This window comes from Cupressus sempervirens, chromosome 4 (genome assembly GCF_028749045.1).
Source record: "Cupressus sempervirens isolate cs-2001-9-10 chromosome 4, ASM2874904v1, whole genome shotgun sequence".
NCBI lineage: Eukaryota > Viridiplantae > Streptophyta > Pinopsida > Cupressales > Cupressaceae > Cupressus > Cupressus sempervirens.
Genome location: NC_143121.1, coordinates 265956449 through 266100627, shown reverse-complemented (window position 1 = coordinate 266100627; position 144179 = coordinate 265956449).

The window sequence follows — 144179 nt, the reverse complement described above, 5'->3', positions numbered from 1 at the left end:
GTTCAACTAAAGAGAGGTACAAAAAAAATACGTTATGAGATATGGTATGGGTATGAGCCTAATATTTTCTATCTTAGATTATTTAGAAGAAAATTTTATATCTTGAAAGATGTAAGGAAAGGAAAGCTTGATGAAAAAATTGATGAAGGGATATTCCTAGGGTACTACAATAAAAGCAAGGCATACAAATGCTTGTATCTTACTACTCACAAAGTCTTTGAAAGTGCACATTTGAAGATTGATGAATTTTGAAAAACAAGTGAAGAAAAGAGCAATAAGGAACCTGGAGATTATAGAAAATTTATCTATTATGAAGAGGAACCTAATACTTTACCTCAAAATGTTAAATCCATTTAGCAATCAAATGTATATAGAACTCCTGTAGTTTAGCTTGAGTAAAAAATAATGGCACCTAACTCATAGATAGTTCAACTTGAGTTGTAGTCATGGACAATAGAACCTGAGTCTCAAGTAGTACAACCTAACTTAGATTTAGAAGAGCCTATGTTAAAGCTAGATTAGACAAAGGAGCTGGAGTAGAAGACAAAAGATCATGGAGAACCAAGTGAACCAAGTTCATAATCAAGAAAGATAGATCAAAGACTTTCCAAATATGTAAAAAGGAATCATGCACCTAAATAAATAATTGGAGGAGAGACAAAAAGCATATTGACAAGGAATAAACTAAAAGGTACATGTTTTCTTAGTGAATTTGAACCTAGACATATAAAACATGCTTTAGAAAACTAAAGTTGGATAGATGAAATGAATGAAGAAATTGAGAAAATAAAAAATATTAAAACTTGGTCTCTTGTTCCTAAACCCAAGGAACAAAATGAGATTGGTACAAAATGGATAATTAGAAATAAGTTGAAAGAGAAATGAGAAGTGACAAGAAACAAGATAAGAATTTTATGCAAAGTTTATACTCAAGAAGAAGGTTATATTGATTAGAGGTAAACATTTTCTTGCATTGCAAGACTTTAAAGAGTCAGACTAATTCTATCATATGTAGTACAAAAGGGTTTCTAAGTGTATTAGATGGATGTTAAATCAGATTTATTGAATGAAATTTTAGAAGAAGAACTCTACATTGAACAACCTGAAGGATTGATTGATCTAAGAAAAAGAAACATTGTATATAAACTTCATAAATATTTCTATAGATTAAAGCAATCTCCTAGAGCATGGTATGAAAGACTACATTGATATCTCATAAAAATTGGTTTTGAAAAGACAAATGATAATTAAAATTTGTATATCAAGGAAGGACCACAAGACAAGATATTGATTGCAAAAATATTTGCAAATTCATATTTGATTGACATGGAATGGTACTCAAAGAAATTTTTGAAGCAATGAGGAAAGAATTTTAAATGTCTATGTTTAGGGAGATTAAATTCTTTGTGGGACTATAAATTCATCAGATGAAAGATGTTATATGCATCACTCAATAAAAATATATCAAGGAAACATTGAAAGTATTTAGAGTGGAAGATTCCAAGCCAATTTGAACACCTATGTGTACTAGACATAAGCTCTCAAAGAATGATGGTTCAAAAGAGGTAAATCAAACTACTTATAGATTAATTATTAGGAAACCTCAATATGTGGCTCATACCAAACTTGATATTGTATTGGTAGTTGGCATAGTTGCCAAATTTTTTGCTAATCCCAAATAAAATCACATGATGCCAGTCAAAAGAATTTTAAGATACCTATAAGAATTTGAAGAATATGAGTTATGGTATAAGAAAAGAGGAAATATTGATTTAAGAGCCTTTACTAATGTAGATTTGGCATGAAACATTGATGACAATAAAAGTACTAGTGGAGGAGCATTGCTTCTTGCAAAGAGGCTAGTGTCTTGGAAAAGCAAGAAGCATACTTGTATTTCTCAGTCCATAGTAGAGGTAGAGTATGTTGTTGCAATAGTTAGCTTTTCTAACATAATATGGATCAAGCAATTGATGTCAGGAATGAAGGAAGAAATAAAGGAACCAATGGTTATCTATTGTGATAACACAAGTGCAAGCAATATATCAGAAAATCTAGTGATGTACACAAACAAAAAAAGCTTTGCAATCATATATAAGTTCCTAAGAGAATTGATTTAAGACAAAGAGGTAAGATAGGAACATGTGAAAACTAAGGAGTAGATAGCAAATATATTTACTAAATCTTTACCTAAGAATGCATTTATGTATCTAATAGGAAAAATAGGGGTTATTCCCCTATTTGATGCGCACTAAAACAAAAGATAGTGTGGCATCAACCAAGGTCCATTGAAGATCAATTAGGTTTATATAGTGTACTACAAAGCATATTGCATATGAATCAAAACAAAGGTACAATATAACTTCAAAGTTTATATCCATTGGCAATTGATGTCAAAGAGGGAGAAGTTAGTGTCAACATGGAAGATTGAGGAAAGTTTAGTATCAATGAGAAAGAATGAACATCTTGATATTCAAATAATGAAATTTTCAGCAAAGAGGGAGAAAATAACAACTGAGTTTTGATAGGAAGCAACAAAGATGAATCCATGTAGAATCTCAGACGGAGACAGTATGGATGAGAATTAGAATGAATCTAAGGATATTATCTAATTACTCATACTTTTATCATTTTATGTTGAAATTTTGTGTTTCCATCAATGCCAAAGAGAGAGTAATTTGTTGAAAATAATTCCTCAATTGTGTAATTTCATTCATCTTTACACAAATTTTAGTATTAACTAAGCAATATAGAGTATGTAGTAGTAACCTTGCATATCTTAGTACTAATCAAGAAGTCAGGTCAAGAAGACTTGCTATTTTTAACCAAATAATTAGTTAATGAGGGGATTCCTCCCTAAAGTATTAGCCAACTAGTTGGGCATCAAAAGGAGTGTAGTATTAACCACATGGTTGGGCATCAAAGGAGTTGGAGTGTCAACCTTGTGTTTAATCCTAGTGTTGACCAGGTGACAATAGAATGTAATTGACTAATATTCTATTAATTAAGGTTGACTATTTGGGTATTTCTTGATTGTTTTTTATGTGTATTCAAGCTCGCTTGTCTAATCTTATGATATATAAGAAAGGTCAAGTTGTGAGGATAAAGGGTAAGAAAGTAACATATTAAATAAGATGGAAATGTGAGAAAATGAAAAAGAAAGAGTAAGAAGATGTTGAAGATAGACTGCAAAGAACATTGGATCAAGAAGGATCCAAAGGTCAAGCCAGAATAAAGATCTAAATCTAAAAGGAAAGTTGCTTCATAAAGTAGGTCATAACTTTTTTTTCTTTCTAACCATTCTAATAGTAAAGAAATATATTAATAGAGTTAACTTAAAAATCATTGTGTAAATCCTTTAACAAGGTGACATTCAAGACTAAAGCATTTGGAGACCTCTAACCAAAACTGTCCTAATAGGGTGATCTAAATCTTCTAACAAGATTGGATCCTAACAAATCTAACTACAAAAGAGTGAAAATTATTGTGACCAGTTGCAAGGTATTTTTTCCCAAATTGGTTTTCCTTGTTAAATCTTGGTGTTATCTATGTTCATTTTATTTTCTTATGCTTTATGTTTTTGCAACTAAGTTATTGTTGATCTGTTATTTTGTGTGATGCTGAATGATAGGTATCCTTTTGAATCCCTCTCTTAAAAAGTTGATTGAGGACCAACTCCAAGGTTTCAAGTGGGTTTTTCAACCAACTAGATAACTCAATTAAAGATAAATGTGTATGTTCATGAGGAGGCCTTTGCATGTTTGAACCAATCACACACAACCTATTGTTGTAATGTAACAACAAAAGAGATTTTTCTTTTGTTTTATTTTGTGATTAATGCAATTTATGAATGCAATTGTATGAATTCCTATTTTAATGAAGTGTTTGAAAAATGCAAAGAGATAGTAAAAAGAAATTAAATAAAATTATTGAAAGGGAAATTTCTAATGGAGATACACCAGAGTAACAAAATGTTTGTGAATTAAATGATCAAAATGATCAAGCAAGAAGCCAATGAAATTAGGAGCAATGCTTTGTCAACTTCACCGATGTAATTGTCGATGTGAACTTCAATAATAATTGAAAGATTTTTCACATTTTGTCAAATTGCAAGACCACAAAAAGTGCGCTCATCCAAGAGAAAATGCTATGCAAGACCAAAGATGATGCTTTGTCCAATTTGTCACAACAACAAAATTTGTTAACATAATGCAAACACTAGAACTAAACAATCACACAATCATAAAAGCACAATAAAACCATAGGTTTCATTATTATTCATGGACATACATTTATAAAAGTAATACACTATAGCATGAACAACTAAACTTAGAATGAGAGAACCCATAACATATGTTATTGTATCAATATAATGGCCTCTAGTACATATTACATCCATGTATTTATAAGAAATCATCTCCTCTATTTGTGATAGGAGTGAGAGCTCTTTAAATGTAAAATTATTCTAAAAAATAATAAAACAAATCTAATTACAAAAAATTGACTCTCTAAATGACAATAAGTAGGTCTCCACCCTTGCTTATATCCATTAATGGGTGCATGAGCCTTTACATGACACAAAAGAATGAAAGAATAAGAATAGAAGAAGATTGAAGCTATAAGATGATCTAGAAGTCTTTGTAAGCTCTAAAAATGGAAGCTCAATCTTCTTTAGACATTTCTAGGAGTTGAATTGCCATCAAAATGTGTTTCTAGTGCATGGAATGCTATAATTAGCAATTGGTAGTTAATTTTTGGTGCATTACTTCTTCTTCAAAACTATCAACACACCTTCATGAAAAGTGTACCCGCCTCTAGGATGCTCATTACTCTACTAAGGAGGAGAATCAAGTATCTAATGTTGTCATTCATATATGTTTGAGTCAGATCCACCTTTCCTAGTCTTCAAACAAGAGGTGTCATGTCAATCAAGAATGATGTTTGCACTAGTTATTTTTCCTCTTTCACATTCACTTTGTACCACATTTTTGCTCCATCATAAGATATCTCAAGGTATTTATCTTCCCTCGAGAGGTGGAATACATTGTCAATGTTGTTACACTCTTTATGATCTTCAACTCTATCTCATAGTGTTCTGGTGATGTCATTATCATTTCAAAAGATTGAACTAATGTAGTATGTGATGTTACGTTCACCAACTCACTTTAGATTAGTCTGGATATCATCACTAACCTCTTCTTTGGTTTGTTGCAAATGGTTAATAAAGCATTCTAGTCAATGTGTTCTATTTCATTATCTCGAATTTCTATATGTCTATCCTGGAATCTTGATTTCTTAGGTGCTCCTTAATACTTGAATACAATGGGTTTTGGTGAAATTTTCAAAGCCATGGAAGATGATGATGATAACATTTTATTTGTATAAAAGAATTAAAAATTAGTCTACTAGTATTGGAAGGCAAAAATGAGACCCAAATAGGTCCTAGACTAACTAAAAAAAAGGTTCAACATCAGCCAAAACAAACAAAACAATGAAAAAATCCCCCCCACTGGCCAGTTTTTCCTTTATTGCACCTAGCACACACTAGCATCTATGCTAGTGCATTACTTTAGCCTTGAAAATGGATTAGTGTGTAGTTGCACATCTGAACACCTTGTCAAAGTGTGTAAGGTGTACATGTGTAGAACTATGCACATGTTCTCTATGGCTTTGTGCAAGGGGGGGAAGGGGGGCTTTGTACATGAGAATCTATGTATCGAAAAACTTTCAATAGCAACATAACAATGATCACGGATCTTGTAATATTTGATGGCTACAAGCATTCAACTTTCACTTAATATTTGAATGGGGCCCAATCTGAAAAATAAACATTTGACTTTAGACTAGCCAATAATATGCAATCTTTCATTTAATTAACTTTTCAACTTTGTAATATGTATGCATGGACTAAATATTAAACATCGATTTCATTTCAAAAAGAGTCATACCACCTCTGACTTGGTTGTTTCACCATTTCTACATTTTTGAGAGCTTACTTTGTATTCTATTCAACTGATCTTGCTTTTTCCTTTTTTTCTAATTAATAATCTTGCTTCAATTCAAAAATTGTCTAATGAGTTCATTTCATTGAAGAAACAAATTAAGAGGCCTACCTATTCTTTTCATCAACCTCATCAAGATGGTTATAGAAACCCAAATGGAGGTAAAACTTTGCAAAAACCACCTATTCAATATAGATTACCAATTGAGGGTGCCCCAAAAAGCCAAAATATGTCTTCTTTTCATCTAAGGGTAGATCATGATGGAGATACATTTATTAATATGATTAGAAATAGGTAGATGGTTGATAAAAAAGAATGAACAATTGAATATCCTTAAAGTGATGATCATGCTCCTTGAGGAAACTCCAATTTTTTATTTCTTGGAGTATGAATCAGATTTAGAAGCATGAGGTGATTATTTTTCTACTCTAGAAGGACCTTAGTTAATAGTAATGACCATAAGTTAGAAGTGTTGGAAATATAGATGGAGCAACTGAGAGTGGGGGGTGAATCAGTTACCACAAAAATAAATCCATAAATCCCTTAGATATCTTATAAACTTAGTTACTACTATTACTCAGTAACCACATAAAAATGTTGTAACTCGTTAGATGCAGTGTATGTTATCTTAAACAAATCTTAAACATTCATAGTGATTAACATGCATGCATAAAAGAAATAGCATGGACACACAAGACACCAGATTTGATGTGGAAACCCAATATGGGAAAAACCACCAAGTAACTAACTACTGATTTTCACTCTTCTAAAGTGAGCCCTATTAGGATCCAACTCTATTAAAGGTTACAAAACACATTGTTAGGTGTGACCTTGTTAGAAGATTTAATCACCCTACTAGGAGTGGCCTTGCTAGAGGACTTTAGAAAAATTCAATAGAACTATCACCTTGTTAGAGGATTTACAAAATGGCTATTCGGCCAACTCTGCTAAGAGATTTTTAAATCACTATTACAATGGTGAGAAAGTAACAATGAATTGACTTGAATGAGATGCAACTGAATTGTTCATACAGATCTTTGTTCTACTTTACTAGATCCTCTTTTGATCGAATACAACTTTGCTACTCCTCAAGGATATTTGATCCTTCTTCAAAATTTTCTCACACTTTCCTCTTCACATAATCAACACAATTGCATGCTCACTCATTACACTTTAGAATTCACAATTTGACCTTTTATTTATACCTTACAAATTGTCAAGTTGGCTCATTTACAAGTTTAAATTACAAATAATCATTACCTCAGTCGGCTACAATCATAACATGAAACAATTAAACTTTATTTCCCAAAATAATGAAATCCTTCATTGGTCAACCCTACTTAATAAAAATTTCTCTAGAAATGATTTCCAATGTTAACCAACTAAAGCTCAGTGAACATTGCAAACTCTACAAAATCTTTTGGAGACCAAGTGAACTTGGTAAACACTAACTTTCCTTTGTTAACCTTGTGAGCTTGGTTAATACTAACTTTTGTCACAAAATCCTTCAACACCTGAGTGAGCTCGATAGACACAGTTTCCATAGAGTAATTTTCAGAAATTCTTAGTAGACTCTGGAATTTTCTTTGCTGACCAATTGAGCTCAGTAGACTCTATAATTTTCTTTGCTAACCAAGTAAGCTTGGTAGACTCTGTCTAATAACTAATATGGCATTTGTGTAACATCAAAGACAACACACAATTGGACAATTGTATCCAACAATCTCCCTCTTTGACATTAATGACAACACTGAAATTTGAAAACAAGTCTTTCTCTGACAAAACATTTCTCCCTCTTAGATTTTATGCCTCAAACTCCTCTAATGAAGTAATCTCCCTCTCTGAAGGAATTACATAGCTTCTTTTCTAAATAAAAAACTCTCCTCAAACAAGTTCAAATTTTAGAAAGATATGATAGTAAAATCTCTCACTTTGACAACACAAGAAAATGAGTAACAACGTACCTTGAGTACTAATTCATATGCAATGTTTCCATGACTATGCTACATAAACTAAAAGACCTTCAACTTGGTTCCTATTCATACATCGCTAAAACTTTATTTTAGTGATCTTTAGATAGGGGAATGTCCCCTAACTTACCTCTTAGATACAAGGATGCATCCTTAGGTAATGGCTAGGTGAATATGTCAACAATTTGTTCCTTTGCATGGACATATTCCAATCTGGTCTCCTTATCCTGCACCAATTCTTTGATAAAGTGATACTTTATTGCAATGTGCTTGGTTTTGGAATGGATTACTGGATTCTTTGATATGTTGATTGCACTTGTATTATCACAAAACATAACAACTAGTTGTTTGATCTCAACCTTCATGCCTTTCAATAACTGCTTACACCAAACAATATTAGAACAATTTATTGCTGCTGCAACATACTCTGCTTCTACTATAGATTGGGATGTAAAAGTTTTTTTTACTTGTCCAACAATCCAACCTCTTTCCAAGAAAGAATGCTCCACCACTTGTATTCTTTCTATCATCAATGCTTTTTTCCCAATCAACATCATTAAACACTTTCAAGTCCAAATTTCTTCAAAATTTGTACCACAATCCATAATCTTCAGTGCCTTTCAAGTATCTCAAGATCCTTCTGATTGCCATCATGTGATTTTCTTTGGGTTTTTTTGAAAATCTTGCCACGATACCAATTGCAAGAGCAATATCAAGCCTTGTATGAACTACATACTGCAACTTTCCAATCATTGATCTATATAAGGTCTGATCTACCTCTTTTGATTCATCATCTTTGGTAAGCTTTAATCTAGTACACATGGGTGTTCCAACTGGTTTACAATCTTCCATACCAAACTTCTTGAGTATCTCCTTGATGTAATTATACTAAGTAATGTAGATACCATTCTTGCTCTACTGAATTTGAAGACCAACAAAGAATTTAATCTCACCAAATATGAACATTTCAAATTCCTTGTTCATTTTCTCTGAAAATTCTTTGCATAGATCATCATTCCCTATAAATAAAGTATCATCCACAAATAGTTTTGCCAAAAAAATCTTGTTATCTAGTCCTCCCTTGATATAGAAGCTATTGTTATCATTAGTTCTTTGAAAACCAATCTGAATAAGATAGTTATGCAATCTTCCATACCATGCTCTAGGGGCTTGTTTCAGACCATACAATTTTTTGTGTAATTGTAGACTATGTCCTTCCTATCTAGATAAAAAAAACCTTTAGGTTTCTCAATGTAGACTTCTTCATCCAAAATTCTACTAAGAAATAATGATTTGACATCCATTTGATATACCTTAAATCCTTTGTATGTAGCATATTTAAGTAAGGTCTTAACACCTTCTAGTCTTGCAATAGGACAAAAGTCTCTCCATAATCAATTCCTTCTTCTTGGGAGTAGCCTTTACATACTAGTCTAGCTTTGTTTCTTGATACCTTACCATCTTCCTTCAACTTATTTCTAAATACCCACTTTGTTCCAATCACATTTTTCTCTTTAGGTCTTGGTACAAGAGTCCATGTTTTGTTCTTCTCTATTTTCTCTATCTCGTCATTCATGGCCTCAATCCAAATTTCATTTTCTAATGCATCTTTGACAATTCTAGGTTCAAAATCAGAAAGTAAATGAGTATCTTTTAGCTTACTTCTTGTTATGGTACCTTCAGATTTGTCTCCAATAATCTAATTTGGTGCATGATGTCTCCTGACATAGTTGGCCAATATAGGTTCCTTGCCTTTTGACTGAGTTCCACTGTCTTCATTTTGAATTTCAATTTTTAGCTTTGGTTGATCTAACTACTTCTTGGGTCCTATAGACTCAGTAGGCATTGGCTTAGTAGCATCTAAATGTGACTCAGGTTCCTGCAACTTAGTTTGAACTTCTTGCAACTCAGTGACTAAAGACTTGAGAGTACAATTTTTTTGATTGATAGATGTATCTGACACTATATCATTTTTAATGAAAAAAATCTCCTATAATATTTTGGTTCCCTTTTTCTTTCTTCTTTAGTCCTTTCTACAAACTCATCAACTTTCACATGTCCACTTTCTATGACTTTGTAAGTAGATAAATTCAAACATCTATATGCCTTACTCTTGCAAGAATATCCCAAAAATATACCTTCATCACCCTTCACAACAAATTTACCTTTTCTAGATACTTCCAAGATGTAACATTTACTTCCAAATACTTTTGGGTAACTTACATTGGGTTTATAGCCATACCATAACTCATAGGGGAGTTTGAATGAGTCCTTCTTCAACTATACTTAGTTCAAAGTACAAACTGCAGTGCTGATAGCTTCCTTCTAGTATTTAATAGCAATGTTATTTTCAATCATTAAAGTCCTTTCATAGTCCATAATAGATCTATTCCTCCTTTTAGCTATTCCATTATGCTTGAGAGTTCCAAGAGCTGATACCTATCTTTTGATTTCTCTTTCAATGCAAAAGTTGTTGAATTCATAAGAGATGAATTCACGACCTCTGTCTGATCTCAAACATTTCAGTCTTTTCCCTTTTTCCTTTTCTACTCTAGCCAAATACCATTTGAACTTCTCAAATGCTTCTCATTTCTCTCTCAAATACATGACAATCATCATTCTAGAGTAGTCATCAACAAAAAGAATGAAGAACTTTTCTCCAGTATAGCTCTCAGTTCCAATAGGTTCACACAAATTAGTATGCACAATTTCCAAAATTCCTTTAGATTGTTAATTTTTACTTTTAAAGCTAATTTTTCCCATCTTACCAATTTGACAATTCTTGCATAGACCAATATCAGGTTTCTTTATACTAGGAATGCCTCTTACTTTCTTGAAATTGCTTATTTTCACCAAGTTATCAAAATTCACATGACATAACATTATGTACCATAGCCAACTTTCTTCAACAATAAAACATGAGCACTCACCAAGTTCAAGATAAAACAAATTACCTTTTGTCTGTGTTCTTTCAATCTAATCAGTTTTTCTTTTTCATCCAACAATCTTGCTTTTCCATGCATAAATTCCACCTTGAATCCAATATTGATTAGTTGTGCCACACTCAATAGATTGTGTTTTAGTCCTTCAACCCAGTAGGCGCTATCACATACAATCTCTTTGGTTAGTGAGATTCTTCTTCTTCCTTTAATGCAACAAGGTTCATTATTACCAAACCTCACTTTTCCACCATCATAGCCTTCAAAATATTCAAATTTTGTTTTGTCACCAGTCATATGATGAGAGCAACCACTCGCTATGATCCATGTATCATTTTTTCTTACATGAGAGATAAGTGCAATATTATCTTCCTCATCATTATTAGATTCATCTTGCATAACAATATAAATAATGTCATCTTCACTATTATCAGAATCCTTATAATCCTTAGCCATGAAACATGTTTTCTTACCTTTTTCCTTGAATGATTTGAAGTCTTTCTTGCCATTACACTTGTGACCTTTCTTCTCATCCTTGTTTTTCTTTTTTGGGCACCTAGCAGTAATATGACCAATTTCTTCACGTGAAAAATATATTAGAGGAACCTTACCTTTGTATTTTCATTTGCGTCTAGAATATTTTCTTGCTAGTAGAGCTTCAACCACCTCAAGATCACTGTCAAAACTTTCTTCTGATTCTTCTTCACTTTCTAACTGAGAATATTTTATCTTCTTGCCCTTTTCTTTGAATGAAATCTTAGCTTCAAATGTTGATTCAATGTTCTTGGAAGCTAGAAAATAGTTTTCACAGTTATCTAGCTCAAATGCTTTCAATCTTCCTACTATGGCTTCTAAATTAATCTTATGTTTTGCTTCACATCTTCTTTCTTGAATTGTAGAAACTCTAATTGCATAAATGGGAAGCAATGTTCTAAGAACTTTACTTACAATTGTTTCCTCTTTGATATCTCCTCTAGAAGCCTTGATTGCACTACCACTTTCTTTGACTCTTTCAACATATTTAGCAATGTTTTTGATTAGATAAATAGGTTTTATAGGGAACCTGAAATCTAAAAGTTGGTACAAAAGAAGGCTGATAATAAGCGTGACAGCCCAGCCAAAAAAGTTTAAGTTCAAAGGCTGATAATAAGCATTAAGCCTAGCCAAAGGAAAAAGTTCTGAGAAAAGACCAGGAAAAAGAAACAGACAAAGCCATGGCTAAAAGCCAGTACAAAAAGCCAAAATACAACAAAAAATAAAGGAACATGCAAGAGTTATTCCTCGTCCTTTTACTCTAGATCCTGCATCACCTGAGCAGCCTCAAAGGCCTGTTGATTCTCCTCTATTTACATCTATTGCCCTCTTTGATTCCCCTGGTCCTATGCAGGATTCGATTTGTCCTTTGTAGGGTCATCCTCCATTTTGGCCTCATCTCTGTCATTTCCATCCTCATCCTCGTGCATTTCTCTATCTTTGATCCAGCCCATGAGAGAGATGATGTTGTTGTTGATGGAGCTTAACACAGAAAACATTTGGTTGGCAAGGTTATGATTGTACTTTTCCAGATTGTGTATCCTCTGTTCTACCAGAGTGAGCCTATTGACCGATTCTGTCCTCCTATTGACATCATTTCCTTCCCTTGTTGCCTCAATGTGTTTCACCTGGTCTTTAACCTCCTCGAGCTCATGGAAGAGCCATTTGATTGATCTAAAATTATCAATCATGCTATTGCGAGCATTATTTAAGAGATTCATCCCTGTGTCCCTGGCTCTATCCGAAATAGCCACAATCGCCGGATCAATTAATTCTTCTAGCCACTACTCTTCTTGATTATCCACTAGGATTTGGGGATTTATGGCCTCCCTAAAGATTCCCATTTTGGTGGTCTTGACATTGAAATTAATCCATGCTTTCCTCCTGTCATTGGTTTGCACTTCCCCTTCCACATACCCAGCTTTCTCCTCTTTCTGATCCTCAAGGTGGAGATGGATAGGAGAAAGGGGTAGCATAAACATCTCCTCATAATGAGAGAGCACATCCTCTAGGCTCTCCCTCTTGTGCTTCTTCCTTCCACTATCGACCTTTATTTCCTCCTGTGTCTCCTTCACCACCTCCTCAGACTTCGGATCCTCCTCATCATCACTGCTACCCTCCTCAGCCTTCTCAGCCTGCTTCTGCCCAAGATCCCTAGGGCTTTTTCTGCTTGGGGTTATGGGGGAGGGGGATTTTTTAACAGTCGCAGCTTTCCCTAAGGAGGAGACTCCACCTTTCTTAGAACTAAGGCTCTGAATGTCATCCGAGTCTGAGGAGTAACTGGAACTTCTAGACTCCATAGTCTCAGTCTAAGGGAGGGCATTATCGATGGTCTAGGCTTTGAAGTGCTCATGGATAAGAAGCAACAACCCTTCATGCAGAGCCAGGTTTGTAATGGGCTTCTTTTTGAAGCTGTCCATCACCTTACTCATAGAGGTTAACAGATAAAAAGGAAAAGAAATTCTGGCTTTCTTTTGAAAATGATATAAAATAACAAAGTGGTGGGTGTGGGATCTATCAAATCTTGGGTCCAAAGTAATATATTCAATGACAGCTTTCAGCACATACCTCCACCGTTTCTTCATGGAGTCAGGGACATAGTAGGTGTCAAGCTTTTCTAATGCCTTCAATTCCTTCTCACTCTCCACAAAATCCCTTACGGCATTGGCTGAGAGCTTCTTGTCCTTGAAGAATTTGAAACCCTCGATTGGGATCTCTGTGATAGCCACAATAACCTCCTCCGTTATCCAGAAGTTGATGCCATTCACCTTAACCTTGCCTTCTTTCCATGACCCCACCATACTGTTAGTCACCTCCTGATCATAACTATGCAGCTTCATGAGATACTTGTTTACCCCACCCTCTTCTAGCTTTTCCCAAACTTTTGGCCTACTTCTCCATTTCTCAAAGTCCCCCGCCGGCTCCTTTCTGCATCTCTCGCCCACCATCTTCTCACTTTGTGCACCCGTTTTACTCATAAGCTCTTCACTGTGAGATTGGAAAGGATCGCCAAGATTAACCAAGGAGTAGATAAAAATAACTCTGTTGTTGCCCCTGAAATGAATGCAATGAAGAACCCACAAAGCGTGGCAATTAATCATAGTAGGATATCTGCATTTATGAAAACCCATTTTTCTATAATGAAAAGTACCCATATATCTTAACCCTTTCATATTCATAACAACATCTTGATATCCTCCGTAGTTCCTTGGATTTTCTCCAAGTCAATCAGACACTTGACGTCCACCGAAAAAGAAGTTTTGGGAAGCCATGTAATTTTTTGTTTGTGCTGACCCCTATATTTGTCAACCTATCAGCAACCAGGTTTGCTTCCCAAAAAGTATGGGTGACATGGAATTTTTTTAATTTGGCAAGTGTCTCTCTCGTCTCATTGATAAGATTTGCAATCGTCCAAGAAGGATATGAATTGCGATTAACACACTTAATAATGTTACTCGAGTCCCCCTCCAACCATAAATTGGTGACCCCAATTTCAAAAGCCAGCTTAACTATATTGCACACGACATTGGCTTCCACAAAATGATTTGTTTGGAAACCCAACAGAAGAGTGAAAGCCACAATACTATCACCATTTTCATTTCTAACCACACCTCCACTACCTAAGGATCCAGGGTTGCCCTTCGAGGCTCTGTCAAAGTTGGCTTTGTGCCAGCCTTCAAGGGGGAGGTGCCATTTGGCTTCTTGTCTTTTACCTTCTCCTTCTTCCTACCTCCTATCTCAAAAGCTCCCCCCTTTCTCACGGAAATATTTTCCTTTATGTTACTAAAGATCTTCCTTCAAACAACCAAAGCCTGCTCCTCCCTATCTTTTAAAATCTGATTTTTTCTCTCCTTCCATATGCTCCAACAAAAATGGGGGAGGAGCCAGGAGTTGATTTCCTTCAATGCAGTCTCATTGAACATTCCTTTCCATTGGCAGAAGAAATCTAGGAGGTTGGAAGGAATGCACTAGCTGTGGTCAAGGTCCTAGGTGAGGAAGTCCCAGACTGTTCTCGAATAAGAGCAATGAACAAACAAATGATTGTCTGTCTTTGACTCGTCTTTGCATAAAACACATCTGCTGGGCGTGATATGACCTCTTTTAATGAGATTTTCCTGGGTGAGATTTTTGTCCTGAAGTGCCAACCAAAAAAAATGTTGACTTTTGGTGTTAGGTCTAGTAGCCAGGCCCTCGACCATGGGGGGGACACATTTGTACTCCATAAAGTAGAGTACCCAGACGCAACCGAATAGAGGCCGTTGGCATTATCCCTCCAAACCAGTTCATCCTTGTTGGTTCTGAGGGATAAGGAGTTAAGCATGATCATAATTGGCAATGTTATCATCCTCTCTCATCCTCATTTAGTGAAATTTTCCTCTTGCACTTTCTACTTTGGCTCTTCTCACATTGTCTTCACCTCCATAGATATCTTTTAGCTGTTTCCACATTTCAAAGGTATTTTTGCAGTGCTTGATATCATCAAATTATTCATATCTTAGAGCTGATGCAATGTCTATCATCATGTTGTTATCAGCCCAAAGCTATCATCATGTATCTCCAATGGAACCGAGACAAAGTCTCATGAGACCTTACCATGCTAAAAAATTATCCTTATTAAGCCTTGGAATTTTGCTCTTGTAAGACATCCTGATCTTTACCTTTGATCCTTAAAATCCTTCCTACAAGCACCAAATTCTTTGATACCAATTTTTGTAAATATAGATGGAGTGACTGAGAGGGGGGATGAATCAATTACCACAAAAACAAATCCATAGATCCCTTAGATGTTTTTTAAAACTAGTTACTATTGTTACTTGGTAGCCACACAAAAATGCTATTACTTGACAGATGCAGTGTATGTTATCTTTAACAAATCTTAAACATTCATAATTATTAACATGCATGCATAAAAGAAATGACATGAACACATGAGACAATAATATTTAACGTGGAAACCCAATATGGGAAAAATTTCCAAGTAACTAGCTACTAATTTTCACTCTTCTGAAGTGAGCCCTATTAGGAGCCAACCCTAGTAAAGGTTACAAAACACACTATTAGGTGTGACCTTGTTAGAGGATTTAATCACCTTGCTAGGGGTGGCCTTGCTAGAGGACTTGAGAACAATTTAATAGAATTGTCACCTTGTTAGAGGATTTACAAAATGGTTTTTATACCAACTCTATTAAGAGATTTTGAAATCACTATTACAATGGTGAGAAAGTAACAATGAATTGACCTGAATGAGATGCAATTGAATTGCTAATACAGATCTCTATTCTATTTTACTAGATCCTCTTTTGATCAAATACAACTTTGCTGCTCCTCAAAGATATCTGATCCTTGTTCAAAAAAGTTTCACACTTTCCTCTTCACATAATCATCACACTTGCATGCTTGCTCATTACACTTTAGAATTCACAACTTGACCTTTTATTTATACCTTACAAATTATCAAGTCAACTCATTTACAAGTTAAAATTACCAATAATCACTACCTCAGTTGGTTACAGTATTACATGAAACAATTAAACTTTATTTTCCAAAGCAATGAAATCCTTCATTGGTTGACCCTATTGGGTAGACATTACTCTAGAAATGATTTCTAGTGTTAACCAACTAAACCTTGGCAAAAAATACAAACTTTGTAAAATCCTTTGGAGACCGAGTGAACTCAGTAAACAATAACTTTACTTTTTTAACCTTGTGAGCTCAATTAACACTAACTTCTACCACAAAATCCTTCAACACCTAAGTGAGCTTAGTAGAAACAATTTCCATAGAGTAATTTTTAGGAATTCTTGATAGACTCTAGAATTTGCTTTGCTAACCAACTAAGCTTAGTAGACTATGTAATTTTCTTTGTTGACCAACTGAGCTCGGTGGACTCTATATGATAACTGATATGACATTTGTGTAATATCAAAGATAACACACAATTAGACAATTGTATCCAACAAGAAAAATAGAAGCTAGACTCATAATTTAGTTTATACCAAAAATAATACACCATCAAACAAAACTAATAATAGATAGTGGCATGTTACTTTTGACTACAAAAAAGGAGGACAAAAGTAAGTCAACTAATTCCTTTGACATCTTACAATCGCGTGAAGAGGTAAGAATCCAAATATCTTTATTGGAGTACTTGAATTCTAATCTTGATCAATTGCAAAGATGAGTTGAACATTGTAATAATAGGGATTTTAGTTATGTTAATGCTAATATCGATTATCAAAATAAAGCTAGCACTAGTAGAACATCTTTGAGTGATGAAGATTTTGTACGTCCCAAGTCGTTTAAAGAAGAAGAACCTATTGTCTTGGCCACAAGTGCAAATTGAAAACTAGATCCCTTTTACATTTCCTTGTTCACCAATGGAAATAAGTTGAGTAATTGCATCGTAGATTTAGGAGCTTTTGATAATGTAATGCCTTTCTCTGTAGAAAAATCTTTAGGACTTCCATTGACTAAAACCTTTGGTAGATGTTATTCAATGTATGCAAAACAAGTACCTTTGCTAAGACATAAAATATGTTCAAGTTGCCCTTGTTGCATATCATTCAAAAAGCCTAAAACTTACTATTCTAGTAGTAGAAATCCTTCCAAGCTATGGCATTCTCCTAAGTAGAAGTGTTTGCAAAGACATGGGTGGAGAAATAAAACTAGACTAGTTTTGTGCTACTATCCAAGTTAGAGATGAAAAGAACTAGAAGAGAAGGCAAAATTTACTATTCTAAAGTCAAATGACCTTAAATCTTAGATCTTGTATCATGAAATGCATATTTGTAATTAAATTCTTTTCTTTGACACTCATGATATATCAAAAGAATTAGAAGAAACTAAAGGTGATCAGTTGTGGACTCTAGAATTTGATGGTAGTTGTGTTAATGCTAGATCAGGTGCAAGGGTAGTGTTTATATCACCTTGTGGGGAGATCACTTGCATGGCCTATAAGTTATATTTTAAAAATACTAATAATACTAAGGAATATGAAGCTCTTCTCCTTGAACAATATAAGCAAAACAAGGATTCAAGATGCTTAAAAGATGTAGAGTTGGTGGTAAGGAAAGTCCAAAATAAATATATAGTAAAGAACTCAACATTGAGAAGCTACCATAATAATGTGTGGGATGAGATTAAGAGTTCGGATGCTTTCTCAATTACACCATCACTCAGAGAATTCAATTCAAGAGTCAATTCTTTGGAAATTTCTACATCCTTAGTCATACCACACCCTCATTTCAAAGATCAAATTTATAAAGTAGAAGTTATATTAAGGCCTAATGTCCCTAATAATGAAGATTCATGGTGGGTGTTTGAATGTGATAAACACATACTAAAATTCATTAAAGGGGAAGATCCTTTTGAATGTTTTTATTTTGAGGGAAGCACTAATATAAATGGAGATGATTAAGTGATAGGTGATAAGAAGAAAATAGAGCCTAATATGATTCAATTGAAGGGTAATAAGATTGCACCCCATCTAATCTCTTTAGAAAAAAAAAATTATAGGCATGATGCATCTATAAAGAGGAAAAGATATAAGAAAGGAAAAACCTATGGTGAATATGATGGAATCAATATAGGGACAAAAGACAGCCCAAAGATGATAAACATAGTTAAGTGTTGCACACTAGAAGAGAGCACAGAGATCATGAAATTACTTATTGAGTTTCAAGATGTATTTTCTTGGAGCTATAAAAACCTAAAGAATTTCATGGGTGGAAAGTTCAAACATGAAATCCATTTTAAACTAGAGGCAACACCATTCAAGAAAAAACAAAGAAACTCTAACCCTATAGTTGAAGGAGCAATCTTTAAGGATATTGAAAAAATGTTGCAAGCGAGGATTATATACCATATTCATCACTCTACTTGGGCTATTAATATTGTGCTAGTAAGGAAGAAAAATGTAGAAATAAGGATTTTTGTAGATTTTAGAAATATAAACCAAGCCTCACTCAAAGACAAATTTACTCTTCCTAATATAGATCATCTTTTACAAATTGTTGCAAGATAAAAAATGATGTCCATGTTACATGGATTTTCAAGATATAATTAGATTCAGGTAGATGAAATAGATCATTTTAGCACTACATTTATCACACCATGGGGTGTCTTTTTCTCAAATAGAATGCCCTTTGGGCTAATTAATGCAGGTGCAACTTTTCAGCATGGCATGAATTTGGTCTTTGAAGATTTACAAGATAGAATTATTTTCATATACCTTGATGATTTGAAAGTCTTTTCCAAGAAGAGAAAAGATCATATTAGAGATAGTAAGAAAGGTGTTATAAAGATGTAAAGATCATGGTATCTCACTAAATCCAAAGAAGTTAATATTTTATGTGATAGAAGGAAAGTTTCTTAGTGATATTGCATCCCAAAAAGGAGTAAAGATTGATCGAGATAGAGTTAAAGCTATTCAGAAATTAAGTCTTCTATTAAATAAAACTAGGGTAAAGTGCTTCTTTGGCCAAGTAAATTTCTTGAGTAGATTTTTCCCTGACTTCTCTAAAATAGTTAAATGTATATTTGATATATGATGAAAGGGATAAAACTTTCAAATGGAGTGATGTTGGGAAAATGGATTTTGAAGATATCAAGGATGCTATTGCCAAAGCTCCTATGCTTGTCCATCCTAACTACACAAAAGAATTCATCATTTACTACTACGCCTTAAAACATAACATGTCAGCTATATTGATGCAAGGAAAAAGAGAGAGAATACAAGCCCTAATTTCTTTCACAAGTATACCACTAAAGAATGAACAATTGAGATACTCATAGATGGAAAAACATGTATATGTAGTGATTAGAGCCCTCAGAATTTTTAGGTTTTATGTGCTACATTATCATTCAATAATATATGTGCTAGACCCTGTAGTAAAAGCTATTATGATAGAATAGGAGGTTGGTTGTAATAATAGAGGAGTGTGGATAGCAAAAGTTGAAGAATATGATATAGAAATTAATCCAACCAAACTTGTAAGAGGTAATGCACTTTGTAAAGCCTTGGCAAAGGATCAACAATGCAAAGAAGAAGATACTCTGAAAGTTATAGTAAGTCTTCAAGATCCTTGGTTCTTAAACATTGCTTATTTTCTAAAATATGGTGAATGCCCTAATGGAAAAACTACCAAGAAAAGAAAAGATCTAAAAAAAAGCCTTGAAGTATGTGATTCATGATGATGTTTTTCCCAAGAGATCAATTAATGGAACATTTTTAAGATGTGTTGATAAGGAGTAGTAGGTAAAGTTGTTAAGATCTTTTCAGGATGAAGCATGTGGAGGATATTTTTCTAGGACTGCCACTACATTCAAAATTCTAAGACAATGTTATTATTGGCCTGGTATGTTTAAAGATGCATATAAGTGGGTTGCTAATTGTTAGAAATGCAAGATGTTTACTAGTAAACCTTAGCTTTTTTCCCTAACTCTTAGGCTAGTGGTAATTGAACCTCCATTCCACCAATGAGGTTTAGATTTTATAGGCCCAATCAATCCTCCTAGTCAAGGAAACTAATATATATTAACTACCACAAACTATTTTAGTAAATGGGTTGAAGAAAATCCAATGAAGAAGACTTCATCAAAAATAGTATGTGAATTTCTCAAGAGCATTTATTGATCAGGTTTGGAGTTCCTGTGAAGTTGATAATGGATAAAGCATCTTATTTTTCCTCTTCATAGATTATTGACTTTCACTATGATAATGGTATTTAAGTTGGACAGTACTCTAATTATTTCCCTCAAGGAAATGGGTAGGCTAAGTCTAGTAATAAGAATCTGATTAATATTTTGAGGAAATTGGTCATAGATAATTAGAGGAAGATCAACGAGGCTTCATGAGATGATAGGACCACCCTTAAAAGAGCTAACTTTCCATTGCTTCTAACTCAGTGCATATAAATTAAAGACTATCATTGAAGAAGATGTTTTCAAAGATGGCTTAGAAAAGATAATCATGTATGTGACCAAGCTACAATAAGAAAGGGAAGCTTATAGTTGACAAAATTATTGAGCACCAAGGAAGGGTAAAGATGTTGTTTGATAAAAGGGAAAGGCTTAGAAAATTCATGGAAGGTAATTTGGTATTGCTATGGGATAAGAGACATGAGCCAAGATGTATGCATTCAAAATTTTAGTCAAAAGGCCATTTTAGATCGTACAAGAAAATCATAATAACTCTTTCAAGTTGGCATATCCCATAGGAGAAATCCTACCATGTTCTTATAATGGGCAGTATCTGAAGTTGTATCAAATGAGAAATTGGAAGAAGGTAACCCCTTCATAATAGTTATATAGGTAGGTTTCCTTTCATGCACATTTTTTAGCTTAGTTGTTTGTTGATGTTTTCCTAGTTTAGTTTGTTCTTTTTGTTTCCAAGTTGTCACCTTTTGTGTGAAACCAAAGATTGCTAGAGTTCTTTCAAGAATTATCATGTTTATATCCCTAGATAGAGCCAGTTGTTGCCTCAATTTCAGTCCATATCTTTTCTATAGGATTTTGTGTCAACTCAAATGTCAATGTCTTGAGTCTAGGTCTAGACTATCTATAGGATGGCCTTTCTTCTCATCATTCCTTTTAGCTAACCTAATGCAGGAAATCATATGAGCAATGCATTATTCCAAAGCTAGGTGATTAGGGTTTGGAGGGCTTGTTATGCATTATCCTGATGAAAAGAAGGTTTAGATATTTTGCTAATTCATATTTCTTTGTTTCTAATCATGTCAAAGACAAAGATTCATGTTGAGAAGTAGTTCTTCATGAAAGAATTTCTAAATCTATGATAATTTCTAACTTCATGGTCAAAAGTCAATATATAAAGAAAGGATACATTTAAACAAGATCACAAGCATATATAGAGAAAATGCAATAGAGAACATCAAAGAGAAGGCTAAAAGATTGATATGCAGATCATGCAAACAAGTTAGAAGAAAGATCATTTAAATTCAATACAAATTGAGCACTCAAAAATGTAGAAATGGTGAAAAAGACCAAGTCAAAGGTTGTATGAATCTTTTGCAAATGAAATCGATGGTTAATATTTAATCTACATGTATATATTACAAAGTTGAAAAGTTAATTAAGTAAAAGAGTGTGTACTATTGGCTAGTTGAAAGTCAAATGTTTATCTATCAGATTAGGTCCCCTTCAAATATTAAGTGAAAGTTGAATGCCTTCAGCCATAAGATCTTACAAGATCCACAATCATCATTATCTCCCTATTAAAAGTTGTTCAATCATTATTCATAGCAACATAATGACGAATCAACATGTGTCTTGATGAGCCCATTGTATTCCATGGGGTATAGATAGGCCAAAGTTTGATTCTCCAGTTAATAAAGTAGTACCATATGTCTGTTATCATGCAATTTCTTGGAAAGTAGACCTCTGCTGTAAAACAAAGAGATTTAATATCATTTTATTACCATTGCTAGATCGAAAAATGATATACATTCATCTCCATCACACTATGTGAAGTTGCATGGAAAATAATCATAGTGATATGATGGAAAGACACATGTACATGAAGGGACCTATAGAGGAAGTTATAAAGGCAGGTTATAAAATCTTAATTACGATCGTTAATTTAAGATCGATGGTTAGAGTTCAAAAATATGGTGACTATTGGAATATGAAATACACAAGATTGGGTCCAAATAGAAAAATATGAAATAATGGGGATCCTTAAAGGATTTTATAGAATTACATAAAGACAAATAGTCATCGGGTGTTTTAAGAAATACTATGGAATTAGAATTGCCAGTAGAAGAGATAGCACATGCTTATATTATGATGCACGTTGGATAATTTTATATTTTATTCTCATTTTCTTTTTTATTATGTGACTATTGCTCTATCAAAATTAAGAAAGGATAACAAAAAACTATATATGTATCCTCATTTGATAATACAAAGGTCAAAAACCTAGATGTTGAATTGGTTTTTAATTCCATTTATCCTATTTGTTTGTCATGTTTTGTTGCACATGAATAGATTATTTCTAAATTAAGAGCTAAAGGACAATTATATGTGATCCTATGATAACCAGGTGGATTCAATTTCATTTTGATATTTTTAGTAGAAGCGATTCCATTTACTTTCTTCATATATGATTCTTCTTCCTCTCTTGTTAATTTTAGATTATGTTAGATAGTTTCATTGAGAATTGAAGGATACATCTGTATGAATCTATTAGTAATTTTTTGAATTCCATTTCATTTAAGTGTGGTAGTCAAAGAAATTCCATTTTTCCTCATGTGCATTTCTTCTTCCATTCCTCTTTGTATTGACATGGTTAACACTGCATTTAGAATAGAAGTAAGAGTCTAAAATTTGATGATAGTCTATTACAATCATTCCATTGGGTGTGATAGGTTGACCACGTCTACTTTTCTTGAATTTTTTGTGCCAACAAAAAATTGGTTATCCTTTACTGCTCTCACATTAAGAGCTTATAATGTCACAACCTCTAATCTCATAAAAACATATTCATTACATATCATTACAAATCATAGGGAGTTGTACCTAGTCAATTCAGAGGGTAGTGATAGAATACATACAATGACCCATTTGTTGGTAAACATCATTTTGTCTCTCCAAGCATTGGATATGAAAGAGTCAAGATTATAAAATCTAATAGGAGAACAAATTGTTAACGAATAGCTCCTAAGGGTAGGAATGGAGATCAACTATGGTGGTTTAGGTTCCCAATTCCAATTAACAACCACTAACTAAGGAATACAAAACCAATTTGCATCCTATGGTTAATTTTATCTATCACCTATCTACCTATCATGCTACCACTAGCCAAAATTTTTATATAAGAAATGCTAAAATAAAAGAATGTGAAGCACTGAAATCAAATAGTATAGTCACAAAGAAACCATGTAACATACCTATAGTCTGAACTATAGTACCCTAGGGGTAAGCCTAAAAAATATCAATCATCATAAAAACTCTATTGAATCTACTTAAATTTGCTATAGTGGGATCTAATATAGCTGCACTTTTTCTTTACCCACGATGAAATATTTAGAGGAAATCCTACTAACTTATGACCAAGACTATCATAAGGGGAGCATGCCCCAAATATATATATCCATAACCAACCTCCTTGAGGAGAAATATACTACTGGTATCTTCCCTTGGTAAAACTCTACCCATTAGCCTAGTCGAGGTGAATCTTCTATAGATACATCTTTCATTGATGATCATGCTCCTTTTAACCAAGGGTACTAGATCCCTAACCACTCTATTGACTAGGGGACTAGCACCACCTATTAGACTATTGGAATTCACCTTTTCAAGGTGTTGACTATGTACAAGTCTTCTTGATGATTGTGTCTATTAAGAATTTATAACCAACCCTAGAGGCCAAGGACCATAATGCTAAATATGTTCTCTATTGATATAACCTCTTGCTACAGTACTCATGAATATCCTTTCATTCTTAGTGTCTAAGGTAAGTGTACTTGGCTAATGCACACAAACCTCTCCAATGATGAATTCCTTAAGATCCAAAATAAAGTATTGATTGAGGAGTACCTCATCATGGCTATATCTTGAGTATTCTCTCATTAAAAACAATCTCATCACATACTAGTCCACTTACATGTTCCCCCATCGAATCTGATGGAACCCATCAACTCATGCCTCTATGAATTGAGTAGATAGGAGCCTCTCTTTGAACCTCTCATCAAAGATCTCCAATGTGAGATCTACTAGGCCAAGTTAGAGCTTCTTTTCCTCAATGTTCCATGAAATAGATGCATGTTTTGTTAGTTACATCATTGCAAAGTAGGCTCTTAGGTTTCACGCAAAAGGGTGCATACAAAATAATATTCCAAAGTCCAATAACTATGTTTTTTCCTTATTTCCTCCTCCCTTAGTAATGAAGTATGGATGATTTGACCAATAGAGGTCTCTCATCATGTCTATCTGCATGCCATCCTCATCATCATAGTATTTGTCTCTTCTATGATACCCCCTACCACTAGGTTTTGTATGAGACCACTTATACACCACCTTCCCCATATTTTGACATGTGGGAGTCTCCACCATGTGATCCCTCTATCTCTGAATTACCATTTTGGGAGCCCTCAAGTAAAGGTCCTAATCAAGATATAAGATTATGAAGAAAAAGTATTAAAAATTGCACTTCATCTTGATTCTCTCCTTGTCTCTCCACTTTGTCCTACCATTATTCCTTGTGGTGCTCTCTATTCTATTTTTCCTTGTAATTGTTTTGCCAAGTATTCCTCTCAACACCATGTCCACATATAGGAGCCATCTACTAAGGGAAAACAAGACATGAGTTAGAATCCTAGAAAACTATACAAGACATATCAAATCACAAACTTTTAAATACAAATACCAATACATAAGGAGTTCAATATTAAATATCATAATGGGAGCATAATGCAAATATCTCAATGTTAAAATATGGGCTATAATACCACATGTAATTCCCTATCTAGAGATCCCTGAAAACAATGATAAATAAAGCTAATATTTTTATGTTTAGATATTAAGATGCAACAAGAAACATCTACACAAATGTTGCAACAAAATACTCACACAAATCAAAACACCAAAGGTCCCACAGTGTCACTGAATGTCAACTATGGGACACATTTCTATAAACCCTTATTATCAAAAATTCCCATGGTAAAGGGCATATTAGGAGGTAGATTATAGCTTTATATTCATTACATGAAGGATATACAAGATGGTGGCTCTCAAATGACCGAGCTTATACAAACACTTGCAAGGTGTACCATAGAATGGAAGATTTTGAGATAAGAGTGAGAATGCTAGTATTTGAGAATCCATAATGAATGCATTGAAAATGCAAGATCTAAGATAAATGAAATGTAGTATACTAGATGCTAGCTAATATAAAAAGAATAAGAGTGTTACAAATCCTCCTAATTAAGCTACGTGAACTAATATAGAGAATAAGCTAAAAATGTCATGATGTTGTCGACATTATTGTCAAGTTTTTTTTATTAGTGACTCACACTTAGTCAAATGGTTAAGCTACTACTAATCTTATCTTTCACTTTGTAGTGTTAACCAAGTTTTCCAGTTACCATTCTGTAATATAGTTGTTACTAAGCTTCACATTATTAGCCAAGTTGTATAGTGTCAACTATGGTCTCCAGTATCTACCAAGATTGCAATATTAGTGATCAAAATCTAGTGTTGACTTTGCCAAGGACTATCAACCAAGTGATTTAGTTTATACCAAACTCACAATGTTAGTGTTGACTGAGTCATACATTGTCAACCAAATGTTTTAGTTTATATGTTGAGTTTCATAGTGCTCATTAAGTCACAAGTTTTAACCAAGTTTAGGCTACTTGGAAGTCATCAATATGAACCAAGCTTCTATATATACCAAATGCATGATGATGTTGAGTGTTGAAAATGGTTTCCAAGTATTGGAACATCACTGAGTTTATAATCTTCTGAACTCAAGTGCCAGTAGTTGGGTCAACTTTGCAATATTGATGGAAACCTATGATGTAGCCAACTTTGATGAGTTATGATTAGGATTGGTATATATATAATGAATTCTATCATATCCAAACAAGAAAGTATGAAGTGGTTATAAAGAATAGAAGTTCGAATTAAGAAGGCTACAAACAGTATAAGGGAGAAAAAAATATTTATCTATTAGAGCAAGGTAATCTTTACATTCCAAAGGAATCTCAACCAAACAATAAGAGTTACAAAATAGAGATCGACCACTAGTTCATCCTAATAGGTGTAACAATTAAATTCTTTAGCAGTGTAGACTTAGCAATCTTTGAAAAATCTCTTTATTGAGTACATATTTCATTGTATGTTTTTTAGATTCTTTCATAAGGTGGATGTTTCAAATTCTATTTGGAAGGTTTTTGGGTCACCATATATTGTGTTAAAGTGCTATGAATGTTTTACTACTTTCATTCTTTCATGCATACAATTAGATCAGAATATTATATGAAGAATTAATTGGTGAAATAATTTAAACTTTTTTTGGTTCCCTATTCACCCACTAGACCCTCCCCCTCATCTTACTTACCTTGCCTTCCTTATATTTTTAGAGATTTGTGGTTCTCATAGAAAGAATTTAATAGCTTGAGAAAAGATTAGAGGCAATGGAGGTATACAAGCTAGATAAGGCTATTGCCAATGAAAAGTTAGATCTTGAATTGGCTATTTGGAGACTGAAGCAATCAAAGGAGCAACTCTCTCAATCATTGAAAAGAACGAAAGATCTTGTAGTACAATTAAGTGACAATCTCTACATAGAAGAAAGAATTTAAGATATCTCTCCAGAAGGAAATTTAGATGAAGCTAATAAAGAAATCTAAGACCTATTAGAGAATAATTCCAATCTTCAAAAACAAGGTAAAAATCTAAAAATAGAACAAGAAATCTAGTCAGTAAGATTATAAAAATTTATGAAAGAAAAAGATAAAGCCATTTAAGAGATAGAAGAAAACAATAATGTAATTCAACATCTATCCCTTCAGCAAGTAGACTTATTTAATCAACTCATTAATGAAAATGAAGAACCCATAAATCTAAAATTAGAGAATGAAAGACTGCAAAATGATCCAAACACTAAAAAGAAAACCAATGAAAGAATGTTGAAATATCAAGAAAGCATGAATAATTTGAATGAGAAAAGTTTGTAGTGACAGAAAGGAAAAGTTTGATAGAAGAAGGTGAATCATCTAAGCAACGAGCTAAAAAGAGTCAAAGGCCTACTTACAATCATTGTGGTAAGTTAGGTCATATGTCAAACAAGTGTTGGGCTAATGGTAAATAAAAATTCAATAGAAAGTGTTACAAATGCAATAAGCATGATCATAGAGTAAGTCAATTTAAGGAGAAACCTAAGTTTGAAGGTAAATGTCATAATTACAAGAAACAAGGACACAAATCTTCTAAATACAAAACCAAGATATTGAATCCAATAGAAAAAAATGTAAAAGTAGTATTTGGATGGCACCAAAACACATGGTGTAGATGCCATTACTATGGATAATTTGGGCAAATTGAGGAGAACTGTAAAAGAGACACCACTAGAAGATGTTTCATTTGTACAGAACCTAGAAACCTTGCTAAGAACTATATGAACAATGGACGATTTGAAGATGAAAAGAAAGATAGATCTAACAATATCAAAAAATAGATGTAAGTAGTAATGGATACCAAAATCTTTTGAGGATGCAAGTCTGATTCATGAAGATGTCACTCAAGAATTGGGTAACTCAATCATTTCAACTTAAATTCCCATAGGAGAAACTAGAACTAAGACTGTGAAGTAGATATATCACATCAGTTCTAGCTAGCAAGAAAGAAGATCCATATTAGCATTCAAGATGAACAAGGATCACCAAGTGGTTGTGAAAATTTAGACATTTACCAAGCTAGGTTAGGTTACAAGATCCTACTAAGAAAGGCTATGTTACACTAAAGTATTGTGTGTGGACTTCAATTTTTTGAAGACCTTACTGAGTAATATTGAGACTATCGAGCTATGTATGTCTACCAAGTACTACAAGATAGAATCAAGTGGAAGGTAGTCTATCACCAAATGAGTGGTGATACCAAAGTATTTATGGTGATTTCTAGGAAAAATGGATAAGATTCATACTTAGTCTAGTTCACAATGGGAAGTTATAGTTAGACCAACCCATTTTGATCACAAGGAATATGATTCATTGAGTCATTGGCCTTCCAATGTTAAACAAAGCCAAGTCATCCAAAACCCTTGGTCAGGCTAAACTAGCAAGGAAGACTCTTCCTAAGTGGGATGATAGAGGAATGAAGATAAGTGGAATCACAAACATTGAATTGAAATTTGAAATTCATGCGATTTCCCACAAAATCTATAGCTCCTATCATCTCAATGGTGTGTCATGCAAAGCAGTAGATTTGGCTCTCAAGGTGGTGAAGAATAACATGTCATTTGACCTTGTCGAGTTGTTATTGAATCAATTCAATAACAACATGGAAAGTATTAGGGGTTCCAAGAACAATTTGTGTAAGTTTGGCTCACTCATAACTTGTTTATTTTCTTTGTACAAAATTCTTCCCTTCTAAAGCCATAGTTGTATAGAGAAAAGATGTACTTGTTCTATATTAGATTAATGAATACATAGTAGAGATGGATGAAAATTTTAACAATGTTATGGATAACTATTTTAATACATTCAAAGAAAAGATAAATAATAGATATAGGATACAAAAGAAACTTGAGGAAGACTACAAAGATGATATCTATTTCATGGTAGACTATGATAGAGTGTACATTTTGGTAGTCAAACAAAGGGTGACAAGTGTTAAGCCTCTTGAATATGAGGTTAACATTGATCACACAAAACATATCATTAAGGCTCTACTGAATGCACTTGCAGATCCTAAGGCACCATATTTTGGAACTTATGAAGAAGCCAAAGAGAGGATAGAAATTAAAATCAAGCTTCCTCATGTAGTTAACAAAGGAAGAAAGAGGATAGAAAAATTGAAGTAGAAAATTTCTACTCTCCTGTTGATAGAGGGAAAAGGAGATGATGAGGAAGAAGATGAAGTAGAAGAAACCAAGTCCAAGGAAGAAGAATCTCAAAGGAAGAAAGGTAAGGTTATCATAACTAGACCTTCTAAGTCATCCACTATAGTATTCATAAGAAGGAAAACAAAATCCAAGAAGAAATTCATGAAGACAGTTGAGGAGGATACTGAGAAAATTATTTTCAAGAAGCCTCCACCTACATTTTAGGAAAAATTAAATAAAATAGAAAGAGGAGATAGAATGAAAATTTTCAAATCTCTCAGATATGAAACCAATAATTTAGATGAGAAAAAGTAGGTTGAGGACATGGTGATGAAAAAATTGGGTAAATGGAAGTACTCTCCTTATAAGCTTCTATAGAAAATTCCCACTGAGCTTATGAAGCAATCAAGCCTACATAGGAGCATGCTAAGAAGACTGGAAAAGAAATATTTTAATAGACACTGAGGCAACTCATTCCAAGTCTTCATGGAAATGATGGAAAAGAATATATTAGGGAAAATGAAGAAAAGCTCACTCTTAAATTAAAAACATGTATGATATTGATAAACAACATTGAATATCTAGCGAAGGTAGGCACAACAATATGGTAAAACATTTACAACTTGTAGTGACCCAATAATCTTGTTGTTCATGTTAGTGATAAGGATGATGATAGTGATAAAGAAGAGAATGTGGAAATAAAAGATGATGATATAGGTAATGTAAATCTAGATGATGAGGACAAAGAACATGAAGCTGTAAAGGAAAGTCCTCCTGAGATTCAAAGTATTGAGGAAACAAACCCAGAAAAGATTGCAGCAGTAGTGATTGCCCCATTTCTTCACTCTCCGAGAAAAGATTTAATTCCATTAAGCTCTAAGAAAGCTTCTAATGAGTTTTTTGTGGCAACCACTATAACACCAGGCACCCAACCAATCTTTGCACCTATTTAGCTAAGTTCTATATTGACTGAAGTGATCAACACTTCATCTACCAAGCAACAAGTGACTCTATCACCAAATTTGGCTATGCAATAACAATGTATTTCTACTATTAGTGCCATGCCATATGTAATTTTATTATAGCCCCTCAATTTCTACTATTTTTACAATTCCAAATATGTTAGTAGCAAGTACAATGGTAGTTGAAAACTAGTCTCAATTAAGTACTGAAGTATTAGACAAGGGCAAGAAAATAATTTCTCCTACTCTAAAAGAAAAGGATGAAGATGAGGAAATAGATTTGGATGAGGATATTGTTATTCTAAACTTGCATATCACTACCCTCATTACTAATAAGATGAAAATCCTAGGGAAATTACTATAGAAAATATCTAAGTAAGATATGCTTAGAGATCGAAAAAGGAAGGAAACACAAGCGCTAGAAGATGTAAAGGATATAATTGTTAGTGCACTAAGTATTGAGGTTGATAGTACACAACCTATTTTGGTTCAATTAGAATAAATTGTCCAAAAATTCAATGAAGATCTAAATGGACAAGATAAGTTTCTACTAAGAGATGAAAGAAATTCTGAAAACAAAGTACTAGAGAAAGTAGCATAGAAAATTGCAATAAATCAATTAGAATTGTCTACTTTTCTTAGTTCATTGGAAACATCTCCAAATAATGTAACTTTATTATTTAGTAAGTTGTATGATACATCTATCTTCACCCTAGGAATCAAAGAAAAAATATCTAAGATAGATGAAGACTTGAAGATAAGTGTACACCAGTTGTCACTTGACCATAGCTATAGTTCTACTCATTATTCAAAGATCATATATCTGACAAATTTACAATCATAATTATTAAGGGAAGAATCTAGGATCAAGGCCATACTTGTAGACATCCAAGGCACGATTCTTCCAAATATGAATTCATTCTAGAAACACATTTCACATGCCAAGACACTCATCTGTGACAATAACTTCTCCATAGCTGATCACATGATGGAGTTATTAGCAGAAGTGCAGATTGCACTACATGCAAGAAAAATACTGCAAAAAAAAATTGGGAGAAGACAATGCCATTGATTTTGAAGGACATTCTAACTTCTTGTCACATTTTGGCATCAACATGTAGTATACACCTTTGGAATATATGTCAAAAAGGGGGAGAAGTATGTATATCTAAAGAATATTGAGGAGAAGCATAATGTGAAATATATGTATGGGGGAGCAGTACTCCAGATATATGTGTATAGATGAGATGTATGTATGGGGGAGAAGTAGAATATTATACTAGTACATGTATAGATAATCAGATAACATATTTTTAAAAATAAATTTTGAAAAATTTCAAAAACAAAGTATGTTACTGAGTTCTAGATATAGAAAGGAGATAAAAGAACGTTTTTGGACTTGAAATTTTGAGCATTTAGTTTTGGATTGATAAGTTTTTTTTTCACTAATGCCAAAGGGGGAGATTGTTAACATTGTTACAAAAAAAAATTTATTAGTAACTCACACTTAATCAAATGGTTAAGTTGCTATCGATCTTATCTTTTAGTTTGTAGTGTTAGCCAAGTGTTCTACTTACTACCAAGTAATATAGTTGTTACTAAGCTTCAAAGTATTAACCAATTTGCACAGTGTCAACTATGGTCTCCAATATCTTTTGAGCTTGCAGTATTAGTGGTGAGAATCTAGAGTTGACCAAGCCAAGGAGTGTCAACTAAGTGATTTAGTTTATATGCCAAGTTTCACAATGTTCACCGAGTCACAAGTGCTAACTAAGCTTAGGCTACTTAGAAGTGATCAGTGTGATTGAGATTCTACGTCTACTAAGTTCATGATGATGTTGAGTGTTGACAATGGTTGCCAAGTATCACAACATCACTGAGTTTGTCTTTTGAACTCGAGTGACAACATTTGGCTGACTTTGTGATATTGATGGAAACCTATGTTGTATTTGACTTTGATGAATTTTGAATAGGATTGGTATATATATATATAATTGTATCATATCAAAACAAGAAAGCATGAAGTGATTATAAAGAGTAGAAGTGTGAATTATGAAGGCTACAAGTAGTGTAAGGGAAAACAAAGATTTATCTATCAACAAGGTGATCTTTACATTTCAAAAGAATCTCAACCAAAAAATTAGAGTTGTAGATAAGAGATCAGCCATTGGTTCATCCTAATATGTGTATCAGTTAAATTCTTTAATAGGGTACACTTAACAATATTTGACAAATCTCTTTACAAAGTGCATACTTCATTGTATGTTTTGTAAATACATTCACAAGGTAGACCTATCAGTCCTTATTGCTACTAAAAGGGCAGATCATCATAAGTGATCAATTGTAAGCCTTAATAGGCTAACCTTATACTCCCATACTAAAGATTGTGGGTGTCATCACCACCTCAATTTTACTTTCTATTTGGAAGGTTTTTGGGACACCATATATTGTGTCAAAGTGTTATGAATGTTTTATTTCTTTCATTCTTTCATGCATGCAATTAGATTAAAATATTATATGAACGATTAGTTATTGAAATAAGTTAATATTTTATTGGTTTTTGACTCAACCCCCACTCTCAGTAACCTTTCCTACCGCATATTTCCAACAGATGTAAGTGTGAGAATATAAATATTAGTGTAAGTACAAGAATTCTCCAAGTGTATGAAAGCTACAAAGTCACTGAGAAAACCTGCAGCATAAAGTTAACATGAGAGTGTAAGATTGAGAAAATGAGGAGCGAGCCTCCTTTTAAATAAAATTGCATGGTAGAGATTAAGATCCTTGATAGGTATAATCAAGGATGGAGAATGCATCTTGAGTGATCCATGTGTATAAGAGTGTTACCTAAGAAAGATCAACAATTAACTTAAAGAGGAAAATATGTGTGGAGAAGAACTAAAGATGGTTTGAAAATAAAGATTCCTCTCAAATAGAAAAGTGTGCCCCTCATGTTAGAAGAAATAAATTATTTTATTTTAAAAATCAAAATAATGTTTTTCATGTGCACACATAGAATAACTGGAATTTTGGGGTTTTATTTAATTAAAGTTGAGTATGATCTTTCAATTAAATAAAATATTAATGATAAAGTGGTGAAACCATAGGTTATAATGGAATAAATTGCAAAGTGATGATTTTATCAAATATAAGAAATGGATAAATTAAGAAAAAATGCTAGAAAGCGGGCTTATAGTATAGGTGAATACTTTTTGGTGATTGCATTTTCTCCGATTTGACTAATGTGTAATAGATTTAAGAACACAGTACATCAATGAATGAAGATGACAAAACTAAACATTAGAAGATGGAAGACAATATCAATTTTGAAGTTGAGCATTGATATGTCATGCCAAGAAAGAAGATAGATTAAGAGAACATAGATAGCCAGAGGAGCTATAGTAATTTACAACAACCATAGAGTTTTCTTTCCCCCTCAGAATCAAAATTCAAATGAGGTAAAGGAGACATAGAAATGACAAAGATTTGATCAAATCAAAATAAAGCTATGTACATTATGAAAGATAAGTGAGTAAAACCAAAGAATGATGACCAAATAGCAAAGATATGCCCTAGTTTGACTAAATCTAACCAAAAATAGAAAGCATATGAATTAGGTTAAAACATGAATAAATGGGAAATTTAATGAAATGAAATGAAAGAAAATGGTTGGGAAGAGAGTATAATGATGAATACTTCCAAAAAAATGAAGATTAAGCCTAAAAATGTTAGATAATTGCATAGAAGAAGGAATAATCTTAAAATCTAATTTTGACCATCAAGATAAACTTGTATTTAAATTTTGATCCCAAAAATGGATCCAAGATGTCAAAATTAGGTAGGGGTTCAATTTCTACACAAATCCAAGAAGATAAAAAAAATAGGTCAAAACAAGGTCAAAAGGTTATATAAGGGGCTCAAGGGGTCATTTTCAAATTATTTGTCTAATTTGATTTTTTTATCTCAAAGAACATAGAGAGAGAAAATATTTTGTATAGGAGAGTTCCTGTCTAGAGACATTGACTCGAGCATAGTTGGTGGCACAAATGGCCTCAATATTATGGTTTGACAATAAGTATTTAACATCTACGCTATTTTATTAGTTATTTTGAGTAGTTTAGCATGTTTTTCTTTGGTTTAGATTGGATTGTAGAAAATATTGCATGATATTTTACAAAGCATCATATCACAGTTATGAAAATTGCCATATGATATTTCTAATGACCAAATTGTATCATATCATAGCTATGGGAATTATAATATTAGACCAACCCAATAGTTGTACAATATTAGATGAAGTATCATACTAGTAGGAAGTCTTGACATTTTAGTCATGTTTTTTATTAGTGACATACACTTATTCAAATTCTAAGTATCTATCAAGCATATTGTATAGTTAATAGTATTAACCAAGCATTTCAGACTCTACCAAGTTCTATAGTTGCTACTAATTCCAAGAGGGAATATTTAGTTTGTGCCAAGCAGTTACTACCAAGTAGGTGATTAGCAGTATAAATTGAGCTTTGTAACATTTACCAAGTTCCTAAGTGCAAACCCAATTGTGTAGTGCTTACCGATTTTGTAGTTGATTTGAGGTGATTCTAGTGTTAATCAAGAAACTCAATGTTAACCAAGTGACTCAGTTTATACTAAGCTCATAGTGATAGTATTTACCGAGCTATGCAGTTAGAATCAAGTGACTTATATTATATGTTGAGTTTCATAGTAATCACCGAGTCACCATTGCAAACCGAGTTCAAAAATACTTGGAAGTGATCAGTATGGATCAAGCTTCTACGTCTATTGGGTGCATGACAATGTTGCACATTGGTAGTGGATGTCAAGTATTAGAACCTCACTGAGCTAGTCTTTAGAATCCAGGTTCCTACAATTGGGCCGAGTCAGTGTATTTTCTATAAACTTATATTAGTCTCAACTTTGTAATTTGTAATTGGATTAGTATATATGTAATGTATTGTATCACATTCAATGTATGGTGTAGAAGTAATGTAATAAGAAAAGAAGAGCTAAAGAGGAAATTAAAAAGGCTATAGTAGTAAAAGGAGAAACAAAGATTTATTCATCATAGAAAGGTGATTACTACATCCAAAGGAATCTCATTCAATAAACCAAGTTGCAGATCAGAGATCAACTACTATTTCATCCTAATAGGTGGATCATTCAAATCCTTTCACAAGGTAGACTTAATAGTATTATGTAAATATCTTTACTATGTGCATACTTTATTATATATTTGTAAATCCTTTTGCAAGGTGGACCTAGTAGTCCTTATTTCTCCTAACAAGGCAAATCATCAAAAGTGATCATTGTAAGCCTTAACATGCCAACTTTATACTGCAATACTAAATCTTGTGCGTATCATCCCAAACCCAATTTTACTTTCTATTTGAAAGTTTTTTGGGTCACCAAATTGTGTGTCAAAGTGTTATGAATGCTTTAATATTTCTAGTTTCATATGCATGCAATTATATCAAAATACTCATGAAGGATTAATTGTTATTTAAGGATTAAGTTTTATTAGTTAGTAATTCATCCCTCCTCTCTTAGTAACTTAGCCAATCATAATATTTCCAACAATTGGTATCAGAGCTCTATGGTTCTCAGGAAAGAAGTTTAACATCTTGAGCAAAGATCAAAGGCTATGGAGGTATTCAGACTTGACAAGGCTATTGACAATGAGAAGCTAGATTTTGAATTGGCTATTGGACAACTCAAGAGAGCAAAGAAGAAACTCTCTCAATCCCCAAAAAGAAGAAAAGATCTTGTAGTAGAGATGAATGATCAACTCTACATTGAAGAAAGAATTGAAGATGTCCATTCAAGTAATTCAGATGAATTTGATGAAGCAATCAAAGAACTATTGGAAAAGAATGAAACACTTCAAGAAGAAGTAAGGAAACTAAGAAGAGAACAAGAAATTAAGTTAGTTAGATTATGTGAAGTCATGGAAGAGAAAAAAGAAAAGATAAAAGAAGAGATAGAAGGAAAAAAAACAATGAAATTTAACATCTATCCCTTTAGCAAACAGACTTCATTGATCAGCTCACCAATGCAAATGAAGAAATAATGAATCTAAGATTAGAGAATGAAAGATTGTAGAGTGATCTAAACATTAAAAAGAAAACCAATGAGAGAATGATGAAATATGAAGTAGACATGAATAAATTGAATGATCAAAGTCATTATAGACAAAAAGTACAAGTAGGAATTGGATTTACAAAAGGAGGTGAATCATCCAAGCAAGGAGCTCAAAGGAAATAAAGACATACTTGTAGTCACTATGGTAAGATAGGTCATACATAAAAAAATTTTGGAGCAATGGGAAAGCCAAATTCAATGAAAAATACTACAATTTCAATTAGCATGGACATAGGGCTAATGAATGTAAGGAAAAAAAAAATTTGAATGCAAATGTCACAAATGTAAGAAGCATGGGCACAAATATCCTGAATGCAAAACTAATGTATTGAACCCATAAAAATAGATTGTAAAAGCTATGTTTAGTTAGGACTAGAGGACTTGGTATAGATGTGATTACTATGGAAAATTTTGATACATTAGAATGAATTATATGAAACATCATATGAGGACAAGAGATACTACTAGAAGATGTTTCATTTGTATAGAACTCGGTCATCTTACAGAGAACTATATGAATATTCAAAGAGTTGAAGATAAAAAGAAGCCAAAAGTTGATAATGTTAGAAAGTAGATGAGACAACAATGGGTTCCAAAATCTTTTGAGAATGTAAGTCTGAGTAATGGTGAATATGTCACTCAAGAATTGGGTGACTTCAACATTTTTATTTGATCTGTCAAAGGAGAACTAGAACTAGGATTCTGAAGAAGACATCTCACATTAGTTCTAGTTGATAGAACAAAAGATCCATATCAGTTACAAGATGCAAAGGGATCACAAAGTATTGAAAAGATGCTAGTATTTACTAAGCATGGTTGGGTTGAAGACCTTACTAAGGGAGGTTAGGTTGTGAGACACTACTGAGCAAGGTTGAGAGTAACTAAGTTTTGTTTGGTTACTGAGTCATGGATGACTCTGCTAATCATTCAATGCAAGAGGAGTGGATGACATTCTATCATTTGAATGAGCAATCATACTAGGCATTTATGGAAAAATTTAATGAAAAAGGGTTAAATCAAAGTCATTTCTCACTATGAATTTTTGAGAGCTATCTATGCAAAGTGAATTTTAGAGCATTCAAGCGATTTGAGCAAAATATTATTAAAGATTTTTGTGTTCACTCAAACCCAACCGAGCAACAATGACATCCACTAGGAACAAATTGAAGGAAAGATTATATATGTTAGTTATAGGCATAGAATGGAAGGCACCTAATTTTAAGCTAAGTCCTACCATCACAGAAACCATAGATCTGAGTGGAGCTTAGTCACAAATTCCATCAAAGATACTATTAATCAATGATATTTGTTCATATTTTAAGTGTGCAATTCTAGACATTGGAACTTTTGAAATGGATGAATCTTTGAAGGAGTTATGTGTGAATGGTGTGTTGAAACTAGAACATCAACATCTTGAAGCAAAAGGTTTAACTCACACTCCACATATGCCATGGGATTTTCAAATCAAATAGATAAGATTCATTCTTAGTCATGTGCACAATGGTCAGTTGTGGTTGCAACAACAAGTTTTGATAACTAGAAAGATGATCCATAGGGTCACTAGTCGTCCTATGTTCTCAAAAAAAATCAACCAAAACCTTGAGTCGAGTCGAGCTAGAGAAGAAAACCCTTACCAAGTGGGATGGAAGGGGAAAGAAGATTAGTTGTGTCATAGACATGGAACTTAAGTTTGGAATACATGTAATCACTCACAAGATTTATAGTTAGAGTAGACTTAACAATATGTCATGTGAAGTAGTAGATTTAGCATACAAAGTGGTCAAGAATAACCTATCACTTAACCTTGTCACATTGTTGCTGAACCAATTCAACAAGAACATGGAGAGTATAAGAACTTCCAAGAATAATCCTTGTAAGTTTGGTTCACTTTTGACTTGTCTATTTTTCTATGTACAAAATTTTTTCACATCTAAAGGTAAAGAGGAAGCATGTACCTATTCTTTATCAGATTAATTAATATATAGCTGAAATGGAAGAGTACTATGTAAGTATTGTGGAAAATTACTTTGATGCATTCAATTAGAAGATGAATAATAGATTCAAGATACCAAAGAAACTAGTTGATGATTACAAAGATGATATTTATTTTATGGTTGATAGTGAAAAAGTATATATTCTAACAGTTAGACCAAGAATAGTATGGGTAAAACCTCTTGGTTATGAGGTAAACATAATGAAACCAAGGACATAATTGAGGCAATGATTAATGAGCCTATTGACCCTAAAATTGCATACTTCGGCACTTATGATGAGGCTAAGGCTAGAATTGGACTTGAAATCAAACTCCCTCAAGTAGTCAACAAAGGGAAGAAGAGAATTGTGAAATTGAAAACCAAATCCACTCTTCTATTGAATGAAGGAAAAGGAGATGATATTGAGGATGAAGAAATAGAAGATGAAGAGAAATCAGAGGAAGAAGAATGCCCATTGAAGAATAAAGGTAAGGTAATTATTACCAATCCTTCCAAATCATCTACTATTGTGTTTATAAGAAGATAATTTAGGAAGAAAGAAGAAAAAGGAGGAGATGTAATCTTTAAAAGGCATCCACCTACTTTTGAGGAAAGGATGAAAGAATTAGAGTCAAGATATGGCATAACCAACTTTGATGCATTGAAGTATGAGACTAGGATTGCAGAGGAGTAGAAGAAAATAGAGGACTTGATAATATCTAAAATTGGTAAATGGAAGTATTCTCCAGACCAGTTTGCTCAGTAGATTCCTAATTTTCTAATAAAAAATATCAAGACAAGATGGGAGAATGCAAGGAAAATTGTAAAGATTTATATGAGTAGACTCTAAGGCAAGTCATGACAAGTTTGAGCAATAAGGAAGTGAAAGAATCTCTGAAGAAAAATGTAGAAAACCTCACTTTGAGATTCAACACTTGTCTTGTATTGTTGAATGACATTGAGCATATAGTGAAGAATGCTACAAACACATGGAAGATTATTTATGTTCTTCACAAGTAGAGTGATTTTTTTGTTAATGTCAGTGATAAGGATGAAGATGATGATGAATAAGGAAAAGATAAAGAAATTGATGATGAAGAAGTTACAAATTTTGACAATATAGATGATGAGGAAGAGGTGTTGACATTAAGTCAAGTTTTTTATTAGTGAAAAGACTTATTTAGATTCTATATGGTTACTGAGCTCATTGGACAATCTATAGTGTTTTCCATGTAATTCAGTGGTTACCAAGATTCATAGTTCCTACCAAGCATTCCAATGGTTACCAAGTGAATTCAAGTAGTGTAGAGTTGAGCAATTCTTATCAAGTAGATTAGTGGTTACCAAGCTTCATAGTTTCTACCAAGCCATTAGTTCATGTGAAGCGAATTTAGTGTTAACCGAGCATATGTGATGATTAATGTTTACCGAGTTTAGGTATGGTAGACATGGAATTCAGTTTCTACCAAGTTATACAGTATCTATCGAGTTACCAGTGTAGACTAAGTTCGAGACTACTATGAGATTATTGGTATGGATTGAGCTTCTACTTCTATTGAATGCATGATGATGCCAAGTAATGATAGTGAATGTTGTGTATTAGAACTTCACCAAGTCAATCTTTAGAAACTAAGTGTCTTCACCTGAGACAACTTTGTGATATTGGTGTTAACTTCTATACTGGCTGACTTTGTAATCTTGTAAATTGGATTGATATATATATATATATATATATATATATATATATATATATATATATATATATATATATATATATATATATATATACATACATATATATATATACACACATATATATATACATACATACATATATATATACATACATACATATATATATATATATGTATGTATGTATATATATATATATATATGTATGTATATATATATATATGTATATATATATATATATGTATGTATATATATATATACATACATATATATATACATACATATATATATACATACATATATATATATATATATAGATATATATATATATATATATATATATATATATATATATATATATATATATATATATATATATATATATAATGTATTGTATCATATCCAAAAAAATGAGATTGATAGATAGATGTATGCAGATGCATTAATGTGTAAGAGGCATGCAAATGTGAATAAGTAGTAAAGTGTATTGTAAGGCCATATCAACAAAGGAGTAGCACAGCCATATCTATCACACAAGGTGTCAATACTTCAAAAAATCTCTATCAAAAAATCAGTTGTAAGTTAGAGATCTACTATTTCATCTTAACAGGTGAATTAGCTTCAAAATCCTCTAACAAGGTAGACTTGGAAGTCTTTTGTCAAATCTCTTTACCAACTGCATACTTCATTGTATGTTTGCAAATGCTCTAACAAGGGAGACCTAGCAATCCTATTTGCTCCTAATAGGGTAGATCATTAGAAGTGATCATTGTAAGCCTCAACCAATCAACCTTATGTTGTAGTATTGAAGTTTTGTGGGTATCATCCCCACCCCAGTTTTACTTTCTATTTGGAAGGTTTTTGGGTCACCAAATTATTGTGTTCATGTGTCATGAATTTTTATGTTTTCAATTTATCATGCACATAGTTAGATCTGAGTTGATGAATTAAATGATTACTAGGTTATTGCAACTAAGGTATGAATTTGATAAAAAAATTAAGGTTACTACTTCACCCCTCCCCTCTTAGTAACCTAGCATAGTCTTGAATATTTCCAACAATTGGTATCAAAGCTTTGTGGTTCTCAGGATAAAGGTTGAAAACATGAGCAAAGATCAAGGACAATGGAGATATTTAGACTTTATAAAGCAATTGACAATGAAAAGCTAGATATAGAAATGGTTATTGCACAACTCGAAAAAGCTAAAGAGCAGCTCTCCCAATCCCTGAAAAGAAGGAAGATACTTGCAAATAAAATGAATGATCACCAATATATTGAAGAAAAGATTGAAGATCTTTTTCCCTCAAGCATTTTAGATGAAGAAAATGATTTAATCAAAGAACTCTTAAAGAAGAATGGTTTCCTACAAGAAGAAGTGAGAAAGCTCAAAAGAGAATAGGAAATTTAGTCAGTTAGAGTATATGAAATCTTGGAGCAAAGGAAAAAAATGAAAGAAGAATTGGATGGCAGAAACAATGAGATCTAGGACCAATCCTCTTAGCATGAAGATCTTTTAGATCAAATATCAAATACAAATAAAGAAATCATGAGTCAAAGATAGATCAATGAAAGATTAAGGAATGATCTAGATTCAGAAAGAAAAATCAATGAAAGAATAAGAAGTGAGCTAAGATCTAAAAAGAAAATCAGTGAAAGATTGAAAAATGATCTAAACACTAAAAATCAAGTCAACGAGAGAATGATGAAATCCCAAACAAACACGAATCAATTGAATCAACTAAATGAGAAAAATCTCTATAGAAAAAAGGGAAAAGTAGGAATTCGATACAAAGAAGAAGGTGAATTCTCCAAACAAGGTACTCAAAGGAATCAAAGACCTACTTCAATCACTATGGTAAGATAGGTCATACATCAAAAAAATGTTGGAGTAATGGAAAAGAAAAATTCAATGGTAAATGTTACAATTGCAATCAACATGGTCACAAGGCTAATGAATGTAGAGAGAAACCAATTTGTTAAATCTATTAGAGCAAATTGTTAAATCAATATCTAGTTGGGACTATAACACTTGGTGTAGATGTCACTACTATGAAGAGTATGGACACATTAGCATGAACTGTGTTAAACATCACACAAGGAAGAGAGATACCACATAAGATGTTTCACTTGTATGAAACTTGGTCATCTAGCCAAGAATTGCATGAATATAGGTAGAACTGAAGATGAAAAGAAAGCATACGAGGTAGCAATGGATTGCTAAATCCACCAAGGAAGCTAGTCCAAGTAATGATGGTCATGTCACTCAAGAAGTGGGTGACTCCACCATTTCCAACTAAGTTCTTAAGTAAGAATTGGAACTAAGTTATCATGATCACATCTAGACATTTCCAAAATTGAAAGGAAGCAAAGATCCAAATTAGTATTCAAGATACAAGAGGATTACAAAAAATTGGTATCACTGAGTAAGGTTAGGTCATGGAATCTACTAAGAAAGGTTGAGAGTAACTTGTCACAAATATTTTGCTATTGAGTTATGAAGTATTCACTGAGTGATCTATATAGATAGTGGATGATAGCCTATCATGCATAATGATGTCATTGTAGCTACTTTTGTACTAAGAATTAATGGAAAAATGGTTATCACAAAGCAAGAAATTGAACTCATTTTTCACTAAAATCTTTAAGCGTTGTTGCAATCAAGCGAATTATAGAACAATCAAGCAATTTTAATGAGAATTTATAGTAAAATTATTTGAAGCTTTTCATAACCTACTGAGTTATCATGGCAACATCAAGAAGTAGTAGCAAGGCAAAGAAATGGTCATAAATGCTGGTCTGAGGAGTCAAATGGAAACCACTAGATTACAAACTCGTACCAGCAATTGTAGAAACCCTTGATCCAAATGGAGTGCAATCCCAAATCCCTCCTAAGGTACTTCTAATTAATGATATCCAAACTCATCTTAAGTGTGCAATTCAAGAAATTGAACCTCTAGAAATGGATGATGCCCTAGGAAAATTATGTGTGAATGGTGTTCTTAAATTAGAGCATAAGCACTTGGAAGAGAAGGATTTAACTCACATTCCCCACCTATCCCAAAGTTTCCATGTCAAATGGACCAAATACATCCTAAGCCAAGTTCACAATGGTCAATTATGGCTTGAGCAACCAATTTTGATCACCAAGAAAATGATACATCACATTATTGGTCTCCCCATTCTCTCCAAAGCCAAAGTTACTAAAATCCTAGGTCGAGCTAAGTTAGAGAAGAAAACCCTAGTCAAGTGGGATGGTAGAGGTATGAAGATTAGTAGTATAATAGATGCAAAACTGAAATTTAGCATACATGTGATAGAACACAAAATTTATAGTTTGAATCATCTCAATAGTGTGTCATGTGAAGTAGTAGACTTGGCATTCAAAGTCGTGAAGAAAAATCTATCATATGATCTTGCAGGGTTGTTGTTGAGATAGTTCAAAAAAACATGGAAAGCATAAGGTCATCCTAGAACAATCCTTGTAAATTTAGTTCATTTTTGACATGTCTATTTTTATATGTTCAAAATTTTTTCCCTTCTAAAGGTTTAGTCATATGTTGAAAGGATGTGCCAATTTTGTATCAAATTAATGAATATATTGCAGAAATGGGTGAGAATTTTGTTAGCATAATGGATAATTATTTTGATGTTTTCAATGAGATAATGAATAACAGATTCAAGATTCCCAAGAAATTGGTTGAAGACTACAAAGATGATGTTTGTTTCATGGTAGATAGTGACAAAGTCTACTTCCAAGTAATGATTCCAAGAGTTGCATGGGTATAATCTCTTCCCTATGAGGTGAACATTGATGAAGCAAAAGACATAATTGAAGCCTTATTAAATGAACCTATTGATCCAAAGGCACCACACTTTGGAACATATGATGAGGCCAAGGCAAGAATGGAGCTTGAAATGAAGATTCTACAGGTGGTTAACAAAGGCAATTGGAGAATAGGAAAACTCAAAACCAGCACACCTCTTTTGTTGATAGAGGAAAAAGGAGAAGATGATGGTGATGAAGTAAAGAATGAAGATGAGTCAAAGAAGAAAGAAGAGCTAGTTAAGAAGAAAGGAAAAGTGATCATCAACAAGCCATCTAAGCCATCCACTATAGTGTTTACCAAAAGATTCAGAAAGAAAGGTAATGAAGTTGTGTTTAGAAAGCCTCCTCTCACCTTCCAAGAAAGATTTAAACAAATGGAAGAAGGTGAAAGCATAACCAACTTCAAATTATTAAAGTATGAAACCAAGATAGAGGCTAAGAAGAAGTAGATTGAGGAATTGGTGCTAATAAAGATGGGTAAATCAAAGTATTCCCTCGATTAGATAGCCCGTCAGACTTCTAATGATCTATTAAAGAGATTGAAGCCAAGATGGGACTCAACCAAGAAAATATCAAAAGACATCTATGAACATACCCTGAGGTAGTTGTTATCGAGCATCACTGATGCTGAGGTAAAAGAGTCTATGAAGAAAAATGAAGACAAGATGACTCTTAGATTTTATACTTGTTTAATCTTGTTGAAAGATTTAGAGAATGTAGTCAAGAATTATATAAATATATGGAAGAATATTTATCACTTGCATAAACCAAGTGAGCCTCTAGTAGAAATCAAGGATGATGATAGTGATGATCAGGAAGAAGGAACAAATTTTGAAACAATTTAGTTTGACAACGAAGAAGTTGAAGAAGATAAAGAGGAAGAAGCTACCAAGGAATTCAAAGAAGATGATGAGGAGACTAATCCTATGAAGATAGTAGTAGTATTCATTGCCTCACTTCCACATTCTCCAAGAAAATCAATAGCTACATCAAGTTCAAAATCAACTTCAGCAAGTTTGATTATGACCAAAATAGATTCATGAAATGTACAATCACTCTTCACTCCCTCATATCTCAATGTATCACTAATGGAAGTGTATACCACTTCATCTACTAAGCTATACCCTCCCTCTTCTTCAATTCCTGAGTTAGGTTCATCAGCAGTAACTACAACATGTTCTACAATTTTGTGTTCTTCAGTAGTAAGTATAGTTTCAAGTTCTACAATTTTGGATTCTATAGTTTTATTTTCTATAGCTTTGGATAATTTTATAAGTATATCAGCTTTGGATTCAATAAGTACTCTATTTAGTATTCCATCAGTTGGTACTATCTAAATTTTTACTGCTAGTCCTGCTATCTCTACTATTGTTTCCATTCTATATTCTAAGGAAATTTGTACAAAGGAAGTTGAACCCAAGGCTCAACCATGTATAAGAATTTTGAGTAGAAAGGAGATAGAGGAGGATGTTAATCTAGATGATGAGATTGAGATTCCAAAGAGGGATTTTAATAATGCCACTACAAAGTAAATGCAAATAGCTAGTCATGTCCTCCATAAGAAAGTGAGATAGAAGAAATTAAGAGAGGAAAGAGACAGGGAATATAAAATCATTGAGAGTGCTAAGGATATTTTGATTGAGGTAATAGGTGTTGAAGTTGATACTTCTCAACACATTTTGTTTCAATTAGAAGAAGCAATCTAGAAGTTTAATGAGGACTCTAATGGTCAAGGAAAATTGATTGAGAAAGTAGAGAAGAAATTTGATAACAAATTTCTTGAGCACATTGCTCAACAAATTGTTATTCAACAAGTGGAGCTTTTCTCACTTCTGACCAATATTGAAAACTCTTGCACAAATGTAACATCACTTTTTGCAAAATTATGCAATGTTACCAAGTTCATAAAGGAAATAAAGGAAAATTGAATAAGATTGATAATGATCTAAAGGCTAGTGCATAGTAGCTACAACTTGATCCTAGTTCAAGCTCTGCACATCACATGAAAATCAAACTCTTGTCAGATATGTAGGCAGAATTGTTGAGAGACAAAGCAAGGATATGATCTTCACTAATAGATATTTAGAATATGATCCTTCCCATCATGGACACAATGCAAAAGCACAATGTTTACTCAGAAACATTGATCCATGACAACAACTTCTCAATTGCAGATTATATGATAGAACTCTCTGTAGAAGTTTAGATTGCTCCACAAACATGCAAAGTTTTGCAAGAAAATTGGGATAAGACTCTACCACACATACTTAAGGTACATTATGAGTTTCTTTCTTATATTGGTGTCTCTATGTAAATAAGTTTTGAATAAATCTTTGGCATTATTGTCGAAAAGGGGGAGAAGTAGAGTATATATATGAGATTCATTATGTATATATGGGAGAAAAAATTAGTATGTATATTGTATGGGGGAGAATCATGCAAAGCAAAGAAAAGAACATGCTTACAAAGACAAATTTTGAAAAATCTCAAAATTAGTATACTGTCACTGAGCCAGTATCACATTGTATATAAGTTTTGGCTAATAAGTGCTTTGGTCAGTAATGCCAAAGGGGGAGATTGTTGACATTAAGTCAAGTTTTTTATTAGTAACCACTTATTTAGATTCTATATGGTTACTAAGCTCATTGGAAAGTCTACTAGGTTTTCCATGTAATTCAGTGGTTACCAAGATTTATAGTTCCTACCAAGCATTCTAGTGGTTACCAAGTGAATTTAGGTAGTGTAAAGTCCAACAATTCTTATCGAGTAGTTCAGTGGTTACCAAGCTTTGTAGTTTCTACCAAGCCATCAGTTCATGTGAAGCAAATTTAGTGTTAACCGCACATATGTGATAATTAGTGTTTATTGAGTTTAGGTATGGTAAACGTGGAATTCTATTTTTGACAAGTTATACACTATCTAACGAGTTACCATTGTAGACTAAGTTCGAGACTACTCTGAGATAATTAGTATGGACCAAGCTTCTACTTCTACTGAATGCATGATGTTGTCGAGTAATGACAGTGGATGTCATGTATCAAAACTTCACCAAGTCATTCTTTAGAACTTGGGCATCTTCATCTGAGCTTAATTTGTAATATTAGTGTTAACTTGTACATTGGCCGGGTTATAAATTTTGTAAATTGGGTATATATATATATATATAATGTATTGTATCATATCCGAAAAAATGAGATGGATAGATAGATGTATGCAGATGCATGAATGTGTATGAGGCATGTAAATGTGAATCAATAGTAAAGTGTATTGTAAGGCCATATCAACAAAGGAGCAGTAGAGCCATATCTATCACATAAGGGGATTGGTATTTCAAAGAATCTCTATCAAAAAATCTACTATAAGTCAAAGATCTACTATTTCATCCTAGTAGGTGAATCAACTTCAAAATCCTCTAACAAGGTAGACTTAGCATCATTTTTTCAAATTTCTTTACCAAGTGCATACTTCACTATATGTTTGTAAATCCTCTAACAAGGTTGACCTAGTAGTCATAATTGTTCCTAACAAGGGAGATCATCATAAGTAATCATTGTAAGCCTTAACTAACCAACTTTATGTTGTAGTATTAAATTTTTGTGGGTACCATCCCCACCCTAGTTTTACTTTCTATTTGGAAGGTTTCTAGGTCACCAAATTATTGTGGTCATGTGTCATGAATGTTTATGTTTTCAGTTTCTCATGCATGTAGTTAGATCTAAGTTAATGAATTAAATGATTACTATATTATTGTAATTAAGGTCTGAATTTGATAAATTTTTTAAGGTTTCTAATTCACCCCTCCCCTCTAAGTAACCTAGCATAGTCTTGAATATTTCCAACAAGAGAAACAAGGATAGGAAGCTACTGAGAAAGATTTACTAGATGTTTAAGACATTGAGGAGATTGACCATTGAAAATTGTTGCAACAGTCATAGCTTCACTTTCTCATTCTCCAAGAAAACCATTGAAAACATCAATTCTAGAGAAAACTACAATAGGATTGATTATCTCAAACAAAGTAAACACAAGCACTCAATCAATTCTTGCACCTATCTAGCTTAGCACTTTACTAACAGAAGTGGAAAGCACCTCATCTTCCAAGTAGACAACACTTCCCTCTACATCAGTTTTTGTTTCTCTAGGTATTTCTACTATTAGCATTTCAACAATAAGTGTAGTATCTATTTTACATCTAGTCCTACTATTTCCTCAATTGTTTCCATTCCTAGCATGCAAATAATAAGTGCAAGGATAGTTGAGACCAAGACTCAATCAAGTACAAATTTTTTGGGTAGAGGCAAAGAGAAGGAATAAGACATAGATCTTGGTGAGGAGACTATTATTCCTAATTGGGACATCTCAAATCTCAATCCTGATTAGATCCATGTTTTTGGTGAAATTCTTTAGAAGAAAGCTAAGAAGCAGAGGCTTAGAGAAGAAATGAATAAGGAAGTTAAAATAAAACAAGATGCAAAGAATATCCATGTAGAGGCACTAAACATAGAGGTTGATACTTCTCAACCAATTTTGAATCAATTCGCAGAGGTAGTCTAGAAATTCAATGAAGATTTGAATGGACGAGAAAAATTGTTGCAGAGAGTTGAGAAGAAATTTGAGAATAATGTCTTGGAACTTATTGCTCAGCAAATTGCTATGCGTCAAGTAGAATTATCTACTATTCTTGGCTCATTGAAGAACTCTTGCAACAATGTGTCTTTACTATTTGGTGAACTTTGTGATACATCAACTTTCACTAAGGAAATAAGAGATAAACTATTAAAGATTGATGAAGATTTAAAGGCAAGTGCACAACTATTGCAACCCGATTTGAGTTCCAGCTCTACCCACTATAACAAGATCAGATTCCTAACTGATATGCAGGCATAATTGTTGAGAGAAGAAGCCATAATAAGAGCTACTTTGATAAATATACAAGGCATGATTCTCCCAAACATGGATGCATTGTAGAAACACATTGCATGTGCAAAAATGCTCATCCATGAAAAAAGATTCTCAATTTCAGGCCACATGATAGAACTATCAGTAGAAGTGCAAATTGCATTGCACACATGCCAGATGTTACAAGAGAATTGGGACAAGATAATTTTGCTAATATTGAAGGTACATGTAGATTTCTTCTCACATTTTTTCATTACTCTATAGTTTAGATAGCATACATCTTTGGCATTAATATCAAAAAGGGGTAGAAGATTGTATAAAGATGTATAATATAAGTATACATAAAGGGGGAGAAAATGTATATATCAAAAGTGAATGAATGTAAAGTATACTATATATTATGTATGAGGGAGAATTATCATTATAATATGTGTAAAAATACTCAGAGATTGATCTCTTACAAAAACAATTTTGAAAATTCCCAAAAAATAGGATGCTCTACTGAGTTGGAGACACAAGACAATGAATAAAAAGTATTCTTGAACAATTTGAATTTAGTTTTGACTGATAAGTGTTTTTATTAATAATGCCAAATAGGGAAATTGTTGATATTTTAGTCATGTTTGTTATTAGTGACATACACTTATTTAGATTGTAAGTATCTACCAAGCATATTGTACAGTTAATAATTTTAACCAAGCATTTTAGACTCAGTTAAGTTCTATAGTTGTTGCTAAGTCCAAGAGACAATATTCAGTTTGTGCCAAGCAGTTACTACCAAGTTGGTGATCAGCAATCTAAACAAAGCTTTGTAAGGTTTAACAAGATCCTCAGTGCAAACTAAGTTGTGCAATGCTTACCAAGTTTGCAATTGATGTGATGTGAGTGTAGTGTTAAGCAAGAATCTTAGTGTTAACTGAGTGACTTAGTTTATATTGAGCTCATAGTGATAGTATTTACTAACCTATGTAGTGAGAATCAAGTGACTTATTTTATATGTTGAGTTTTAGAGTATTCACTAAATCCCTGGTGCAAATTGAGTTCAAGACTACTTGGAAGTGATTAGTATGGACCAAACTTCTGCATCTACCAAGTGCATGATAATGTCAAGCATTGACAGTGGATGCGGAGTATTAGAACCTCATTGAGAAACTCTGTTTATTTTGTGTAAACTATTATTGTGACCAACTTTGTAATTTGTAATTGGATTGGTATATATGTAATGTATTGTATCACATCCAATGTATGGTATGGAAATAATGTAATAAGAAAAGAAGAGTAGAAGAGTGAATTACAAAGACTACAATAGTATAATGAGCAGCAAAGATTTATCTATCATAGCAAGGTGATTACTACATTCAAAGGAATCTCATTCAACAAACCAAGTTGCAAATCAAAGATCAACTACTATTTCATCATAACATGTGGATCAATCAAATCCTTTCACAAGGTAGACTTAACAGTCTTATGTAAATTTCTTTACCGAGTGCATACTTCATTGTATTCTTGTAAATCATTTTGCAAGGTGGACCTAACAATCCTTATTGCTCCTAATAGGGTAGATCATTAGAAGTGACCATTTTAAGCCTTAATAGGCCAACTTAATATTGTAGTACTAAACTTGTGGTTATTATCCCCACCCAAGTTTTACTTTCTATTTCGAAGGTTTCTGGGTCACCAAATTGTGTGTCAAAGTGTTATGAATTCTTTAATGTTTTTTAGTTTCTCATGCATGCAATTATATTAGAATGCTCGTGGAGGATTAATTGCTATATAAGGATTAAGTTTTATAAGTTACTTATTTACCCCTTCCTTCTTAGTAACTTAGCCTATCATAATATTTCCAATAGGAAGTATCAAACTAGTATTGAATAAAGTATCATATGACACTTTTTTAGGCACATATAAAATTTTAGTTAGAAATTTTGTCATTTTTAGTTTGAGGACTTAGGTGATTGCTCATATATCTAAGTTTGGATGCTCTTAGTTTAATTCTAAATCTCATCTAATAAGTACTAACATGTTTCTATTTTTTTTTCTATGAAAGAGGTATTCTTAGAAATTTCTATTATATCCCTTGAGGTGGTAGAAATGTGAGTAGTGCCCAAGTTAGATGATGTTAAGAGGGGAATACTTGGGGATAGGCTAATCTCTAGACAAAAAACATTGAAGAAAAAACAAAGTCAAACCTTTTTTTCCCAAATTAAAAAAACATAGTAATTTTTTTCCAATTTTGTTTTTATTTTTAACTACAAAATATGTAGATCATGAAGATAAAATGCTATAGAAAAATCAATGATGTTTTCAATTTTTTGAAAATTGATCAACTATATAGTTTGTAGGGTGGTAGCTATGCCTAAATACTTGAGACCATGGGTTTTGGATGATTATTTTGGTTGCCCCAAATTCTTGAAAACCATGGCCTATTGATAGCATTAGAAGTGAGGTGGCAAAAATAGTATAACACATTTCATCTTCCTACTAGAGAGGAAAATGTTACATTTGAGGTTGTGTACCTTGTAACTTGGGTTCTGAGACATGGAGAACTAATGAGTTTGTTGAGAATGTGAAGTTTTTATGTTTATTTAATCTATTTGATAGGAGTATTGATGTGAAATATTGTGTTTTATAATTGTACTTTGATCAATCCCAAGTATATGGTAGAGCCACACTACAAGAGGTATTAAGAGATCTCACCATCTTGGATTTCTACATAGTTTAGGACCAAATTATACAAAATTATGAGGGTCATTATCTAGTGGAATGCATCATATAATCCTTCATTAGATAGGCTTCAATTACTAATAAGGGATATAGAGGGTTCCCATGTGGATGGGAGAGACTAGTTATGGAGTTGATGGGGAGGTACAGATAGATTGCATGTAGCTCCACCATACTAACTGATATGTACCATGAGTTGCACAAGATCATGTATGGTAAGGAAAATAGTTAGATGTGTTGGTATATTTTGGTATGGGTGTGGGCATCAAACCAAATTGAAGTGATACAACCAAGAGTATATTTGTGTGACAGGGGAAACCCATTTATGTATAGATATTCATGGTTTATATTATAGTAGAACATAGGGGATGTTTTCCCTCTATAGAAGGATAATGGATGAGTTGTACCCTTTTGATTAGATGCCATATATTGTTTGTGAGGGATGGGAAGAGGAATATGATAAATTGGGTTAAATGTTTTGCAGTGGAGTTCTATTTCAGAGCCGCAAGGGATAGTGAAGAGATTTGTGATTAGTCATGTATGTGATAGTTTTGACAGAGATATCAGGTACCTTTAGAGACTACCATCTATGTGTATTTGTGAGAGATGGAAGACATGGATTGGTTGCCCATGTTGAGCTATAGAGAATGCTTGGGAGATACATGAGGCTTATAGAAAGAATCTTGGGAATACCTTGTAGTAGTGACATATGTGTGGGTCTCCCAAGATTATGAACAAGAGATGAGGAGGAAATCATTCCTAGTTTCACAATCCTAGATGTTGTACAAAGAGATCTTAGTAGAGGATGGGATGGTCGGGATGATAGTGGAGTTTGAGGGAGAGGACAAGATAGGCACACCAACTCTAGAGGTCCATCTAGTAGGTGCATAGGTTCAACAATCAGAGTGAGGATAGATGAGGAGGAGAAGGAGCATGCACAAGAGGATAGGTTGGTTAGATGGCCTTTGGTGGAGAGGGAGAGGGATAGAGAGTACAAAATATCATCACCTATAATAGTTTCCTGAAATGGCTTGTGAGATCTATGGATTAGGGTGGTGGAGGTAGGGGTCCAACAAACACATACTACTGTCATCATGTGCGATTGATAGCTCATAGATGAGCATTCTCTCTAGGAGGAGTATAGGAGGGAGAGAGGCATATAGAGACAAGAGGTGGAGCTTCATGGTGTAAGATTTATTTACTTCTATGCAACATACAAAGTGTTCATGCCTCCAAGACAAAGACTACCAAATTACTCAGAGCCCATGAGGAGATGAGACAATGCGATGTCACCACCTTATAGGCTCCAGGATCATCTACAACCTCATTAGAAATAGGAGGGAGGGAACTAACCTTAGGTTTATGTGCTCATGTCATTGTAATAGTCTTGATGTATCATCATTAAGAGGGTAAGTGCACAAAGATGAGTCTTAAATCCACTAAAGTACATTTTGCAGAATGAGAATTCTTTAGAAACATATAATCGATTTTAAAGAACTAGGTACCCATTATGGTTTGGGGGCCCAATCCATATTCAAAAATCAAGGATCAAATTTTTTAATGTATATTGGGTGCCCAAACCATATTTTAAAAATTTGGTGCCCAATTTTAAACAAATCTGGTGGTCGATTCTTTAAAAAAATCCTTTTTTTTTGGGCTCTTTTTTTCATTTTCACTGATGATAGTGACTTTGAAGATGGAAACCTAATTTGAGTTTGGAGACAAGAGTATAATTTTGTATGTCCTACTGACCCACCTACATATTTTTTCAGTCTTCTTGGTATTTTAATTTAATTTATTTCATTGTTTTTAGTTTTTGCTTTACAATATGGCCAATTTATTATTTTTTGTTCACAATTAATGGGTTTGTGCAGGATCATGGTGTACCAAACTATGGCCTTAAGTGGCAGTGAAAAATTAGAAAATCAGGGTTATGTCCACTTGACACATAATTTTAAAGTGGTTATGAACTTTATATCAAAAATTTGTAAGAAACTAATCTGTAGGAAATTGAATGTAGTTTCTAAACTACTAGGCCTTATTAGGAGAAAAAAATAATTGATTGGTCAAAAGTTTGAATTTTAATGTAGTACTACAAAAATTTTAGGGCAAAAATAAAAAGTAGGTGTATGTCTGACCACCTTAATCAAAATCAAATAATATTGTTCTTTTAATATAATTATAGATATGAAAAGTAGACTCATGCCTAGACATTACGCATATTTTTTGGTATTTTTATTCCAAATAAATAATTATATATGAATTTTCTACCAAAAATTTTTTGGAAAAAAAATTCCCGTGTCTGACCACCTTAACTAATAGAAAATTTTAACAAATTTAATTTTTTTATTATTATTATTATACTAGGCGAAGCATAGAATGTGACGCAACTTTTAGATTTAAAAAATGTTATACCGTTTGAAAATGATAGCTATTTTTAAATCAGTATGTCAATCAACACTTTACAATAATCTTCATTGATAATTAACTAATAAATACTTATCGATCTCAAAATTTGACAGAAATTATATTGATGGAATCTTGAGAGCGATATTAAAAAACTTTTTTCTTTTCATTCAATTTCAATCAAAATAACATTGTCAGATGACTACCCGAAGTCTGAGTATCACTAAAACCCTCTTCAAACACGTCTTTTGGGTTGACCGGGTGGGCTTGGTAAATACCAAGCCTAATCAGATATCGGATTTGAAATTGGATATCGAATTTCAAATCGGATATCCGATTTGAAATTGGATATCCAATATGGCTAGGTGAATTTTGGTGAGAAATTTGAAATCCCAACCCATTTTGGAGGGAAAATCGGATTTAAGACTTATAGCTTATGATTTATAAATTATTTTTGTTATATTACTACGTAAATATGTATTATAATATATTATATATATATAATAACGTAATGTAAAGATATAACATATAATATATTATGTTATTCTCATTATAATCTATAAATATAATTTATATTAGTATTATTTTTACTAAATATAATAACATAATATATATATATATATATGTTATTAATATATATAATAACATAATATTTTTATTAAATATAATAACCATGTATATATATATATATATATTAATATATATTATTATATTAATATGTATGTTATTAATATATATGTATATTATTAATATATATGAGTCAAAGGGGGTTATAGGTTGCCCTATGACCCCCTTTGACCTATTACATAACAACATATGTCCCTATGGCTCCTAGGACCTCTAGTGACATATTAGAATCATTCTTATGGGTCGAAGGAGGTCATAGGTTGACCTATGACCCTCTTCAATGCATTACATGACAACATATGTCTCTAGGGGTTCTAGGACCCCTCAGGACATATTAGAATCGTTCTTATGGGTCAAAAGGGGTCATAGGTTGACCTATGACCCCATTCAACCTATTAAATGATGACATATGTCTCTAAGGGTCTAGGACCCATAAGGATATATTAGAATCGTTCTTATGGGTCAAAGGGGGTGATAGGTTGACCTATGACCCCCTTCGAACTATTAAATGATGACATATGTCCCTAGGGACATATTAGAATCGTTCATAAAGGTCAACAGGCGTCATAGGTTGACCTATGACCTCCTTTGACCCATTACATGATGACATATCTCCCTAGGGGTCCTAGCATCCCTAGGGACATATTAGAATCATTCATATGGGTCAAAGGAGCTCATAGGTTGACTTATGATCCCCTTTGACACATTACATACTGACATATGTCCCTGGCAATCCTAGGACCCCTAGGGACATATTAGAATCATTCTTATGGGTCAAAAGGGGTCATAAGTTGACTTATGACCCCCTTCGACACATTACATGATGACATATGTCCCTAGGGGTCTTGCGTCCCCTAGGGACATATTAGACTCATTCATATGGGTCAAAGGGGGTCATAGGTTGACCTATGACACCCTCCGACCCATTACATGAAGAAATTTGTCCTTAGGGGTCCTAGGACCCCTAGGGACATATTAGAATCATTCATATAGGTCAAAGGGGGTCATAAGGTGACTTAGGACCCCTTTCAACCCATTAAACGATGACATATGTCTCTAAGGGTCTTAGGACCTGTAGGGACATATTTGAATTGTTCATATGGATCAAAGGACATCATAGGTTGACCTATGAATCCTTTAGACCCATTAAATGGTGACATATGTCCCTAGGGGTTCTAGGACCCCTAGGGACATATTTGAATTTTTCATATGGATCAAAGGGGTTCATAAGTTGACCTATAACCCCCATCAACCCATTAAATGATGACATATGTCCCTAGGGGTCCTAAGACACCTAGAGACATATTAGAATTGTTCATATGAGTCAAAGGGGGTCATAGATTGGCCTATGACCCCCTTTGACCTATTACATGACGACATATGTCCTAAGGACCCCTAGGGACATATGGAAATCATTGTTATGGGTCAAATAGGGTCATAAGTTTACCTATGACCCCCTTCGACATATTACATGATGGCATATGTCCTTAGGAGTCCCAGGTCCCCTAGGGACATATTACAATTGTTCATATGGGTCGAAGGGGGTCGTAGGTTGACCTATGATCTGCTTCGACCCATTAAATGATGACATATGTCCCTAGGGGTCCTAGGACCGCTAGGGACATATTAGAATTGTTCATATGGATCAAAAGGGCTCATAGGTCAAGACCTATGACCCGCTTTGACCCATTACACGAAGACATATGTCCCTACGACCCCTAGGAACATATGAGAATCGTTCTTATGGGTCAAAAGGGATCATAGGTTGACCTGTGACCCCCTTCAATGCATTACATTATAACATATGTCTCTAGTGGTCCTAGGACCCCTAGAGAAACATTATAATCGTTCTTATGGGTCAAAGATGGTAATAGGGTGACCTATGATACACTTCAACCCATTACATGATGACATATGTTCTTAGGGGTCTTAAGACCCCTAGGGACATATTAGAATCATTCTTATGGGTCAAACGAGGTCATCGGTCAACCTATGACCTCCTTTGACCTATTACATAATGACATATGTCCCTACGGGTCATAGGACACTTAGGGACATATTAGAATTGTTCATATGGGTCAAAGGGAGTCATAGGTTGAACTATGACCACCTTTGACCCATTACATGATGACATATGTCCTTAGGGGTCCTAGGACCCCTAGGGACATATTAAAATGCTTTTTATAAGTCAAAGGGGGTCATAGCTTGACCTATGACCCCTTTTGACAAATTACATAATGACATATGTCCAAAAGGGTCCTAGGAACCCTAGGGACATATTAGAATTGTTCTTATGAGTCAACATGAGTCATAGGTTGACCTATGACCCCCTTTGACCTTTTACATGATGACATATATCCCTAGGGGTCCTAGGACCCCTAGGGACATATTAGAATCGTTCTTATGGATCAAAGAGGGTAATAGGGTGACCTATGACACCCTTCAACCCATTACATGATGACATATGTCCCTAGGGGTTCTAGGACCCCTGGAGACATATTAGAATCATTCTTATGGGTCAAATAAGGTCATAGGTCAACCTATGAACCCATTTGACCCATTACATGATGACATATGTCCCTACGGGTCATAGGACACCTAGGGGCATATTAGAATTGTTCATATGGGTAAAAGGGGGTCATAGGTTAACCTATGACCCCATTCGACCTATTAAATGATGAAATATGTCACTAGGGATCCTAGGAACCTTAAGAAGATATTAGAATTGTTCATTTGGGTCAAAGGAGGTCATAGGTTGACCTATGACCCCCTTCGAGCTATTAAATGATGACATATTTCCCCCATAGGGACATATTAGAATTGTTCATATGGGTCAAAGGGGGTTATAGGTTGACCTATGACCCCCTTTCACCCATTACATGATGACATATGTCCTTAGGACCCCTAGGAACATATGAGAATCATTCTTATGAGTCAAAGGGTGTCATAGGTTGATCTACAACCTCCTTTGACACATTACATGATGACATATGTCCCTATGGGTCCTAGGACCCGTAGGGACATATTAGAATCATTCATATGGGTTGAAGGGGGTCATAGGTTGACCTATGATACCCTTTGACCCATTAAATGACAACATTTGTCCCTAGGGGTCCTACGACCCCTAGGGACATATGAGAATCGTTCTTATGGGACAAACGGGGTCATAGGTTGACCTATGAACCCCTTCAACGCATTACATAATGAAATATTAAAATCATTCTTATGGGTCAAAGGTGGTCATAGGTTGACCTAAAACCCGCTTCGACCCATTACATGATGACATATGTCCCTAATGGTCCTCGAAACCCTAGGGACATATTAGAATAGTTCTTATAGGTCTAAGGGGGTCATAGGTTGACCTATGATCCTCTTTGACCTATTACATGATGACATATGTCCCTAGGAGTCATACGACCCCTTAGGGACATTTTAGAATGCTTCTTATGAGTCAAAGGGGGTGATAGGTTCACCTATGACCCCCTTCGACGCATTACATGACAACATATGTGGAAAGGGCTCCTAGGACCCGTAGTGATATATTAGAATCATTCTTATGGGTTAAAGGGGGTCATAGGTTGATCGATGACCCCCTTTGACCCATTAAATGATGACATATGTCCCTATGGGTCCTAGGACCCCTAAGGACATATTAGAATCATTCATATGGGTCAAAGGCCATCATAGGTTGACCTATGACCCCCTTCGACCCATTACATTACGACATATGTCCCTAGGGGTCCTAGCACCCCTAGGGACATATTAGCATCATTCATATGAGTTGAAAGGGGTCATAGGTTCACTTATGATCCGCTTCAACCCATTACATAATGATATATGTCCCTAGAAGTCGTAGGACCCCTATGAAAATATTAGAATCATTCTTATGGGTCAAAGGTGGTCATAGGTTGACCTATGACCCACTTCGACATATTACATGATGACATATATCCTTAGGGGTCCTCAAAACCTTAGAGACATATTAGAATCGTTCTTATGGGTCAAAGGGGTTCATAGGTTGACAATTGACCCACTTTGACACATTACATGATGACATATGTCCCTAGGGGTCTTAGGACCCCTAGAAACATATAAAAATGCATCATATGGATCAAAGGGTGTCATAGGTTTACCTATGATGCCCTTCGATCCATTAAATGATGACATATGTACCTAGGGGTCCTAGGACACCTAGGGACATATGTAATCATTCTTATATGTCAAAGGGGGTCATAGGTTGACCTATGACCCCCTTTGACCAATTACATGACCACATATGTCCCTAGGGGTCTTAGGACCCCTAGGGACATATTAAAATCATTCTTATGGGTCAAAGGGATGACCCATTAGATGGTGACATATGTCCCTAGGGGTCCTAGGACCCCTAGGGACATATTAGAATCATTCTTATGGGTCAAAGGTGGTCATAGAATGACTTATGACCCTCTTCGACACATTACATGATGACATATGTCCCTAGGGTTCCTAGGAAACCTAGGGGCATATTAGAATGCTTTATATGGGTCCAAGGGTGTCATAGGTTGACCTATGACCCCCTTCGACCCCTTAAATGATGACATATATAGCAAGGGTTCCTAGGACCCCAAGGGACATATTAGAATCGTTCATATGGGTCAAAGGGGGTCATAGGTTGACCTATCACCCCTTTTGACCAATTACATGATGACATATGTCCCTAGGGTTCCTAAGACCCCTAGGGACATATAAGAATTGTTCTTATTGGTCTAAGGGGGTCATAGGTTGACCTATGATCCCCTTCGACCCATTACATGATGACTTATGTCTCTAAGGGGTCCTAGAAACCCTAGGGACATATTAAAATCGGTCTTATGGGTCAAAGAGGCCCATAGGGGTACCTATGATCCCCTTCGACCTATTAAATGATAACATATGTTCTTAGGGGTCCTAGGACCCCTAGGTAGATATTAGAATCATTCTTATAGGTCAAAGGGGGTCATAAATCAACCTATGAGCCACTTTGACCCATATGAACGATTCTAATATGTCCCTAGGGATCCTATGATCCCTATGGAAATATGTTATCATGTAATGTGTCAAAGGTGGTCATAGGTCAACCTATGACTCCCTTTGACCCATACGAACAATTCTAATATGTCCCTAGGGTTCCTAAGACCCCTAAAAACATATGTCATTATTTAATGGGTTGAAGGGGGTCATAGGTCAACCTATGACCCCCTTTGATCCATATTAACGATTCTAATATGTCCCCCTATAGGTCTTAGGACCCTTAGGGACATATGTCATTATATAATGGGTCGAAGGGGGTCATAGGTTAACCTATGACCCCCTTAGACCCATATGAAAGATTCTAATATGTCCCTAGGGGTCCTAGGACCCCTAGGGACATATGTCATCATGTAATGGGTCATGAACAATTCTAAGACATTCCTAGGGGTCTTAGGACCCCTCAAGAAATTTGTCATCATGTAATTGGTCAAAGGGGGTCAAAGGTCAACCTATGACCCCCTTTGACTCATAAGAATGATTTTAATATGTCCCTAGGGCTCCTAGGACCCCTGGGGACATATGTCATCATTTAACAGGTCGAATGACCCATATGAATGAATCTAATATGTTCCTAAGGATCCTAGGACCCCTAGGGACATACGTCATCATTTAATATGTTGAAGGGGGTCAGAGATTAACTTGTGACCCCCTTTGAGCCATAAAAATTATTCTAATATGTCCCTAGGGGTCTTAGGACCCCTAGGGAGATGTGTCATCATTTGTTGGGTTGAAGGGGGTCATATGTCAACCTATGACTCGCTTTGACCCATATGAAGCATTCTAATATGTCCGTAGGGGTCTTAGGACCCCTATAGAAATATGTCATTAGGTAATGGTTCGAAGGGGGTCATAGGTTACCCTATGACCCCCTTCGACCAATTAGAAGGATTCTAATTTGTCCCTAAGGGTCCTAAGACCCCTAGGGACATATGTCATTATGTAATGGGTCAAAGGGGGTTATAGGTCAAAATATGACCCCCTTTGACCCATAAGAACAATTCTAATATGTCTTTAGGGGTATTAGCATCACTAGGGACAAATGTCAACATTTAATGGGTTGAAGGGGGTCATAGGTCAACTTATGACCCCCGTTGATCCATAAGAACAGTTGTAATATGCCCCTAAGGGTCCTAGGAGTGGTAGGGACATATATCATCATTTAATGGGCCAAAGGGGGTCATTGGTAAACTTATGACCCCCTTTGACCCATATGAACGATTCTAATATATCTCGAGGGATCCTAGGACCCTTGGGTACATATGTCATCATGTAATGGGTCAAATGGGGTCATAGGTTAATCTATGACCCCTTTTAACCCATATGAATGATTCTAATATATTCCTAGGGATCCTAGGACCCCTGGGGACATATGTCGTCATGTAATGGGTTGAAGATTCAAATATGTCCCTAGGGGTCTTAGGGATATATGCTATCATTTAATGGGTCGAAGGGGGTCATAGGTTAACCTATGACCCCCTTTGACCCATATGAAACATTCTAATATGTCCCTAGGGTTTCTAGGACCTCTAGGGACATATGTCATCATGTAATGGGTCAGAGGGGGTTATAGGTCAACCTATGACCTCCTTTGACCCATAAGAACAATTGTAATATGTCCCTAGGGGTCCTAGGACCCCTAGCTATATATGTCATCATTTAATGGGTCGAAGGGGATCATAGGTCAACCTATGACACCATTTGACCCATATGAAGCATTCTAATATGTCCCTAGGTGTCCTAGGACCCCTAGGGGCATATGTCATCATGTAATGTGTCGAGGAGGGTCATAAGTCAACCTATGACCCCCTTTGACCCATAAGAATGATTCTAATATATATGTCATTATCTAATGGGTCGAAGGGGGTCATAGGTCACCCTATGAGCCCCTTTGACTCATAAGAATTATTCTAATATGTCCCTAGGGGTCCTAGGACCCCTAGAGACATACGTCATCATTTAATGGGTCAAAAGGGGTCATAGGTCAACCTATGACCCCCTTTGACCCATATGAAGCATTCTAATATGTCCCTAGGTGTCCTAGGACCCCTAGGGACATATGTCATCATGTAATGTGTCAAAGGGGGTCACAGTTCACCCTATGACCCTCTTCAAACGATATGAAATATTCTAATATGTCCCTAGTGATCTTAGGACCCTTAAGGACATATGTCATCATGGAATGTGTTGAAGAGGGTCATATGTCACCCTATAATCCCCTTTGACCCATATGAATGTTTCTAATATGTCCCTAGGGGTCTTAGGACTCCTAAGGACATATGTCATCATGGAATGTGTTGAAAGTATTCATTGGTCAGCCTATGAGCCCCTTCGACCCATATGAATGATTCTAATATGTCCCTAAGGGTCCTAGGACCCCTAGGGACAAATGTCATCTTGTAATATGTTGAAAGTGTTCATAGGTCATCCTAATAAGTCTCTAGGGGTCCTAGGATCTCTTAGGGACATATGTCATCATGGAATGTGTCGAAAGGGGTCATAGATCATCTTGTGAGCCCTTTTGACCCATATAAATGACTCCACTAGAAATAATATAGTATAACAATCATATATATATATATATATATATAATTTATAGATAATAATAATAATAACATAATATATTATATGTTATAATTTACATATGATAATAATAATAATATATTATAGATTATAATTTATATGTGATAATAATAATAATATGTATTAATAACATATATATAATATATTACGTTATTATATATTATATTTATAGATAATAATATTAATAATAACATAATATATTATTATATATTAATAGATTATATATTATATATTTCCATTACGTTATATATATATATATATATATATATAATATTATATTATATTATTATATAATATATAGATTATATATTATTTTATATATAATAGTTATGTTATTATATTATATATTTATAGATTATATATTATATCTTTACATATTTCATAACTCAAATTAGTTATATAACTTACAATTTTTTTTTTCCCTCTAATTTTTGTGTCTTTCCCTCCAATTTTTATGTCGCCAATATTGGATATCGAATCTCATATCGGATATCCGATATGAGATCTGATATGAGATCCGATATCTGATCTCATATCAGATATCTGATCTCAAATCAGATATCTGATAAGGCTTGGGCCTTACTTTCCAGGTTTAGTACTTGGATAGGTGAAAAAAAGTCAGAGCAGATTTTGAAGCGCTTTTAGACGTGTTCAAACTCTATTTTTTTCACATTGCCACTTTTTGGCACACCATGATCCTACACATACCCTAGTAATTTTATATATGTAAAATTGTAGATTTGCATTGTAAATTAATTTTTTTATGTATTATGATTCAAATTATATTTAGATTATTTTGTCTCTCCTCCCATACTCTCTCTATCCTCTTTTTCTCTCATCTCTTCCTCTCTCGTCTCTTTCTCTCTCCTCCCTTTTTTGATATTTAGATGTTCATTTAAATTAATATTATAGATGTTTATCTTGACTAATGGAGTCCTAAACATGATAAAAAGGAAACTAAGAGGGGGGGGAGTGAATCAGAATCTTAAACATTAATAACTTTTCACCAATTTATTCACATCTATTAGTAAAATTATGCATGTAAAACTTTCCAATATAATTTTGATGTAACTTTTAAATATGATCTATCACATGCATGAAAATAAAACACATAACACAATATTTGTTACCCAAAAACCCTCAAAGGTGAAGGGAACTACAATGAATATGTCACTTCCTTTATTAAGTAATGACATAACCCTTCACTAACTTTCAATCTCATCCTAATCCTTTATTTTACTCCTTCATGCAGTGCAAGGTAGGAGAATCCCTAAAGGTGATATCATAGCGCCCAACAAATAAACACACAATAGAAACACAACAACAATGCAAGATGTGAGAGAAAATCACAACTCTTTATTCATAAAACAACTAATTACATGCAATGTATTGCATTGTAAGGCCTTTCCAGTTATAGCCAAATACAAAGAAATTAATATTTCTATAAGATCCCTCAAGATCCCATCTAAATTCTTGTTATAAGCTACAATTTTCATTTCACCAAATGATTGACCTATTAATGTCCAATACAACCACTAGACTTATAAAACACAAGAGGCAGTTAAGCCATGTCACAAATCTCAGAGGGGAATGTTGGTAGTAATTCCTATAACCCCCCCCCCCCCCTCAATGTTACATGAAGAGATTCAAAGCTATGACCAAACTTTGATACCACTTGTTACAAGCTACAACTATTGTTCCACTAGAAGATTGACCTTTTAATCCCTGATACAACCACTAGACTTATAGAACATAGGAATTGGTTAAACCATGTCAAAAATCTTGAAGGGGAACATTAGTAGTTAATCCAACAACCCTAGCCAGTCCAAATCCACAGTCTTCTAGAAAACTCCAAGGAAGATCCAATTGGTACACGCTAGCCCACAAAATGGATGAATAATTACAATCCTTCTATAAACTACCTCACATTTAGCACATTGTCCATAGACTCAAGAAAAACATTCCCTTCAGCTACTTTCTACACTCACTCCTCCTTTGAATGAATGAATAAATGACTCAAGACTTCACAATACCACCTACTTATACCTAACTAAGACACAAGTCGGCCAAGTAAGCTACAAATTAAATATCCCTTGCATTAACTATATGAAGAGCCACAAGTCAACATCCAACAAAAATTAAATACCAAATACCTTTAAAGGTTTACAATACTTATTAAATTCATCAAAATTAATTACCCAAGACCTAATTAAGTCCACTCAACTCGACCAAAATCCATTAATCATGCAAGATAGTGAAGTACTATAGGATGCTCTTACATTAGACTCCCTAAGTGCAAAAAGAAAAGTGTGTCCCACACTTTGATGCCCGATGAAAAATCCACAACCATCTTCATCTTCACCAAAGGCTTGCACTCCAACATGGACAAAAAAAAAACATGCAAATCATCCACATTCACATCACTCTATCAAACACAATAATCTCAACCATCCAATCAACATGCTCACTCTCAGGAACAAACTAAACATAATACTTCATCAGCAAATCCTCATCCACAACAACAACTAGTGAATCCATATCAGCAACAAAAAACTCCATATTAGTAGCCATATATAACTCCTCAGTAACACATGCCAAATTCTCCACACCAACCATCAAATTGTTTAGAACAAAATACTTTACAACACACAACTTACTACCAACAAAAAGAGGATCATCAACAACCAATTCCTCTACAATATCCATGTTAGACTCAACCAGCTAGTCATGACAACCATTCTCCATCCTAGCATCAACAAGATTAGGAATATCTTCAGTAACAACCTCTAGTTTCTCTACAGGTCTTATACCAGGCTCCACAAACTAATAAAAAAAACCAACCGCTTCCACCTTGACCTTGTTATACCATCTCCTCTCCCAAAAATGTCATTTAACTAGCTAGACAACTCTCTTCTAGATCATAGACTTCCACTCCACAAAAATATATGGAATGGATTCCTCAGCTCATCCTTAACTCAATCAGCCAAGGTAGCTTCAAAATGAGAGAACATCTCTAAAAATCTATACTCCACCACATCATGGACATTTACAATCACCTTATGGTCCAATCCTCTCAGAGCCATCTTAAATGATCTTTGTAAACCCTCTACAACAAATCACCAATAGATCAATCTTCCTACACAAGATCAACCTTCCATCTTCACAACCATAGATCCATCTGCATGTCCTCTCAAGGTCTTGGTCTAGATTGCCTCAACTTTGACACTTAATTTACACACTTAGGAACAACCTTTTCTCTTATCCCACTTGATGTATTTGATAGTAGGAGAATCTCCAAAGGAGATGTCCTAGCCCCCAGAAATAAACACATAATGGAAACACAACAAAAATGCAAGATTTGATACCAAATCACAACTCTTTATTCATAAAACAACTGCAATGTGTTGGGTTGTAAGTTCTTCTTAGTTACAGCCAAATTAAAAAAAAAGTAATAGTTTTGTAAGATCCCCCAAGATCCCATCCAAACCCTAGTTAGTCCAAATTGACACTTTGGTAGAAACCTCCAACGAAGATCCAACTAGTACTCGCAAGAACACTAAGAAATATGCTTGTTTCCCAAGCCTTGGCTACTATCCCTTCTCAAAATTCACTCCTCTACCACCTCCTCTTCTCCAAGGTGGGTGAGTAATCACAATAGGTTTTGTAAACTACCTCACATTTGGTGCTTTGTCCATAAACTCAAAAAATACTTTCCCTTTATCTAATCTCCACACTCACTCCTCCTCTAAATGAATGAATAAATGACTAAAGTCCTCACAATATCTCCAACTTATACCCAACTAAGCCACAATTTAGCCCAGTAAGATAAAAATTAAATATCCCTTACATTATCTACATGAAGAGTTGCAAGTCAACCTATAATAGAAATTAAACACCAAATAACTTTAAAGGCTTACAATACTTATTAAATAAATCAAAATTAATTACACAAGACCAAATGGGTCCACTCAACTCCACCAAAGTCCCTTAATCATGCAGGATAGCTAACTACTCTTGCACACACTTCAATCTAGGTTAAGTGTAAGGAAACTTAGGTGTAGAAACAACTTCCTACACTAATCTCTTAAGAGAAGTGTGGTGCAGAACCTATTAAAAAATTTTACACTTACAAATTCAATATCATGTAAACAACAATATTATAGCCAACCAAGCATAAAGAAAATAGATAGAGAAAGAAACACATAACACAAAGATTTTTCGGTGGGGAAAAATCTTTCGGTAAAACAACCCCACCCCTCCAGAACTTGCACAATGTATTATCTTCAACACAAGGCTACAATACACTTGCAGTGCAAGTTCAACAGTGACAACATAAGACTCTAGTAGCAACTCACAGTACCAACAATATACTTTTTCACATCTCACCTCTTCTCAACCCTAAAAATGCTTATAACATGCACTTCACTTTAGGGCTACTCAAATTTATCATTTTCCACATGTCTTCACCTATTATTGAATCTTCCTGAAATAGCTCTTATGTGTCATAGGAATCCATCATAACCATTTTAGCGATGATCTCCTTATACAAAATTCAAGATGCTGACACATCAACATTATTTACAAGAAATACATTTTACAAAACAAATAATAAGAATAGGAATTATCCAAGGTTGAGACACCTTATTCCTAACATTCTCCTACTTGTCGAACACCTTGTAAGAGCAACAAGAACATAATAGGAACTAACTGCTATAGGCCAAAAGGCCCATAGACTCCGAACACCATCTGAACTTCTTAGTGCCCACTGGTTTTTTTAATGCATCTACAACATTCTTCAAAGTATCTACCTTCTCCAAATTTACCTTTCCATCTTCCACCATATCTCTCACAAAGTGAGACTGTACATCAATGTACTTTGTTCTGGCATGGAAAGCTAGATTCTTTGCAAGGCAAATAGTGCTCTGACTGTCACACCAAATAGTAATATGTTTTGCATCAACACCAACATCAGAACAGAATCTCTTAAGCCAAATGTCTTCCTTACAAGTATGAGTAGCATCCATGTACTTAGCTTTTGTAGTGGAAAAATCAACCACAAGTTGCTGCTTGCTCATCCAACTGATGGCACCACCAAACATAGTGAACACATAAGCACTGGTGGATCTCCTACTATTAATATCACCTGCCCAATTTGAATCCAAAAACCCACAAATAAAAATTTAATGTGGAGATCAAGAAGAGTTACCATGATAACATATGGAGTAATCTAATGTACCCCTCAAATATCTGAATACTCACTTATTTGCATCCCAATGTACCCGTCCAAGATTAGCCATAAACTGACTCGGGACTCCCACTGCTTGAGCAATGTCTAGTCTAGTATAGACCATAGCATACATAAGACTGCCAACTGCACTAGAATAAGGTACTCTACTCATTTCCTCCACCTCACTAAGAGATTTTGGACAATCATCTACAGATAACTTTGTTCCCACAGAAATAGGAACACATAGTGGTCTACAAACTACCATGCTAAACCTATCCAACAGAGACTTCACATACTTACTTTGACTCAACCAAAGTTTTTTGTTAGACCCATCTCTATTGATTTCCATACCAAAGATGTACCTAGCTACCCCAAGATCTTTCATCTCAAACTTTTTTGAAAACTAAGATTTAAAATCAGAAATCATACACTTACCCTTCCCAAACAACAACATATCATCAACATATAATGCAACAATAAGAAGGCAATCATTTTCAACTCTGAAATAAACACAATGATCTGATTTCGATCTTACAAATCCAATTGACAACATAAAGGCATCAAACTTAAGGTACTAGATCCTAGGAGATTACTTCAAACCATATAGAGATTTCTTTAATCTACAAACTAAGGATTCTTTACCTTTAACAATGTAGTGCTCAGGTTGTGACATATAAATCTCTTCCTCCAAATCACCATGAAGGAAAGTTTTCTCCACATCCATCTATTTTATCTCTAAATCATATGATGTAGCAAGAGATAAAAAAAAATCTAATGGATGTCAACTTTGCAACAAGAGAGAATATTTCACCATAATATATTCCCTCTACCTATGAATACCCGTTTGCAAACAATCTAGCTTTGTACCTTTCAACACTACCATGTGCATAGAATTTCTTCTTGAAAACCCATTTACAACCAACAAATTTTCTCCCTCTAGGAAAAGGTACAAGGTCCCAAGATTTTTTTTTCTCTAATGAAGCCATCTCATCATCCATAGCCTCAATCCAAGAACTTGCATCTTCCATGCCCAAAGCCTCTTTCATAGATCTAGGCTCATTAGTGTTAGTAATCAAAGAAAAAGCACACCTAGAATCTAACATAGAATAACCAAACCTTTCTACTTGCTTTCTTTCTCTCATGGATCTCCTCAAGGGCTGCAGTTGAGGTTTTTCTTCCTCTTCTTTTGAACTATCAAAGTTGCTAGAGCTCTCCTCATCAATAGAACCAACATGGTCTCTCTGTCCAGTCTTCTTAGGGGTAGGAGGCAACTGAACAACATCTTTTTCCTTTTCTTTTTCATTTGGTTGTAGCACAATAGGGGAACATGTTAGCTCTCTAAAAATAACATTTCTACTATACAACACCTTACTAGTCACAAGATCCCAAAGCTATTATCCTTTCACACTAGCACTATATCTGATGAAAATACATTTAACAACTTTGTTTTCCAACTTAGATCTTTTCTCCTTTGGAACATGTGCATAAGCTTCACAACCAAAAACACGAAGATGTCTAATTGAAGGCTTCTTACCAACAAGGGCTGATATAGGAGATCTGTTATCTAGATGGCAAGTAGAGGCCATAGCTTCAACCCAAAACCTTTGTTCTAAACCAGCTCCACTAAGCATACTCCTAGCCTTCTCCATCAGTGTCCTGTTCATTCTCTCCACAACTCCATTTTGTGTTGGGTTATAAGGAGTTGTCTTATGCCTCTTGATAGCTTGTTCTTTATAGAATTTTTCAAACTCTGCTGAGAAAAACTCACCACTATTGTCAGTTCTCACACACTTAATCTTCTTACTAGTCTGATTCTCTACAAGGGCTTTAAATAACTTGAATCGACTAAAGACTTGTGTCTTACACTTGAGGAAATAAATCCATGTCCTTCTACTCTAATCATCTATGAAAGATACAAAAAATATAGACTTGGAGATTGAAGAAACTTTTACAGGAAAAAATACATCAGAATGAATAAGATCCAAAACATCATAAGATTTGTTAGAACTCGAGTAAAACTAAACATAGTATTGATTACCATAGACACAGTGTTCATAGAAGTCAAACTCAAGATTGCAATCATTTAACCCCTCAATGAGATTTTTATTTTTTAGGGTTTTGAGACCCTTTTCACCGATGTGACCAAATCTCATATGCCACAACATTGTCTTTTCTGCAGGAAACTTACCTTCCAAAGTGTTTGCATTGCCATGGGAACCAATAACCACATAATTCTTCATTGCTCATTCAGATGGTGAGGATGAAGAACTATTACATAGAGGAATATGTCCATCTAGCTAAAATAAGGTACCTCTCCTAGTACCCCTTGCAAGCACTATCAATCCTCTCATCATCTTGCATCCTTCTTTTGAAAAAAACAACTTGCACACCTACATCATTTAGAATACTTGTAGATAATAGGTTTCGTGCCAAACCTGGAATGTGCATAACTCCATTGATTCCCTTTACTCATCCATCAAGAAATTTGATAGTGACCCTTCCATGTCCAACTATCTTTAGGTGAGAATCATCACCCATGTACACCTTTCCACCATCAAACTCTTCATATTTTGAGAACTAGTTTCAATGAGAGGTCATGTGAAAAGATGCACCTGAGTCAACAAACCACACATCATCAGATGCATGGGTTGCCAAAGCTATGATGAATGCATCACCATCTTCTTGAGATCTTTCTAAAGTTGAATCTGAACCTTTCTTCTTCTTCTTCGGCTCTTCACAATCTTTATGGAAGTGCCCAGGTTTATCACAATTCCAACATTTTTCCTTTGAATTATTAGAAGTCTTTAACTTCCCATGAGATTTGGATCTACCCTTATTGTCAAACTTATTGTCATTTTTCTTCCCTCTTTTAGTGGATCTCACACAAACAACAAGGGCTTCTTTTTCTAAAATGGAAGCCTTTCTCTGCATCTCCTCTGATAGCAGTGAAGACACCACATCATCCATTTTGAAGGTGACTAACGTGCTTCTAAGAGCCATCAAAAGATGGTCCCATGAATCCAGTAAAGAACACAAAAGTGTCTAGCAATGATCCTCCTCCTCTAACTTGACACCAACTGATGTTAATTGTGCAGCCAATAGATTAAATGCATTTAAATGATGCATTAAGGATCCACCTTCCTCCATTCATAGAGAGTAAAACTTCTTCCTCATGAACAACTTGTTCACCAAAGATCTGGCTTGATACACAACCCCAAGTCTTTCCCACAAACTATATGCAATTTTCTCATCTAGAACATTCAAAAGAACTGCATCAGTTAAACAGAGTCTTATGAGACCCTTAGCTTTACAGTCCTTGATATCCCAATCTACTTGAGCTATAGTTGCTAGTCTTGTACCACTTGAAGTCACTTCCCATAGGTCACAATCTTCCAACATGTCCTCCATCTTGAGTTTCCACAACTCAAAATTAGTGCCATTAAATTTCTCCAACTCCATTCTTCTATATGATGAACTCGCCATCTCAATTTGCAAATAAGATTTAGGATGCTCTGCAAAAGACTCCCACTCAACTTGAGATTAGCTCAAAAAACCCTATCCAACAACTAGGATCAAAAGTTGATCAAGATATGATACCACTTGTAAGGAAACTCAGGTGCAAAAATAGCTTCCTACACTAATCTCTTAAGAGAAGTATGGTGCAAATCCTACTAATTTTTTTTACACTTATAGATTCAATATCATGTAAACAACAATATTACAGCCAGCCAAGCATAAATAAAATAGATAGAGAAAGAAACACATAACACAAATATTTTTTGGTGGGGAAAAACCTTTCGATAAAAAAACCCCACCCCTTCAGAACCTGCACAATGTATTATCTTCAACACAAGGTTACAATACACTTGCAATGCAAGTTCAACAATGACAACAGAAGACTCCAATAGCAACTCAGAGTACCAACAATACACTTTTTCGCATCTCACCTCTTCGCAACCCTAAAAATTCTTATAACATGTGCTTCACTTTAGGGCTACTCCCAAAGGTAACCGTATTAGGGTTTTACCATTCTCTAATTTATTAATTGCCACATGTCTTCATCTATCATTGAATCTTCCTTACATAGCTCTTACGTGTCATAGGAATCTGTCATAACCATTTTAGCAATGATCTCCTTATACACAATTCAAGATGCTGACACATCAACATTATTTGCAAGAAATACATTTTACAAAATAAATAATAAGAATAGGAATCATCCACGGTTGAGACACCTTATTCCTAACATTAAGCTCATCACTATTTAAAGAGTTTTATAAAGAGTTTTTGATATGTTTTTGTGTTTTGAAAATTAATCTACATTACTGATTGTACAACATAGGAATATGTAATCCACATCATTTAAATGTTATGTAACAACCTATACATGTACTAAATATTCCTTCCAAGCCATCTTGAAAAATGTTTTACCTTAAATTTTGTTCCATTTTTTACTTTTATGTAAACACTACATTATTTGGTCTTTACTATTTCCTCATGCTCGACATTGCTTCTGGTTTGTTTTTATTGTGCTCTTCTAATGCTTGGTATGTATTGCACTTGGCACACACTATACAACTTAGAACTTATATCCTTGAAATTTTCTTGGTCATTGTTGAGCTCTGCTTGCATAAAAAATACTCAGTGACCATAACATACTCAACTCCTATAGAGATCAATACATACTATCTTATGTACATAACTCAGCCTATATAGAGTAGCTCAATCATAGTTATGATCATCTGACTCTCCCTTGTAAATGACTAAGGGGTTGACACTAATATATAATAATGGTTAAAGATACCAACAATCTCTCCCTTTGATATTATTGGATAAAACACTTTGTCATATTTATGTCTTTACAATACAATCTAATAAATGTGTTGTCCCCTTAAGTATTATTATTTATGCTAATGAATAATGAATAACAAGCTGATTTCCCCTTATTCCAGTCTATTTGCCCCTTATTTCTAAACACTTGATGTCATTGTTGCTAGGGTTGAATGGGTGGAAGTAACCCATCTTGCTCATTGAATTCCTTGTGAACTCTAGTAATCATGGACAATACATGATCCCATGAGGTTCTTGCTACCTCTAAAATTTGATTCTACAACTAAAGTCTTATAGAAGAATCCATTAAACTGTTAGCTATTGAAAGATTATGACCTTTAATGATAAGATCCTAAGTTGTTTTCAATTCTCTCTACATGAACTCCAAATGAGGTATTATCATTACCTAAATAGAGATCAATTTGGATCTCATATTTCTATTAGCTACCTAAAGCTCAAGCAATGCACCTTGAGCATTTAGTATATTATTAAAATGATCAATGCTTGATCATGATAACTCAAACATAATACTATTGGATCTCTTTACCTCATCTTGTATTTTATTTATTTGTGCATGAATATGATTAGTATATCTTAGCACATCTAAAAAAATTGAGTACAAATTTTGTACCTTCCAAATTAGTTAAATCATAATTGTAATAGTACTTTTTCCACAACCTTAGTTTCACATATTCTAGAAGACCAATCCATTAGTTTTTCATTTGATTCCATACTACCAGCATTCACTTGATCAACTACATTTACAAGCTACTTTATTATTGGTACATCTTCTTTAAAATTTGGAATGTCAAAAGAATCAACAAAAATATTCTTTACATCACGTAGTACCTATTTTTTCTTGTTCTCTCTTCTTAGCTCTTCTTGTCTCATCTTCTTTTCCAAAACTTCTTGTACCTTATTCCTTGCATTCCTCAATATAAGGTCCTAAAACAATCTAATTATATTTCTCTTCACCATCTACCTTTGTATCTATGAGCTTTGACTGCTTAGCCTCTAGAGTGTTAGGGGTGTTTGCATATACTAGGGACATGATGCCTTGTAGATCCAAGACATCTAAGCGTTCTCCATTGTGGTAATAATCTTTGATGTTAAAAGGATTTTTCATTGTTGTCATTATAGATAATCTAAAAATTATCTTCCACAAAAACTTAGTTTGTTGGGCTACAACTTCCTCTTTATTTTCCAATATCAGAAACATTTTGTATTTAGGAACAAAGATGTTCCTATATTGTTCCAAAAATGTGTCCTATTGTTATTTGGATAGATCAGGAATAACTTTGACTAATTTATCAGTTCTTATTTATTTCTCTACTACTTCAGCCTACTACAATCTTCTCTCCAATCTATCATATATGTCTTTGGTTATCTTCTTCTCTATTTCACTAAGAACTAGTTTATGATTTCCAATCATTTCTATCATAGCCACCTCAACTTTATTTCTATCATCATTATATAGTATATCATATTTTACATATCTAAAACTAAATAATCTTATAGATCTTCTCATATTTTTGCATACCTCTTAAATAGTCCTTTTTTTCCTAATAGGTGATCCTCTAACCAATCTCCTTCTTTTGGTTTTGGGGGCATTGGCCTCTATAGGATCTTCTACTTTTTTCTTTGTAGACTGCTCAACACTAGTAGATGCTCTAGTCCTTGGCTTATTTGGTAGTGCAAGAGAGATGGGTGTCATTGTTAGAATTTTCTTTGTTCCTTGAGCCTTCTTGCTTTGGGGTATGACAATAACTAGGGCTTTACCCTTGTCAACTTCTTCTTCTTCCTCTTCCTTATCTTGGCCAAGACCTTGTGTTAATTGTAATGGTTCTTTTCCCTTGCCTAGGCTATTCAGTTTAGCTTCTAAGTCTTCAATCATTTTCTTTTGACCTCAACATCTATTTCTTCTTTCAATAGTGCATCAATGTTTCCACTCACTACATCACTATCTATTTCATAATAAAAAAATTGTAACCAAGTGTTCCTTAGCTTCCCTACCTATACTACAAAAATGTTTTCTTATCAACAAGAAAACATACTTCACTGTAATACCTCGTGACTAGTTCTTTAGGTATCCTCATCATTATTTTCATCCTTTTCTTGAATTCATCAAAATAAGCATCAATTACATTCTTAAAAGTGTCTCCCATTTGAATAATATACTCATTAATCTATTTTATCACTAGTTTATCTTGCTCCCATACAACATTACCAATACCATGAATGTAGTCCTTCCTGTGTTTGCATTATGTACCTTGTTATATTTTGATTTTTAGAGATAATTTAAAACTCATGTGTGATGACATTTAAGATGACTTGATGGTTAGATCTTATATTTTGATTTCCAATATCACATATGTTAGATTTTATTAGGTTCATTTGATCATATCTACATGAGGATGTGTATTGATGTGACATGATACTTTATCATGATATCTAGTTATTTGTATTTAGGAATATACTTTTTTTATGTTTATATGATGAGCTTATTTGATTCTAGATACTTGGATCTGATGTTATGGTTATTTATTGCATTCTTGCCTTGTGGTACTTTATATGAAAGTGACTCATGTAAATGGATTATTTTAGTGTAATTAAATAATTGGTTATTTAATGTGATTTAATGCATTATCATTTTGACTATATTATTAAGTGCAATTGACCTTAATCATGTTGTTTATTCTATCGGATGTATGTCCCTGGCAATTACACATTGAGTTAGTGTTTCAGGTGTTTATATTTAACTAGTATCATCCCAATATAGTCAACATATCATACTTAATTGTTTAAATTAAACCCTTTGGTGATTTAATAAATACAGACTCATTTTCATTATGTGATTAGATCCATCAGTGTGTCTATGCATTTAGAGGTTCACATTTGTCATGAAGATTATTAAGGAATTCTATGATTTTGGTTTTAGGGAATTTTTGGCTTTATCTTATTTAATGTTATTCCCAATAGCTTTGTCATAGTGGAATTCAAATTATTTGAAATAAACTATTTTCATTCAGGTTGATTAAGGGTTTAACTAGGTGACTTGGTTGATTACCCTAATCCTTTATTCAATCGAAAAGTGGATAAAACTCCAAAAAAGAATTGTATTCCTCACTTCTCACTTTTGCAAATAGAAATTTGAGAGAAATTTTCCAAATCCTCTTTTGTAGAATTGTGTTTCTATTCACTATAGGAGCTATAGACATAGGATTGTTGCGAGATTGGTCTCTTTGGATCCAACTAATGGAGACCTTGGATTGTCATGATTTTTTGCAAGTTTTGCAAGATTTTTATTTTATTATTCAGATTCCCATTTTACTCTTTTGGTTGTTAGTGTTTTAGCTCTATTTCAACTTTCATTTTTGGTAGATGCTTGTTAGGAGGTTAAGAAATAGCGTTCCTTCCATTTTTGAGTGCTAGCTCTACTCGGTTGGGTAGGTATTAGCATTTCCCTATTTTTTGAGATGGAGGTTTGGGGTTTCACACCATTATGCATGCCATTTTTGCATATGGTGTAATTTTTGTACCTCATTTACCCAAGGGTAGAATGGGTTTTATTTTTGTTGATTTTCATCAACGTTAGGTTTTTTGATGTTTTGGACTTGATTTTCATGCCACCCAATTTTCATGGGTATTCTTGGTATGGTGTTCATCATGGATTTAGATTATCCATAGGATATGAATTTGACTACTACTGCATTTCTATGTTTGCATTGGGATGCATGTTGCATTCATACTCTTGGAGTTAGGCTAGTTGAGTGAGATTATTTTACTTGTTTGATTTTTTCATTTCTCATATTCAACCCTTGCATTAGTATTATGTGATTATTTCATGTAGTTGGTTGTGCGCACATGTGCACACATGTGTTTGACAGGTGTTTGTGACACTTGAACTCCTAGATATAGGTCAGTTGAGGGATTGTTCATTTGGGGTTGGGTTAGGAACATGTATTTCCTTTGGGCACTCATTACAAGATGAGCATGGGTATGTAGGGTAGACATGTGGAGTGGCTTCTCTTCTATATAATAGTTGTATTCTAACAAGGTGTCATGGAGACATTCTAACAAGTGATAATGAAATGTCCCTTTTTTGATTTTACATGATATTTCCAACCTCTAATCAGATCTTTAAGATCAAACAACTAATATCACAAAGATCCACCAAATTTCTCAAGAAACCCCAAATCGGGTATGCTGAAAATAGTGCCAAAAGCTTCACAACTTCACAAATTATTAATAAATCTGAAAATGGACATTTTTATAGAAATTTCAGCAGCATAACAGCATACAAAATGACATTTCTAGATCTTTATATGCTTTACACAAAAGTTCACAAATGTTTGGTCTCCTTCTTGGGTCTCCTTCTCCACAAGTTTGGCAGCCTCTGAAGAATAACAAAGAATGAGCAAAAATCAAGTTCTGGAATCCGCCCAAAATGCCTCCAAACCCCTTAAAAGAGGGCATAACCGTAACTCACATCCAAGAGAGGTAAATGAAACATATTTTAATAATAATTTTCATTTATTAGTCCAACGGTTTCCAAAGATTAACCCCCTTTTTCTGAAACTTCACTTTCTTGGGCCTGCCTGCCTTAGCAAAGATTATTATTTTTTAATTATTTGAAAAGGGGACATGAAAAGTCCTCCCTTCCCAAAAATGTTTTTTCCTCAAGCAATGGCTGAACAATAAACCAATCAATCCACTTGGATCCCAAATATAGTCATGAACTATACTACTACCAATTAACACAGGCTCCTGCAATATCCTCTGCAATATGACCAAGAGGAATCCATAATCAAACGGACAATTATAGCTCCACCAAACTCCAAAATCACAACTTCCACAGTTAGAAACCCGTGAGACACAAACTCTTAGAACATCAAAACCCAAGTAAAGTGGACTACCAACACAGTAAATACCATCAATGCATTCCACTGGCCTATACGGAATGTACAATCCAACTTTGCAACAATGGTGAATGCTCCCGAATAAAACTGTACCAATTATGGAGAATCCACACACTATACAATGTCTGTAGTCAACACAACTCTATAGATCACCGACCACTATCTCATAACCATAACTACCATGCACCCCTGATGGTGAAAAGCCATCACAAGATAAATAGCAAGAATTGGAACCCAAACCAAATTTTCTTGCCATCAACTCCTCAACACAAGGATCAAATGCTAACTGATGTACATATCTTGCAATATAATGTTGATAAAAAAAACCAACCTTAGTCAACAACTCACCATGAACAAGTGATACAACCCACTGTGACTGATCACCAGTTAAGTCAAGAGATGTCATAGCCAAAGGAGTAGAATCAATAACAACACCCACTGAAGCATCACTCTGAAACTCCTTCTCTAAGTCATGTATTATCAAGCTGTCAACTGTAGAACCTATCGCCATGTCATGCCCATCACAACCCTCATCCTGAGGTGTGAAACTATCCCATAACTGATGACAAGCACTAAGAACCAAAGTACATCTTTGTATCATCATCTCATCAACATGGTCATCAAAGGTAAATTGATGAGTGTACCTCATAGTGTAATGCCGATAGAATGCACCAATCTCAGTCAGTGGCTCAGACTGTGATCTAGATGAAACTAACTACAATTGATCATTAACCATGTTGGAACTAACTACTACCTCCAAAGATATCACCAAGGGAGTAGTATTACTAGCAGGAACCATGCCAACTGCCGACTCACCAACATCACACATGATCTTTGATACATCTCTAGTCTCCGTGCCTTCAGTACTAGAGGCCACCACCCTGTCAGGCATACAACAATCTACTACAACACCCAACTCAACTAAACCTAACTCTAGTGGGAATGAACCTAATATGCCAATGTTAGTATCAAGGATGGATGCATCCCCATCTCCACTGTCTCTAACAATCTCGGCCATGGACATCCTCGAATCACCAAACACCATAGCTTGTGACTGTATAGAATTAGGTAAAGACTGTAGTCACTCTAACTCCATGGTCACCTTAGCCAAATGAAACTGTGACTCCTTGAAAGCCAATTGTGTACTCTCAAGAATCCCAAAAGTCACCTCAAGTTGCTCAGTAAGCTCACTCACCTCATCTTCCTTGGCCAACAATGCATCATATGTTGTACTGCCCCACTCCATAAGATAATCTCTGTCGGCTACCAACTGCATATAATTCTGTCTCAAAATCCGAATAGCCTCCCATAAAGAGTGGATCTCTATCAAGGAAAGATAACTTCCTTCCTGCTCATCACTAGTAGGAGAACCCCATCCATAAACTGCTAACAACATACGAGTAGCATCAAAATGTTGGCAAGTGATAGCAATGTCTCGGTCACTAACTCTCAACTGATTAGACACATGATGGCACTGGCTTGACTGTCTCCTATAAACCTCCTCTAATGCACTATCTAAAGGAGTATCCTCAAAGTTACTAGTCTCTAGAGTATTAACATCCATGTCTGGTGAATCAACTCTAAAGCTAATATCAATATATGGAGTACCAAAAAATGTAGCACTACTGTCCAACTCATTTGTACCCAAAGAAACTAAGTCTTCACAATTTCCCAGTGCATCCTCCTGGATGTCATCAATGCCAATATGATCTTGGGACTCATCTGTACACACTACCAAATATGAAAGATCATCAACACATTCCAGCAAGTATGGTCGGCTAGATATATGAACAAAGCCCAACACCGGTGTATAAGAACTAATACCAATATCGGATAAGCTCCTGGCACAAGAAAAGACAACATTGTGCAATCTGCTAATCAAATCCATGGTAGCACCCAAACAATCACTGCTACCAAAAAGTGTTAAATATTTACAGTCAACTGAACCCAAAATGCCAATATAACAATCTCGAGTCCATATCTGTAAACTAGAATTAGCTGGTAACTCAAGAAAAATCCTCACTTGAGTAATATGACCAATACCAACTAACTCCACATACCTGTCATGATGAGATAGTGTACTGACAATACTGTCTTCACTCACCTTCAGCTGGCGGGATAAATCATGTGAAGTACTAATAGCCTCAACCTCATGTGACGAAGCATCTAACTGTGCCTGGTACTCTCTCTCATAAAATTCATGAATGCTCAATGTTTGCTCATCTCTACAAGGTATCTCACCATCCTGCACAACAACATCCTCATAATCATCATCTGAACCCACTACATTGTAGTCACTGCCTGTTGTAACTATACCATCTTGAATACTTGTGGCATCACCCTTTGACGACCTATAAACAATTGTCTCAATTTGAGTATCAAGTTGACCATTACTATCAATCTATGTAATATCCTTTCCCACCATCTCCTGTGGCAGAGTAGAATCTGAGACCTCTACCTGGCTATAAGTTATTTTCTCAAACTCCTCATGCAAGTTCTTGGTAATTGTGTCATCTGCCCTGTGAGAAAATTTGTCAAATAGAAATCCAGTCAACTTATCCACCTTAGCTAGGTCAAACAACATATCATTCATTATATGGTGGTGCTCAACCAACTATTCAGACATGTCATGGCTTATTTTTATAAGTTTATTGTGAATGTCTAAATAACCATCCTTTCTACTGTTTTGACTCTGGATATCAATTGTCCAAGATCATGTCCTCTGAGACTCTGTACTATACCTATCCATTCTAGATAAAGTAGAGTGTAACCCCAATAGGATATAACTTCTTCAAACACCAAGAACTAACATGCAAATGATTAGAAGTAGCATGCAACCATAGATTTTGACATGCAACTGATTAGAAGCAACATGCAACCACCAAATTCACCAAGAACTAACATGAAAATGATTAGAAGTAGCATGCAACCATAAATTTTGACATGCAGCTGGTTAGAAGCAACATGAAATCATAAATTATGACATGCAAGATCTGGGTAGTTGTCAAAACTAACATGCAAGATCTGGGTAGTTGTCAAAACTGACATGCAAGATCTGGGTAGTTGTCAAAACTGACAGGCAGACTTCTACAACCACCAAATTCACCAAGAATTAACATGAAAATGATTAGAAGTAGCATGCAACCATAAATTTTGACATGTATCTGATTAGAAGCAACATGCAACCATAAATTGTGACATGCAAGATTTGGGTATTTCTCAAAACTGAAATGCAAGATTTGGGTAGTTCTCAAAACTGACATGCAAACATCTACAAACCCTCAAGATGGCAAGATCATGGCTCTGATACCACTGAAATGTCCCTTTACTAGTTTTGTATAATATTTCCAACCTCTAATCAGATCTTTAAGATCAAACAAATAATATCACAAAGATCCACCAAATTTCTCAAGAAACCCCAAATCGGGTATGCTGAAAATAGTGTCAAAAGCTTCACAACTTCACAAATTATTAATAAATTTGAAAATTGACATTTTTACAGAAATTTCAGTAGCATAACAGCTTAAAAAATGACATTTCCATATCTATATAGCCTTTACACAATATTTCACAAATGTAGGACAAAAACTATGCTCCTCGAGCTCCCAAAATTAACACAAGAATGCCCGAAAACACCACAAAAACACTAATAATCTATCTCAGAAGTTTAATCACATCCCAATACATATATTCAGCTCTATTTTAACACCTTAAAGTCTGAAATACAGCAGCAACCCAAACTGATATGAAATACTCAACTATAAACACCAAACTCATACAAAAAACACACCCGAAAACCCACAAATCTGCACTGTTCAGCACAAAGGCAAACTCTGTATGAGCATGCACATGGAATGGCTTCAAACTCCCATCCTTAGCCTTCTTGAAAACCTGAAAACTCCCATTCTTGGGTCTCCCTAGAAACCTGCAAACTCTCGTTCTTGGGTCTTCTTCTCCACAGGTTTGGCAGCCTCTGAAGAATAACAAAGAATGAGCAAAAATCAAGTTTTGGAATCTGCCCAAAATGCCTCTAAACCCCTTAAAAGAGGGCATAACCATAACTCACGTCCAAGAGAGGTTAATGAAACATATTTTAATAATAATTTTCATTTATTAGTCCAACAGTTTCCAAAGATTAATCCCCTTTTTTTCGAAACTTCACTTTCTTGGGCCTGCCTGCCTTAGCAAAGATTATTATTTTTTAATTATTTGAAAAGGGGACATGACATATAACTAAATTAATAAATGGGTACTAAAACTTAATGAAAGAAAACATTATGGAACACCTAGCCTTTGGAGGGAGTTGATCAAAGGTGTGTGTGTGTGTCTAGCCTCCTGAGGGGATTGATCAAAGGAAAAGTATCTAGCCTCATATGGGAGTTTGTCAGTAATATATTATCAGTCTAGCCTCCTAAGGGAGTTGATCAAAGGCTTGAAGTACTTGCGCTACCTAATGGACAGTAAGGACACTCCACTAGAGTCCCATCATAGTTATCTGTAGAGGGTCTAACTAGGACCCATTAGATTACTTTTTCTCATGATCTTGGTCCTTGTCCTTGTTACTATTTGGTTTGAGTGTTAACTATGGATGCTTATTTTATGTTTTTTTTTGGTTGGATCATTATCTCCATCAGCACAATAGGAGTGGATGTCTGGGTTCCACGTTATTGGGAGGCATAACTATCTAAACCATTTCTAGGGACTAGTGTACAAAGATGATCTATTTATAGTTGAGACTAGTGCTTGATGTTCAGTTGGTATTTTAGGTTGCTAGAGTATGTTTCCTTCTGATTTATGCTTAAATTTTGATGGTTGGATATCATGTTTAGATGATGTCATTTCATCTAATGCATTCCTTTGTTACAATGTTATAGCATATGGCTAGATGATGTGATTCACTACTAGTTGGAGTATCTATGGTTTGATGGCTTAGCATGTTAGATCTTCTTATTATAGTGATGTTATTTATGTTGTAGTAGTAACACTCTCATAAGACAGCTCTAATTATCTAGTTGGTGTAGACACATAAATCCTTTAGAAAATAAAGTATTTTTATTTTCTAAAAAAAATCTTGATGACATCATCATTTATTAATTAATTAATTATTTAATTTATTTATTTATTTTTATGCCATTAGATCTCTTTGTCTTAATTAAAAATATTTAATTAAGGAATCCCTCCCAAAAATGTTTAAATCTTATTTAAACATTATTTCCTTATTTATTAATTATTTAATTAATAAATTGAACAAAACACCGAAAATAAATAAAAAAATTATTTTTTTTCCAAAAACTTGGCCAATTTCTTTAAGACCACTAACCTCTTCCAAAATCTTCTAGTCCGTTTTAAATTTTGGTTAAAGGCTAATCCCATCATTTCCTACCCCTAATCCCAACTCAAAATATTTAATTAAGATCAAATATTAATCCTCATGTTTATTAAAAAAGTTTTAATAAATATCTCCTCAACCCAAACCCTTGAAATAAATAAAACTTTATTTATTTCCTAAAAATCTAATTTATCCTCATCCTAAGAAGTTCTAGACTCTTCTAGAAAGTCTTTATCCTCATCTTAGGACGTTCTAGACTATTCTAGAAAGTCTTTATCCTCATCCAAAGTCTAGACTCTTCTAGCAGATGTCTTTAAACCTAATCCTAATCCCCTCCTAACCTTGTCACATTCCCTAAACATGGGTTAAGACTTACTAACCCAAGCCAAAGTTAACAAATATCTCCTCCTTCACCCGCCCTCATTAAATGCCATCCAGTTGCCTATCCCTAATCTAATCCTAAACCATCCTAATCCATCCTCTAATCATTTTCACAATCCTAAGCAAGCTTAAAACTTTCCTAATCAAGCCCAAGTCAAAATTCCTCTTATCTCCCTATAAATATCCCAACCATAAAACTTTATGAAACCCACTAGGCCATTAATGACTCTTCCAAGCCCTTTCATTGCTCTTACAAACCATTATGAGGGTCTTTATGAAGATTTTATCCCTTGAGCCTCCTTTGTTGACTCATCCTTCCCCTTTTCTCCATCCTCTTACCCTATGACATGTGTCACTCCCTGATTGGCTATAAGGAAGCACAATCCATGTGCTCTCCTCTCATGCAATCTGAGCCCTCCATGAGCTTTTCCCCATCATTGCATCTTAGCCCTCAATCCCTCAAGCCTCTTGCCTATAACTTGGATCCTTCCCCTTTGCAAAAGAACACAATCCATGAAGTAAAGTCATAATGCCATTTTAAGAAGCCATTTTACATCAAAACCATACACTCACACCCAAATTCCAACTCCATTTGAAGCCCTTTTTGAAGCATAAGCTTGAGCATACATCCTATCTATTTAGACAAAGCCACTCAACAAGAGAGCTTCTTATTGAGAGAGCCCATTAATGGCTCATATTCTTAATTGAGAGATCATCTTAGTCTATCTTGAAGTTTATGAATTTTGTTTAGTTTGTAGAAGCTTTATTTAAATTTGGTTTCTATTAGCATACTAACATTTTTCATATACATTTTCGCACACCTGATGGGACCCCAGATGGGTCATCTTCATTAGCTTTTTCAATCAAGTTTTGTATGTCATTTGTTAATTTTGGCTAATTTTACTTGCTTTTGTGATTGGTAGGATTGTATAAATTGGTTTTGTAGGTCCACATGAGCATGAAGAAGACAAAGGAACTCATAGTCTATCTCATAGTGTTTGCAGAATTTTCAAGCTTATAGGAGGACAAAGCACTTGGAATTCTTCTTCCTCTTCTTGTCTATATTCTTCTTATTCCATCTACTTCTTCTTCTTCTTCTTGTGGGAGATCTTGGCCATTTTTTTTTTAAGGAAGAAAAATCATACACACTTCTTTTTAGTGCTTAAAATGAATCCCCAAATCATAGTTAAATCCATTAAAAACTAGAAATTTACTATAAAAAAAAAGGTCTTTTAACAAGTGAAACTAAACCAATCCAATCATTTGCATCCTTGCAACATCAAGGTTTTAGATGCATTCATGCAAAGTTAGGAACACTTCATTTTTGGGAATTTAAAAAGAACTTCAAGTTTCCATTTCAAAAGGTTCAAAATCAACACTAAGTGCACACTAAAATCTAAATCAAACTCAAAGCATCAATCAAGGATAAAATGAACCTCATTTGCAAATATTTTAAAGTTCTTTTAAAAATATCATGAAAACTAAGAGTCCTAAATGGTTGCCAAAATTGTCCTAAAAGCCTTTTTATTTGTTCCAAACAAATGTCTTGTTGCAAAATCTTTAATGTTTCTTAGGTTTTTCATGCATCAAAATAATTTAGGAATATCAGTTTTGGGCTTAAAACATGCAAACTAGAACACAAAATCTTGAATGAAAACCAAAGTCCAAAGAGTCATTTTCACTTTTGAGTCCAAAACAATCTTGAATGATCTAAGGAAAAAACTTGAATGTTTAATCACTTGTCTTTGAATGCATGTTGCTAAAGTCACTCTTGAGTGCCATGGATTAAAATCAAGTTTATTTTTTTTATGAATGCATGATTAAAACAACAAATCCAATCTTGAATGCAAAAGGTCAATTAATCATTACAATATCTCACACTTCATCTTTAGGGACATAAAATAATCTACATTTTAGAAACTTTCTAAGTTATAAAAACAAATAAAGACACTTTGAGTGAATTTTTTGTTGGACTCACCCTCTTTAATCACCCATCATTCTAACCATTGGTTGCAATATCAACACCATATATGGGGATGAGTCTACCTAAGAAGATGTTAAGTGCTCCACAAAAATCAAATTCCACTCGCTTGAGTTTTTATGGGTTTTTCTAAGATAGAAAATTTCTTGAATGCACATTAGTCTCGCTAACACTTCATTTGGGCATAAAAAAGTGAAAAAATCTTGATGTGGAGGGCCTCTGGGCGCGCGCTTGAAATCAAATTTCACACATCTTTGTTTTGGGCTTAAAAAAAACTCACACTCAATCTTGAATGCCTTGAAGAAAATCAATTGATACTTGAGGTGGAGGGCCTTCGGGCACGCGGGTTTATTTTCTTGTTGACCCTAACTCTTCTTCTTGTTTTCATTCTTCGATCGATTTTACTTTTTTTAACGCTTCAAGTTTGAATTGAACATTTGCATCCTAAACATGTGTATTTGCAAGGTCTAGATTAGAAATCTCAAACGTCATTTGGAAAAGAATTTTGTCTTTTAGCCCAAGATCATCCAAGTCTTCTCTCCCCTTGTCATCTTTCAAGGCCATCTTGGGTGCATAAGATTAGGATTCAAAATCTTGTTTAAGTTTTAGGAGGCCTGCTTGGGGATTTCATTACCCCTTGGGATGACCTCAACTCTAGTGTTCCAATGGAGTATAAAGATCAGGGGGTGAATCCAAAGACACCTCTCTTGGAATCAAGATTTTTGTCACTCGGGCTAAGCCTCAAGGAACTTTATGCCCTTGAGAAGTGAAAGAGGAGAAGTGGGTTACCGCTCCTCTCAGCTCTATGACATTTTTTTGGTTTCATCTATGGATTTGGGCCTCACGTACCTTGGGTATGTTGAGGACTCCCTAGCTAAACCAACTATCAACCTTGTAGACAACCATTTAGGATGTTACTATGTTTGAAGTGACTGATCAAAACATTCGTAGAACATACACACTCCGTGGCGCAAGTATCACATTCTGAGAATCAAAAACTTCTATCTGGTTGTTCTTATCTATTGCTTGATCTTTTACTTGTTGAATGAATGTTTTACAAACTTGGTCAATCCTAGCTTAGGGCACACTTAGCATAGTCACTGCTTGTTTTAGAAGTTGAACAAAGTTGAAGCAAAACAACCAAGATCTCTCAAAGCCAAGCAGATTCAAGAATTTATTTCAGAATAACCCAAACCCAAAAAGAAGTTTCACAAAGCCAAACTCAAGCCCTCTTAGGCATACCAAGAAATTTCAACCAAGAGAAAGGAAGAAACACCAAGCCCTTGAATTGCCAAACTCCATAAAGCAGAAGAAAAAGCTGCTGACGAAGCCCTTCAAGACACCTGGTCAAATCACACTATCAAATTTAGCAAACATCTTGGATTTAACCCTACTTATGCCTTACCAACTAGGCATGATTTTTATGATTAGACCCCCTTGTTTCTCTACATCTTCTTACATAAGTTTCACTTTAGATTCATCTTTGTAGGAAAGCCAGCCATTCTAGGTTATCCCCTTAAGCATTTTAGCTCATCCATTTCATTTAGATCTTTGCCTTAGAACCAAACCAATCCCCTCAAACCTAGCTAGCATCCCAAAAGCCTAATTTTTCACATCCAAGCCTTCAAAATTGTTGTCACCTTGCCAAAAGTATGCCATTCCTACCATCTTGCAAATCCACCAATCTCACCGAGGTTATCCCTCTGATAGAGCTTTGTCTAGGGTAATCTAGCTTTGTCACTTGTTATCCCTCATCACCTTGAGCTAAAGGTTGGGATCCACAAATGGTCAATCTCATGTTTTTCCTAAAGGATCATTAGTCTATCCTTAAGTTGACACAATCACCACCAAGCTTGCACATAGGAAAGCAAACCTTTAATGCTTTGGCAACATATCTTTGAAGTTAGAATCCCCAACCCAATCCTCCTTAGGTTTTTCATATAGCTTTGCCTCAACCTAGGAAATTATTTGCATAGAAAAGCCTTCCCCTTTTGCATCCATCAACATTGTTGCATCTCATCCCTAGGAACATTTCCATGCCACTCGTCACTCGCTTAACCAAGAAGAAGAAAGAAACAATGGAACCCTATCATTTGGATCAAATAGCATCGCTCCCCTTGAGCACTCAACCATCCTTCAGCCCAGAGAACACTATACCATCACCTACTGACATTGAAGCTTTCATGAACCAACTAGGAAATGCAGTATTGGTGAACGCCATTATAGACAAGAACAAAGAAACAATCATGGCTAACTTTCAAAGGGACAATATAGGAGCCTTCGACTTTGGAAGACCTCCTCCCTTATTAGATCCATCTCACCTGTTGTTTGGGAAACTACCACCCATAGGCTCTTATGATCCAAGTCATCCTTTGTATATACCAAAAGAAGAGCCTCAACCCATCCCATATGATCCAATAGACCCAAACATACCAACCTCCACTCAAGTTGAAATCTCCCTTCCGCAAGCCAATCCAGCCACCACCACTCCACCATTGGTCCATAGCACTCCATCCCAAACCCCCTTCACCCAAAACACCTCATCATTCACTCCCTTCACTATTGTTGCTGCTACTCTCCAACCCAGCCTTCCAAATCCCACCCATCTCCCAAATTAGTGCTAGCATCTTTGGCCAACCTCAGCAATATACAATCAGGATGCCACCCATGGGGCCAAGAAATCAACCTTTCATCACCCCCAACTTGTTTACCTCAGCTCAAAGCACAATTCCATCATTTCCACTAGGTCATTGGAGCTCAGTGCCATCAACCACAAATCCACAAGCTACTGCCCTCACTCCACAAAGCTATCAAACCCTACAAGCTACTACCAATGTTCTTCCAAGCTCTCAAGTGACCCAAGCTCCTCCCACCACTCTACCAAGCTTTCAAATCCAACCACCAAGCTATCAAACCCCATCAGTTCCATTCCTAAGCTTTCAATTCCCACCAACTCCACCACCAACTAATCCATTACCTCCTATTAATAACTATTTTTCTAAACCACTTCTAGGAGGAAATCCACCACCACCAACCACCAATTACTTGGCCTCATTTGCCATGATACCCTCCCAAATGGGGGCACAACCCACATATATTGGTCAAACTCCTCAAATCCCAAGTCAAGTTCCACAAGCTTCCTGATCCTTTCTCCAAGCTTCACAACCATCTTATACCTTACCTCCACAAAGCAATCCATTTATCCCATAGCTAGCCTACATCCCTCAATCCCTATCCCAAATCCCATATCAGAAGCAAGCCTCACAACACATGCAACAATATGTGCCTCCCTCACCTCAGTAATGCATCATCCACCATTCAGTTTCCCAAGCCATGTACAATCCCTACTAGCCCATACCTCAAAGCCATCCATGTTCCATTGCCCCATCTAGCACATACCTACCTCAGGGCACTCTTAGATTGGGTGTACCCCAGCCATCACCCATTAATTTAGAATGGGAAGCCATGAAGACAGCTTTGAAGAACATCCAGGAGGGAAATGATCCAAAAACCTTCAAGTTTGAAAATGTGTTTCCTTACCCATTTGATAGAACCATTACCATGACACCATTTCCCAAACACTTTGAGATACCCAAGTTTGACAAATTCAAAGGAAAAGGAGACCCTATCACACATATCAAAGAATTTTACATGCACTACCAAGAAGTGGCATACAGTGACATCTTCCTCTTACGTCTCTTTCCCAAAATCTTGGCCGGACCAGCTCTTGAATGGTTTTATAGAATCCTATATGGCAAAATTAAAAACTTTGCTGAATTATCTGAGGCATTTGTAGCCCAATATGCCCATCTTGTTGAAACAGAGCTCTCAGTAGTTGATCTTGTCCACACTAAGCAAAAAGGTGGAGAAATCCTTCTTGAATATCTACAAAGATGGAAAACCCTTACCACCCGCATATCTTGCACCTTGCCAAAATGCCATTTGGTGAAAATGTTTATTGATAATGCCCATCCTAGCTTGGCTCACCACATGACCATGAACTATTTGCAGACCTACAAAGATATCAAAGAAAAAGGAATGTTCCTTGAGCAAGGACTCATTAAAGATGTTGTGGTAAAGATTTACAAGGAATCCAACCAAAATCAATCACATTCCAATGACAAGTCTAGGTATTGGAACAAAAACAAGCACGTTGCAACAGATGGCATCACTGACACCAGACATGTGAATATTGTTGGTCCTTCCCAAAATCAGTCCAACCCACCTTATCAACCAAACAATCAACAAACTATCAACTACCAACACTAGAATCACAAAAGCTATCAAGGCCATAATCCAAGACCCAACTTTCAAGGGTCTAGCAATCAAGCTAATGCGATCAATGTAGTTGTAGGACCAAAGCCCAAGTTCCAACCTACACCTAGAAATTATACACCCCTTGGTGAGCCATTAGATGTCATTTTTGAGAAATTGACTAAGGAAAACCTCATCAAATTTCCTCCTACCCAGCAAATTGACCCATGCCAATCCAAAGCTGCATGGTACAAAGACAATGAGTACTACAAATTTCATAGGGTAAAAGGTCACACCACCCTCAGATCCATGAAACCGAAAGATTATGTGCAGGACCTCATTGATTAGAAAGAAATCACTGTTGGTTCCCAAACCTCTCCCAATGTAGGCTTACAAATCTATCAAAATGCTTTTCCCCCTCACAACAACCAAAATAATGGAAAAGCACCTATCCAAACCAACAACAACAACACCAACAACTGCCAGCCAAACCAACAATATGGGAAGACCAATGACCACACTTCATCCTATATAGATTATGGTAGCCTCATAGGTTGTATATCCATGAAAGAGCCTTCTGTCAATGTTATCAATATCCAAGGACCAAAAAATGAGTGTGTAGTCACCACTCAAAGAGTGTGATTTAACATCGTAGGCCCACCAATTTCACTAGCACCATCAGCTCCATCAAAAAGCCAGTATAATATCCTGGAACACCTTGGGAACATGCCAACCCAAATCTCCATTTTAGACCTTCTTTGCACTAGTCCTGTGTACAAAAAAATCCTTAACAGTGCTCTCATAGAATCTTGTGTCCCTTTAGATATCAATGCTACTAATTTTTGTAATCTCATTGGACACCTATCCTCCTCAAGTGCCCTATCATTCAAACCCACTTACATACCCATGGTCGAGCCAGATCACACCCTTTCACTTTGCATAGCCATCATGGTATCCAATTTTGTCATAAAAAGAGTAATGATAGATAATGGATCAGCCTTGAATATTTGTACCCTAAAATTCATAAAACAAGCTGGGTATACTAAGGAAGATATCATCAGTGAGGTTATCACCATCAAAGCTTATGACAACTTGGAAAGAACCACAGAAGGAACTATTTTGCTGCCAATCAAGGTTGGGCCAGTCATCCAAGAAACACTCTACCATGTTATTGATCTAAACCTACCAGTTAAAATCCTCCTTGGTCGCCCATGGATTCATGCCATGTAAGCCATTCCATCTACTTACCATCAATGCATCAAATTTCTGCATTAGGGCACTGCGGTAACCATCCATGCTGATCTAGAACCCTTTGCTTACTGCAATGTGGTTGAAGCTTCATATGAAAACCATTGCCCTGGAATTGATATCGGCATAGCCATTGCTAGCTCATCCCACACTTTTAATGACCTAGAAACCATCCTCACCTCCACCCTATCTACCATGAAGATCAATAACGAAGGTTGTGGAGAGTATTGTCTATCAGATGCATTTGTTGTCGGGGCACTCCCACTTGATCCACATGCCCATGGACGACTGACATATCACAAAGCTAAGGAGATTCCACCTCCTTGATACAAACAATTTGGCCCAACAACCTTTGTATCCTTGAAAATCCTTCTTCATGAGGAGCTCACTCCAGATATCAAAAATTGGTTACATAAGGATGCACCTCCAAGAAATCAAGCACGCCTTGATCACTTCAGCCAAAAGTATCTCCAAGAACATAACCTCATCATTGAAAAATGGAACTATCAAGGTGGTGGTCTAAGACCAGAATAAAGAGGCATGCAGTGCCCCATCGATGCACACAAGTGGGAATTGAAGTTAGGTCTTGGCTTTGGCATACCCACAACTGGGGGCACCAATGAGAACGGTCACACTTTTTCAAACATTCACCATGACCTTGTCAAAATTGAAGACATTCTTGAGGAAGTTGAAAAGAGAGCCTACGACGGTATCCTAGACCAAATCTTCCTTAGAGACTCTATTCTCCAAGAACTATCCATCCATTTCATTGACCTACCACTCACCCATCCACAACTCATAGATTGGGACCAACCAAGCATCATACACATTGATGAGTTCACATCAGAGGAAGCACTTCTAAGATTCATGGGAGCCGAAACTCCTCACAAGAAAAAGAAGCCAGATTCTGCCTATATCTATAAGCTAGATCCTAAGGGGTATTTTGGAGAAAATCCCCAACCTAGTTCTGATACTCCCAAAACTGGAACTAAGGTGAATCCGAGACTAGCCATTGCAGCAAAGAGAACCCCTCAGCAAGAAAATCTAGAACCACAAGCAGAACATAAGGATTTAGAATTTCCTCCTCAAGATAATCAACCAAAGGTGTCTTCTATTCTAATTGAGGCTACTAGAGAAGTCAACATCGGTTCTTTAGAGATCCCTAGACTTGTTCACATTACTACATCCCTATTGCAAGAGCAAGATGATCTCCTCTTTGAGGTCTTAAGAAATAACATCGAGCGATTTGCATGGTCATATCAGGACATGCCAAGACTTGATCCAAATCTTGTAGTTCATCATCTTGCAGTCGATCCAAAGATCAAGCCCGTCAGACAAAAGCTTAGAAAAATGCACCCCAAGGTGGCATTAATGGTCGAAGATGAATTAGAAAGAATGTTAGCTACTAAGGTTATTTGACCTATCGACTACTCAAATTGGATCTCCAACATGGTCCTCGTCACTAAGCCTTTCAGTGACATCAGAATTTGCACTGATTTTAGAGATCTTAACAAAGCTTGTCCAAAAGATGATTTTCCCTTACCCAACATAGATATGATTGTAGACCTTACAGCTGGACATGAAATTCTATCCCTCATGGATGGATTTTCTGGGTATAATCAAATCAAGATTGCAGAAGAGGATTAGCATAAGACAACATTCACTACCCCTTGGGGAACCTTTTGTTACAACATGATGCCTTTTGGCCTAAAGAATGCTAGGGCTACCTATCAAAGAGCTATGACAACCATTTTTCTTGATCTCATTCATAGAATTTTGGAGGATTATGTGGATGATATCTTGGTCAAATCTTATACCTTCATGGATCATCTTTCTGACCTAGAGAAAGTCTTTGATAGGTTAACCAAATATCATCTCATGCCGAATCCCAAGAAGTGTGTCTTTGGGGTCACATCTAGCAAGCTTCTAGGCTTTATAGTTTCTAAATGAGGTATAGAGATCGACCCCAAGAAGGTCAAGGCTATCTTAGACATGCCTCTTCCTCAGACACTGTGACAGCTTTGCACTCTTCAAGGAAAGCTTCAATCTATCTAGTGCTTCATCTCCCAACTTGTAGATAAGTGTATGCCATTTGCACATTTACTAAAGAAGGATGAAAACTTCAAGTGGGATCCTTTATGTCAACCCAGCTTCAATCATCTCAAGCAGTATCTCATCAATCCCCCTATCTTGGTTCCACCAGTTACTGGTCGTCCCTTGATCTTGTACATATCAGCAATGCCTACTACTCTAGGGGCACTTCTAGCACAACTCGATGACTATGGCAGAGAAAGAGCCATCTACTACATTAGTAGAACCCTAGTTGGTTATGAACTCAATTATACTCCTATGGAAAAAGCTTGTTTGGCAGTTGTTTTCTCAACTCAAAAGCTTCACCACTACATGCTAAGTCATACCATCCAACTAGTCTCCAAGATCGACCCTCTCAAGTATATGCTCTCCAGAACAACACTTACAGGCCATTTGGCCAAATGGGTTATGCTCCTTAGAAAATTTGTCATCCAGTATGTGGACAAAAAGGCAATCAAAGGGCAAGCTATAGCAGATCACCTAGCTGATGTGCCTCTAGTAGATACATATCCTTTGATCATAGAATTTCTTGATGAGCATATTTGTCTAATTGAAGAACAACCCCCATGGAAACATTATTTTGATGGCTCATATACATCTCATGGATCAGGGGCAGGAATATTCTTGGTCATGCCTCAAGGAGATTACATTCCAAAACCCTTCAAGCTAGAATTCCTTAGCACCAACAATGTAGCTGAATATGAGGCTCTCATAGCAGGATTAAACATAGCTATAGAATGGAACATCATTGAGTTACAAATCTTTGGAAATTCTTAGCTCTCCATCAAGCAAGCCCTAAATGAATATCAAACCAAAGATGAAAAACTATTACCCTACAAAGAGCTAGTTGATCAGCTAACCCAGCATTTTACAAAGCTTCAATTTACACAAGTGCTTTGAATACATAACAAAGCAGTAGACACTTTGGCTACTATTAGCTCTCTCTTGGAAACTCCCCAAGGAGTTACGCAATATGAGTTTTTAGTCGAGCAGCTCCTCACACCTGCCTATGCGAATGATGACTCAAACTATGTTTGTATCTTGGTTGGTCCCCAATCCCCTTGGTACCATGAGATTCACGCTTACCATAAAGTTGGTATGATCTCCCCTCACCTCACATGTACCCAACGCCAAAACCTCATCCAAACATCTTCCCGCTATGTTATCATAGCCAATACCCTATATCATTGGGGTTATCATGATACTCTCTCTCAATGTTTAGATGAAAATGAGGCCATGATGGCATTAAAAGAAGTACACTCCAGAATTTTTGGTGCCCACATGAGTGGTATTTTCCTCATGCAAAAAATCCTTATAGTAGGCTACTATTGTCCTACCATTGAAGAAGACTCCTATGACTTTGTCAAAAAGTGTCTCCCATGTTAGTAGCACACAAATCTTGTGCATGCTCCAGCACAGGATCTACAACCTATTGCACCACCTTGGCCTTTCGCTTGTTGGGGCCTTGATCTAGTTGGAACTATCACACCTCTCTCATTTGATGGACATAAATGGATAATAATAGCTACAAACTATTTCACTAAGTGGGTAGAAGCAATCCCCCTAGTCTCAGCTACAGGAGTTCAGGTCTCCAAGTTCATCTGGTACCACATTGTTTGCCACTTCGGCATCCCATCCACCATCTTCACTGACCACAGAAGTAACTTTGAAAATATCAACATGGAAGAATTATGCACTTCCCTCTACATCCATCATCACTTTTCTAGCCCATATTTCCCACAAGGTAACGGCCAGGCAGAGCCAACTAACAAAACCCTCCTCAAAATCCTAAAGAAAGTTGTCAATAATTTCGGCCATGATTGGCACCTACAAATAAATCCAACCCTATGGGCCTATTGGACCTCCTTTCATACATCTATAGGCACAACTCCATACTCCTTAGTCTATGGTGCTGAAGTAGTACTACCCATAGAGGTTGAACTTCCCTCCTTTCACATATCTTTGCAAGGGCAAATATCAGATGAAGAATACAGAGTAGCTCAACTCAACTAGCTAGATCTCTTAGACGAGAAGCGAAAAAAAGCCTATGATCATCTCATAATCTATCAAAATTGTCTCAAAAGGAAGTTCAACAAGAAGGTGCTTCCATGAAAATTTCAACTAGGCAACATGGTCCTCAAAGAAAATATGAAAGTCCAAGCTGATCGAGAAAAGAAAGGCAAGTTTGAACCTACCTGGCTTGGTCCTTATGTTGTCACTGCCTCTTTTGGCTCTGGAGCCTATCAGCTATCTACACTAGAAGGAGAACTCTTGAATGATCCTACTAACATCATTCATCTCAAGAAGTTCTATGCTTGAAGATCCTTGGTATACCCAGCTTTTGAAAAATTAAAAAAAATAGTAAAGAGAAATAAGCGTCCAATGGTTAAAACTTGGAAATTCAAGTGCCTTGGATAGATACCTTCGTGAAAACTTGGTAATTTAGGCACCTTGTGTAGTAAGACTAATCCATTATATATTACTATCCTATCCCTCATCCATCCATTCACAATCTAATAAAACACCTACTTGTTCCCTTGGTGTTCTGACCAAATCTAATGAAGCTTGTAAATACCTCCTGTATAGCTTGTAAATCTTGTACCTCAGCTTGTAAATCTTGTACCATCCCTTGTATCATAGCTTGTATATCCAAATCATGTCCAAAGCTTGTACCATATTCTAGCTTGTATTATATACCAAAGCTTGTATCCTAGTTTGTATCCTATCACATGCACACAAAGAACCCCATTTTCACTTAAACTTATCGCAAACCATCTACCTATCCGCCTATCAACTATTATAGTCATCCCACCCTTCACAAACATTTCCATCTCACAAAAGCCAAAACATGAACAACCTTGTACATTTGTACCATATCTTGGTCTATCAGCTTGTACATCCTCTTTAGCTTAGTACCATTGTATCTATCTAGCTTTCGTGTCAGTTCCTCCTTGATCAGCATCTTGCACACATCACACAACCCTTGGATAGCTATTCCAATGCATCCTTTATCTAGATCTTTTGTCACCAAAGTGTTATCCTTCTAAGTTCAGCTTGCCAGACACATCACTCATCCAGATCCATCAGCTTAGGCACTCTCTGATAGATCCTTGTAGGATATAGCTTTCCTCATGTCTGATCTTGGTCCGTTAGTACCTCGTCCCACACATCTCATTGGAAAATGGTTCTCTTTTTGATTTTCACTTTCTTTTGATTTGGAATCTTCCCTTTTGGGTCTTGAAGTATCTTTTCCAAACAATCTTTTTGTTCCCTCCTCAAGGTTGCCACGATCTTCCATATCATGGTATATTATGAATGGGGCAATCTGAGAGTAAGGTCTTGATCAAGTCTTTTGTTTGTTTTTCTTTTCTGCTTGTGGGTTATCTAGTGTCGATTTCATGCTACTTCCTCTAGGATTCATGTGTAATGTTGGGGCAATCCTTGCATGTTTGTTTTAAGTCAGACTATCAGTCCTCTGGACAGTTGGTGAAAAGGCCTTGATGTTCTTGGTAACCTTGGCAATTAACCAATAGTCCTATAGCAAATTTAGTGCTCAACTACATGACGGTACTTCTTTTTCAAGTATCCCCCTACTCAAAAAAGCTTCAATGGTTTCACTTCATCGCCATTATCCCCCATCCATATCCAGCATCTATCTCTCCTACCCCAACTTATGCATCAGTAACTCTTTGAATCAATCTACACTTTTAGCTTTAGGGATCCACAATCCTAGTCTTAGGGATCCACCAATCCACAATCCACCAAACCTCATCTTTCGAGCTCCACAATCCTAGTCCTAGGGATCTTCGAAACCCATCTTTCGCCAATCTGACTCTTTGAAATCCTGTTGCATCAGCTTTATCATCCCATCATCCATCTCCCTATCCTAGATTCCTTCTTATAGCACTTTGCTCCTTCATCCTCTGCAATTCCTGAGATCTTAAGCTTGATTCCTCTTGTGCCTCTGATTCTCCCTTTATCATTCTCCCATAGTGAGAGTTTGAGCTAACTAAACCTCTTCTCTTAAGCCAATCTGAGTCTCCTTGCTCATCTCATATTCTTGTACTTTTCAAGAAGTTGTCGAGCCTCGCATTCTCTCCCTGCCACCTTCTTGAGGGGGAATCTCGTAGTCCATTCTCTCCTCTTCTGCTCTAGCCTTGGGCATCTTATTTTCTTATCTTTGATGCCATGCCACTTGTGGCATCACATCAAAGAGGAGCAAAATGTAGACACCTAAATCTTTTAGAGAATAAAGTATTTTTATTTTTTGAAAAAATTCCTGATGACATTATCATTTATTAATTAATTATTTAATTAATTAATTAATTAATTTTTATGCCATTAAATCCCTTTATCTTAATTAAAAATATTTAATTAAAGAATCCCTCCCAAAAATGTTTAAATCTTATTTAAACATTATTTCCTTATTTATTAATTATTTAATTAATAAATTGACCAAAAAATTCAAAATAAATAAAAAAATTATTTTTTGCCCAAAACATAGCCAATTTCCTTAAGACCACTAACCTCTTCCAAAATCGTCTAATCCTTCTTTAATTTTGATTAAAGGCTTAACTCAAAATATTTAATTAAGATTAAATATTAATCCTCATGTTTATTAAAAAAGTTTTAATAAATATCTCCTCAACCCAAACCCTTGAAATAAATAAAACTTTATTTATTTCCTAAAAATCTAATTTATCCTCATCCTACGAAGTTCTAGACTCTTCTAGAAAGTCTTTATCCTCATCCTAGGAAGTTCTAGACTATTCTAGAAAGTCTTTATCCTCATCCAAAGTCCAGACTCTTCTAGAAGATGTCTTTAAACCTAATCCTAATCCCCTCCTAACCTTGTCACATTCCCTAAACATGGGCTAATACTTACTAACCCAAGCCAAAGTTAACAAATATCTCCTCCTTCACCCACCCTCATTAAATGCCATCCACTTGCCTATCCCTAAGCTAATCCTAAACCATCCTAATCCATCCTCTAATCATTTGCACAATCCTAAGCAAGCTTAAAACCTTCCTAATCAAGCCCAAGTTGAAATTCCTCTCATCTCCCTCAAAATATTCCAACCATAAAACTTTATGAAGCCCACTAGGCCATAAATGACTCTTGCAAACCGTTTCATTGCTCTTACAAGCCAGTATGAGGGTCTTTATGAAGATTTTATCCCTTGAGCCTCCTTTGTTGACTCATCCTTCCCCTTTCCTCCATCCTCTCACCCTGTGACATGTATCACTCCCTGATTGGCTGTAAGGAAGCACAATCCATGTGCTCTCCTCTCATGCAATCTGAGCCCTCCATGAGCTTTTCCCCATCCTTGCATCTTAGCCCTCAATCCCTCAAGCCTCTTGCCTATAAATTGGATCCTTCCCCTTTGCAAAAGAACACAATCCATGAAGTAAAGTCATAATGCCATTTTACATCAAAACCATATGCTCACACCCAAATTCCAACTCCATTTGAAGCCCTTTTTGAAGCATAATCTTGAGAATACATCCTATCTATTTAGACAAAGCCACTCAACAAGAGAGCTTCTCATTGAGAGAGCCCATTAATGGCTCATATTCTCAATTGAGAGCTCATCTTAGTCTATGTTGAACTTTATGAATATTTTTTAGTTTGTAGAAGCTTTATTTAAATTTGGTTTCTATTAGTATACTAACATTGCTCATATACAGTTGGTAGTTTGGGATGTTACACTCAGGGATGGCTAGGATGCATGTAGTCTCATGATTCTATTATGGTTGTAAATAATAGAGCATGAGCTTTAGTTTTTTTGGTGCTTCATTTTTATATGCTTTACTTCATATGATGTTTGGTTTATGAACTGAGTATGTACATTATGATGTTTCTTTCCACATGTTATTTCATATACTATTATGGATTAGATGGATACATGTTTTATCCTCCATATGGCATGGTGTCTTCTATTTCCTATATTGAAGTGTCCAAGCCTTAACTATTATGGATCCAGTACTCCCCAGTGTGGAGGTTCTCACTCTTTTTCCCTTTTGATTGTTTGTCAGGCTATTTCCTTCCTAGGAAATATTGGTTAAACATTGGGTGATACCAGAGAAGTATCACTCACCTCAAGAATGAATATTGTAGGATACTAAAAATATCACATGATAGTTATAAGTTCTATCGTACAATACTAGAAAATTATCACATGGTAATAGTAAACTCTATAGTATAGTCCTTGAAAGTATCACCTAGTAGTTATGAGAAATGTTATATGATACTAGAAAAGTATCACCAAATAGTCTTGAGAAATGGTGTATGACACTAGAAAAGTGTTGCCTAATTTCTTGCAAAAACCTACTTAGGAAAACAAGTATCTCTAGACTTTTTGATTTAGAGTTGAAGGGTGTTTTGGGTACCCTTCAGGAGTGCACAAATTCCTAGTTCAATAGATCTTTCCATTTTTAAAAAATATATTATTTAATTATAAGTTGTCATATGTTTAATTACTTATACTTAAGATAAAATTTAATATATGCAATGATTCTTTTGAGTTAGGTTCCAGTCCTCTCTGAGTAAACATGAAGATTCTAGGAAATTTCAAGGCTTCAAAAATTCAAATTTAGCAAAATTCTAGGAGTCAGTATTTTTCTTTTAGCATGGCATCCAGTAGATGAGTGGTTGTAACTTTGAGCCCTTGTCTTGTGCGTGGTCATTCTTTCTCTCTGCTTTTATTGTTGATTATTATGGTTTTATGCTAGGGGATTTTTGGAAGTGTTTGTAAGACTTTTGATTGTGTAGGTGAACATGTGAGTTATTTGTGTTCCCTATCCTTATCACTTTGTTCAAATATTTCATTCTTGCACTTGGTTACTTTATGTTGTTGTTAAGTAAGTTATCTGAAGAAAAAGATTATTTAACACATGTTGTATCCTTGTTCCAAGGATATCTAGGTAGAACATTAGATCTAGTATTAGAGTCCATGTTGAAACATTGGGATCTCTATGTTATGCTCTCACTATGATAGTGGATATTGAATTTCTTATGTCTTGGTATTATACTTAATATTTTTTGAGTTGATGTTCTTGTTGAATTTTTTTTAGTATCTAATTTTTGTCTTGTTATCCCTTAAAGGATTCCTCTTGCATGTAGGTTTATTAGGTAGAGGAATACCTTCTAGAATAACCATGGTGAGGAACAAATTGAAGATCACCATGAAGAGGAATATTATGAAGAAAGGGAAAGACATGGGAACAATTTGGGTGGAATAGAGGCATTGCTACCTTTTCTTTAGGATCTTATAGCTTGGTCATAATCTCATGTAGAGGAAAACCAACATGGCCATGGTTAAGAAGAGGGATCTCACCATGGAAATTCCCATATGTTAGATCATATAGAGGAAGAAGAAAATGAGCATGAGCATTCCTAGACATCACCTAGTGAAAGAGGTTATTGTAGGAGAGGCTGAGATCATGATGATGGGGATTCTATTTGTGTTGACATGATGAGAGCCTTTTAGCACTCTAAACTATTGTACTTTGATGGTAGAGGAAGTGACCTCAATGAAGATACTTGGCTACTATATATGGAGTGTTGCTTCTCCATTTATCCTTATACAACCAACTTGAGATGCCATTGTGCTATCATGCAGTTGAGAGACCATATATCCATTTGGTGGAATGTTGAGGGGCAGAAGCTCCCAATTAATATAGAAGATTTCATCTAGGAGATCTTTGAGGAGAGGTTTAGAGAGAGGTTTTTATCCCCTTAGTTTAGAGAGGCTCATGCTGATGAATTCCATCAGATCAAACAAGGAAACATGACAGTGGAGAACTATGAGAGAAGGTTGTTTGAGCTAAGGTAGTACTCATGCTATAACCATGACAGGGTACTCCTCACTCAATTTTTTTTGGGGTCCTTAAGGAATTCATCATTGGGGATGTTTGAATACATCAAATGCAGACACTTACCTTCATTATTGAGAAAGTGAAGATTGTCAAGAGTAATCTAGGAAGGGGTTTTTGCTAGTAGATCAAGTTCATAGAGTCATAGTTCATGACCTATAGGTTTAGGTATAGCTCCCTCTTAGACATAGACTATGAGACAAACTTGTATGCAATCAACATCATTGAAGAGTGGGCATTAATGGTTTACCAAAAATTGGTCGTAGAACCATGAGTGGATAGGACTCAACTATTAATGGATCAGAAGAGGACAACTACCCCAGAGATAGGAAGCCCCAATAGAGTCACCCAACTTAGGGTGGGCAATAGTATTCTAGTAGAGGGAGCAACTAGCAGCCTAGTGTTCCATAGGGAGGGCATGGCTATGGGAATGGTTATGGCAATAAAGCATGCTTCTCTTGTTGTTAGTTGTGCCATAAGGCAATAGGATGTCCTTAGAAGGCATCAATAGGACTAAAAAGAATTGTGCACATGTCAAAGCCCATAGTAGGGGATGTAGATAGTTCCCATGGAGCTTATGTGGCATTTGGTGACCATTAGGTAGACCCTCAAGGGTTGAGACATAGAGCTAGGAAGGACCCTATGGGTTCCAAGTGATGAGAATTTTTCTATTTGGGATGACACCACACGATTGAGAGATTTGTAACCTTATCCTTTTGTAGGCTTCTAGGAATAAGCCTATGCTTACTAGGGGAAGGATGTAGTGCCTCCCGTGTATTCATTCTATACCCTATTATATTTTGATTTTCAGAGATACTTTGACACTCATGTCTAATGATATTTGAGATGACCTAATGGTTAGATGCTATATTTTGATTGCCAGTATCATAGATGTTAGATTTTATGTTGTTCAGTTTGATCATATCTACATGAAGATTCATATTGATGTGACATGATGCTTTATGATGATATTTGGTTATTTTTATTTGAACATATACTCTATTTTTGTTTATATGATGGAATAATTGGATTTTGGACACATGGATGTGATGTTATGGTTACTTACTTCATTCTTGCCTTGTGATATTTTATGCAAAAGCAAGTGATCTAAATGGATTATTTTAGTGCAATTAAATAAATGGTTGTTTAATGTGATTTAATGTATTATCATTTCAGCTATATTATTATATGCAATTTCACTTAATCGTATTGTTTAGTGTGCAAGAAATATGTCCTTGGCAATGGAAAATGGAGTTACTGATTCAACCATTTATATTTAACCAATATCATCCATGTATAGTCAAAGTATCATATTTAATTATTTAAATTAAACCCTTAGATGATTTAATAAATCCATACTCATTTTCATTATGTGATTAGCCCTATTAGTATGTCTATCCATTTGGAGGTTTGCGTTTGTCACAAAGTTATTAATGAATTCAATGATTTTGGTTTTTGGGAATTTTTGACTTTACCTTATTTTATTCTCGACAGCTTTTTCATAGTGGAATTCCAATTACTTGGAATAATTTATTTTTGTTTGGGTTGATTTAGGGTTTAACTACTCGATCAATTACCTTATTCCTTTATTCACTTGAAAAGTAAATAAATATCCAAAAAGAAACTTTATTCCTCACTTCTCACTTTTCAAAATAGAAATTTGAGAGCAAAATTCCAAATCCTTTTCTATAGAATTGTGTTTCTATTCACTATAGGAGCTATGGGCATGAGATCGTCATTAGATTAGGCTCATTGGATCTAGCTTAGGGAGACTTTGGATTTCCATAATTTTTGGCAAATTCTACGAGATTTTTATTTGATTATTCAAATTCTTATTTTTTCCCTTTTGGGTTTTAGGTTGGGCTCTCCTATTTTTTTTCTTTTGACTCCAATTTTGCTTCCATTTTTGGTAGTTGTTTGTTAGGAGGTTGAGAACTAGTATTCCCATCCATTTTTGAGTGATAGCTCTACCTAGTTGGGCAAGTATGAGCATTTCACTATTTTTCGAGATGGGAGGTTGGGGTTTCACAATGTTATGCTGGCCATTTTTGCATATGGTATTGAAACCCAAATTTTATTGGATTTATCTGGCTCATTACTTGAGGTTAGATTGGGTTTTATTTTTGTTGATTTTTTTTCAACATTGGGTTTTTTAAAGTTTTCACCTCAATTTGCATGCCACCTAGTTTTCTTGGGTTTTCTAGTACGGTGTTTGGTCATGGATTTTGATTATCCATACAAAATCAATCTGACTATTGTTTCATTTTTATGCTTTCATTGTGATGCGTGCTACATCCATATTACCAAATTTAGGCTAGTTAAGGGAGATTGTTGTACTTGTTTGATTGTTACATTTCTTGTATCCAACCCTTGCATTCGTATTATGTGATTATTTTGTATAGTTGGTTATGCCTAGACATGAGCACATGCACATATGTTTCATAAGTGCATGTGACACTTGAAGTCCCAGATATAGGCTAGTTGAGGGATTTTTATTTTGGGGTTGGGCTAGAAATGTGCATTGTCTTTGAGTACGCATTGTGAGATAAGCATGGGTATGTAAGGTAGACATGTGGAGTGGCTTCTCTCTTATACCCTGGTTGTATTCTGACAAGGTATCATGAAGAAGTTCTAACAAAGGATAACTAAATTATTAAATGGGTACTAAAACTTGATGAAAGATAAAAATATGCAACATGTAGCCTCTCAAGGGAGTTGATTGAAGGTGTGTTTGTGTCTAGCCTCCTTGGGGAGTTGATTGAAGGCACAAATTTGGCCTCCTATGAGAGTTGATCAAAGATACACTATGAGTCTAGCCTTCTGAGGGATTTTTATCAAAGGCTCAAAATACTTGTGCTATCCAATGGAAATTAAGCACAATCCACTAGTTTCCTTGCATAGTTATCCATAGAGGTTCTGACCAAGACCTATTGTATTGCATTGTCTCATGATCTTAGTTTCACTCCTTAATATTTTGCATGAGTGTTAACCATTGAAGTGTTTTTTATGTGTGTTCTCCATCAATATGATAGGAGTGGACCTGCAGGTTCCACATGGTTGGGAGGCATAGCTACCTATATATATATATATATTGGGGACCAATGTACAGAGATGGTTTATTTCAACTACAGAGATGGTTTATTTCTAGTTGAGATCGACACTTGATGTTCACTTAGTATTTCATGTTGCTAGAGTATATTTCCTTGTCATTTATGCTTTAATTAGGATGCTTGGATATCATGTTTACATGATGTTGTTTCATTTGATGCATTCCTTTATTATGATGTTATAGAATATGGTTAGATGATGTAATTCACTACTAGTTGGAGTATCTATGTTTTGATGGAGTAGCATGTTAGATCTTTTTATTCTAATGATGTTACTTACATTGTACTAGTAACACCCTCAAAAAATAAGTACAACTATCTAGTTGGCATTTTGGGATTTTATGCTTGGGGGATGGCTAGGATGCATACAATCTCATAATACCATTACAATTGGGAGGAACCCAACATGAACTTTATTTGTTTTGGTGCTTAGTTGTTTTATGATTTCCTTAGTATGATGTTTGGTTTATAAGCCATATATGTAAATTACAATTTTCTTTTCCACATATTCTTTCATATGCTATTATGGATTAGATGGATAAATGTTTTCTCCTCCCTATGGAATGGTGTCTTGTATTTCTTCTATTCAAGTGTCAAAGTCTCAATTATTGTAGATACGGTACTCCTTGTTGTGGATTTTCTAACTATTTTTTGCTTCTGATTATTTTTCAAGTTGTTTCATTGTATACCTAGGAAATAATGGTTCAACATTGGGTGATAAAAGAAAAGTATCACACACCTTAAGAAGAAATATTGTATAATACTAGAAAGTATCGCACGATAGTTATAATTTCTCTTGTATGATACTAGAAAAGTATAGCATAGTAGCAATAAGCTCTATCATACGGTCTCTAAAAGTATCACCCAGTAGTTATGACAAATGTCATACGATACTAGAAAATTATTTCCCAGTAGTGCTATGAAATGTAATACGACACTTCAAAAGTGTCACCTAATTTCTTGCAAAAACCTACTTGGGAAAACAATGGGCATCTCTAGAATTTTTGGTTGAGAGTCAAAGGGTGTACTAGGTACCCTTTAGGGTTGCACAACTTCCTAGTTCAATAGATATTTCTATGGGGTTTAAAATATATCATTTAAGTATAAGTTATACTTAAGATCAATTATAATATATGTGAAAATTCTTTTCAGATAGGTCACAGACAAATTTGAGTTAAGATAATGACTCCAGGAAATTTTAGAGCTTGAAAAATTCAAACTTAGCTGAATTTGAGGGCTTCAAGATTTCAAACTTAGAAAAATTCCAGGAGTCAATATTTTTCTTTCAACATGGTGTCCAATAGATGAGTGTTTGTAACTTTGAGACCTTGTCTTGTACGTGGATATTGTTGGTCTCTTCTTGTGTTCTTGATTTTTATGGTTTTGTGCTTATGAATCTTTGGAAGTGTTTGTATGACTTTTGTTGGTGTAAGTGAACATGTGAGTTAGCTATGTTCCCTATCCTTAACTCTTTGTTTAGATGTTTTATTCTTGTACTTGGTTTCTTTATGTTGTTGTTAAGTAACTTATCTAAAGAAAAAAAATATCCAGTCCATGTTTTATCCTTGTTCAAAGGATCTTTTGGAGTGGAATTACAAGATAAACACTTCTAGATATAAAAGAAAATATAAACAATGAGGGATCCAAACATACACATTGAATTCTTTGATTTACTATTGGATGAAAAATTCTTTGCAAGTTATAGTCTTTGTAGCTCAGCAAGATCACACTCATGATCTTTCATTACTATCTTCCATGCTTGATCCATAGCCATAAATGTTACATTGTTCAATATGCTTGATTGATAGAATTTGTGAGAAATAACTCTCACTACTTATTCAATTAGTGGATAAAAAATATTTGTAATGGATAGACCACTTCCATTGCACTTGGATCCTATATTTGCCTCAATATCTTCCTGGCTCAAACATTGCATAGTTTTATTCTTGTCTAGGGTTGGATAACCTATAAACCTATGTATCATTTTTTTTTGATCTCCACGGGTCCATTTCATAGCCTTTACTTCATGTTGTGAATTCTTCTCAAAATGACTTTAATCCATTTGATTTTGAAATTCCTAGGGATTTCTCAGGCACAAGTTAACCCTTTACTTTAAAAAACATTCAATTTGTTCTCCAAGATTCCTTCATTGTACAACTTCTCATAAGCTTATCTGATTTCATAATCTCCTACTTCTCTAATTTGACACCTGTAACATTTTCTAACATCATGGATCATAATGACTTTAGGTGGTATTGAGGATAGCTCACCCATTGAGTCTCCTTTCATTGCAATTTCTAGAATAACAAAAAACTTTGGTGCATGACAAGTGTCATTTATCACCAATTAGATTTTACTAACCTCTTGAATCATTCAAGAAGTTGGTGATGTTTATATGATCATGGTTATGGTTTGATGTTCTTTCTTCTCTAGATTACCCAACATGATTCAGATCTATGCACTTTCAAGCTTCTAGTCCAAATCTCTCTGGAAATCTTTTATGTTTCACTCAAATCACCAAATCTCTTTGGATTCTTGAAAATTTTAATGTAAGGTATGAAATAATTTCTTCAATATTTTTTCATATACCTTCCTTTCATCTATTTAGGGCCTCCCTGAATGTTGTGTACTAAGGTAAGTGGAAGCTAGCTATCTTGTTTGATATTGATGCCTTTTACTTGGTCTTTTCTTTATAGCTTAGTCTCTTCTATACCAGTTAGTTACTACCATTCCTCTTCTAAGGTGCTTAGTCTATGTCACAATGCTCGGTTACAATATACAATTTTACTGATACTTAGGAACCGTTCATAATTTTATTCATATCTATCTTCATATATGCAAATATGAAATTTCACACATTTTACATATAAGGAACTATTGTATGATTTATCAATTAAGTATACAGTTCCATAGATACCTCTCTTTATTAGTTTGAGATGATATGATCACCTTTCCCATTGGATTGCATGACCTCAACTAAATTTTCTCCACTATTTCTATCTTCTTCTTCCTTTTTTCCATTTTTGGTTCATTTCATTCCTCCCTTACTCAATGTCCACTTTTCCTTTGCCTTTGTCTTTTTTATAATTTGTTGAATGTACTTGAGTCCTTCAATTCTTTCTTAGATGTCCAAACTTGTGACATTTGGAACATGTATTGTTAGGTGCATAATTCTTCCTCTCATTTTTCTAGTAACATTTTTTTCTTTGATCTAGATTCATATTCTCTATGCCCATATTTCTGATAGTTATAACAATATCCTCCAAGTATATGTGTACTAGATGCATTCCTCATTCTTGACCTACACTCATGTATTTTATATCCTAATTTCTTATAGTAAAAATAGAAACTAGTAAATTAAGGTTTAGAATTTTGCATAGAAAATTGGCTTCAACAAATATTTGTAGTATGACAAAGTTTCTCACAGTGATAGCATGTTGGTTTTTCTTTTGACTTTGCATTCCTCAGTTTTGCATTCCTAGATGATTCTCCTTGTTCAATATGTGAATGTCTTGACTCATTAGAATAGCTAGATGATGTCATAAGTTCTTCAAAATACCTCATTTCTTCCTTAGGTTTTTTTAATCTCTCATTAATTATTTATCATTCTTTAGTTCATTCTTTATTATTTCCTTTAGTGATTTGATATTTTCAATTTCTCATCCTTGTGATTCAATTCTTGATTTGCAAGCATATGTTGATGCATCATTATAGTTGTGCAATTGTGAGCTTCTACACATCTGATGTTCTTTCTCCAAGTCTGGTAGCCATTACCCTTCTGTCTACTTTAGACACACTCTTATCTTGTTCATATTTTTTCTTTTGTTTAGTTTATTCACTAAATCTTACTGATTGAATTTCATGTTGTCTTTTTAAAGCTCTTATTTCTTCATTAAATAGTTTTTTCTTGTCAAGTAGATCTAAAAATTCGAATAGTCCTTCAATCTCAACTTCTTCAAAAGAGTATTGTATTATTTTAATAGTAATTTCATTTCTCCTTTTTAGGGAATCCTTCAAATCATATCTTGCCTTCTCAAGTTTCTATAATATGAGTTTGATGTCAATCACTTGATTGTTAATAAACTTGTCCATTAGAGCTATCAGATTTCCACAATCCATTAGTGTTGTGCATTTGATTTCTAGATTTGATTGTGTGAATAGATTTTTTACATCAATCTATTCACACAATCAAATCCTGAAATCAAATGCACAACCTTGTCCATTTTGAAGGCCTCCATCATGAAGGTCTAATCTCCAAGCGATTAATTTTTTCTTAGAGAACCAATGTTGTTATACCAATTTTTGACTGATGGAGTTATAAATAGGATAAACAAGATAATGAGAGGGGGGCAGGAGGTGAAGAAGAATATTTTTTTTTTTAACACTTCATTCAAATCTATCAATAAACATATGCATGTAAAACTTTATAATGCAAATCTGATGTAACATATAAATTTGATCTATCACATGCATGAAAATAAAACACATAACACAATATTTATTACCCAAAACCACTCCAATGTGAAGCTAAAATTGTGGTGAGGATGAAATCCACTAGAATCTTCATTAATACAGTAATAAAGTTAACTAATTAAGTTTACAATATTTGATTACAAGATATGATCTATCCTATGAGAAGTCTTCCCTATTAAAGGCTTAAGATATTGCTAGGTCTCCTCTTGTTAGTAGATTCAACACTTATAAAAAAGTAAGAACTATATTAGGAGATTTACAAATATCTATTAAGAGCACTCTATTAAAAGATTTACCCTAATTCAAGTCAATTACAATTGACTCAATACTTGACTCTTGGTTTTCTTTGCAAGAATATTTCAAGTCTTCTCCTTGGTAATTTATCTTCTCCTCTAATCTAGAAAATGTGTCTATCCCTTTCACTTCACTTCTATGAATAGGTCACTTCCTCTCCGAAGTGATAAAAAACCCTATATTGCCTTTTGATCTGATCTCTTTATTCACATGCATGCACTTCTCTTCTCTTTCTCTTTCTCACTTACTCTTCCACACACTCTAATCTAGGTTAAGATTTTATCTATTTAAAGAGTTTCATAAAGATTTTTCTAGATGTTTATGTGTTTTTCCTCTTCATCTGAATTGTTGATCACACAAACTAGAGATATCTGATCCATTTCATTTAAATATTGTTTAACAACCTCTACATGTATTAAATGTTCCTTCCAAGTTGGCTTCAAAAACATTTTACCTTAAATTATGCTCCATTTCTAACTTTTATGTAAATTTTGCATTATTCAGTCTTTATTGTTTCCTAATGCTTGATATTGGTGATGCTCAATCTGTATTGTTCTCTTCTAATGCTCAGTATGTATTCAACTTAGCCACAACTATGTAGCTCGATACTTGTATGCTTGAAACCTGATTGGTTGCTATTGAGCTTGGACCGTATAGAAAATACTCAGTAACTAAAACTTACTCAACTCCTATAGAGTTCAATACATACATTCTTGCATACATAACTTGGCCTATATAGAGTAGCTAATTCACAATGATGATCATCTAACTCTAGCTTGTAAATGAATAAGCCTCTATATAGTAGCTTGGTCACAGTGATGATCATTTGACTCTACCTTGTAAATGGCTGAGTGGTTGACACTAATAGAAAATAATGGTTAGAGATACCATTAGTTTGGATGTATTTAATTTATATTTCATATAACTAAAGTTAAAGTGATGGATGATTAGATGCATTAGGTGTTTATATTGATTAAACATATATTTATATTGATGTTTTATATTTATTTCATGTACATATTAATTATAAATTTTTTTGTTGTATACATTAAATATTAACAAAAAGTTTATGGTTAGGATTTGTATAAACCCTATACTTGAACCTATACTTCATGTTTATATATATTTATGAAATGTTTTTCTAAGACTAATATATTAACTTATTACCCTATTTCTATCCCTAATTCAACTATAATCCAAATTTGAGGCATATATAAGACCTTGAATTTAATAGTAAAACTCTAACTAGAATCTTCAACCATAACTATAATTCAATTTTTAACCTTAACTCTAACTAGAATATTTTAGTCTATTTGAACTATATAACCCTATTCTATCCTTATGTCTGGTAAAATTTATGTTTCAACCATATGAGAAATTGAACTATATAATTATATCCTAATTTGAATCCTAAAATAAAATCTTAACTAGAGCCATAATAACACTGACACTAGTATGTACATCCTAACTGAACCCTACCTAATGCATAATCATAAACCGTTACTTCAATCCTAAAACTAACCATAAACCTTAAATGCCTAGCTATAATAAGTTAATTTTTAAAAATTATATTCCTAACCCTACCATAGAAAAATAATTCTAAATGTAAATGTAAACCATAACCCTAATCCTCTAACCTTAGTCCCTAAAATGCTCTATTTATACTCCTACCTAAACCTTACCATATATTCTGAAAACATAATCCTAGGCCTACATCTTCTCATAATTCAGATATATTATTCAAAAACCTTTCTTAAAAATACATCTAATCCATACCCTAATCTTGACCCTAATATAAATATAATTTTAATCCTAATGCATAACCTAACCCTAGTCATAACCTAATGCCAATTCTCATAATATAAGCATAAGATTTACATCCAACATTCCCATGTCTAAGGCCTTTTGGGTTATGGCCAAATACAATAGAAATTTTGCAAGATCCCTCAAGATCCAATCCTAAATCTAGCTAGTCCATATCCAAACTCTGGATGAAGCCTCCAAGGAAGATCTAAACTTGTGCCCGTAAGCCCACAAAAAAACCTCCTTGCTACCCAAGCCTCATGTACTAGCCCTTCTCAAAACTTATGCAAGATCAAAGTGTAAACTAACTCACATTCAATGCTTTGTCCACACACTCTAGAACACTTCTCTCACTCAGGTACTCCATCTTTCATGCTCTTCTCCATGCTGGATGATAATCACAATCCTCTTGTAAACTTCCTCACACTCAATGCTTTATCTATAGACTCAAGAAAAACTCAACCTTCAGCCACTCTCTAGACTCACTCCTCTAAATGAATGATCAAAAGAGTCCACAAGATCCCCTACTTATACCCAACTAAGCCCCAAGTTAGCCTAGCTCATTACAAATTAAAATAAACCCTCAAGCCACAAGTTACATTTAATAATGTCACCTATTCAATGTCTTTTCCCTATTTTCTCCAATTTTATTTATTTATTTATTATTTTTCTTCTAATTTTCATCACTTTCTCTCTCTTCCATAATTTTTTATTTCTTTTGAAAAAAAACCCAAAAATTAAAAATTATTTCCAACTTTATTTTTTGGTGCAAGATGCTCTCACATCAGACTCCCTAGGTAGACAGAAAAGTGTGTTGCACACCTTCACACCAAAAGAAATATCTACAACCATCTTCATCTTCACCAAAGGGTTCCACTCCATTAGGGGAAATAAAACCAACATGAAAATCATCCACATATGCATCCATCTATCAAACACTAGAACATCAATCATCCAATCAATAGGCTCACTCCTAGGACCAAACTAAACATAATGCTTCATCCGAATAAACCTCATTCACATTAGCAACAAATGAATCCACAACAGTAGCAATAAACCTAACATCAATACTAATATGTAGATCCTCATCAACATATTCCAAACTCACAAAACTAGTAGTGTTATTGCTCACAAAAAGATGCTCTACAACATACAAGTCACCACCAATAGAAATTGGATCATTCATGACCGAATGCTCTACAATCTCCATGTCAATCTCAACCAACTAGTCATGAAAACAAATCTCCATCCTAGCATCAACAAGGTTAGGAATATCCTCAAAAAAAACCTCTAGATTCTCTACAAGTTCTATATTAGGTTCCACAAGTTAGTCAACAAAATCTATCTCTTCCACCTTGACCTTGCAATGCCATCTCTCTTGAACAAGTCTTCTAACTGGCCAACAAATTATGCTCGCCTCAAAAGGTCAAAAGGTCAACCATCGAGGTCAAAAGGTCATGAATTATCCTCGCCTCCTAGTTCATGAATCCATCGAGGTCAAAAGGTCAACCGGGCTCCCTATGCGTCAACTAGGCTATGCGGGCCAATTGCATTTCTTTATTTCGCCACCTAGAGGTCCTCCTGCGGTCGACCACGCTTCATTGGACTAACCGTGCCACCCTGAATACTATCATGATGGTGATGGTTACACTAACTGCCAACCGCCATCCTAGACTGCGCCGACAGGACGCGTGTCGACAAGGCACTATGTCGCCAACATAACCCTTGCACATCTCTGCCATAGCGCGATGGCACCTATCGTCGATTGGCCTTGATCCAATGATCATGGAGACTCGTCATTCTGCAACCTCTTCCCTTGTAAATCACTGGGCCCGCGGCACATGTGGCACTTCCCCATTGGTCTGACGATCGCTTAGTCCTTACTGTGCCAGCTGTATGAAACATGGTTCCACCAGGACACGTGGCGCACAGGCACTAACTCGCTATCATAAATTTCACGCAGTTTCTCCATGGCAAGGTAGTGCCTACCGCTAATCCCTGTGGATCTGACAGTGTAGAACCCACTCTGTAACGTGCTAGTTGCATCAAGATATTGGTCCCACGGCATGTTCATGCCCTGACCTAGCGTATGTGGCAATTCCTGATTCACCGTGGACCCTCCAATCCGCAACTGGGCCCATCCTGTTTGGCACCACCTCAGCAACGCATCCTGGCAAGACTTGACCCCACTGACACATGGAAAAATGGTGCCAAGTCACTATGCTAAAAAACCTGCAGCTTCGCCATGGTGAGATGGTGCCTACCGTCTATCCTTTCCAATCTGACAGTCACAAAACTCTCCCTCCTGCGACCCTCCTTTTTTCGTGATTTGTCAAGCCCGTTGATATGTGTGTCTCCTTGTTGGTCTATTGGCCACTTCAATCTAACTGCACTGGCAGTATGGAATGTGGCCCCGCCATGACACGTGGTGCACGGGCGTTATGTCGTCGATGTTAGCTCTTGAGCAGTTCTCAATAGCGAGACAGCGCCAGTCGTAGATCCTTGCAGATCCGATGATTGTGAAGACTCGCCATTCGTGGTCAGACTACTGGGCTCGCTGTACACCATGCACTGACTCATACACATGGTACTTCCCTGTTTGGTTCGATCAAGACTAGCTGGCAACCCAAGACCTGATTCGCAGAGTGACCATGTGTCAGCTAGGTGCCATGTTGCTATGTAGAAATCAAGACAAAATTCCCATAGCGCCATAGCACCCACTGATAGCGTGCCTTGAGATTTAGATGTGTCCCCATTTGATTCTCTATCTTGATGCTGGGCTGACAAATTGCATTGCAGAGTACCGACTGGACCCATCTGCTTGATCCTTCCTCGCAATGGTGAACTTTTTGTTTGGGCGCTATGTCGCCATCGGAAAATGCATTGGTTTTCTGTTGGTGCCATAGCGCCTCGCCATGTTTTTGAAACCTCCGAGCCATGAACTTGTCTGCCCGCCACCAAAAATCCTCTGACCTGTCGTACTCTGTGACCTACGATCGGACCCTGAATGACACTTGGCAATCCTTGGTGAGACCTAGCCCATGTCAATCCACATGGTGGATGGTCACTATGTCACCATGATAAAATCTACACATCTTCGCCATAGTGAGATGGCGCCATCCGTTGATGCGACCAAATCTGACGATCGTGAGGACTCGTCATACCTCATGCTTCCGCCCTCCATGTCGATACACCTGGCATCGCTTTGAGACACGGCCCCACCTGACACATGTCACTAGGGTGCGATGTCACTACCATAACCCTCGTGCAAGTCCTCCATAGCGCGATGGTGCTTACCGTTGATTCGAGCTGATTCGACGGTGGTGAACATAAGCCCTGACTGTGTTAGCCATGCTGACAGGAACTCTAACCTGGCACACGTGGTTTCTCCTGATTCGTCGCCAGAACACCTGATCATGTCAGTTGTTGAAAGTTGTTGCCGTTACTATTTCCGCTGGGTGCTATGTCGCTATGGAGATTTTCTGGCCGATATGCGATAGCGACATAGCGGACAAGGCATCGTGGAACTTTTTCGACCCGCCGAACGCTGGACCCACCTCTGCAACATGTCCTCAGGGCATCATTGCGCTATCATAAATATTGTGCATTTTCTTTATAGCATGATGGCGCCAAACGTCGATTTGCTTAGATCTAACGGCCAAAAACTTGCAGGTTGTAACATTAAAACACTTACTCCGAGACTAACCATTGCACGAGCCACGCATTTGAATCTAAATCCTTGGTGCTAAAACTAGAGGTAACACTTCTGGTGACTCGCAGGGGGCATGAGCTTGCTCAATGCATGACCAGTGCCTGACAATAATCCATTGGGTCATAGAGTCAAAAAAGAGGGCCCAAAAGTTACAGAATTGAGAGCTGCAAGAAACCCTAACCCTTAATGAGGAAATCAAAACATTAAAGAACTGTTGAACTCTGGCTCCGTCTTGCAACTTGAAAACAAAAAATAGGACCTCCTCAGCAACCTGAGACTTGTCAAAACTTTGGGAACTGGTGACTCAAGAAGTGAGCCATGTGCACGCACACTTATTGTAAAATAGGAACAAGAGGAAGCAACTAAACTAGCTATGTACATGGATTCACAACTTTCAAAAACAAGGCTTCAAATGGATCCCATTGACTAGAATGGGCAGAATTTCACCATTTGGCCTGCTTAGCTGGAACACATTGGCCTGTTTGCAATTGGAGATCAGATAAGGGCCACTCCATAATGGATCAAATTTGGAGTGCCTTCTTGGTTTTGCTCTGTCTGAGTCCCACTTGAGAACTAAATCTCCTTCTCTGAAGATTCTGGCCCTTGCCTTCTTATCAAAACTCTTCTTCATCTGCTGCTGGTGTATCTCCAGGGTTTGCATAGCTTTGTTTCTCTTTTCTTCCAGTTTAATCAACTCTGCCATTCTCACTAACATGGGACTATTTTCAACCAATTCCAGCTGATGAGCCAACTCCAAGGATGGGAATTCCAATGAGATTGGAAGTCTGGCCTCCCTACCATATACCAGCACAAAAGGTGAATTCCAAATAGATCTCTTGGGTGTTATCCTATTAGCCCACAGAGCAGTCCTTAATTTTTATACCAAACCCTCTGACTGTCTTCTATTGTTCTCCTTATGATTTTGATCAGATTTTTGTTGGAGGATTCAGCCAAACCATTACCCTGCAGGTAGTAATTTGATGATGTGCTTAGATAGATATTGTGACTCATTGCCCATGCGCAAATTTGGGTTGCAACAAAAGATTTGGCATTATCTGAGATGATAGTAGAAGGAGCTCCAAACCTAGATACAATTCCATCAAGGAATTCAACAACTGATGGCTCTGTAGCATCCTTCAAGGCAACTGCCTCTGTCCACCTAGTGAAATAATTGATAGCAGCCAAGATCCATTTATGACCTGCACTAGATGGAGGATTAATGGGGCCTATGAAATCCAACCCCCACTAGGTGAAGGGCTGATCCACCTAAATAGGATGAAGAGGGAGAGCTGCAAGTCTCTGTTTGCCTGAGAAAAAGGCACATTTCTCACATTTTCTCACATACCTATAACAATCATGGAACAAAGATGGCCAATAATATCCAGCCCTCATGATCTTCACCGTGGTTGTTCTTGCAGAGAAGTGGCCACCATCAGGGCCATCATGAAGTTCTTTAATCATCCTCTCAGCCTGATCCTCTTCAATACATCTCAATAGGGTCCCATTAAAATCCCTCCTGAATAGGATATCATCAATCACAACATAGGGAATGGATTGCAGTCTATATTGTCTTCTTTTAGCTTTGTCCAATCCCTGATGGTATCCATTCCCTGATAAAAAGTTCCTCATGTCATCCATCCAGCTCCTTGGGGCATTAACATTTCTTTCCTCCTGCTACTCTGCAATTACCATAGCAGTCCCTTCATCTGAATCCTGACCTGATAACATTTCTTTGCATAATCCTCTCCCTCTTACCAACTTGGTAATCTAAATATCAACATCATATTCCATTACCCTAGTGATCCATCCAAATCTCTTTTCACTGATGTCCTTGCTTAACAGGAAGTCTTTTACACTCGCATGGGGCACCAACAAATGGATCCTATTGTGGGATAAGAGGTGTCTAAATTTCTTCAAGGCTCTAATGACTGCAAGGGCTTGCTTCTCAACAAAGCTATACTTATCTTCATACTCCTTGAATCCTTCACTAAAGAAGGCTATGGGCTGCTCCTCATTCTTGTCATTTGTCTAAGTCAAGATAGCAGAAACTCTTGAATCACCACCTAAAGTGTAGAGGATGAAATCTTTCTCAAAATTTGGGTTCATGAGAGTGGGGGCTGAGGCTATGGCTACCTTAATTTCTTCAAAACTCTCCTTCCCCTCCTTGGTCCATTAGAAGACCATATCTTTCTTAAGCATGGCTGTGAGGGGTTTTCAATGATGGCAAGATTAGGAATAAACCTTCTTACAAAATTTATCCTACCAAGGAAACTTTGCAGTCCTTTCTTGTGTTTAGGGAGAGGAAGGCCAAGTATTTCTTTTGTTCTTTCTGGATCAATGGTCAACCCATCCTTAGATACAATGTGTCCCAGTAATTTTCCTTGGCTTGTAGCAAAGACACACTTGGCTGGGTTGAGGGAAACCCCAAACTCTCTACATCTTAGAAATACTTGTCTCAAATGATCAAGATGGTCTTTTACATTCTTGGAATATACAGTTATATCATCAAGGTATACTAAGACAAACTTGTCGATTAATCTTTTGAAAGCCACCTCCATTGCCTTTTGGAATGTGGCATCGGCATTTGTTAGTCCAAATGGCATCTTGCAATAAGCATAGGTGCCCCATTTAGTAGTAAATGTTGTCTTATATCTGTCAGATTCTTTAACCAACACTTGGTTATAACCAAAAAATCCATCAAGAAAAGAGAACCTCCTTGACCCACTGACCTTGGATAGAATTTGCTCCATAGAAGGGAGAGGATGGTGATCCTTAAGGGAAGCCTGATTAAGATCCCTAAAGTCCACACACAATCTGATTTCTCCATTCTTCTTCCTTACAGGGACAAGGTTAGCCACCCATGATGAGTGTTTGATAGGAAAAATTATGTTAGCTTCAATCAACTTGGATAGTTCCTTCCTCATTAAGGGTTCAATCTTGGGATTCACTGGCCTCTGTTTTTGCCTTACTAGTTTGACCCTATCAACTAAATCTATGGTATGCTGAAACAAACTAGGGTCGAACCCTTTTAAGTCATCATATGACCAAGCAAACACATCATTAAATTCTTGACATAGATGAATGAAATTTTCTTGCTCAGCCTCAGAACATACCTTCCCCATGTTAAGAGATTTTCCATTAGCAATAGTAACTGGAGCATGATCATCCTTTTCTACAGCTAGATTTATTCCTTTGCCCCTTGTCTGATCATTAGGATTAAAGACACTCTCCAAGGTAATGAGACCCTTGGGAAACTTGTCGAAACTGAGGTGAACAATCTGGTCGCCATACTGATCTTGTAGTCTTGACTGATTTTTTTTTGAAAATTCTGCTTCATTCTGCAAGAAACTCACAATCTGCTCATCAGACTCAAACACCTACCAATGAGTGTTATTATCAAGAATAGCAGGCCTTACTACCACTCTTATTTGTTGCTTCTTCTCTTCCTCAAGATTCCCTAGCACATCATAAGATGCACCCACTGTTGCAAGTCTATCAGGATATTTATTTTCTTTCCTAGGAATGCTTTGGATATTAAATGCTTGGAAACCCTCAAGAAAATCCCAGACTCTGTGTTTGTAAGACTTAAGCAGGCCATTTTTGGTGATATTCTGATTTCTCACTTGGTTCACTACCAACTCACTATCTCCATATACTTTCAAGGCTTGAATTCCCCTCTTTTGGGAAAGTAGGAGACCTTAGATCAAGGATTCATACTCGGCCACATTATTGGTACAACTGAATTGGAGCCTAAAAGAGAAGTAGTATCTTATTTGTGCAGGAGAGATCAACATAACACTGGCCCCTACTCCATTTCTATTCCTTGAGCCATCAAAGTTCATATTCCATATTCCACTCATGCCATCATTAGCTCCAACAAGATCAGGAACTTAAACCTCCTTCTCTATTATGCAGTATGTACTAAGGCCTGTCTCAAGAGTTTCTGACATAGGCTCAAACTGACATGTATTTGCCCACTCATCTAAGAAGAAGTCAGGAATCTCTACTATGGAGGTGGCAGGTTCATTTACTATGTCATTTTCATCCATCTCCAAAATGGGGCAATTCATATTAATGAAGTTGGGAGTGTAGGGTTTAGTGTGATGAAGGGCTTGAGGTTTTTCTCTAATTGAAGCGTTGGCCCCATATCTGGTCTTAAATGAAATATAAGACCAATCAGCAGATATGAATCCACCTATTTGGGCAGTGAAGTCTCTTGAAAGATAGATGGCAAAATAGGGCTTGACTTTAGCAACAGATATGTCTTGAATCATAGTACAACCAGGGCATGCATGTAGGGCCATTTCCACATTCCTAAGGATGCCTACGATTTTGACAGTACTCCCATCTAGTTGTAACACATCCCTAATAATGGGCTCATATTTCATTCCTAAAGCATCAGCAACACACCTAGGCATTACTGAGCTACTAGCCCCTGAATCTATCATGCAATTATGGACTAACTTGCCCCCTATAATCAGAGAAACATAGAATGGAGGAGGTCTAACCTTTTTATTTGTCTCCACGTCACCTGATGGTTGTACTAAACTAGTGTCACCCTCCATGGTAGATGACTGATCTTTGGGCTCAATCTTTTCCAATTCTTGTTGCAACATCCTTTTCTGCATTGGTATGGTGGCAACTGCATCCCACATGGAAATGCTTACATTGGTTTTCTTCATTTGCTCTACCACACTCAAGGGTGCATTAGGAATTTTGGCTGAAACTTTGGGAGCTGTACCCATGAGAGGCCAAGATGAAACAACATAGGGATCACTTGCATCCTCCTTTCTTGGACCTTGCCTTTGCTATTGTGAAGTGTTTGTCTGCTCATTTTCTTTTTGTGTATGAGGTATAACACTCAAAGTTGAGGCCTGCTCAAGAGAAAGGGGGGCAGTATGTTCCATAGCTCTCCTCTTGCTTCTTGTGTTATGAGCAACGGAATCCTGGTTTACATTACAATGCTCCTCCATCTGGTGATTCATAAAAGAGCAATCACCCTGCCTCTGAACATATGAGGCCTCCTTGGGATGATCTTCCTTGTGTGATTGCTTTACTGCGGACTCCTGGGCAGTTAGGGCCAAATAAGATTCTACTTTCTGACATAGACAGTAGGTATAAGAATAGTTACATGAAGGACAGAAGTCTTGATCTTGGGCTAAGTTATTTTGAGGAACTAAAGCTCTACTATGATTTGAGCTTGAAGCAGCAGCATGACTATTTTACCTATTCTGATCAAAAGAGCTATTCCAATGATTAGGAGGCCTACCACCACTTAGAGCTTGATGTTGTAATTGGGGGGGCTTGCCACTTTGGGCTTGCTGCCTTTCTAAGGCCACCACCTTGTTACTTATTTTTTGTATTAGAGAAAAACTATCCTCTAATCTCTTCCCTTAGTCCTTCAACTCCTTCCCCTACTCTTGCAATTTTTTATCCAGAGTCCTCTCTCTTTTATCTATATTCAGCACTACACCTTGGAGCATTTCCTTGAGTTCCTCTATTCCATTTGAGGATGTGGAAGCTTGGGGAATTGGAGTAAGGTCTTGTGACATAGAAATTGTAGGAAGAGGGGCTATTGCTGGTTGGTTGTTAGGAACATCAGGAAAGAAAGGCATAGCAGGCCTTGGAGCCAACTTCCCACCTTGTATTAGGATATTCTCAACTTTTATAGCTGTCTCATAAGCATTCGGTAATGTATCTCCTCCCATAGTTTGGATTGTGGTGGCAATGTCACTATTGAAAGCTCTAAGGTAATGCAAGAAGGCATTACCAGGGGTAGGTTTCACTATAGTAGGTATTCTATCCCATGTCTTTTGGAATCTGTAATTAAAATCAGTCATACATTCATGGGGGGCTCTTTTTATTGTAGTCAGCTACTCTAGTAGTGACAAATGGTCACTCTTATCCTCAAAATGTTTGCATAATCCTACTCTTAGTCCATCCCAATCAGTTATGGAACCATGAACTAAGCCTCTATACCACTGTAATGCTTTTCCTTTTAAAGATGAGGGTAGAATTTTGATGGCAACATCATCTTCTATAATACCATGAATATTGCAGACATTCGCTACCTCTTGGATATGCTCTAAAGGGGAAATAGAAGTTTCACCAATAAAATCAGGTATACTTTTTTGTGCAAATACTGGTATATCATGTCTTTGGGCTAACAACAGAGGACTTCCACCATTAAAGGTGGCAAAAGCATGAACTCTTGGCTGTGCCATATAAACAAGTGTTCTATTGAGGAGTGTTGATGGCAATCTAGGCTAAGTTCGAATAGTAGGGGGAGTAGATACAGATCTTACAGGTATATCAACTGTTATTCTACCCCTAACTGGTGATAATGAAGTTCTAGTCCTTCTTCTCCTAGGATTTGAAAGAGAAAGCTCTTGATATTGAAATTTACCTCTAGAAGACGCCCTTGTTTCAGTCCTAGGCATGAATCACTGCAAACTTGGTCTGGAACCAGACTTTTTGATGTTCAAAGTTGCCAAGTACTTGAAGAATTAGCCTCTTGAAGCCTTGAAAACTGAAGCTAGCACTACTTCTTCAACATTTATCTCTACAATTTTTTCTTCTTGACACCAGTAGACGTGAAATCTTCTGATATGGGTCCCACCAGGCATGCCAAAAGCTATTGTCACTTAGGTTTGCACCCTTGTCCAAGGCCTATGCACAAGGAAAACCTAGTGAAACATGGAAACAAGCTCCAAGTTGTGGGACTTGAACTGCTAGGTTGAGTCTCTGGAGAAAGCCGGCTTCCTCTTATTGTCAGGGTGCACCTATCTATTCTCAGAAGGGAAAGGGAGAAAGGGAGCATTAAAGAAAATCTACCTAGTCTAATCTAAGGCGGTGATGCACCAACATAGAGTGTTCAAACTCATTTTCCTTCCCATATATGCAGTACGAAACTAGGGTAACATTCAAGGTCATACATTCATTCAGGCTTATATCAACCAACAACCACATATAGATCAGGAGACCAACTGAATAACACTAGGAACAGAAGATTTCACTCGTATATTATTCAATAGGCCAAAGATAGATATAGTATGCAGACCACTGATCTCAACAATGCATCAACGAGAGCAAAAATGATCCACATACACGTTGATGGCTAAAAGAGATGATACATGATGTTTATCTAGCTCAGAGACAAAGGGATTTTTCACTGCAAGTCTGCAAGCAGCAGTCGAGAAAATTAGGAAGAGTCGACCCTTACAAAATGTACAAAATCTGCCTTTATAGTTTAGGTGTAACTGAGATCTTTTTGGCTGAAATGACCCTGCAACTACCTGCCATTGAGTACCATGGAAGACAATCATGGAAAAAATCTCCAAAAAATTTGATCTCTTTTGCCAATAATGTCTTCAGAAGACTGAAAATGGCGTCATAACTGCGCTCTGACCTAGTAGATGGATCAACAGGTAGGTGGAGTGTCATTCTATGTTTTACATTTACTCTGGTAGGTCAAGATTGATCATAGAGATCAGATCGCACGACAAATCAATTATCCTTGCCTCTGGGTTCATGAATTTGTCGAGGTTAAAAGGTCAAACGAGCTCCCTATGCGTCAACTAGGCTGCGCGGGCCAATTGCATTTCTTTATTTTGCCACCTAGAGGTCCTCCCGCAGTCGACCACCCTTCATTGGACTAATCAAACCACCCTAAATACTATCATGATGGTGACGGTTACACTAATCGCTAACTGCCATCCTAGATTGCGCCAACAGGATGCGTGTCGACAAGGCGCTGTGTCACCAACATAACCCTCACACATCTTTGCCATAGAGTGATGGTGCCTACCGTTGATCAGATTCGATCCAATGATCATGGAGACTTGTCATTCTACAACCTCTTCCCTTGTAAATCACTGGGCCCGTGGCACATGTGGCACTTCCCCATTAGTCTGACGATCGCTTAGTCCTTACTGCGCTAGCTGTATGAAACATGGTTCCACTAGGACACATGGCGCATGGCCACTAACTCGCTATCATAAATTTCACGCAATTTCTCCATGGGGAGGTAGCGCCTGCCACTAATCCCTGTAGATCTGACGGTGTAGAACCCACCTCTGCAACGTGCTGGTTGCGTCAAGAAATTGGTCCCACAACATGTCCATGCCCTGACTTGGTATATGTGGCAATTCTTGATTTGTCGTGGACCCTCCAATCCGCGACTGGGCCCATCCTGTTTGGCACCACCTCAGCGATGCATCCTAGCGAGACTTGACCCCACCGACATGTGGCAAAAGGGCACCAAGTCGCTATGCTAAAAAACCTACAACTTTGCCATGGCAAGATGGCGCCTGCCGTCGATCCTTTCCAATCTGATAGTTACAAAACTCTCCCTCCTGCGACCCTCCTTTTTTCATGATTCGTCGAGCCCGTTGATACGTGGCATCTCCTCATTCATCTGTTCGCCACTTAAATCTAATTGCACCGGTAGCATAGAATGTGTCCCCGCTAGGACACGTGGTGCACGGGCGCTATGTCATCGATGTTAGCTCCCGAGCAGTTCTCAATAGCGAGACAGCGCCAGTCATAGATCCCTGCAAATTCGACGATCGTAAAGACTCGCCATTCATGCTGAGACTACTGGGCCCACTGTACGCCGTGCACTGACTCATACACATGGCACTTCCCTATTTGGTTCGATGAAGACTAGCTAGCAACCCAAGACCTGATCCACAGAGCGACCACGTGTCAGCTAGGCGCCATGTTGCTATGCAGAAATTGAGACCAAATTCCCATAGTGCCATAGCGCCCACTAACAGTGTGCCTTGAGATTTACATGTGTCCCCATTTGATTCGCTATCTTGATGCTGGGCTGACAAATTGCATTGTAGAGTACTGACAGGACCCATATGCCTGATCCTTCCTCGCCACGATGAACTTTCTATTTGGGCGCTATGTCACCATCGAAAAATGCATTGGTTTTCCATTGGCGCCATAGCGCCTCGCCGTGTTTTTGAAACCTTTGGGCCATGAACCTGTCTTCCCACCACCACAAAACCTCTGACCTGCCATAGTCTGCGACCTGCGACCGAACCCTGAATGACACCTAGCAATCCTTGGTGAGACCTGGCCCATGTCGATCCATGTGGTGGATGGTTGCTATGTTGCCATGATAAAATCTGCACATCTTCGCCATAGCGAGATGGCGCCATCCGTTGATGTGACCAAATCCAACGATTGTGAGGACTCGTCGTACCTCATGCTTTTTCCCTCCATGTTGATACACCTGGCATCACTTTAAGACACGGCCCCACCTGACACACGTCACCAGGGCGCGATGTCACTATCATAACCCTCGCGCAACTCCTCCATAGCGCGATGGCGCTTACCATTGATCCGAGCTGATCCAGCGGTGGTGAACGTAAGCCCCAACCATGTTAGCCGTGCCGACAGGAACTCTAACCTGGCACACGTGGTTTCTCCTGATTCATCATCGAAACACCTGATCATGTCGGTCATTGAAACTTGTTGCCATGACTATTTCCGTCGGGCACTATGTCGCTATTCAAATTTTTTGGCTGATATGCGATAGCGACATAGCGGACAAGGCACCGTGAAACTTTTTCAACCCGCCGAACGCTGGACCCACCTCTGCAACATGTCCTCAGGGCATCATCGCGCTATCATAAATATCGTGCATTTTCTTTATAGCGCGATGGCGCCAACCGTCGGTCTGCTCAGATCTGATGGCCAAAAACTTGCAGGTTGTAACATTAAAACACTTACTCTGAGACTAACCATTGCACGAGCCACGCATTTGAATCTAAATCCTTGGCGATAAAACCAGAGGTAACAACTACCTCACATTCAACACTCTATCAACAGACTAGGGAAAAACTTGCCCTTCAGCCACTCTCCAAACTCACTCCCTCGAATGAATGATCAAAAGACTCCACAAGATCCCCTACTTATACCCAAATAAGCCACATGTTAGCCTAGCCCATTACAAATTAAAATAAACCCTCAAGCCATAGGTTACATTTAATAATGCCACCAATTCAATGCCTTTTCACTCTTTTCTCTACTTTTATCTATTTATTCATTATTTTTCTTCTAATTTTTGTCACTTTCTCTCTCCTCCACAATTTTTTTAAAAAAAAATTTATTTTTTGTTTTTTTGAACTAAATAAAAAAATTAGTTACCACTTTATTTTCTGATGCAAGATGCTCATGCATCATATTGAGATTTTAGATTTATTTTAAATAAATAGTAATTGTAATTTAATTTTATGTTGTACATATTAAACACTAACCAAAGTTAAGGGTTGGAATTTATGTAAACCATATACTTAACGCTACATTTTATAGTCATGTATTTTTATGAAATTTTTCTTTAACCATAATATATTAAATCATTATCATTATTCTATCCTTAATTTGAGTATAGTGAAAATCCTAGGTATAAATTGACACTTCAATTTAGTAACCAATCTTTAACCATAATCTTAAATCATAACTATCATTAACTTCTTGACCCTAACTCCAACTATAATATTTCTATTTACTTGTACCTAGCCCTATTCCATCGTTATGTCTACCACAAATTGTGCTTCAGGCATTAAAACATTGAACTATATAACTGTATCCTAGTTTGAACCATAACCGTAATCCAATCCTAGAACTGGAGCCACAATAACCCTAATTGTAATATGTACACTTTAACTAAACCCGTACTAATGCATAATTCAAAACAGTTAACCTAATCCTAAAACTAACCCTAAACCTTATATATGCACATACTTTAATAAATTAAGTTTCAAACCTTATTCCTTACCCTAATCCTTGAACCTTAACCCCTTAAATGTTTTTTTTTAAACCTCAACCTAAAGACCAACCCCATATTCCTTAACCATGATCCTAGCCCTGATTCCTATCATAATTTAAATATGTTACCCCAAAACCTTTTTTTCAACCACATTTATAATTGTTGGCCTAATATTGACCCCAATCAAAATATAATTTGAATCATGATCCTCACAAAATAATAATTTGATAAAACAAAGTTAAACAATGTTTACATGGAGCACATCTGATTAAATATATGTGGCTTTCATCTTTGTCAAATTATTTGTATATGAACTATATTAGTTTTTATTTAGTAGAGCTAAAATAAAATATTACATTTCCATTCCAACTGAACTCTTGTAAAATGTTTTTTGGGAAAGGCCTATTCATCACCTATGTGTCAACGAATAATTTAACTACATATATATATATATATATATATATATATATATAATGATATTTTGTAGGATGAGGAAAGACACATATTAATTATAAATTTTCACTAATAATGTCTTGTGACATGTACAATTTGTAATGATTGTTTACTCTACATGCAAGAACCTATTGTTCTAGTTGACCCAATTTAATATATCTAGTTAAATACACAATTGAATTCCCAAGTGTGTTCTACATGATGCAATGTCAAAAAAAGAAAACTACTAGCATGGATGCATTACTTGAGTAACCACTAGAAGAAAATGAATAAGCATGGATAATATATAAACCCTAACAATTTAGAACAAAAAATCTAAGCATAATCATAACAATGACCAACCTATCTTTGAAAAAATAGGTTTCCATCACATAATTGCAAACCCTTAACCTAACTATGACATATATTTGAAGATGTTTAAATATTTTTAAACACATGTAATTAAATTTATATGTTTTTGATTTTATTAATTAAATAGTCATTTTATGATTTTTTATGTTACATATACATATATGCAAATTATATTTCATGGATGACATATTTGGTGAGGACACACCCCAACTCCCACCCTACCCCCTCCATCTCCACCTCGACCTTGACCCCCACCTACATGACTACCTAGTCCTCCTCCACCACCTACTCTAGAGTTATGCGAGAGCATGAGGTGCAACCTTTGAAACCTCATGTGAGACATATAGACTATTAGGCATGAGACCCATTCCCCCACCCCCCAACTATTTTGCCTTGCATATAGCATGCAACATATTGTATAGTTTACAGAGCACTTAGATCAAGACCTAGATAGATTTAGAGAGTAGAGGAAAAACATGCATTTCTTCTATTTTGATGCTTTGTCATATAGATAGGTCCATGAACTGAAACTAAATAAAGGACATTTACAAAGAAATTTTAAGAACTAGAAGATGCATTAAGAGATAAGTGAGAAGAAGCCTCATAAATTTATTAGATGGCACACATACCCATGCATATTAGAGCTTTTTTGGAAGCGTTGGTGGATGCTATTTGACCATTAACCACAAACTCATCATGAGGTGTCAATGTACATAGGAAATTATCTATAGAGTTTTAATTAGGTTTGAAACACAATTATTGTGATGTAAAACCATTTCAGTGGGTCAGTGGAAGGATTCCTCAAGATAGGCTTGTCTAAGCTCAGTGATAATATGATGAATCTCTCATGACCTCATTTTGTTGTTCCTCTTCCTACACTAGTTGTTCCAATGCCTCTCCATCATCGAGAAGTATCATATGATCTTAGATTATTGAGTGCCCTTTTAGGCAATTTAGTAGACCAATGGGTGTAAGAAAGAGATATTCATTCCCTTGGATACATTTGTACCAGTTGTGGGGGTATATGAGAGGCCCCTACAGTGATGTAGATATAACACAGGATGCTCGTCATGTGGAGGGTGGTGATTTTGATGATGATGTGTATGCTTCTCATGGTTGTGCTACTGATGATATTGAAGTGTCATCATTTATTGACCCTCTTTGTGCTGAAAGAGATGGTCAGGAGTAGTATCTAATTAAAATTTATAAAGTATATTATTATTTACATTCTACATATATGCATAATTTTATGAACCGGATTAATTTATGCTTATTTTCAATTAGCATAGTGTGGATGATATTGTTCCTCCTAGGACACAATATATAGTCTTTTTTATACCTTTGGATGTTGGCATCCCTCATACGGTGTGCTATTTGAATATGACTTAAATTAATGTAAATTGGAACTCAAATTCAATAACATGTGCTCATATATTATTTTTATCTAATTTTGTAGGGATCACCATGAGTTACATAGTTAGATGCTCCTACAAGTATTGATCCATCAAAAAGTGAGGCATTGCCTCAAATACCTACGGTGTGAACTTTTCAAGAAAAATAATTTTTACTATTTTTAGGTACACATTGTTATTAATTTTTGTGGTTTTACATTGCACACCCCATTTCAACTAGTTTGGGGTCCAAGTCTTTTCCAAGGTTTTTCCTAGTGTCTTTGGCCATTCTAGGTCATGGCTTAAAAACCTAGATTTTGAAAACCAAAATTCTGAGGGAGAAAGTCATTTTTTGTGCATAAAAGTGCACAGTAGAATACTTGGTGCACCTTAACAGGTGTGCTAGTGTGCTAAAGTTATTCAAGGAAAGAAATTCTCTCTTAGAAATGCATAGTTGCACACCTCAAAGAGGTGCACTAAGTCTCAAGTCTATAAAACCCATGATCCCCCGCCCCTCCCCACCTTCATTTTCTTTTCTCTAGCTCCTATCACCCACACTAGCATATCCCATTAGGTACACTGCTAGTGCACCTCCAAGGTGGATAGCTACACACCTTATTGTCAAAACCTTAAAGAAATTTAAAAGCTTTGAAAAACAAACTTTACATCTTACTAAAGGTGTACAACTATTCACCTATCTAGGTGTGTAGCTACACACCTTTATAACTAGAAGTATCCCTTAAGGAAATCAAAGTGTGTGTATTTAGTGCACCCCATTAGGTGAACTAAATTTGTACCCTTTGCACTTATAAGTGTTGTAAGGGTGCACACCCAATCAGGTGCACTATATGTGCACCCTTGATAAACTTAAGTATATAGGTAAAGTGCACCTCATAGGTAAGCTAGGTGCATCATTTTTTGTTTTTTATGGTTAAAAGAAGGTTTTCTTAGTTTTTGTCAATTAGGGTTTCTAAGTATTTTTGTGTCATCATTAGGGTTTTTATTAATTTATTTTTCTATGACTTCAAACTAATAGATGTTGATTTTGTGCAAATTCAATGGCTACAAAGATAGTCATGAAACCTATTATTTTCAAGTTCCAAGGTGTTTCGACAAAGTCATACATCCTAGATGATTATTTGGAGATCTAAGACATTGAACTTGGTCATACAGACTGGAACACATTCCTGGTATTGTGCAACAACCCCACAAAAAGGTCACCATTGATATATATTCTTATCTAATTAGGACTAGTCAACGCAACTTCACACCCAATATTAGTATAGTCTTTGGAGCTGAGCATGACACTAGAAGAGAAATATGTCTCTAAGGAAAGGATTTTCAAGAGTATAACTAGAGAGATCATGTTAGATCTCTAACCTAAGAACATAGAAAAGTTATTCCATCTTCTGAGGGTAGATCAATTTACGTTATTAACCTATTACTAGGTGCAAAGATGGTACAAAAAGCATCTATAGGAAGTGTGTAAAATAATCTAGTCCTCATACCTCATTGAGAAGACTCCTCTGGGGTGTGAAGTACACAAATTTGACATGATGAGGGGCTTTATGAAAGAGAATATAAAATATTCTATAATACAATATTCTATAATAAAATATTCCATATTGTATGAAAGAGAGTTACGGGGTTACCAACATTGGGACACCTAAACATATGGATGGTGCATTTTATTGAGACTATGAAAATGACAAAGATCGCAATTAATTGGGCTTCTATTCTTAGTGAGAAATTGGATGAGCAGTTGGTGATGGTTAAGAATAAATGTAAGTTCTCCATGGCATCTTATTTGGTCTACCTGTTAGCAGCAAGGGTAACATATTATCTAGAAATCTTCAAAAATAACAACATGCAAGATGCTAATGCATGGCCCGATATAGTATATTCCCGCTTGGTGAGGAAAAAGCTTCTAGAGTGTAGCAAGGAATACATGATAGTGAATGATGCTTTTATATTCATGATTATCCGATTCATTGAAGGGGATTATGTGAAAAGGATGTCAGATGATGCAGTGGCCAAGATTTTAGAAGTTGATGCCTATTACATCCTATTTTTAGACATTCATTTATTTGAGGGTATTGGGTACCACTATTAATCCCAAGAATCTCCCTATGTATCCAAGTGATATATTTATATTGTTGGAGATTATTTTAGAACTCTCACCTACTTAAAACAAACTAAGGAAGCAATAAAAGATAACCTGGGTGTCGTTAGAAGAATGGCTATTCCATCTTTCAAGCCTGAGTGGGATCAGTAACCCTTAGAGGAATATAACTCTCCTCATCCTTATTTTTATAACATTAGAAGGGTGCAATATTTAGTTGGAAAAACATTCCAACATGAAGATGCAATTGAGGAATACTGGATGAACACAATAGATGAGTATGATATTTGAACCATGAATTTTTGTAGGATGACTCTCTATCTATAAAGTAGTGTTTTGAAGATAAAGGTTCCTTTAAAGGTAGTGCAACAAGATACTAAGGATGTTCTTGATCCATTCTGTAATAGAGACAAGATTTTTGATTGACCGATTATGAATGTTGAGATTGATAAGGAAGAAAACTTAGATATTAATCACAGGGTTAGGCATGTAATCAAGTTGATTGAGCATTAGATCAAAAGACCTTTCAAACTAGATCCAATTCCTCAAGTGGTAGTTTTCCATACTACAACCCACCCAACAAAAGGTAGAGGATCTAAGGTGAAAGTGCCCACTTTCACAGCTCAGTCCCTAATGAGGTCAGAAATAGTGCACCAAATTGATAGAGAAGTTGGATATTATAGGGCTCATAAGGGTAAAGGAAAGAGGAAGAGAGCTTCTCAACAAGCCAAGCTAGAAGAAGTAATAGCTCAAGCACCACCACAATTAGGGGTTGAGAATGTATAAGGGTAAGAGAATGTAGAAGCTATGCAAACTTAGGATAATCCTCAAATACAACCCATAGACCAAGGGCAAGGAGGGATTGAAGAAAAAGTAAAAATAATGCCTCCTCCTCAACAAGAGGTGCAAGCCTCCCCATCCACTCCTAAGATAAGGAAGATCAAAAATTTGGTCAAAATGATACAAAAGGTGATTAGAAGATTTATTCATTTTCCATCAGTACCAAAGGTTATCCTAGAAGAAGGGAAAGAAGAGCATGATGAGAACAAAAAAGATAACCTTCCTTTGAATCAGAGGACTCATCTTGCTAGAGCCACAGAGTTGGAATAGAGAAGAAGCTCCATTATTACAACACCATACATTCCCAAGTAGCCTATTTATTCTACCACATCAAAGGATGAGTTTCAATAATGGATCGATGAGTAGGAGGGTGAAGGGATTGATGTCTTTTAGATGTGATATTTTAATATTATGCTAGTTGGCATTGAATTAGTAGGAGATGAGATAAGAGATAGTTTGACAAATCAACCTCAATAGGAGGATTGGAGGTAGTTTCCCTCTCAGCCACAAGGACCTAAAGTAGCTCCACCATTACCAAATCAAACTACATTTTGTGTGGATAAAGGTTTGGCTACTCCTCTCCCTCTAAGTAATGAAGAAGAAAAAGTCCAAGTAGAACAAGAGGAAGAGCCCCAAAAATACCTTCCAATGAAGTGTTAGAGTAAGGGAAAATATGTGAGTAGCCTCAACAAACTTACCAAGACACAGAGGTGAGAAATCTAGACTCCATAGATATAGAGACTCCAAATGTTGATTAATCACAAAAGGAGAAGACTCTAGAGAAGAGTGATAAGGAGAAGTGAATAGAAGAGAAAACTCCTTTGTTTTCAAAAGGAAAATCTCCAATGGAGCATGTTCCAAGATGGTAGAGAAAAGAAGTGATTAGAAATAAAAAGTAGTAATATTTTATAGAGGAAGACGATATGAGAGAATTGATTGAAGTTCTCGATAAACCTGAGTTACCACAAAAGAATGGAAAAAAATTGGCCTTTATCATGAGTGATCAGAATCAAGATTTGTTTTCTCATGTTGTTATCCCTACTCTACATGCAGATAGTGAAGAATTGAAGCTAAAAGATTATTAGATAAGGGAGGTTGTGCTTGGGAATCCCACTTTGGACACTGCCAAGTTAATTGTAACAATGGGAAACAAATAGGTGTTTAGGCACGTAGAAATGGATTTGACAGAACTGACAACACTTCACAAAAAAAATGAGATCCTAAAAGGATATTTGAATGAAGTTGTTTGTCCCTTAGATCCTAAAAATCCCATGGAGACATTGAATGTGGCATTGGAGAAACGAGATAAGGAAATTTTGTAGATAGATCTATTTTTGAAATCTTGTCAATAGTGGTGAGAAAGTTTTGAAGAGATAGGTGTGCATATTATACAAGGAAATCTTAAACTACTACACCATATGTAGGATAATGCTGATAAGTTTATGGCCATTTTGAACTAGGATTTTGGTTTAATGGATGAGGTACATACCTAGTGCAAGGACCTATAAGCACTACAGTTGATCAAGGGTCAAACTTATGAGATGCTAATGGATGCATATATAGTGGAAGAGTTAGATAAAATTTATTATTGGATAGAGAAGATTGCAAGTGACAATAAAGTAATGGAAACATTACACATGGATATTCATAATGTAAAGGATCAAACCCAGGAGAAAATTTTGAAGGCAAAGAAATATTATAGTGATGCATGCTTTGATATTTTTGAAAATGATTCAAGACATAAATTGATGACTCTAGAAGTAGTTTTTGACTAGTTCTGAAAGAATTTTGAAGAATTTTTTAGTGATGATGATATTAGACAAGCATTTAGGAATGAAGAAGCATTGCTAGACTTGGATGTACAACTAGGAAATTTTGCGAAAACCCACATCGAGGTGAGCAATTATAGGTAGAAGTTGAAGGATATGTATGTAGCTTTAGATTTTTTAGATGCTTCCCAAGTCATGGATATTATTGAGAAATTCAAGAGCAAATACCCAGACATAGCTCTGGTATAAAAGTTGAACAAAACCCAAAAGCTACAATTTTAGTTTTGACACTTGGTGAAATTTTAATTTTTTTGAACATGCTTCCAAGGTGCACAAGTATTCCAAGTGCATAGGTGAACTAGGTGCACTACTTCCAGGGTGTAGTTTTTTAGAGTTAACTACCAGTTCTAAATTTAGAGTTTTCCATGCATAAGAAATGCATTCTAATGATAGTTTAACTGCTATAGAAACCTAGTGAACATGGAGCTTCTATTTTTAGCACTTCCAAAAAATCCTACATCATCTAATGGCTTTCTTCTTCTTATTTTCTCATTCTTTCTTTGTTTTAAGACATGTAAAGTCTCATGTATCCATTTAATGATATAAATATGGATGGAGTCCTGGTACACACTAGTTAAAGATTTAATTTGTACATCAATAGAAATGTTTTATTATTTTAGAAGCATATGTTTGCATAAAGATATCACCCACTCTCAATGCAAATTGAGAAGAATATTTCTTATAAATTCAAGAATATAAGATGTATTCTAGGCTATTATTTTGATGCAATAATATATGGTTTTGGTGCTTGCATTTGGAGTGTAGTCATTCTTGGCTAAGTGTGTTATATTTTGTGAATGTATGTTCATGAAGTGTAATTGAGCCAACAATTTTATTGTGTTATTTTGATTTTGATATCCTTTTATTATGGTCTTCTCTATAGCCCAACAAAATTGGTTGACATACTTAGTTTGAGAAGAGATCATCTATATTGTTCATGTATAGCTTTTTGTCTAATGTGAGAACACTTTTTGCAACCTTACAATTTGATGAAAAGTGAAACATCTTAAGGTTACTAAATTTCAATTGATGATTGCATCAATGGAATTAAGTAAGCAGAATTAAGTAAGCATTTCTCCTACTTTCATTATTACCTACAAATCTTTTGAAAGGCTTAACTCATAGACATGTTGCTTTCATAGCTTATGTCTGGTAGTAATTTATTTTTCAAGTTATTTTCTTAAACTTCTTGTTCCCCAATTTTCATTATTTGCCTTTATAAAACACTTTGTTAATTTAGGATTTCATATACCTGCATTGTTAGATTATGTTCATTAAAAGGAAAAAAAATTCAAAAATATATTTCTTTGTGTGTGCCTTTATACTTTTGATATAGCAAGAAGATTCTACGTCTTATCCTAATTATTTAGAACCAGCAAAGGCCACCCTATGAAAAAATATGTTTATCTTCAATAGAGTGGATTCTAGTAGGTCTCGAGTTCACCTGGAACCTTGGAGTTGATATCAAATTAGCTTTTCAAGAGATGAGTTTAAAATGATTCCTAACATTAAGCATCATGAAAAATGATAACTCAATAGAAGTGGCACTAGAAGGAGGGACCTTATAATATAGAATAGAAGAAAACAATTTGCAATTTCAAATTTTTGCATTTTATTTACAAGTTTAGAAAAAATTTTGAGCTTCTGAGATTATGAGATGCGCAGATGTGCCAGGTACACTATCTTCCAAGGATCACCTTATTTTTGAGAAAGTGTCTTTCTTTAGAGGTGTGTTTTTTTGAGAATTGATGCAAGCTGGAAGATCTAGATTCATCATCTTCATTTCAATGAGCTTTAAGATCTTCACCTAGTGCACGAGTTCTTTGAATATGGAAATTTTTGTAAGGCCCATTGTGACAAAGGATTACCTTGAATTCTACCATTTTGATTCAAAATTTTGTCATCTTATTCAATTTCACCTCCACAACAACCACCTATCATTCCACTAAACTCTTCAATGGCCTTTTTTCCAAATATTGTAGACTCACTAATCAACTTGATAGGTGTACTCAATGATCTTCCTAAGAATATTGAGAAGTTTTTCCCACAGTTTATCTATCGAGACACAAAATACTAAAGATCACATCAGGGTATTCAAGGAAATTTGCAACCGAAAGTGGATTGCTAATGAGAATGTGGATCTTTTCTTATTTCCCTACTCTTTGGGAGAGGTTTCCTTTAATTGGTATGCTAATTTTCCACTTGGATGTATTGGGGACTGGGTTACTTTCAAAAATTTATTCTTGGAACAATTCAAAACTTTCATCAACCTAGCTATCATACATCAATAATTCATATCAATCAAAAGGGACCTAGCTAAGATAGTTTTGTGCTTCAACCATTGCTTTCATATGGCATGCCATAAGTTGGAAACACCATGCACTATACTAGTTAAAGCTACTATTCGGATTTATCTAAATTTTATAGACCATCTTACTAGACTTTTTGCCACAAATATTGACACATTGGACAAATTCTTTGCCAAAGTGATTACCTTCCCAAAGAAAGCCAATCGTAATGGAGTAGGATTCATGCTTCTAGCTCAAGATATTACAATGATGCCAACATATCCTATTGGAGCACCTATGATGCCTAGCCAATTCATACCTATGAATGTAGTTCCATTACAACAGGTTCCTACTCCACAAATCTTGGCTATAACATATCCAGGGTATGAACCTCCAAATGCTTCTATCTTTGAGAAAAATGCAATAGTGTCCACTGAGGTAGACAATAGTTTTACCTCCAATTTTGGTCAAATGAGGAAGACCATGTCACAAATGAATAATGAACTAATTTTCTTGAGGATTTCACAAGGACAAGACAATAATTTTTAGAGAAACAATGTTGGTCCTTACAACAACAACTATGGTCAGAACTACAATATGTATTTCCATGGAAACAACAATGTTGGGAATAGCAATGCAGGAAACAATAATGGAGGAAATGATTTCAATCCTCCTAATCATAACAACAACTTCCAAAGATAGAATCAACAATGGAACACTCATCCGAACAATGGAAGCATTCTTGTAGATAACAATAACAATACTATTTCATACATGGACATCAATTAGTATGATGATGGTTAAAACACATCTAACAATGATGGTTCATATTACAATGGAAATCAAGATATGACTCATAATTCACAAGCAACCAATAAGGTGCCTCCAATAAAAGTTAATGTGATGCTACAAGGATCCTACAACTGTGCACAGAACATATAGGTGGGATAACTAGCAATGAGGAATTCTCTTTTCCATTCAGTTAAGAATCAAACATTTAGCCTGAAGAGATGCTTGCCTTTCACAATGACAACTGAAATACTTATAATTTTTGAAGTAGAAAAGAACCTATGATAGGCAGGGTTCCTCCAACATTATAACCAACTCCTCTTGATCCAAGAATCAATAATAATTTGGTACCAATTAGGCCCCTCTATGGAGGACAGTAAAATCCAAATCAAGGAAATGTGCCAACAATATTGAAAAATCCTTCTTGGTTTACTGAAAAGTATAGTCTGGTGGAAGATTTGAAATGAATAAAGGCCAACATGTCCATGTTTGACATGTTTGAAAACTATCCTCATCAATGAGAGGCACTAATGAAGACTCTTGACCATATATTTAAGGTACCCCATAATATGAGTATTGTTCTTCAAAAGATAGTATCTCAACAAGTCAATGCTTCACAGGCAATGCCAGCTATGTTTAAAGACAAGGTTGAGGTGCCACTATTTATACTTAGTATTAGGATATATGGGAAGAATCTTCATATTGCCTAGTTGATTTAGGAACCTCTTGCTATGTTATGCCACTATCGATAGCAAAAAGTTGGGAGTCACTCCTCAACCTTCTAATCACAAAGTAATACAATTGGATAAAATAGAGGTGAAAGTCATTCATGTGTTGAAATACGTTTGGATATAGTTCACTATTGCCCCCATATTCAAGACATCATTGATATGCATGTAGTTGATATTCCTAAAAAATATTGACTACTACTAACCAAAGAATGAAAAAAAATCCTAAGAGCATGGTTTTCTACATATTTTACTTAGTTATGGTTACCATGGAAAGGTTTGAACAATCAAATCAAGATAGATGTAGAGCCAAAGTTAAAAACAATGATTACAAAATAAAATGCACCTAATGAAGTTACATTATTTCAATTAGATTTGGGCTCTTACAAAGTGATGGCTTTTAATAAAACTTCAACCAAAATATCAGATGATCAAAACTAAAGATCCAAGATTTCATTCCCAAAGTAGAATATTGTAAAATAGTTCATAGACAAAATGGTGGTCAACTTAAAATGTTTAGGGGAAGAAGCTAACCCTAGTATCCTACTTCTCCTAGGGTTTTCTTGACTACATAAAGTTAGTCATTCAGAGTTTGAATGTTCATTGTGCTAAGAAGCAGTCGCTAAGGTATTAACATAGATGATGGGAGTGAAGAGCGGTAACATTCCAAAGGATGAACCTATAGAAAAACAAAGTCCTTATAAACATACCTAAAACTATATATAAGGTTGAAGAGAAAATTAAAGATCTAAATGCATTATATAGTGATACCTATTGAGATGGTGGAGGTTTGTCTTCTCCTCCACCAGGAATGATAAAAGTCCAAAGAAGGAGATGATACATTTAAGGTCAAGGATGGACTTCATTAGTCATCTGTCCTAAACCCAAAGTGGATGAAATTATAGAATTGATAGGGAAAATTGAAGACAAACAAGAAAAACATACAATTCTAGTATCAATAAGTAACAATGAAAAATTATCAAGTCCATCCTATGAAATACTACAGTGGATCCCAAAGAAACAATCCTTTTAGGACAAAGTGAAATAAAAGCTAAGGATGAATAAGCATAAAGTTAGGAAATCCAAAGAAGATCCACTCTGGACACTTCACCTTGATGGTTCCAAATGCAAATTAGGAGCTAGTGTAGGTATTTATTTGATCAACCCAAAAGGTAAGACTTTCTATGCAACATATCAATTAAAATTTAGATGTACTAATAATGTTGCAGAATATTGAGCATTTATCTGAGGACTTTTCTTTGCATTGGAGATATGAATCATAGCTCTCATATTCAAGGGAGATTCTTAGTTGGTAATAATAAAAGTGAAATTGATATATTCTTGAAATGACAAGAGGTTTCTTGCTTATAGGAAAAGGGTATGGGATTTAATGGATGATTTTAAAGCTTTGAACATAATGTCAATTCTAAGGAGAAAAGGCATGGTGGTGGATGCTCTCAATATTTAAACTACCACATTACAACCAATTGAGATAATGAAATTGAAAAGATTATCATTAGAATTTGTTGTTTCTCTATCTATCACAAACAATATTACAAACTTCCAACTTTTTTAGGATGATCAACATATACTCAATTTGATCATGTGCAATGGCCACTTTAAAGGGAAAGAGATTGACGATACTCCATATAAAAACTCGAGGATGATAAACTTGAAGATGAAGATGGGATCCTAAACTTAAAAACCAACACTATTCCTAAGGAAATGGTTGAGTTGGAACACTTTTTTTATCATGATGAATCAACACCTAATAGAAGAATAGTCAAAGAAAAGGGGATCAAGGAATGCAATTTATACAATTTAGGTATTGATGAAGATCCTAGAATGGTATGGATCAGAAAGGTGTGCAACATGTAGGAAAGGGAGGATATTCCCAAATTACTTTTATAATATAAGGATTTAATTGCTTTGAGCTATGAAGAGCTCAAAACATATGATCCTGAGATTATTACACATGATATTCCTTTGAAACTAGATGCCAAACCATTTTTTCAAAGCAAAAGAATGGTTAATCCTATTATTGAACCATTGATAATGAAGGAAGTGAAAAAGTTGTTTGATGCTAAGATTATCTTCCCCATTCACCATTCTATGTTGGTGGCTAACTTTGTTCCTGTACAGAAAAAGATTAGAGAGATTTGTCTTTGTGTAGATTTTTGTAATTTGAACCTTACAGCTCAATAGGACAACTACCCTTTTCCCTCACTAGATGAAGTTCTACAAATTGTTAATGGCTCAAAGATGATGTCCTTCTTGGATAAATATTCAAGATAATATCAAGTAATGGTTGATGAAGAGGATAAGATAAAGATGACCTTCACAACTAAATGGGGAACTTTTGCTTACAAGAAGAATACTTTTTGGGTTGATTAACACATTGGCTACATTTTAATGAGCCATGGACAAAGCTTTTAAGGGATTAATGAAAAAGTGTATAGTCATCTACATGGATGATTTAATTATCTTTTCAAAGGATCAAAGAACTGATATTTTTGATCTAAAACAAGTATTCTACAGATGTCATAAATATGGCATATCCCTGAATCTCAAAAAATGTTCATTTGGGGTTACTAAAGGAAAGATCCTTGGCCATATCATCTCTAAAGCTGAAATATCCATTGATATTAATAGAATTGAAGCTATTATAAAGTTATCACCTCCTCACAATCAAAAATAGCTTAAGTCTTTCTTTTGGAAGATAAATTTTTTGCAAAAATTCATGAGTGGGTTTGCAAAGATAGTTTGTCCCCTTAATGATTTACTCAAAAAGGGAGCTAAAATAGAATGGGTTCTAGGGATTAAGAAATCATTTGAGGATATCAAAGTGGCCATTTCCATGGCCCCAATATTGGTGAGTATAGATTATGGACTACCTTTCAAAATATACTCTTTTGCTTCAAAACATTCATGTGTTGGGATTCTTACGTAGAAGAAGGAAAAGGAACATGAAAGGCCCATTTCCTTTATGAGCTACCATATGAAAAATGTTGAGTTGAATTATTCAAAGCTTGGTAAATAGGATTTTCTTTTAATCAAAGTATTAAAGAAGTTCTTCCATTATATACTAAGAAGTAAGTTATATATGATTGTGCCTGATCCATTGGTTAAGACATTGTTGATGCAAAATTAACTTGGTGAAAGATGACAAAAATGGACAGCAATCCTTCAAGAATTTGATTTGGAAATTTAACCTATGAGGCTGGTAAGAGGCCAAGGATTATCAAAAATGATAGCAAATAAACAAATTGTGGATGAAAAGAAGTTTAGATTTGATGGTGAAATAGATGTGGAAGATCAAAGAAAGACTATAGTATGTAAAGTTGATATTGACTAGGGTATAATAATAGATGTTTTGTACAAAGATATTGTTTGCTATCTCTTATAAAAGTAGTAACCTAATTGGATAAATAGTTTGTAGCATAGGGAAATCAAAATGAAGTGTGAATCCGACATGCTACATGATAGAAAATTATACAAGAGAAACTATGAAGCAATTTACATAAATTGTTTGGGATGTGAGGAAGTAAAATAAGTCTTAGAAAAATTGTACAAATACGATGGATAGAAGTAGAGACATTAATAAATTGTATAGCTAAGGTGGTTATAGATTTTTTGGAAGAAAACAGTGTTACTATATTTGGGATGTTGTTCTCCCTAGTGTGTGATAATGAATTAGCTTTTGCATCGATATGCCTAACTCAATGGGCAATGTAAAATTAGGTTATTATCAAGTTCTCTTCGAACTATTATCCAAAAGGAAATGGTGTGGTAAAATCTACAAACAAGAACTTGGTCATGATATTAAAATGTTTGTTGAAGGAAAATCCTAGTGATTGGCACACTCAACTCAAATATGTGCTTTGGATAGGCTGAGTCAGGGTCAAGAATTCTTTAGGGACATCTCCATATATGTTCATTTATGGACAAGAGTTAGTATTCCCACTTAACCTCAGGATTCCTAGTTTGAAATTTATGAGTCGGTACACTAAAGATGCTGATAGAGTACATATCAGATTAATGAATCTTTTAGAGATGAATAAAAAATGAATAGCTGCTTATGGAAAAACATCAAGATGTCATGAAGAGATGGCTAGAAAAGAGGGCCACAATAAATTCTTTTACAATATTCAACATTGTTCTACCCTGGGACAAGGCAAAAGAAAATTTGGCCAACCACACTAAGTTTCAATGCTTGTGAATTGTCCTTATCAGATCACAAATTTTTTTGGAGAAAATACTTTTAGCCTGAGTTCCTTATAGGGGGAATTGGTTTCATTCCCAGTGAATGGGAAATTCTTGAAACATTACTTTGAAGCATATATATATATATTTATTTATTTATTTATTTTCAAGTGTGTTTATTTTTGCAAGTGTTTTTTTTTTTGGGTTGCATGTTTTCTTTCAGTTGAGTGTTTTTTTTCAAAGTTGCATTACTCTAGGGGATAGGTGTATTGAAGATTTAATGTTGATGTATCTTATTAACCACTATTTTTGTTTCAAATTTTGGGGAGAGCTATTTCTTTGTCAAAGCATTTTAATGATTTTGTTTCTTATACCAATTGAGGAATGAATGTTACTTGTAGTAATAGGGGACTTCTAGTCTTGAATTCAGAATCAAAAATCAACAAGTTCTCAAGACTTTACAAATTTAAAGATCAATTGTCTTAGATGTTTTCAAATCAAGGTTGAAGGCAACAAGAGACATTCCAAACCCCATTGGTTCAAACAAAAGGGTCTTTTCGAAGGAATTGCTAAGATCATTGTTTGGCATGAGAGTTTTTGAAAAGTTCCTAAAAGAGAAATGCAAGGGATGTTCACAAAAGATCAAATCTAAGAAATGACACCAATGTCTTGACCACATAGTCTAAGTGTGTCTAGGATAGAGAAAGAAAATTTAAAATGAAAAGGGTGTTAAGAATGAAATATACTACAAAGTCTAAGAAAGGTAATCTAACTATAGGGATATGAACTACCAGTGAGCTATCTAGTATCAAATAAATTGCTTCATCAAAATAAAAAGTGAAAAGCCATTAAGAGCCCTCACATTAGATTCTCTCATCTAATCAAGCAAGTGATTGATAGACATCTTTCATGAAGATTCTGAATGAATGCATAGTACGGGGTAGAAGATTGTTTCCAAGTTGTCAAAAACTTTTGATAGATTTCATCTTGAGATGTTAAAGGAAATGGAAACACTGAATACACACTGAACTTGGAGATTTAAAATTTTGAGGTTTTAATTGTAAAGTGACTCAAAATAAATTTGGAGTATTTAGAATGCAGTTGGTGTTTGACATATATCATTGGAATGTTTCTTGATGAAGAAATGTCTTTGTCATTTCTTCCCTTTTGTTGGGGCTATTTGTTGTGGTTTCACAATGCACACCCTGTTTTGACTAGAAATGGGGACCTCATACTTTATTTTTTAGCTATTTGGATCCATACTCTGGGGTCCAAGTCTTTTTAAAGGTTTTTCCTAGTGTCTTTGGCCATTTTGGGTCTCAGCTTGAAAACCCAGATTTCAAAAACTAGAATTATGAGGGAGAAATTCATTTTTTGTGCATAAAAGTGCACACTAGCACACCTATTGCACCTCAATAGGTGTGCTAGTGCACTAAAGTTATTCAAGGAAATCTTTTCCCTCTTGGAAATTCATAGAAGCACAACTACATAGCTACACATCTCCAAGAGGTGTGCTAAGTACCTGGTCTCTAAAACCTAGGACCCCCCACCCCTCCTCATCTTCATTTTCTTCACTCCATCTCCTATTGACCTCACTAATGCAACTCCTTAGATGTGTTGCTATGCCCAACCACCCAATTTTTTAACTACACATAGAAAATAACTTCAAAATGCTACAAGATGCATAGTTGGTGCACCTCTAAGGTGTACAATTGTGTGCCTCATTGTCAAAACCATAAAAACTTTAAAAAACACACTTTACACTTTTGTAAATGTGCACAACTGTGCACCTTTATACCTAGAAGTATTCATTAAGGAAGGTAAAGGGTGTGCATTTAATGCACCCTATGAGGTGCGCTAAATATGCACCCTTTGCACTTATAAGTGTTGTAAGGGTACGCACTTAACATGCCCCATTACATGCATTCGATGTGCACCCTTGATAAACTTAATTATATAGTTAAAGCACACTTGGTGCACCTAAGACTTTTTTTTTTTTTTAGGGTTAAAATAGTTTTTTTAGTTTTTGTCAATTAGGATTTTTGGGTTTTTTGTGTCATCATTAGGGTTTTTATGAATTGAGTTTTTCTTTGACTCTAGACTAATAGAAGTTTTTTTTTTGTAGATTTAATAGCTTCTTCATCATCCTCCCTTACTAAAAAGATGGTCCTAAAATCGATTGTTTTCAAGTTGCAAGGTGTTTTGGAAAAGTCACGATTCCAAGATGATTATTTAGTGATCAAAGACACTGAACTTGGTCATATATTCTGGAACACATTCCTTCTATTGTACAACATAGTTTCACACCCAATATTAGTGGGTAAAAGTACAAAGCTATGTTACCTTTTAGGCTGACTTATCAGGATGACTAAATTTGAGCATTTCTATGTAAAAATAAACTTTTCTCAAACATATGATCTAGATAAATTCATTCTAGCTAAGTTATATGTGGTCTCACACTTTTCCAATTGGAAATGTCTATTATGTCCATGTTTTATACAAGTTTGTATCCAATTACTAAATAAATAAAATTATTTCAAAAAATTAGCATTTCAATAACTAGATTACTATTTTTTATTTATTTTTTTAAGTATAATATAAACACCATTTTAGAGAGCTCAAAGTCAAGAATATTTTCATATGGATTTTCTAGTGGAATAATTAGATATAGCATATTGTAATTAAAAAATTCTACAAGGAAACACTCAAAAAGATGTCAATTTTGAGAAACAAAAAAGTATTAAATTATATCAATTTTTTTTTTTGAAATTATATGACATTCTAGAGGAGAGAGTCCTCTTTTAGAATATATAATTTTTCTTCTGGTTTGAATAGATTTGTTTTAAAAAATGTGGTGGGAGATGAAAACTCTTGATTTCAGGTGAGTTGAAATTTGAATCACTATAAAATAGAAAATATTTTTATTGTTCTAGCTATATGTGTTATCTATAACATAGTCTATTTTCTAATGGAAATATGTTTATTTCCATATAGTTTTGTGGTGGGAGCTAAACCCCTAATTTTTAGCACTTTTCAATAGCTAAAAATTTATCTATAAAAATTAGGAAAATATATCATTTCTTATTCTAAATAATTTTTAAAAATTATAATCTTAAACTTCAACCATTTCTACGCATTTCATTAGTTTAATTCATTTTCAAATTCTAAATAATAATACAAGTTTTATGTCATTGAAGATGAACAATTATATTTTTGTTAGCCTTTTTGTTTACAAAGGGGTGATACAGGTTTGTGCTTTTACATAGTACAGTCTTCAGAGCTGATCATGACACTAGCAAAGAACTATGTCTCTAAGGAAAGGGTTGTAAAGAATATAATTGGAGAGATCATGTTAGATCTCTGACCTCAGAACATAAAAAAGGTATTCCATCTTCCAAGGGTAGATCAGTTTATAAGACTAAACTATCACTAGGTGGAATGATGGTACAAAGAACATGTAGTGGAAGCATCTAAAATATCCAGTCCTCATGCCTCATTGAGAAGAATCCTCTAAGGCATAATGCAGGAAAAGTGGACACAACGAGGGGTTAGATGAAAGAGGATATCAAATATTCTATAATACCCTTGAGTAGAGTTATGGGGTTATTGGCATTAGGACACCTAAACATATGGATGGAGCATTTTATTGAGACTAACAAAACAATTAAGATGAGCAATTGGTGATGGTTAAGAACAACCATAAGTTCTACATGACATCTTATTTGTTGTACCTATTAGCTATAAGGGGAACAGATTATCCAAGACACTTCAAGAAGGGCAACATGCAAGATGTTAACACATGGCCTTATATACTATATCCTTAGTTGGTGAAGAAAAAGTTTCCAGAGCATCGCATGGAATACATGATAGTGAATAAGGCTTTCATTTTAATGATTATCTAGTTTATTGGAGTGGATTATGCAAAAAGGATGTCAGATAAGGCAGTGGCCAAGATTTTAGAATTCGGTGCCTATTACATCCAATTTTAGAAATTCACTTATTTTAGGGTAGTGGGTACCACTATCAATTCGAAGAATCTCCCTAGGTATTCAACTGATAGACTTATATTTCTAGAGATTGCTTGACAACTCTTATCTATTTTCGAAAGAGTAAGGAAGCAACACAAGATAACCTCAGTGTGGCCTATTACTTTAGGATTGTTTAGTGTGGTCAAGAGACATGATATTCCATCTTTTCAGCCTGAGTCAGATCAATATCCCTTAGAGGAATATAACTCTCCTCATCCTTATTTTGATAATATTGGAAGGGTACAATATTTAGCTAGAAAAAAATTCCAACATGAAGATGCAATTGAAGACCACTAGATGAACATAGTAGATGATTATGATATCTTAATCAAGGATTATTATAGGATGACTCTCTATCTGGAAAGTAGTTCTTTGAAGCTAAATGTCCCTTTAAAGGTAGTGCAACAAGATACTAACAATGTCCTTGATCGATTGTGTAATAGAGACAA